The 121896-nt window shown below is 39.9% G+C and overlaps 1 protein-coding gene across 6 annotated transcripts; it reads right to left on the reverse strand.

The window, feature by feature from the left end:
• Positions 1-37672: 37672 nt before the first annotated feature.
• On the reverse strand, positions 37673-121677 carry Gtpx (Glutathione peroxidase homolog with thioredoxin peroxidase activity). Of its 6 annotated transcripts, none has more exons than XM_067145069.2 (7): positions 121597-121677; positions 76545-76612; positions 70477-70574; positions 64836-64983; positions 53604-53749; positions 39016-39100; positions 37673-38873 (listed from the first exon to the last, which is right to left on the reverse strand). In XM_067145069.2, exons 1-7 carry the CDS (start codon positions 121601-121603, stop codon positions 38829-38831), a joined length of 597 nt encoding a protein of 198 aa, XP_067001170.1. In that variant the 5' UTR covers positions 121604-121677; the 3' UTR covers positions 37673-38828. The 6 variants fall into 6 exon arrangements, with proteins under 6 accessions (XP_067001170.1, XP_067001168.1, XP_067001169.1 ...); XM_067145067.2 differs by having other exon boundaries at positions 76545-76705; positions 121597-121675; XM_067145068.2 differs by lacking the exon at positions 121597-121677 and adding an exon at positions 87266-87418 and having other exon boundaries at positions 76545-76705.
• Between the last annotated feature and the right edge of the window lie 219 nt (positions 121678-121896).

The following is a 121896-nucleotide window of genomic DNA, read 5'->3' on the forward strand; positions in this document are numbered from 1 at the left end:
GGGGAAAGGGAGAAAAGGAAGTACAAAGGAGTCTGGACATTTGGCATGAAAATCTGAAGGAGTTTGGAATGGTAAATAGTAAAAAAGAAAACTGTAGTCATGCACTGTGAAAAAGAGAAAAAGAGAAGCCAAGTGAATATAGATGGAGAACAGTTAGAGAATGTAGAACAGTTTACATATCTGAGTAGCATTATTAATAGAAGTAATGAAATCAGCCCTGAAATTAACAACAGACTAAGTAAAGGTACAACATTTTACCATCAAGTCAGAGAGCTTTTATGGGATGACAAAGTACCCAAGAGAACAAAATTAACATTATATAAACAGTATTTCATACCAATTGAAACATAAAGACTAGAAACACTGGTAACTAATGAGACAAGATAGTAAGATCCAAGCAGTAGAAATGAAAGTTTTAGGAACATCGGTTAAAAAGACAAGAAGGGATAGAATTCAAAATATTAATATCAGAGAAGAGATTATTATAGAACCGTTAGTACAGAAGATACAGAAAGCAAGACTGAGATGGTTCGGACATGTAAAAAGAATGGGAAAGGAATGGGTAGCAAGAAGGGAATTGGAAAGAGAAGTTAAGGGAAAGAGACTAGTTGGAAGACCGAGAAGAAGGTGGATGGATCAGATTTGGAAGGATTTTAGAGAAGCTGGATTGGATGTGGCGGAAGTAATGGAACAGGAGAAATGGAAGCACAGAAAGGAGTGGAGAAGGCTTGCTAACCACACCCGGGCGACTGGAGTGGGACATTAATGAAGATGATGATGTAGTTGTTAAATATTCTGGTAGATCCACACTGAAATACCAGCCAAATATCTGTTTTTAGCTAGCATGATGGTGTAACCTGGATTTCATTTGGGGATTTCACAATATTTTGTTTACAGGCGAGTCCAAGATTTCCTGGAATACCTTCCAATTTAGACTTCACTTTCACCCTAATCTCCAGCGAAAACACTAAGATGCAACCCACATGTTTCTAGCTTCTTGACTGAATCAGGTATTATTTGGAAGTGTCTTAATAAATGCCAGTTCCCTTCGAACCGTTTGATTGCTGAAAGCCACTTGTGCCTCCTGAATAGCACTGGCATCACTGACATCAAATCCTTCAATCGCACGCTTCACTCCATCAAAATGGTGACAGTAGAAAAGCGCAGCTTCAATGCAAGTTCCCCAGTGCATAAGGATTGACTCTGGAAGAAGAAGAACATCTGGTAGACAATTCCTGTAAGCCTGTGTCCGGAGAGGAGCTTTCATGAACACTTTCTGAATAGCGGATATTAGTTTGTTCATATTTGGAAATTGTGCCCTTATTTCTTCTGCAACCCTGTTAAGGCCATGAGCTGTGCTCTTTGAGTGACTGAAATTAGGATAAAATACCTTCAATGCCGCAGCGGCTTTTAACATGTACCTGACAGTACTATCAAAGGGTAGGAAGGGTCCACCTATTCAATACTATTAGTTTGTATATTGTCTCATAACACTGGGACTAGTTTCGACCCCATATATATTGGGTCATCTTTAGCCATGCTCTAATTGGAAGACATAAGCACACATATAACAAATAATGATATGACACTGATATGACACAATTTATAGTTTTTTTTTTTTTTTTTTTTTTTTTGCTATTTGCTTTACGTCGCACCGACACAGATAGGTCTTATAGCGACGATGGGACAGGAAAGGGCTAGGAGTGGGAAGGAAGCGGCCATGGCCTTAATTAAGGTACAGCCCCAGCATTTGCCTGGTGTGAAAATGGGAAATCACGGAAAACCATTTTCAGGGCTGCCGACAGTGGGGTTCGAACCCACTATCTCCCGATTACTGGACACTGGCCACACTTAAACGACTGCAGCTATTGAGCTCGGTATTTATAGTCTTAATTTAAACCATTCATGAAGTCTGAATAACATATTATCCACACTTTAAACTAAATAACACATTAAAAAAATGTTGTGGTTGATGGCGAACTATTTTGTTGTTTCTACAGCAGCCATTGTCTTTGAGTTGATCTGGAAGTTGGTATCCTTTTCTGTGTAAACACTGATATAATTTAAACCATTGATGAAGTCCGAATAACATATCCACACTTTAAACTAAATAACACATTAACAGTGTTGTGGTTGATGGTGAACTATTTTGTTGTTTCTACAGCAGCCATTGTTTTTGAGTTGATCTGGGAGTTGGTATCCTTTTCTATGTAGATGAGCAACTTGACTGATATTCATGTTTGTTCAATAGTAATATGGGTCAAGACTTATGTAGCTTTAAGGGGAACATTCGTATTTTGAATAGGTTTTCCTTATCAATGTAGTGATCTATTGTTTAATTTATTTGGAGGTAAATGTCGGAAAAGAAAGTAATTTGAAGTAAATAATTGAGAATATAAGAGAAGCAAGAAGATCAAGATAAATATGTATAGCTATATGATCTTGTGAGCTGGTATGTCTGTTTGTCACAAACACAACGAAAAATTACTTTACCATCTGTAATTTAATTTGCATCGCCTCCAATCCAGCATTTTGCAAGGTAACTTCTACTACTTCTTTGTTTCATATTGTCTGTGACTTTGCTCGAAAGTCAAACTTGGAAACACATCACTGGACAGTTCACTAACAACACACCGATGATCAACATTGAAATATTTAACTGTTAACTCACATTCACACGCCTCAGATACACCGTGGACTTCAGGAGTGGGTGAAACTCTGAGCACTACACACAAACTAAGTTACATTCATAGGAATAGGGTTCACCACACTGAGGTTACTTTAGTCCATCAGCAAATAATTCCTTTCCTATAGCCCATGAAGCCATTTCACCTGTACTGCCGTGCTAAGGGAAAAGGCGGTAACTACCTTAACTTAAAAACAGAGGAAAATGAGATCAAAGTTTGATCAATTTCTCATTACTTTCTACTTTGTGGATGACATTGAAATTAACACATCAGCTATAAAACAAGCGTGAAAATTTATTTCTGGCATCAACAATTATATTTTCTTCCATCGTTGCAAAACAATACTGAACAGTTTTCTTGCAATCTCATTACAACCTTCCTGGAGTGGGTGCTTGTTAACATTCTCTTTTCTTCCTTCCGTTCTGCACTTCTTTTTTGTTTTTTCCCACTATCTACAGCTGAAGATGTCTTCTTCATTTCCTGAATCATCTTCCTTCTGCTCAGTATGTTCTGTAATGTTATGACTATCTATATTGTTCAGTACACACTGAAAACAATTCACAGCTTCTTACTAGAATGATTATTATTATTAACAAATACATTGCAATTGGGAAATATCCTGGTGGTAATGATCACTTACAGTAATGTGATACTAAAATAAAGTTAAAACATAAAATTATCCAACAACAATAACAACAAAAAACGAGAACTACAACAAGTGTACAACAATCAATTCCATGGGAAGAAAATATTACAAGAAATACTACTAGTTTAACATTCTAAATCCGTCATCATCATATACAAATTCACATATTGCTTAAGTATTTCCAGTGCTTAACACTACGGCTTACATTACTAAAGGTTGAGCTTATTACTAGTTTAACATTACAACACTGTCATATACAAATTCACACAAACCTTAAGTATTTCAAAATTGTACACTATAACTCACAACAACAAGTGTAAAACAAGCAACTCCTTGGAAAGAAAATATTACAAGAAATACTACTAATTTAACATTCTAAATCCAGCACCACCATATACAAATTCACATACAACTTAACTATTTCCAGTGCTTAATACCAGTGGCAGCTGGTGCAGAAAATCAGTTGTGTGCTGTAACCCATCCTCTGTCTTCTTCTTCTTTATCTGTTTACCCTCCAGGGTTGGTTTTTCCCCTCGGACTCAGCAAGGGATGCCACCTCTACCACCTCAAGGGCAGTGTCCTGGAGCTTCACACTCTGGGTTGGGGGATACAACTGGGGAGGATGACTAGTACAACGCCCAGGCGGCATAACCTGCTATGCTGAACAGGGGCCTTGCAGGGGGGATGGACAAGGAAGAGGGAAGGAAGTGGTCGTGGCCTTAAGTTAGGTACCATCCTGGAATTTGCCTGGAGAAGAAGTGGGAAACCACGGAAAACCACTTCTAGGATGGCTGAGGTGGGAATCGAACCCACCTCTACTCATATGGCATTCCAAGGCTGAGTGGACCCTGTTCCAGCCCTCGTACCACTTTTCAAATTTTGTGGCAGAGCCGGGAATCGAACCTGGACCTCTCGGGGTGGCAGCTAATCACACTAACCACTATACCACAGAGGCGGACTCCCCATCCCCCGTCCAAAAACAAAAATATTTAGAAGCACATGCGGTTTTCGAGAGGCTCTCCACTGAGTTTTCGTACTGAACAAACACCCTCAACACATATACACATTCCTCATACAAAACTAATTAAACACACAATAACACCTTCAATCACAAAACATTCACGAACACAGGAACACTTGGTGTGAGCGCGTAAAAGCAGAACTTCGCAACGTTATAAAAATCATTTAAATAAAATCAGCAACGTCGTAATGCAAAATTACATGTTGTGTAGTTATAGTGAAATTTATGTCCGCCTCCGTAGTGTAACGGTTAGTGGTATTAGTTGCCATCCTTGGGGGCCCGGGTTCGATTCCCGGTACTGCCAGCAATTTAAGAATGGCAGGAGGGCTGTATGTGGTTAAAATGGTACATGCAGTTCACCTCCATTGGGGGGTGTACCTGAAAAGAGCTGCACCACCTCGGAATGAGGACCCGAGTTTACGTAATGAAGTTTATAAAGTATACCTTTTGTAATTAAAGGACATCACAATATTATGTCCTTATTTTGACAACATAAAAATTACATTTTAGTTCATCGATTTACAAATGTGGCTATGGAATAGACAAGTTGGGAGTATTAAAAGACCTTGCAGCTGATGGCTTTCTTTACAGTATTTTGTTTCCCATTTGCTTTGAGCGATCCACTCTTAAATACTACCACTGAGTCACCTGCCACATTCTCATTTCCATCAAAATGCTGGTGTGACCAGTGCTGCCTCTATGTGGTCGAATGAAGACTCGCTGTGAAGTGATGTCTTGGCTGTTCTTTCCACAGCCTATCGAAGAAGTTTGGCACGCATGTGCATAAGGCAGAGTTCCTGCTTTCTAGCAAAAGGCTTAGAAATTCACGCTGAACTGTGATCTGCACAGCCAGCACCCGGCGTGGAGCACACGATTAGTTACGTGGTTGTGTGTAGAGTTGAATGATTTGTTATTCTTTGGCTGGCGTCTTTTTCATTGCACTGTATTTGATTGTAGATAATATTATTCAAGTGATTTATTTTTCAAATAGACAATGTGCTGCAGCACTTCAGCACATAGGGTACAGCCGCCCCTGCTTAATACTACAGCTTACAATACTACAGGTTTGAGCTTACTACTAGCTTAACATTACAACATCGTCATATGCAAATTCACACCTACCTTAAGTATTTCAAAATTTTACACTATGACGTAGTAGACTGAGTGGCCCAATTACTATTATCTTAGCACTGTAAATATAGCATTTTCATATACAAATGTACACATACCTTAAATAATTCAGATGTTTAAATACTACAATTTACAGTGCATTAAAATATGACACCATCACATAGCAATTTACACACAATTTACGGATTGTTGGAGTCTGTTCTTGAAGCACCTTATATTTTTGGAAAAAGGCTCTAAGACAGCTGCAGGTTATGCATTCCAGTTATCAATTCCCCAATTTATGAACAAATATTTACCATAGTTTTCTGCGATCTACCTTTTACTTTATGTGGATGATCTGTCCTATTTATGTAACAGGGCTTTTCTAGTTGACTGTTCAACTCTCCCCAAGCTAACTTATTTGTGTAAGCATTATACATGGCACAAAATCGTGTTCATTTCCTCCTAGTCCCCCAGTGTCTCCCACCCAAGTTTTTCTATCATACTTGATACACTACTTCTAGGATTGAAATCATTAAGTATGAATCTTGTAGCCTTTCGCTGTACCATCTCAAGTTCCTTAATGAGCCCTGTTTGGTATGGTTCCCATAGGGCTGCTCCATATTCTAGGACTGGCGTAATGAGTGATATATAGCCCTGTGTTTTTGCCTGGGAACTGCTGCCAACAGTAAAATGAATAATGCAGCAATGTGCAGACACTGCTTTCTTACATTGTAGCTATTCTCTGGATCACCTTTTGAGCAGACTAAAGCGGAAGTGAGTGTATAGATCAGGGGATAGCACGGGCGACAGCGGCAGTGCCTATGGTGTTGTCACACGGTAGGTGAAGGGACAAGGGGGGCGCGCTACTCAGCACGAGTTTCAGCAATGGTGCCGTCAATGCGGTGCTACCATACTTACTTACTCACTCAGTGGATGTCTTGAACACGTGGGTGCAGTTCCAATCACTGTCTGTTTAAAACAGCAGTGAGAGAATTTTATCAGTGTGCTTCGCTTTTACAAAAACAGTGTATTGTGTGCTAATTCATAATTCTTGTAGTGTCTTGTAGGTTTCTTCTTACTCATTATTGGATATTATGTGTAATGGATCCGAATAAAAATTCACCAGACTGTTATCTGTTGACAAAGAAACACAAGATTTTAACGTCCAGCGAGAGAAATATGATTCTGTCTGTTTATAAACATTTCCGAGTGAATACTATTGACGGCGGGATTAGTCTACCTCATGTGCTGACCCCGACTCTGATACCGAATTGGGCGTGCAGCCACTCGGTAGTGATACAGATTACTTACTGCGGCACAAGTTAAACTGACGCTGAAACCTCCTGCATGATGGTGATGATGACAATAATAATAATCATATGTAATAATATATTTTATAAAAATATATTTGTAATAATGCCAGATGCAGGTCTTTTGATTTGACGCCCGTAGGCGACCTGCGAGTCGTGATGAGGAAGACAACACATACATCCAGCCCCCATGCCAGAGAAATTAACCAATGATGGTTAAAATTCCCGACCCTGCAACTAGTTAAAATTCCCGACCCTGCCGGGAATCAAACCCGGGACCCCTGTGACCAAAGGCCAGCACGCTAACCATTTAGCCATGGTGAAATTGTGCTGGACAAAGCCGAGGTAGGACAGGTTTTCACATGGATCCCCAACTTCCCCTGTCAGTTTCAAGTTAATTCCTGTACTTTCTCGCTTATTCATCAATCGTCTGGCCCCACGGTGTAGGGAGCAATGCGTCCGCATGTCTCCCGGCGGCCCTGGGTTCGATTCCCGGCTGATTTCGAAGTTTTTAATTGTAAATGATTAATATCTCTGGCCCCGTCCTTAACGTTCCTTTCCTTTCCTCTCCTCACATTCAACATTTTACTCTTCCGCCACTTACAAAATACACGCAGGTTCCTCACATATGGTGCAAGTAGGGGCAAAAGATCTTTCTAGGTCGACGCCCCAAACAAATAGCTTTTAAAAAAATAAAATATTCATCAATCACCCGTGAGTAGTGTGACAGACCTCTCCGGCAGCTCTTTTCAATCAGGAATCAGGCTATATATTTAGATAATAATAGTGAATAATAAATAGTAAAATGTTATGTATATATATTGATACTAATCTGGAAGGTATCAAATAGACTTTATTATGATTAGGCAGAGATTCAGAAACCAGGTGTTGGATTGCAAAACTTTCCCAGGAGCAGACGTGGACTCTGACTACAACATGTTGGTCAGGAAATGCCATCTGAAGCTGAAAAAATTGAAGAAAGGAAAGAATGCAAAAAGATGGGATCTAGACAAGTTGAAAGAAAAGAGTGTTAGGGATTGTTTCAAGGAACATGTTGCACAAGGACTAAATGAAAGGCTGAAGGAAACACAATAGAGGAAGAGTGGATAGTTATGAGTTATGAAAAATGAAGTCAGTAGGGATGCTGAAGAAATGTTAGGAAGGAAGAAAATATCAACTAAGAATCAGTGGATAACTCAGATACTAGACCTGATTGTTGAACAATGAAAAAACAAGAATGCTAGAAATCAAGAGGGCGGAAAAGAATACAGGTGATTGAAGAATGAAGTGGATAGAAAGATCATGGTAGCTAAGAAAGACTGCCTGAAGAAGAAGTGCAAGGATGTCGAAGGTTGTATGATCCCAGGAACAGTAGATGCTGCATACAGGAATATCAAGGATATCTTTGGAGAAAGGAAATCTAGGTGTATGAATATTAAGAGCTCAGATGAAAAGCCACTTCTAGGGAAAGAAGACAAAACAGAAAGATGGCAGGAACATATCCAACAGTTGTATCAAGGTAAAGATGTAGATAGAACGAACGAATGAAGTTATTTCATTCCTGCCCCCTCGTGTGTGCTTCTACAATTGTAGGGGATTAACCTTGGTTACCCTCTTCAATTGAAGATCCTCTTCGTGGTGGGGGGGACTAGTAGCTCCTTTCTTGCGATGCCGAGTGGAGCCCTGTTGGGTAACCATTCGGTATACAAGGAGGAGGAAGCTAAAGCACCACCCAACCCTAAGGTGTAACGCGACCCGTGCCGATGGGGTGCACGGCACATGGGAGATGTGTCCTGAATGGAGCCTTCGAGATACTTGGCGCCCTCTCGAAGTAAGTAGCCTTACCCAGGTATGCGGGGCTCTGCCTGGGCAGACATATATTTCCCTAGCTCCTCGTGGGACCTAAATGAGTACTGTAGCTACCCATAAACCGGAGAGCTCTTCTGGGGCCTCCGAGAGAAACACCAGTTCAACAACCGATGGGGACTCTTCGGAGATACCCTCGGATAGTACGACCTCGACAGTAAGAGAGCTCACTCTAGAGGTGGGCAATCTACTAGTCCAGAAGAAGAAGAAGAAACAGCGCTCCGGCGCTGAGAAGAGGAGGTATAAGAAGGCCTTAAAGGCCCGGGAGCAGGCCAAAGATGGCCAAACTCCTGGAGCTGAGAGGCCTTCTACTGCCATGACAGCGACGACGGTGGGGGGATCCAATGGGCACAAGAGGCGGGACCCTGAAAAGGGCTCTGCTTCTAGGGCACAGAGGACTCCACCCACCAAGACACCAGTGGGGAAACGACTTCTGTCGGGGGCAACCCCAGAAGAAGATCGGCCGACCCACAAAAAACCCAAGGTGGAGTATGCTAGGATAGCTAAAGCTGGGATCAGGATGGCCATTGTACCTGTAGGATATCCTGACCAGCAGCTAACCGAGAAACAGGTAGAATCTGTGGAGGAGGCTATCACCGATCTGATAGACGGGCTTCCAGAGCAGGGGCCCATTAAGCCTCAGTTCCTGGATTGCTATCTGTCGAGAAGTGCGGCCGTCATTATCGCAGAGAATGATGAGACTGTAGCATGGCTTTCTAGTCTTGTTACAGGTCTACAACCATGGGAAGGAGCCAGGCTCACAATTGTGGGCATGGATAAACTCCTTTCCTATAAGAGAGTCATGGTCTGGATACCAGGACAACCAAAGGACAATAACGTCCTTTTGGGAAGAATGGCACGCCAGAACCATGGCTTAAATCCCAACAGCTGGAGGGTCTATGACCGCAAGGAGGAGAAGAGAGGTGTCCGACTTGTGGTCAGCATGGACTCCAGAGATGTGGAGAAAGTGGTGGGGAAGAAGATCTTCTGCGGGGTGCATGTTGCTACCTTCACCTTGGTGGAGGGCAAGCGTGACAAGCAGAGGACCAACCGCACCACAGACAACACTGAGACTAGCAGGGGCGAAGAGCGGGAGCCCGGACAGGAACCGGGGCCAGCCAAGCCTCAAGATTCATCGCGGGAGACGGAGCAGCACGTTCCGGAGACCGCATAAGGTAAAGTATTGCATGAAAGTAAGGAATGATTACTTTCATACAGGCAAACATACAACATTGTATAGCGGCCTCCAGGGTACTTATTAGAAGTATCCAGAAAGGCAGGTTTTCGGTCGCCCTGATACAAGAACCCTGGCTTAGACAGGGGCATATCATGGGACTAAGATGTGCAGGCTTCACTCTATTCAGTGGAATAGCAGAGGAAAAGCCTAGAGCATGTATACTAGTTAAGGATCATAACGCTTGGGCTATACCAGGCTTCATTACTAGAGACCTTGTAGCAGTTCTAGTGAGATATGAAGAGGGCGGACAGCCAAGAGATCTGGTTGTCTGTTCTGCATATTTCCCAGGAGACTCTGAATCTCCACCCCCGCCGGAGGAGTTCAAGAGACTGGTGATATATTGTAAGAAACAAGGACTAAACCTTATAGTAGGATGCGACGCCAATGCTCATCACAGCATTTGGGGAAGCAAACACACAAACCGAAGGGGAGAGCATTTCATAGAATTTCTATGTACAACTGATCTTGAGATCATGAATATAGGTGATACCCCTACCTTCATCAATAACAGGAGTGAGGGGATCATAGATCTTACCCTGGGTTCCATGGGAATCATACAGGAATTTAAAGACTGGAAAGTTTCTTTAGAACCTTCCTTGTCAGACCATAGACACATTGTGTTTCATATAGAGGGCTCCTTCGAGATCCCACCTTATAGAAACCCTAGACGAACCAACTGGACGTCTTTCAGGGAGGACGTGAGGAGGGGACTGGAAGGAGGACCCTCAAATATAATTAAGAACAAAGAGGAGCTGGAGCTTAGTGTGAGCTTTCTCACACAAATACTGGTTACCTCTTATGAATTAAACTGCCCAGTTGTTAAGGCAAAAAGAGCAACAGGAAGTTTCAAGTGGAATAGTTATCTTGAACACCTGAGGAGAAACACACGAAGGCTCTGGAATAAATACAGGGAACTTCAGGATCAAGAAAGCCTAGATTCTTATAAAGAATCACAAAGAAGGTATAAGTCAGAAGTCAAAAAGGCTTCTAGGAAATCTTGGAGACAGTTTTGTGACTCCATTGAAAGTCAACATGAAGCGGCAAGGCTTCATAAAATTCTAACCTTGGATGGAAGGGCAAGGCTGGGCTCACTGGAGTCACCTTCGGGCGGATACACATCCACAGAGAGGGAGACCCTGAACCTACTGCTTGATGCCCACTTTCCAGGTTCAGCAGTCACGAATAGTGAAGTAGAATCGAGCGGATCCTTCAGACCCGATAGAAGTGGCTGGAAGGAAGCCGCAGAGATTGTTACCCACAGAAGGGTGAAGTGGGCATTAGAATCTTTTGCCCCTTACAAAAGCCCAGGAATGGATGGGATCTTCCCGGTGCTTCTTCAGGAAGCGGGTGAGGTCCTTATACCATACCTGGTCAGAATTTTTAGAGCCTGTCTCACTATGGGGTACGTGTACTCCTTGTGGCGTCAGGCGAAGGTAGTATATATACCTAAACCCGGAAGGTCTTCATATACTAGACCTAAGGATTATAGACCCATCAGTCTAACGTCTTTTCTTCTTAAGACCTTGGAAAGACTAGTGGATAGACATATCAGGGAGAAAGTTTTAAGAGACTGTCCCCTGCATCCTCATCAGCATGCGTATCAACCAGGGAAGTCGGTTGAGACGGCACTACACCAGCTAGTTTCTAGGCTGGAGAGTGCCTTGGATCAGCAGCAACTTGCTATGGTTGTATTCCTAGATATAGAAGGGGCCTTTAACTACACATCTTTGGGCTCCATAGAACTTAGTCTAGAGAGAAGAAGAGTGAGCAGGATGCTCATAAAATGGATTATGGCCTCGCTGCAGGGCCGTCAAGTTCTGTTTACCCTCAACGCAGTTATGTTGAGAGCTAATATAGACAGGGGGTGTCCACAGGGAGGAGTATTATCACCAACATTATGGTGTCTGGTAGTGGATGAACTACTTACCAGGTTAAATGTTGGAGGAATTTACGCCCAAGGCTATGCAGATGACATTAGCCTGATGGCGGTTGGGAATTTCCCCAGTACGGTCTCAGAGCTCGTACAGAGCTCCCTACGTAGGGTGGAAAGATGGTGCCACGACACGGACTTGTCGGTTAATCCCGACAAGACGGAGCTCGTGGTATTTACCAGGAGGAAGAGGCTAGACGGACTGTCAGAGCCTTTCCTATTTGGGAAAAAATTAGTTAAGACAACCTCAGTTAAGTACCTAGGGGTAATCCTTGAGGCAAGACTGAGCTGGAAGAAACACATAGACCATAAGGTGGATAAGGCTCGCAAGATTATGTGGGCCTGTCGCAGGGCCGTTGGAAAGACTTGGGGCCTAGGACCTAAGGTGGTCCAGTGGCTCTATATTTCTATTGTACAGCCCACGATCACCTATGCATCTTTAGTATGGTGGCCAGGCTCGGAGAGTAAAACTGTGACCACCAAGTTAAACAGTGTCCAAAGACTTGCGTGTCTAGGAATAACAGGGGCACTGGATACTACACCATTATGTGCAATGGAGGCCATCCTAGGTCTTCCCCCCTTACATCTATATGTTAAGGAAATAGCGGGAATGAGTGCCTACCGCCTTTGGTCACTCGGAGGATGGTCCTTCAAGAACCCGAATAGAGGTCATGCCTCTATTCTCACAAGGCTTCACCAGACTTGCCCTATGACAATGATGATTGGGGACCTGATGAAGCCTAGCTTTAATTTGAACTATAAATTCACAGTGGTGATACCCACAAGGGAGGAGTGGGCCGCGGATGCTGGGGCCCGTCTTAGGTCTGGGGGCTGTACATGGTACACAGATGGCTCGCGGACAGAGACGGGCACAGGCGCCGGGGTCTGGGGGCCTAAGACAAGGCTCTCCCTACCTATGGGTAAATACGCTACTGTTTTCCAGGCCGAAGTATATGCAATACTGGCCTGTGCTGTATATATACGGAAAATGCCTGGACACAGAAGATGTATCACTATTTGCAGCAATAGCCAGGCAGCGTTAAAAGCACTATGTGCAGTTAAAACAACATCAAAAATGGTATGGGAATGCCAAAGGATGTTAGATCAGCTGTGTGAATTTAGCTCAGTTACCCTATTATGGGTCCCTGGGCACACAGGTATCAGTGGAAATGAAGAAGCTGACAAACTAGCGAAACAAGGCTCAAAAGGTCCTTTTATAGGACCAGAGCCCTTCCTGGGAGTGTCACTCCGAAGCGTGAAACTGGTAATATCCCAGTGGACAAACCAGTCTCACTTAGACATTTGGAAGAGGTTAACTATAGCAAGGCAGGCACGTGAACTTATCAAAGGGCCTAGCCAAAGTTATAAAAAGGTCCTGATAAATTTGAATAGGACCAGAATGCGAATGGTAGTTGGACTGTTGACAGGCCACAATACCTTACAGAGACACCTACACATCATGAAAATCAGTCAGGATCCGATGTGTAGAAGATGCGGTAGGGAGGAGGAGACCTCCGCGCATGTGTTATGTCAGTGTGAGGCTCTTGCAAGCACTAGACATCGATACCTTGGCTCACATTTCGTGAGCCTGGAAGACATCAGGAATGCCAACATCCGGACACTGGTATCCTTTATAGGAGCACTAGGTCTGGACTAGGCAAACCCGTTTAAGGGACACAAAGGGTCTTCACAGACCTACGTGTGGAGCCCTGCGAAGGCAGGGTTCACCCATTCTTTATCTATCTATCTATTTCATTCCTGTCCTTTGACAGGCGGGCGGTCAGCTAAACAAGTAGCTGTTGGGCCTTTTATTGTTAATTTTTGATGATTTGTTTTTAAGTGGGTTTGAATGTGTTGTACATGCATTTTAATTGTTGTTGACTCTGGCGCAGAGACCGCCGGATCACCAAGGGGGATCAACCCAGCGAGAGGACCCACACCGCACCCCCTCCCAATAGTTTCCCCCCCGCTATCCCCGTTTTTTGAATTCTTTGTTTTGTACATTTACATAAATATTTACAATTTTGTTAATTATTTTTGTTGTTTTACTGATCCTCTTCTTTGGCTAGAGTCTTTAAGTCCATTCTTGCTGTTTGTATTTGCAACATATTTGGTTCTGGAACAAGAAGAGGCTGTTGATACTGATGAAATGGGAGACCCAATTTTGAGGTCAGAGTTTGACAGAGCTGTAAGCGACCTAAATAGGAACAAGGCACCTGGAATTGATGACATTCCCTCTGAATTACTGACTGCCTCAGGAGAAACTAGCATGGCAAGGTTATTCCATTTAGTGTGTAAGATGTATGAGACAGAAGAAGTCCCATCCGATTTTCGGCAGAATGTTGTTATACCTATTCCCAAGAAAGTCGGTGCTGACAGGTGTGAAAACTACCGCACCATTAGTTTAGTATCTCATGCCTGCAAAATTTTAACACGTATTATTTACAGAAGAATGGAAAAACAAGTTGAAGCTGAGTTGGGAGGAGATCAATTTGGCTTCAGAAGAAATTTAGGTACCCGTGGAGCAATCCTGACTTTACGCCTGATCTTAGAGGATCGAATCAAGAAGGACAAGCCCACATACATGGCATTTGTAGATCTAGAAAAGGCATTCGATAATGTTGACTGGACCAAGCTATTTAAGATTCTGAAGGTGATTGGGATCAGATACCGAGAACGAAGAATTTTCTACAATCTGTGTAAAAATCAGACTGCAGTGATAAGAATCAAGGGCTTTGAAAAAGAAGCAGAAATCCAGAAAGGAGCGAGGTAAGACTGCAGTTTGCCCCCACCCCCACCCCCTCCTTTTCAATGTTTACATAGAACAGGCAATAAAGGAAATCAAAGAGGAATTTGGAAAGGGAATCACAATCCAAGGAAAGGAAATCAAAACCTTGAGATTTGCTGATGATATTGTTATTTTATCTGAGACTGCAGAAGATCTCGAGAAGCTGCTGAGTGGTATGGACAAAGTCCTGGGTAAGGAGTACAAGTTAAGTTAAGGGTGTATTCTTCCCGAAGGCAGGTCCAAACCTCCGCAGAGGTGCACCTGATCCGGAGTTTACGTATGGTAGGGTGGCTAGTTCCTTTCTGCTCCTCCATTCCCTTACCCCCACCAACAGCGCGTGGCAACCCATCCAAATCTGGACCACGCCCAATGTTGCCTAACTTCGGAGATCTCATGGGATCCGGTGTTTCAACACGGCTACGGCCGTTGGCTAAGGAGTACAAAATGAAAATAAAATAAGTCCAAAACAAAAGTAATGGAGTGCAGTCGAACGAAGGCAGGTGATGCAGGAAATATTAAATTAGGAAATGAAATCTTAAAGGAAGTACATGAATATTGTTACTTGGGTAGTAAAATAACTAATGATGGAAGAAGTAAGGAGGTCATAAAATGCAAATTAGCACAAGGAAGGAAGAGATTTCTTAAGTAAAGAAATTTGCTCGCTTCAAACATTAATATAGGAATTAGAAAGATGTTTTTGAAGATTTTTGTGTGGAGCATGGCACTGTATGGAAGTGAAACATGGATGATATCTAGCTCAGAAAGAAAGAGAATAAAAGCTTGTGAAATCTGGTTTTACAGAAGAATGCTGAAGGTGAGATGGATAGATCGAATCACGAATGAAGAGATACTGAATCAAATTGGCAAGAGGAGATCGATTTGGTTAAATTTGACGAGAAGAAGAGGTAGAATGATAGGACACATCTTAAGACACCAGGACTTGTTCAGTTGGTTTTTGAAGGAAGTATAGGTGGTAAGAACGGTAGGGGTAGACCAAGGTATGAATATGACATGCAGATTAGAGCAGATTTAGGATGCAATAGTTATGTAGAAATGAAAAGGTTAGCACAGGATAGGGTGGCATGGACGATGACTCAAACAACACAACATTGATAATAATAGTAATAACAATTTAATGAAATGCTTACTGTATATGTCAAAATAATTCATTCGTAAAGCGTGAAATTGTTGTTTAGTACATTAAAAACATGAAAGCCTCCGTGGCTCAGGCGGCACGCATCGGCCTCTCACCGCTGGGTCCCGTGGTTCAAATCCTGATCACTCCATGTGAGATTTGTGCTGGACAAAGCAGAGGCGGGACAGGTTTTTCTCCGGGTACTCCGGTTTTCCTTGTCATCTTTCATTCCATCAATACTCTCCAATATCATTTCATTTCATCTGTTAGTCATTAATCATTGCCCCAGAGGAGTGCGACAGGCTTCGGCAGCCAGCTCAATTCCTATCCTTGCCCCAAGATGGGGCTTCATTCATTCCATCCCTGACCCGGTCACTGACTGGAAAACAGATTGTAGGTCTTCACATTTAAAATGTAATTCAGTAAATTAATTGTTTAAAGATGTAAGCCATTAAAAGACTGTATGAAATTCTAACACACATACATTAATGTATTCATTATTTTAAATGCACTGTTCAAAAGGTGGTCCAGAGATTCACTGCCTTCTGTAATTGTTGAGTTGAGTTGTAGCACGGGATGAAAGTACTTCTGCAGATTCTGCTTTCTTACAGTGCAGTCCCTACTTACTATTTTCTGTCATTTTACGTGCTTACCCAGCATTGTAGATTGCATGTAATAAGCTTTAACATCTTCATTTTAGATAATAATCTCGTATTGACTGTAAAATCAAGTAGCAAATATTTAAGATTAACTTAAATATTATATTTAAGTGGTCCGTTTATTCAATACATATATAATTTATAACATCTAGTAAATGTTTCGTCCCCTAAAGAACATCATCAGCTAGAATAAAATACAATAATATATCAGAAATCTTGAAAACTATAAATAAAGGCCATTTATTGAACATATACGAGGAAATTCACATTTATCTGGACCAAAGGAACAATCCAATAGGTAATATAAACAATCTTTCTGAAAAGATTACATTTTGTATGAAGAATTAATTAAAGCGAAAGTTAGAAAGAAACATCACACTTTAACGTGTCATCCTCGGTGACACTCAGGTCGTTCCCCCTAGGACACACCCTCCCACTTCCCCGCTCAACGTAGCAACTACCAGTACTTGTTTTGAATCAGATAGATACTTACCCCAGCAGAAGTGAGTCCTTTTCCGCACATTGGATAGACACTTACCCCAGCAGAAGTGAGTCCTTTTCCGCACATTGGGGCCAATAACAAGGAAGTAAGTAAGACAATTTAAATTATATTATTTCATCATCTCTCTTTACTTACACTTACAAGGGAACATCAGCAATGGGTAAGTCGCCGATCGTGATGAAACTTGGAAAACACATTGAGGTACACGTAAAAATGATGTCGGCATCAATTTTGGGTGCCAACATTCATTACGGCATTAACTAAGGGGCATAAAAGTTGCGACTTTTCAAATTCCGCGCGATCAGCAATGAATACCTGCTGGCCAATGCTAAGCTGGCACACTGCGTTTTTGGAGATACGCCTCTTCACCTCCTCCTCTCCCCGCTCCAATTGGTTCGCCACCGCACGTTCCCCTTCTCCCCGCGCTTGCCGGCTGCTTAGCTGTTCAACAGGACCGACTGCTTCTTTTCGTACTGTAATTATTGGAATCCTTTAAATTACGTTCTGTTTCACACATAATGATAATAAATAACCTACATTAATATACCCATATTTTGTTCAAATGTTATATTGTCATTCCTGCTAATTCCGGTGAGTTGTCACATTCGTGGGTACAACTCCGAGTTAAGTACCACGGAAACGTGGGATGGGGTACCACGTCCTACCTACGCTTAAATTATTATTTACTTCTAAAACGCCTTAAAGCTGTCGATAGTGTCCTTTAGAGTGGACATACATATGGAATTAATTAAATTAAATCACCCACCACTAAATAAATCTCCAACTAAGGTTAAGTTAAGAGTAAGTTCCCACCTTCCAATACTTAACAATTTCTATATAATAGACTTATTAATTACATAATATAATCCATATAACCTCTAGTACATGTTTCGTTCCGATATGGAACATCTTCAGCTAAAATTGGTAAAATGGCAAGACAATTAAAATACATTGATGTTAAGATGATACATAAGCTAAAAGATATGATAAAATGGCTCGAAAATTAAAACATATGATAAAGATGATGAGATAAAGTTCATTCATGTTGGTTAAAAACACAACAAGTCAGTTTTCAAGTGGCGAATTAAAAACAGCGATAAGGTTCTTCATGTTGGAGGCGTGTACATTTTGTCGATCTTGAAAATAAATTGAAGAATACAGGATTTTCTTATATGTGATTTATCGGGGAAATCTTGATAAAATAACCGTGGCCAGTTAACAACACGGCGTAAGGGAGGACGTTAAATACGACAAGATTGTCTTTAAGACACATTTTAATAATCCTACCAAACTCAACTTCAACTACGGTTATTTTATCAAGATTTCCCCGATAAATCACATATAAGAAAATCCTGTATTCTTCAATTTATTTTCAAGATCGACAAAATGTACACGCCTCCAACATGAAGAACCTTATCGCTGTTTTTAATTCGCCACTTGAAAACTGACTTGTTGTGTTTTTAACCAACATGAATGAACTTTATCTCATCATCTTTATCATATGTTTTAATTTTCGAGCCATTTTATCATATCTTTTAGCTTATGTATCATCTTAACATCAATGTATTTTAATTGTCTTGCCATTTTACCAATTTTAGCTGAAGATGTTCCATATCGGAACGAAACATGTACTAGAGGTTATATGGATTATATTATGTAATTAATAAGTCTATTATATAGAAATTGTTAAGTATTGGAAGGTGGGAACTTACTCTTAACTTAACCTTAGTTGTGTTGAGCCAATACGGAATAAACATGAGATTTATAAGCTGAAATAAATCTCCACCGAGCTCGATAGCTGCAGTCGCTTAAATGCGGCCAGTATCCAGTATTCGGGAGATAGTAGGTTTGAACCCCACTGTCGGCAGCCCAGAAAATGGTTTTCCGTGGTTTCCCATTTTCACACCAGGCAAATGCTGGGGCTGTACCTTAATTAAGGCCACGGCCGCTTCCTTCCCACTCGTAGCCCTTTCCTGTCCCATCGTCGCCGTAAGACCTTTGGAAATGAGATATAGCTGTCATAGTACATTGGCACTGCTGGTGGCTACAAGTAGCCTATGCAGTGGCCTCCACGGTATGCACTAGCCTTGCGTCCTGGGTGGTGTGCTAAGTCCCAACTGACGAGCCTAACTTAGCACACGAGGGCAAAATGCAGGCAACCAGGAATGAGTTAGCTGGAAAATTTATAATGTCCAATAACGGACCATTATATTGGTATTATAGACCTATCTGTGTCGGTGCGACGTAAAACAACTAGCAAAAAAAATAAATAAATCTCCCACCTTTAAACAATGTTAAATACCTTTTTATGTCAAGAAATTACGTGCCCGGGTAGAGGATCTCAAGGAATGTAATGAGATTCGGTACCTCGGGATATCAAAACATGGTTATAGGTCCATATCTTCTTTTTATAACCCTTTTCCCCCCACCCATTTTGTGTACGCTACCAGTTGTGTCATAACGAAACAACATCGCGGACGACAACAACAATTATAAACTCCGAGTTTGAAACTACTGGTATTTTCCGTATTGTGTACTCTGGTATAATGAATAGGCCTATTGGTAGAATGTTTTTATTTGTGCTTGTACTGAACGATTTATTTATGTTTTGCAGTGACAGGCACAACACATTTCAATTGCAGCAATGGTTGTCGAATATAAATTAATTTAATGCATAGGCAACTTCGATATGAGTATGACATGGAATGTAGTAAAGTTTGACGTAATAAGAAAAGCCTTGAAACATAAAAAAGATGTGCATTTATATATGCAACAGATATGCAGTAATCACAGGCAGACCTGTAGTCTTACTGTACCGGTACTTTTGCGTTATAGCTGACGAAGGTCTATGTATTCAGCAAGTACCGATATTAAAGTATCACACTACAGTCTTCTGGGTATAATGGCAGTTACGTACGCAAAAAGTTAAATGGGTATTGTACGAACTGGTACAACAAAAAACAATTACAAGGCAACACATAAATGACTCCATATTAATTACATTGGGCAAACTCCCCGTCAATAACTGATAGTAAACAAAAACAATCTTTGGTCTATTCAAAACATTAAAAAATAGTGAAAAGAAAACCGAAACAAATCACAATTAACAACAGGCACCGTACTTTTGTTTTGCTAATTGCTTTATGTCGCATGCACACAGATAGGTCTTATGGCGACGATGGGATAGGAAAGGCCTAGGAGTTGGAAGGAAGCGGCTGTGGCCTTAATTAAGGTACAACCCCAGCATTTTCCTGGTGTGAAAATGGGAAACCACGGAAAACCATCTTCAGGGCTGCGGACAGCGGGATTCGAACCCACTATCCCCCGGATGCAAGCTCACAGCCGTGCGCCTCTAACCGCAAGGCCAACTCGGCCGGTGCACACGTTTTCACAAACATTTCAGAAAACGTAAACTGACTAATACAACGTGGAAATTACAAGGGAGAGATACGAGGTAGGCTGATAGAGTACGCAAAGTGTAGCACCGGTTCTCTTCGACACCTAAGCGGCCGGCAAGCGCGGGGAGAAGGGAAACGTGCGGTGGCGAACCAATTGGAGCGGGTAGGGGAAGAGCTGCAGAGGCATGTCTCCATTTACACAGTGTGTCAGCTTAGCAATTGCCAGCAGGTATTCACCGCTGATCGTGCGGAATTTGAAAAGTCGCAACTTTTACGCCCCGTAGTTAACGCCCTAATGAATGTTGGCACCCAAAATTGATGCCGACATCATTTTTACGTGTACCTCAATGTGTTTTCCAAGTTTCATCGTGATCGGCGATTTACCCATTGCTGATGTTTCCTTGTTGGTGTTTCTTTTAATTTCAGACGGAATAGTATTCAGTTCTACAAATAACTTTACAGCTTTAGCCTCGTGTTGACTTGAAATCCTGAAGCATTCATTCTTAAATACAAATTAAGGAATGTCTATCAAAGATCTGATAGATCTTTCATCAAGAAAAAATTTAAATCAAGAGTTTATTATTCACAACAATGATCATTTTAAGATTTTATGAATACAACTGTTAGTTGCCATGAACTTTATCATCAAGAGTTTAATGAACAATTCAACCAGTTTTATTGATTATATGACTTGCAACTTTAACAAAGTTTGCCAATATTTTATTTTAAATGTCCTAGCATACAAAAGTGTTTTCCCAATTGAATAATATAATGTTTGTATTCTGATATATTATTGCAGTTTATTCTAGGTGATGATGTCCCTTAGGAGATGAAATATGTACTACATGTAATAAATATATATGTTTTGAATAGGCAAACCACTTAAATATAATATTTAAGTTAATTTTAAATATTCGCTACTTGATTCAGCATTGTAGATGTCGAAAAAGTTGCAAAGTCAGTAACTGTTTTTTCCTTATATTTTGAACAAAAAATCATGTTACTGCTTTTTGAGGTTGTGTCATGATTGAGAACATCAAGGCGATTCCAACGATACCAAAAACTCTACCTTTTTTATATCTGAAGTTACTGCCTTTTTACATACCACAGCAGTGTAATGCCTTATCCTTCCCCCCTGAAGCAATATAAATATTCTCATGCACAGATGATTGACACTGCCAACTCGCTCGACAGGAAGTGACTAATACTACCAATGTACTGAAATTTACCTATGAAAATAAAGATACTTACAAAAAGACAAAATTTCAAAGGGGCTGCTGGTTTCCACATTAAGAAATAAAAAAATGTAGGAAACGAGATTTGCACTTCCAGAGGTGCACATGGCGTTGAGATTCACTCCGTTTACACCAAAAGTGAGTACCTACTATGTTAATTCCAGGGGGCAAAGATGGCCAGGCGTGGAGCTAACCACTCTACCCCACCAAGTGCAGAGGTTACGGATAGTGAAGACTTTACATGTTATAATTATCATGTTAGGTCCGTACTGAAATGTATGTAAATACAAAGTATGTTACAAGTGTTATTTTTTTAATATCCACCTATTCAATACAAAGAGATCTTTTTTAAGAATTAAATAATATTATAAAATGTTAAGGGACATGTTTTGCCCATATTAAGGGCATCATCAGCCTAAAATTCAAACCTGTATGGTGAAAATCAGGATCCTGATTGTTCTTACAAGTCATAAAAAGAGGATATCAATGTAGGTGTTTGTCTAAAATAAAAAATTATTAGAATGTCCTTGGTTAAAATCGTAGTATCAAGCTGCATGTCAGAAGTTCACAAGATTAATAATGATGCCCTTAATATGGGCGAAATATGTCCCTTAACATTTTATAATAATATATTTAATTCTTAAAAATATCTCTTTGTATTGATTAGGTGGATATTAAAATAACACTTGTAACATACTTTGTATTTAGCGAAGACTTTACCTTTCACCCCTCCAAGGGCCTTCCTTCATGTTCTATAACGAGATGACTTTGCTTTATAAAAGTTGAAGACTAGAAAGCAGCTGAAATTGATAAGATTTCTGGGGATATTCTAAAGGTAATGGTTTGGGATATACAGTAGCCATATCTGAAGTACAGTATTTACAGGTATTTACCATCTGAAGGAGTCGTACGTACCAAATTTATTTAGTGCTGGGAGTATCCGAGAACATATTCGGTTCACGTAATGCAGTTCTATTTGACACATATGGGTGACCTGTGAATCTATGTGCAAGATGATGATAATGAGGTAGGGAGAGAGTGAAAACTAGTGTCAGCACAGTCTACTCCTGCTAAATAAAATCACGGCTTAATGCCCTCCCATACAGCAGAAGAATCAATAGCATCAAATGCCTTCGCTCAATATGAACATTGCAGAGAGGTTTGGAACTAAATTCAGGCTTTTTGCATGCAATCTAGTGATTATAACATCCGTATACCATGACGTCTCCTATTCTGATGGTGAAAATATTTGCCACCAACTGGATTTGAAGTGGCTAACATCGGTATCAGACCATAGAAACTTGATGGTTAATCAAGGCCACTAGGCAGGAATTGTTATAGTAGCCCCAGTGAACAAAGGAAAGGGTGATCAACATAAAGTGGATAATTACAAGCCATTCAGCTTGACGTCTTGATGTAAGCTCTGGGTAAGCATTCTTTCTGATTATATTAGACACTTTTTCAAACTTTCTAACTAGTTTGATAGAAGGCAGTTCAGGTTTAGGAAAGTTTCTTTCAGTGTAGCTTTACTTGTAGAATTCTTGCAAGTGCTGTGAAAAGAACTGCATTGCTATCAACCTGTCTAATGTAGATCATAGGAGATTGCTGACTAAAATAAAGACTACTGGACTTGACAAAAGAGTGACTGGGTGGCTACATTTCTACAAAACAGAACTCAGAGAATTAAAATACGTGAAGCATTATCTGATCCTGTAAAGATAAGAGATGTGTTCCACAAGGCAGTATAATTGGACCTTCATGTTTTCTGGTATATATAAATGATAAGACTAAAGAAGCCAAATCACAGATAAGGCTTTTTTCAGATGTCAAAAGAGTAATAAATAAATGCAGGAATGCGAGTGAATGCAAAATGACCTCGACAGTTTTATGAGATGGACAGCATACAATGATGTGATGGTAAAATGGGTGAAAAGTCAGGTTGTAAGTTCATTAAAAGGAAAAATCTGCCGAGTTTTAATTAGAGTTGATGAGTGGAAGTATTTCACGAGAATCACTACAAGCATGTGTGTGATAATATAACAAAAGATCTTCATTGGGATAATCACTGTAACAGGATTTTAAATAAAGATTACAGATCTCTTTATACAATTATGAAGGTATTTACAAGTTGTAATAAAGATGTGAAAAAGAGAGCATATAAGTCATTAGTAAGAATCCAATCAGAGTAAGGTTCCAGTGTATGGGACCCTTGCCTGGAATACTTGATTCAAGAACTGGAAAAGATCTAAAGAAAAGCAGCACGATTTGCTCTAGGTGTTTTCGGCAAAAGAATAATTACATGAAATAAACTTCATCATAAAGCCCATATTGTCATAAGTATATACTTGTGAAATACTCATCAAACACTCCACGTTTACAATACAAATTATTTGTCTTTATATTAAGACAACAAACATTATTAAAAGAGTAGTGTTACAAAAATGTTGCAAACTTCAGGCACGGAAGACTTGGGAGTAAGAAGATGGAGATGTTTGGCTACGCGGTATGTTCTGAGTTGTCAGTAGAGATATGGCATGGAAGGATGTTCGTAGATGAATGAGCTTGAGAGGTGGTGGTGGTGATTATTGCTTTAAGAGGAAGTACAACTGGGCAACCATACTCTTAACACTAATCAGAGGGAAAATATGGAAGGGGTCTGACACTTTGAAAAATAAAGGTATCGGCCAAAAAAAGACAAAAGCCACGAAGGGCGTGAAAATGAAAGACTCCCTAGGCCTCCACATGTAATACCATCATGGTCAGAAAAGAACAATAGTTGGCCATAAAGGTCGAATACGACAGTCGAAGGACAAGCTTGAGTGGGGTTTTAAAAGTAGGAAAGCTATAAAATGTAGATAAAAGTTATGGAAAATACTTGTTTATAGGTATAGGAATTAAGATTGGAATAATTTACCAAGTGAGATGCTTGATAGATTTTTAACTTCTTTGAAATCATTTAAGAAAAGACTGGTGAACAACTGATAGGATATCTCCCCTAAATGCGTATCAGCGGTGATTGATCGTACTCTAGCCCTGTTAAGTGCATTAGTGTCTTTAGCTTGAATCTGTAATGGCTATGCCCTTGCTAGCACAGGCATTGCTGTTGGCCTTGGTTCTTTCCTAGCATTTACCAGTAACTGTATGGATGAGAATTCTTGTCAGTCAAGAGTCTTGAGACCTACAGCCAAAATTTCAAGAATCTCATTACCCCTCTCAAGTCAAAGTGAACAGTGTTGCACTTCCCAGAGCATGTTGTAAACATTTCACTCCCAAAGAGTGGGACTTGAGCTGCTTTTTAGGATCCTATTTCTGGCTAATCTGTAGAAACACATGTACAACACATTTTCAGATTTTATTGCCTACAGGCTACCAAAAACCAGGTCAATAACTTAACGTCACCACTACAATGTTTCTTAAACAACAAGGAATTTTGAAAAACAACTTTCATAGACAGAACGTCACGAGAGGGGGTCACGAAATGAGTAAATACAGTTCATTCAAAAATGCATAGAAGTATAATTTTCAATACAAACTTAGGTATTTTTAAATGGAAACACCTATTATCTTTAGCAAAACTGAAAGAAAAAAAAGGAGATTAATAATGGTGTTTGTTACAATGTAATAGGTTAATTCAATCCCGAGTAACTGTAATTCCAAACTGACACTTAAAATAGCTTAGAAGTTCATTCATAAGCTGTAACAAACATGATCCATGACCAGAGAGCTGCACAGAGCTATGTGTAAGAAGAAAACAATGTTTTACATGTTTTAATAGTCCCATCTGCCATATGTAGCACTTGTATTTGTTGTTATTCAGCATTGGCTTTGTATACAGGACAGTCCACAAATTAACCAGGCATCTGTGATACTGTACGCAAGTAACATTCACTCCCTTCTACAACATAACAAACTAAGAAAACTTTTCTTTTAAACAGTAACTGAAAGTACACCAGGGTACACCATTGTAAGAACTGTACTGAGGAAATGGTATTTTCAAACTGTGAAAAGGCAGAGATGATGCTGATCTACAGCGAGTGTAGGAAAAATGTAGCACAAGCCTGAATGGCACCTGGACAGAGAACATAAAATCACGCTGCATATTTAGAAACTTCTACAAACAATTGTTTGAAATAGGTAGTGTAACAACACACAAATATGTCCATAGCAAAGTCACCACAGGAGAAGCAGGTGAAGTTGGTGTGCTAGCTTGTGTTGTGAACAACCAGAACCCACACATCAGTTTATGTGACGTTGCTAAAGATAGTGGAATGAGTCAATGTAGTATAATACGCATACTGCATCGATGCAAATATCACTCATACCAGGTGTCGCTTCATTAAGAATTACATGGAAATGACTTTCATAATTGAATTTCTAAGAATAGGCATTATCAGAGAATGCATTGCAGTTCTACCTGTTAACAGATGAAGTAGGAATTACAAGTCACGAGCCAATAATTTTATGAAACATGCATTACTGGTCCATGGTCAATCCTTGCTGGCCTTGACAGGCAGAATGACAGTGACCTTGGAGTGTCTATCTATGGTGGGGAATAATTGGCAACCAGCTCATTGGAGGTACTCAAACAGCTGCAAAATACATCACTCCTACAAAATGACCTACCAACTTTACTAGAAAATGTCCCGCTGGAAACTTGGGCAAGGATGTAGTATCAGCATAATGGTTGTCCAGCGCACTCTGCAATTAACACTAGGTGGACCCTTAATAGAATGTTTGATGGATGTTTTATACGATGTGGTGGGCATATAAATTGGCCAGCCCGTTTTCCTAGTCTTACCTCTTTAGATTTGTGGGGCAGGTTAACCCTTCAAGCTGGTATTAAAAGTTGGCCAAGTTTTACCCTACAGCGGTAATAAATTTTAGAAATATATCACAATTTTACATGCTGTCAAAAACATTGCTACACTTAAGAAAATGGAAATTGCAACACCATGAAGGCATTGGTCATTTGTGTTGATTTTCAAGATATGGAACGATGGCATGTAGGTATGTAAACGATCAAAGTTTCAGACTCATTGGATTGTTGCTACAGGTCTCCCCACGTGATTGGTCGCAGAGGAATCAACTCCAGTATACGGACTCTGGTGTAGCGTAGTTGACTTGCAGTCTGCGCGTTGAAGTGTTCCCCGTCAAACATGCCTCGACGACAGAGAAAAGCACGCTATCAACAACTGTCGCCATTTGAGAGGGCTCGGATAATTGGGCTGCGAGAGGCTGGATTATCGCTAAGGACTGTCGCTGCACGTGTTGGCCGACAGGCATCTACAGTACAACGTGTATGGCAGCAGTGGTCAAATGAAGGTACCCACACTCGTAGACCTGGCACAGGCCCAGCGCGACAGACAACTGTGAGAGAGGATCGCCGCAACATTCGGATTGCCCGGATGGAACCCCATGCAACAGCAGCACAAATTCGAGCAGCTGTGGCACCCCATGTTACACAACAAACAGTTGGTGATCACCTGCGTGCAGCTGGCTTACGAGCCCATGTCCCTGCAGAAGGTGTTCCATTGACCCCACAACAGCGACGTGCAAGGCTGGCCTGGAGTCGAGAAAGATCGATGTGGGTCGACGAATGGCATACGGTCGTCTCTAGTGATGAATCGCGCTTCTGTCTTGCCCGCAGTCATCGCCGGAATCATGTGCGCCGACGTACCGGGGAGAGGGGCCGCCCAGATCTTATTGTCGAGAGGCACACAGGGCCAACACCAAGCATTATGGTCTGGGGAGCTATTGGCTTTAATGTGAAATCACAATTATTGCTTGTTGAGGGCACTATGACTGCTCGACAGTACGTTGATAGGGTACTCAATCCAGTGGTTGTCCCTATGATGGCGAACATTGCCAATGGGATGTTTCAGCAGGACAATGCCCGGGTTCACACTGCACACATCTCCAGAGAAGCTCTCCACGACATCACAACCTTAGAATGGCCCATCCTATTGAGCATGTGTGGGACATGATGGGTCGACAAGTGGCCAACCGTCCTCAGTCATTCACAACTCTGGAACAACTGACCCGTGCAGTGCAGCAAGCATGGGCCACAATTCCTCAGGAAGTGATCCAGCGCCTTATTGACTCCATGCCTCGACGAATTCATCAATGTATTGCAGCTCGTGGTGGGCACATCCTGTATTGATTGTTGTCCAAACTTGCGGTCAGTGGGACCTGAAAGTGTAATCATCGAATCACAACCAAACACTCATCCTGCATGTTCAATTGCAGCAATGTAGCACCACTCCTTCTGGGTGTTGCAATTTCCATTTTCTTCAGTGTATAACTTCTAAACGACTTGTCTGATTTTGTTCAAAATAAGTGGATATGCAGTTTATATCATACAGATGTTGTATTTACATACAAAAAAGTGGCATGCAAAGTAAAAATAACTGCCTAATTACCTTCTTGTTGGAATAAAATTCGAATCAACAGGTGTCCATGACCACTTGGGTGAGCATTCACTTATATCACTATCATTATGTACATAAAATGTAATTTCCTGATGTGCAAAATCATCACCACCACTTTCATTATCACTCGGATTATTCTCATCACTGCTTTTACCTAATATGCGTTTGAGAGCTGCATTAGATAAATACAGACCATGCGAGGATGCCGCCATGTTGTTTAAAACGATCGACATTGATGAAACAAATTCTTTTTACACCAACACAATGCCGCATTATGGCAGAAGATACTCCCCTGCATAGAATGATACCCTGTGCTACGAGCCGTGCTAAAAGTTCACTTTGACAATCAACAAATTGCACGCAGGTGTACATCTAAAACATTGCTGGCCTAGTCCGTACAGGTATACGTCAAACCGCTCCTGGCTTATGTTTTGTAGATACGTACACGTTGAACCGGTTGAGCGGTTAAAGGAAGATGCCTACACATCCACACAACATGAAACATTGCACAGAGGCAGCTTGCGGTAGGTTTACATCAGACATGCTGTGCTGTGTTATGCATTCATTATGCGGCCAATTACAAGTGTACAGAAAATAACGGTTAACACTTTGAACATTTAATTGTGTAACTGAAGGCACACAATTCTAATAATAATGTTATTCACTTTACGTCCCGCTAATTGGAGGTGCCAGATTTTAGTCCCGCAGGTGTTCTTTTACATGCCAGTAAATCAACTGACATGAGGTGGCTACAATTCTCTGACAGGTATTACATACAGAACAGAATTCTTACAACAACTATTAAATTTTGGTGGGTGCATGTAATGCACTATTTATGTTTATTTTATAACCAGGGCCCAGATTTCAATGACATGTCATCTTTTAATTGGTGCATTATACAAGTTGCTAAGTTATATACAAATCCTGTTCATGGCCCCCAGATTACAAAAATGCGTATTTATCAAGTATTTGATTATTAGGTCTTTTTTTTTTTGCTTTTTGCATCATTATTTTGTCATTTTTAATTATTTTATTTTTCTTATCTGTTATTTTTAAATAAGAATCAACGTTTTACGTCATCAACCAATCAGTTCTTATATCTTGACATACTTGAAGTTTTACGTGAAGGTTAATCTTCGAACGTTTCTGCACTCAGTTGTGAGCTGAGTACGTAGCTTTGTACATCCCTCACCTTTGTGTCTTAACAGGAGGTGAGAGCTAAGCTATTTTTGGGTGACCTTCAGACGAGGGCTAAGCCTTTATCAGTTCACCAGGGAAGTGTGTTCACAGTGTGACATCAGCAGTGAGGTATTTCTGCCAGTGTACACTCTTTCCCTGTTCCTTCAGGTCAGTTTTAGTTGTACAGTTTGTAGATGTCAGTTGTGTGTAATCATTTCGAGTGCGTGTTAAAGTGCCAAAGGTAAAACCATCCAAGGCAGGTCATTTGAGACAAACTGTCTCTGAATTCGGGGAAGATACCTTTTCTACAGATGGTGAAATACTATTCTGTACAGTGTGTGAAGTGAAAGTGGCAGCAGCAAAAAGATTCATTGTTCAACAGCACGTCAGTCGCAACAAACATGTGCACAGTATTCAGAATATCAGCAGAAATAAAAGTACTCAACAGTTACTCATGCAAAACGCATCATCGAGCAGAGATACAACCTCAGCCTTTTTTAATAAACTGTGTAAAGTTTTAGCAAATATTCCTCTTCATAAACTATTCCTAAATTAAGGCAGCTCCTAGCACAGTATACAGGTCATTCCATTCCGGACGAATCTACGCTAAGGAAAAATTACATACTGCTCTGCTATGAAAAAGCACTTCAAAGAATATGGGAAAGAACAAGCAGAAAGAAGATTTTTGTCTCAGTAGACGAAACTACTGATGTTGAAGGTCATTACGTAGCTAATGTAATTGTAGGAACGGTGGAAATAGATAATCCCAGAGAAATATTTTTGCTAACTTCTGAAGTCCTGGAATCTGTCCATCATTCTACAATATGTCGGATGTTTGACAGGGCCATGGTTCTGCTGTGGCCTGACGGTGTGAGGTACGATGACGTTTTACTTTTCGTGAACGATGCCGTGCCTTACGTAGTTAAAGCTGGTAAAGCTATCAAAGCTTTTTATTCAAGAATGATGCATGTAACTTGTCTAACTCATGCTTCCCACAGAGTGGCAGAAGACATGAGGGAGAATTTTCCTGACATTGATAGACTTGTGTCGCAGGTAAAAAAGGTATTTATCAAGGCCCCATCGCACAGGAAATTCTTTAAGTCACTAGCTCCCAATATCCCACTACCTCTGCAGCCTGTAGTCACACGTTGGGGTACGTGGATCAGTGGGTGCAAGTACTACAGCGACAACTTTTTAGCAGTGAAGCGAGTGATAAACTCTATAGAAGCCCAAGACGCCAGGGCTATCGAAATCGTCCAAGAGATGTTTTCAGCTGACGATGTGCAGGGGAAGTTGGCATACATTAAGGCAAATCTTAGCTCGCTGCTATTACACGACTTCAGGAGAGAGGTGTGACAATCGAACAAGTGACAGCTCTGGTGAAAGCAACGCAGGAAGCTTTGGAAAATGTGTGTGGTGAAGTTGGCGAGTTGGTATTTCGGAAAATAAAATCTGTTCTTGATAAAAACACAGGATACAAGGTTTTGTGCTCCGTCGTCCGGGTACTCACTGGGGAAGATTTCAGTGTAGTGGATATATTGAAGAAAAACTGTCACCAAGTGATTTAGCACACTTCAGGTACGCACCCCTCGCATCTGTGGACGTCGAAAGGAGCTTTTCGATGTACAAGTATGTTTTGGCCAACAATTGGCGTTCTTCTACCTTCGAGAATCTACGGATGGTCACAGTTATCTACTGCAACAAGGTCTGAGGTATTGAAACCTACATAATATGGCAATATATATACAGCTTTACAGTTAAATCTACAACCTACGGCGATTACAATTATCTTTATAGGAATGTTGTTTTCCTTTTCATATCATTTCTCTTTACAGAGTACCTGGTGTCAGAAAATCTTCGTACGGGTACATTTTGTTTCTAAGGAAAACCAAGATACCAAAACAAAGAAACATATTGCTATGTAAAAATTAGAGAAAATATCAATTATCAATATTGTTCATATCTAGAAATGTATATAATTTAGTTTCAGACATTAAATACTTGGGTTTTTTAGATCATTTTTTGTTCCTTTTTAAGTTATTAATTGATAATTTTAAGGTTATTTTAAAGTTCTTTTTTTTCTGCATTTTTAGGTCAACAAAATCCTGGCCCTGTTTATAACAAACCACATAGTACTGTACGAAGTTACATTATCACAGTTCTTCCTTCATCCCACTTTCTCCAATACAATATGATTGAAATGCTGAGTAGTGTACCTCTAGAATTACTCGGGATTGAATTAATGTATTATATAGTAACAAACAATATTCATTTCTTTTTTCCTGCTTTCAATTATGCTAGTGGTTCATGGTGTGGGTTACTATAGTCACGTCCTAGTTTGCGAACCATGGGCAATGGCTGAGTGGCCTAGTAAGTGGTCCTGAGAGTTGGGATTCCAGTTACTATGGAATGGGAGCGGGCATCTCGGACATATTCTGAGTCATGGCCCTCCTTGTGCTCAGGCAGCTAAAACTATATTGTCCACGGTGGTCCCTAACCTGTTAGAGAAGAGATCCTCACTTGGACTATGTGTAAGGATATAAATTGTATGAAGCATTGAGCGACATCGTAGTCAGGGTCAACAGCAAGGATAGAATAGTGCTAATAGGAGATTTCAATGCGAGAGTTGAAAATAGAACTGCAGGATACAAAAGGGTGACTGATAAATGTGGGGAAGATATGGAAGCTAATAGGAATGGGTAGCATTTGCTTGACTTCTGTGCAAGTATGGGTTTAGCAGTTATGAATACATTCTTCAAGCATCAGGCTGTTCACCATTACACACGAGAGGATAGAGACACCAGGTCCATAACAGACTATATCTTAACTGACTTTGAATTCAGGAAATCTGTTAGGAATGTGCAGGGTTTCCAGGTACTTTTTCAAAATACAGACGATATGATCTGTAGTGAACTAAGTATCTCTAGGCCTAGGAAAGAGGAAGTGAAATATATCTGCAGATGAATAAGGGTAGAAAATCTCCAGGTTGAGAAAATTAGATGACGAACATGGATAGCATTAGTGAAAAGTTCCAAACAATGGACAGGAATCAGAGTAAGGATATAAAAAGAGAATGAGTGGCATACAAGGATGCTGTAGAAGAAACAGCAAAGGAATGCCTAGTAGTGATGGGACATTCGATTCATTTTACTGAATCGATTCATTTGATTCCGTTCATGTTACTGAATCGATACAGTGATCCGATTCACGGCACATTAGTCACCGCTCCTACCGCATCTGTGTAGTATGTGCTGGTAAGAGAGCAGCAACAGCATTCAGTGCTTGCAGCTGCCATCTGGTCTCCATACTATGAACTCCTTTCTTAGAAAAAAATGCTAGTCACTCTAATACATCAAACGGTTCCGGCGACGCAGGGTGGGAAAGGTTAGGATTAGGAAGGTAGCAGCCATTGCCTGAATTAAGGCACAGTCCCAGCATTTCCTGGTGTGAAAATGGGGTAACTACGGAAAACCACCTTAACGACTGCTGACGGTGGATTTCGAACCCATCACCCCCTAAATACAAACGCATAGCTACACGATACTAACCGCACGACAACTCGCTCAGTCATTTTTGAAAATATGTATTTTTCTATCAGCTGAGGATTTTTTAAATCGTCATATTTTGTATAGGCTACCCGAGATGTACAGTAGCCTGCTGGTTTTCTGATTCAACATACTGTTGGTTAAGTTATTGTGTCTGTCCACATATGATTGAAGTCTTGTGCAACGATGTGACACATGAACTGAGAGAATACTGAACCGTCCTTCTCGATATAAAACAGGTACTTTTGAGTGGTCATGAGCATGACTCATAGTCATACGGCAGGCTAGAGTCGAGTTTAATTGTCAAATGTCAACTAAGTTATAATACTAAGATTCATTAAACTAATAAATAGTATAACCTAATAGCCTACCTACTTACTAGCTACTTCAGAATTACATTTTGACTACCTTTTTAACACTGCAAATAAATCCATCTATTATTTAAACCTCCCTGTGAGAAGAGGACAGTGAATGCAAATGGGTATTATTTTCAAATGAGTGGTCATGAGCATGACTCTATTAGCATAAATTGTACAGTAATACCTTTTTTCAATTGTACAAAAAATAACAGAACACTTTTCGTACATTTATGACTGTTTTATGCATTAAAACAATGCACTGACATAACTTTCAATGAGTGCGCCACGCAGCACTGTCCACTGGGAGTAAGCTGAATCGTGTGCCGTGAGCTTGCTGTTCCTGTGAATCGATTCACTCGGACACTTGAATGAATCGATACACTGCTTCGAATCATTCATTCAGTAGCCAACACTAATGCCTAGGAACAGCTGTGTGTAAAGAGGGGAAAAGCAAACTTTTTGACAGAAGGGTGAAGCAAGAGCAATTTGTAAACTTAAAAAGAAGACTTATCAGAAATGGCTCCAAACAACAACTGACGCAGACAGGGAATTTTATGTAGATGAAAGAAACAGAGCGAAACAAAGAGTTATTGAATCCAAGAAGAAATCTTGGGAAGATTTTGGTAATAACATGGAAAGGCTAGGTCAAGCAGCAGGGAAACCTTTCTGGACAATAATAAAGAATCTTAGAAAGGGAGGGAAAAAGAAAATGAATAGTGTTTTGGGTAATCACTGGACAGGTGGAAGGAACATTTAATAATCAAGATAAAAACGGAAATTTTTCCAGTGATGTCGCAGACAACCAAGCTCACAGGGAGGAGGACAATGAGTGTAAAATTATGCTTGAGGAAGTGGAAAGGGTGGTAAATAAACTCCATTGTCAAAAAGCTGCAAGAATAGATGAAATTAGACCTGAAGTGGTGAAATATAATGGGAAGGCAGGGATGAGATGCCTTCATAGAATAATAAGTTTAGCATGGAAGGTTAATAAAGTACCTTCTGATTGGATGAAAGCAGGGATTGTACCTATCTGTTAGCAGGGGAACAGGAAGGATTGCAACAAATATCAAGATATTTCACTGATCAGTACACCATGCAAGGTGTTCTCTGGCATTTTGGAAGGGAGGATGTGATCAGTGGTTGAGAGCAAGTTGGATGAAAACCAGTGTGGCTTCAGATCACAGAGGGGCTATCAGGATCAGATTTTCAGTATGCGCCAGGTAAATGAAAAGTACTACAAGAGGAATCTACAGTTATGTTTATGTTTTGTAGATCTACAGAAAGCATATGACACTGCACGGAGGGAAAAGATGTTCACTGTACTGGGGCACTATGGGATTAAGGGTAGATTATTAAAAGCAATCAAAGGCATTTATGTTGATAATTGGGCTGGGGTGAGGCTTGATTGTAGAATAGTTCGTGGTTCAACGTACTTGCAGGGGTTGGACAAGGCTGTATCGTTCACTTTTGTTGTTCATACCTTACATAGTTTACTATTTATTCCATTTCCACCTAACTGAATTCCTCTCTTTCACTACACCTTTCAGTGGAATACAAAACTGGAACAAGTAGATAATTACAAGTATTGAGGATGTGTATTCACCTAGGATGGTAGAATTGTGATTCAAGGTACGGTAAAGATGATCAGTTCGCAGTTGCAATCAACAGTATTCTGCGAGAAGGAAGTCACTCCTGGCATTTAGTAAATTCACAGTGCCTTGCAGACTGAATGCTGAAAGGCATAACAGTCTATAATGAAGATAGATGTATGTATGGATACAAGAACATACAAAAGTTTTTTTCCGAGTATGTAAAACAGTTATAGTATAACCCCTATTTTGCGTTACCTCGATTTAACATAAACCTGCATTTAACGGAAGAAATTTCCAGTCCCGAAAATTATTCCATAAGAGTAATGCTACTTTATATTCGATTTAACGTAATTCACAATAGGGCAAAACCCGCATTTAGCGTTAAGGAAATGTAATAATTCTCAAATATTTCCTTCTATTCGTTTTGGTTATGGGACATTAAGAACCTATGAAAAAAATATCCAAAGCTTGCTAAGGATGATTCAAGGCAGAAGAGGGAGGGAATTAAGAGCTCGAGCACTTAGGGCTAAATTGAGAAGTCTGACTCAGACGCACATCTGACCGTGGCCGCTGTAGCAGAAGAGAACCCCTGTTTTAATGACAATGTTAATATAACCTTTGAAAATCCCTATATTAATCTGTGCAATATCCTTTGGTTACAATGAGAACCCTTTTACTGATTGATCCGTTATTATGGGCAAATTCGGGCACATTAACTTGTATCCATTATCAATATTCATACACTGTACCAAATACAGTATATGACTCTACTCCAGCGTTTATATTGAATGCAATCGATCACCTTCCGCATCGATTCCTTGCTACGCACGAGCGAGTCTGAGGTCTCCTCACAACTCTGAGTCTTCGACTCGTGTAAACAAACATCGGGATACGTTTTCGCAATAAGTGCAATGCCAGCAGTTGTTAACTCCTTAGAAATAATTTCTGAAGCAAATGATTGCTTAATTTTAATACTATGTACACAAGAATCTTGTTTATCCGGATTAACTGGGACTGGAACTGATCCGGATTATGGATAATCCGGGAAAAACTATTAAAAAAATACAGTACATGTTATATAATCTATTAGCATAAATTGTATAGTAATACCTTTTTTCAATTGTACAAAAAATAACAGAACACTTTTCTTACATTTATGACTGTTTTATGCATTAAAATAATGCACTGACATAACTTTCAATAATTCGTCTTTTTTTTTCTTTTAGAAAGAAGATAAGGTACTTTTACACAACAAACTTTTCTTATTGAAGAAAGCACACGGTGGATATCAGGGTCTGCTGTATGAAACTCGATCCAGATTTCGTCTCTTTTCTTTACTCTGACCTGCATTTAATTTCTCCCAAGAGTATCACGATCACGAAGACGTTTTACTAACAACAGTTCTGCCGGTGTGGTTTTAGTCAAGGATTCTAAATAGGCCATCAATTTGTCCAGCTGCTTTGTTGCCTCTCCATGAGTCATCGTTTCTTCTGATGGAGTACCAGTTTCATTTTCGAATTCACCATCAGTGAATTAAGTGTGTTGCATTCAGAAGAGCGTGGGTTTGAATCCCACCTCGGCCGTCCTGGGAATGGTTTTCAACAGTTTGCCATTCTCAATTCCAGGGGAACGCCGGGACAACACCTTTGATAGACCGTGGCCGAATTACTCCCAATTCCAGTCCTTTAATTTCCTTGGCGGAAAAGACACTCGAGAAGACTCGATGCCATAAAAGAAATACTGTAAGCTTACAAGTAAAAATACATTTTTATTATTTTCGATCCAGATAAACTGGAGATCTGGATTAATGAGGGCCGGATAAACGAGGTTCTTGTATACTAGTAATGGGAAGAAGCAGTTCACCCCTGGGAACTATCTCATTCACTCCCTCTCCCAAGAAAAAACTACCGTACTTCACAATGTGTGTATGTACTGAAATAAAATAAGAATGAGATACTTCTCCTTCAAGATACAGCAGTGTGTATAACTAATTTCAGAGGTTAGATTAGGTTATGTACTCTTGTGTCCTGTCAAATTTCAGAAAGGCTATTCTCATGTAAATTTATAGTGAAAATGTTAGCATTATTCTACAGGAAGCTTGAAATATGTTTTCATAATACGTGTGTGGTAAACCAGGTTAGGTGATGCCATTTGCAATAAGAAAATTGAAATGTTTGCCACAATCCTCTGGATTGATGCTTTTACAATTCTTCAGAATGAAACGGAATATGTGTGTTCAGACTGTTGGAATTAGAAAATACGTGCTAATGAGTAAGCCGCTGCTTGGAAAAAATCAGCGAAAATGTTTAAACAAACAGATTGCTGTTTCATACCGATTTTAATGTTTGTTTTTTTTTTTTTTTTTGTGTGAGTTTGGTAGCTTTCCCAAATTTTATGGAAAATCATGTATAATGTTAAAAGAACGTCCTCAAACTGAAGCATATTTGCATTCACCGACAAAAATTTGTCAAAATGAAGCACAAACCGTAACTACAGTACAGTCTGTACGGTGGATATCTCCTTGTTTTATTGCTATGATAGTACAATTTATGTTAATATAGGCAAAGATCTCTGGAAAAGGTGTGCTTCCTACTGAAACCTTGATTTAAGGCAAAAAAAAAAAAAAAAAAAGAAGAAGATCAGGTCCCTGTAAAAACGTTCTAGGGGTTCTACTGTATTTAGATACTTACCAGATGGCTACAATGCATCATGTGTACAGGTCAGTATATTCATCAACTGACTCTTGAATGATATTGATTCCTTTGTGGATGGCATCAGTGGGCCCTGAACCGAGCATAATTCGTTCACCTTAATATTATTTACATAACAATCAGGAACTTTGACTAATATGAAATAAAATATAGTACGTTACACAAATGAAGGTTTTACATATATTTGTTCCAAAATTCCGGCTGAGCTATCATTAACTCATACATAAAACCTCAATTTTGGCCCATATAACAAACAATTAAAATTGCATGTTTACATAGAGTATGAGTGATTAATATAAATGTTGAAGGGAGAAGGTTATTCAGAAAATGATGAATATAACTACTTTATTCCTTCTACATAAAATAGGTAGCATAAAAACATCAACATTTCACAATAGTATTTACGATATGCATTTAGACATATAGCAAATGTTCAGATAAAAATATCAACACTGGAAGTGTTACAAGTTGACACATATAGATATTACAAATTCTACCCATTTTTTAAACACATAATCAGATAACTGGGATGATATAAGGTTTTAACAATATCTAACATTCCTTAAAAAAAGAAAAAAGAGAGAGAGAAAAGAGCACTATTTAGCAATAACAGAAAAAAGCGACGAATATCCGAATTGTAGATGCAATAATGTACATGTAAGAAACTAATGGACAGATACATTACCGAGTTCCTTTAAGTATAGACAACCATGTTTGAGTCTTTGTTGTGTATATATCATGCACTTGTTAACAAATTGTGCAGAAACAATTATTTTAATGAGTCCATGTGCACCAACTTGAGAAAGCAACTGCAGCTTATACAACAGCACACATGGGATGTTAAAGAATATAAGGATAATACAATTTAAGTTTATTTTAACTGTGATGATATCACTTCCTAAACTAACTGTGGGGGGAAAAATAAATGATGACAAATATTAAGTCATTTACAATTTATATACATTTCTTGAACAAAATTCTAAGGAGAACGTCACAAGTCCTATTATTAGTAGAAAGAAGAAAGTGATTGAATCAATACACTGTCCAGAAGACAAAAGTATTCATAAGGCACATTATCGTCATTCTGTTCCATGGAGGCTAAAGTCAAAACAAGCATTAGGAGTATGGTAAACAATTAGGCACTTACATTATTTTATGTAGAGGAGATCATAAGTTTTATTCACAATACTACATCTTAAATGCAATCAGCAACCAATTATCACACTGTTTTTAGTTAGGTGAATAATATACTTGTGACATCACAGTGCTTTGTACAAGCAACATAGCAGCTACTTCCTCTACCTTCTTACTCCCCCCCCCCCCCCCCCTCTTCTCCCAAGGCTTTAAACAGGTTTGTGCAATCAGATAGTAACTGGGCTAATCTCAGCTGCACTGTAGTTTATATTCTAGGACAACTCACATTCTCAAAGCTTAACATTTATAGGATGGATAATATTGTGCTTCAAATGAAAGTGTTTGTTATGAGTTCAGTCTTCTTCTGCAAAATACTTCTCGAGACTATCAACCAATTTCTGTAACACAAAAAAAGAAATCAGCCATCATTTACTATTTATTACAATATTATTATTATTATTATTATTATTATTATTATTATTATTATTTAAAAGTTGGATTCTAGAACCTTTCTGTTATAATATTGTACCAAATACTTACACTAGGATTTGTTTGAGGACCATGTCTCTCTACTGGCTGTCCCTTCTTATTGATGATGAACTTGGTGAAATTCCACTTAATGAAGCTGAAAAATAAATAAAATTGTATCAATAATATATTAAGCTCCCCAGCTTTCAAATATTATAAGCTCTGTGATACACAACGATATAAGGGTAGAGTTAGAAGAGAGGATTTTCTCAGGTAACTGTTGCATTTAAACTCTTTAACATAATAAGAGCAAAACGCATCTCAAAGAAAGAATAGGTATGCAATAAAACCTCATTAGTGCGTTCATTAATATGTTTTCTTGCTTAACACATCATGAATTCAAAGTCTTAAATATATATATAAAAATACCTTGCCTACCACATCACAAATTTTTGCTATTATAGTTTTGTACGATCACATTTTCCCTAGCTCTGAAAATGTTCCATGTCATCACATGTGAAAGGATCTTGATACCCAACACAGATAAGAGCCCTCGCACCACAGGAGACAGGTTGAGGAAAGTTGCGTGATAACGGGAAAAAGTCTCGCATTCCTGAACTTCATAGGATAAGTTGCACCTTTGGGAGAAGCCTTAGGAATGTTCAATTTTGCTTGCTGGTTAGCAGTGAGGTTGCTGAATAATCTAGTGAACCTGTTTGTGCTTGTATTTCGTATTTCACTCAGAAGTCGTATATTTATTCTGTGTTGAGTGGTACAGAGGAGGGTAGCGAATATCTGTCGTGTGATAGCCTAGGATTAGGAATATACCCATGTGAAATTGACTAGCGTGGTGCATATTTGTCTTGTGATAGCCTAGTTATGGATACAGAAAAAAAAAACATCATAAAATTGTTTACTAATGAAGACAAAATAAATATCCTTCAGTAAGTGGACTAACATTTGCATTTTCAAGCATGTAGAGGTAGCGCGAATGTTGAAACTTATGCTTTTGAGTTTCGTTTTGAGTGGGTTGAAGTTTTGCGGCATTCCAATAGTGGCCAAAGTCATTTTCTCTCACACAGCCAAGTATAACCTCCTCGACGTATCTGTTGATGGAAGCATCCTGACAATGTGACTAGCTGTCCTGCTTCATGGCTAAATGGTTAGCGTGCTGGCCTTTGGTCACAGGGGTCCCGGGGTCGATTCCCGGCAAGGTCAGGAATTTTAACCATAATTGGTTCATTTCGCTGGCACAGGGGCTGGGTGTATGTGCCGCCTTCATCATAATTTCATCTTCATCACGACGCAGAGGTCGCCTACGGACGTCAAATCGGAAGACCTGCACCTAGTGTAGGATGCTAAAAGGTTTGTTTTTTCCACCTATTCAATACATATAAATTTTATAAATTAGGAATTTATTATTGATTCCACTTGAGACATGTTTCGCCCTTCATTGAGGGCATCATCAGTCAAAATATCACCTCAAGGTAAAAAATCAGGTAACTGGTTAGTAGTTGACATGTACAAATTAATACATATTATTAATACAAATACAAAAATTAAGTATGGGAAATAGTTGTACAAAAGTGATGGTTGAACATATACGTTTATAGATGAAACGTCAGCATCAATGCCTAAAATTAACATATTAGAGTTCGGCAGTGGTGCTCTGGAGAAACAGTTGACGCAATCATAGGGAAAAAAAAAAAAGTTTAAAAATATTTACATTATAACAATTAAGGGAGAAAAGGTGTAGTGTTCGGCGTCAATGTTTGTAACCAAAAAATTAATGTCAAAGGTTGGTAACTATACAGTATTTACATTGTTCAATTGAACAGTTGAGATAAAGTTTTAAAATATTTACATTATAACATTCAGCGTAAATGTTTGTAATAAAAACTAATGTCAATAGTTGGTAACTATATAGTAATTACATTATCTAATTGAATAGTTGAGAATTACAATTATATACGTAATTACACAAGAGCAGCTGGTGTGCAAGGATAAAAAATTTTCAGTACCAAGTGCGTCCTGATGTTTTAGAGGTTGGAAGAGCACACAGCAGTTCACAAATCAAGCTACTCTATTCTATCTCACCAGACCAGTAAAGAACAATAACTTCATCCCGACGTCCGCCATACTTTATTCCACGGAACAATATCAATTTGTCTCACCGGCATTTCACACCGATGTCTTCACATCACATTCGATGCTACAGAAGTCAACTAAAAGAATAAGCGAAAGTTTCAACCCGCAACATTTTCCTAATTAGCAATTACCCACTCATAACTGTCACCATTGTTGCCGTTCAAATGCACCGAATACCCATGAATCTCCATCCACACTGACCAGTCTCCGTACCGATCTCGGTGCTGCAACTGGAAAACTTTCAGCTTGATGCCTATAAAACCTCATTTGGCTATGAAATATTTCCCTACCCCCGGTGATTTTAACTAAAATAAACTGCTCTACATATTTCTGAAATGTCAATGCTAAATCCTTCTTCCAACCTCTAAAACATCAGGATGCACTTGGAACTGAAAATTTTTTATCCTTGCACACCAGCTGCTCTTGTGTAATTATGTATATAATTGTAATTCTCAACTATTCAATTAGATAATGTAATTACTATATAGTTACCAACTATTGACATTAGTTTTTATTACAAACATTTACGCTGAATGTTATAATGTAAATATTTTAAAACTTTATCTCAACTGTTCAATTGAACAATGTAAATACTGTATAGTTACCAACCTTTGACATTAATTTTTTGGTTACAAACATTGACGCCGAACACTACACCTTTTCTCCCTTAATTGTTATAATGTAAATATTTTTAAACTTTTTTTTTTCCCTATGATTGCGTCAACTGTTTCTCCAGAGCACCACTGCCGAACTCTAATATGTTAATTTTAGGCATTGATGCTGACGTTTCATCTATAAACCTATATGTTCAACCATCACTTTTGTACAACTATTTCCCATACTTAATTTTTGTATTTGTATTAATAATATGTATTAATTTGTACATGTCAACTACTAACCAGTTACCTGATTTTTTACCTTGAGGTGATATTTTGACTGATGATGCCCTCAATGAAGGGCGAAACATGTCTCAAGTGGAATCAATAATAAATTCCTAATTTATAAAATTTATATGTATTGAATAGGTGGAAAAAACAAACCTTTTAGCATCCTACATTCAGTATCTTCAATACGGATAACAATGATTTTTATCACATGCAAAGACCTGCACCTGGCGAGCCGAACCTGTCCTTGGCCACTCCCGGCACTAAAAGCCGTACGCCATTTCATTTCGATGCGACTCGCTAACCCAATCTTAGTCTTGAATACTTGTTTGCACTTTGCACAGTACAATTGTCAACTGCCATTACAGGAGTATACGAGGGGCGTTTTAAAAGTCTGTGCAAAAATAAAAACTACTTACATGTTTGGGGTAAACCGTTTTTTATTTTTCGACAGTCTCCTTTTAGGCTTATGCACTTCATCCAACAATGTTCTAGTTTGTTGATCCCTTCTGAATAATAAGATTTGTCCAAGTCTGCAAAATATCCATTAGTGTTTGCAATCACCTCCTCGTTTGAATAAAATATTTGTCCCGACAGCCATTTCTTCAAATTGGGGAACAAATAGTAGTCTGAGGGAGCCAAGTCTGGAGAATAGGGGGGATGTGAAACGAGTTGGAATCCTATTTCCATTAATTTTGCGACCACAACTGCTGAGGTGTGTGCTGGTGCACTGTCGTGATGGAAAAGGACTTTCCTGTGGCCCAATCGCGTCGTTTTTCTTGCAGCTCGGTTTTCAAATGGTCCAATAACGATGAATAATATGCACCTGTAATAGTTTTACCCTTTTCCAGATAGTCGATGAGGATTAACCCTTGCGAATCCCAAAAGACAATCGCCATAACCTTTCTGGCCGAAGGAACGGTCTTCGCCTTTTTTTTTTTGTGCAGATTCCCCCTTGGTGACCCATTGTTTAGATTATTGTTTGGTCTCAGAAGTATAGTAATGTATCCATGTTTCATCCACAGTGAAGAAATGACGCTTAAAGTCCTCCGGATTCTTCTGGAACAGCTGCAAACCATCCTTGCAACACTTCACACGATTCCGTTTTTGGTCCAGCGTGAGCAATTGCAGCACCCATCTTGCGGATAGCTTTCTCATGTTCAAATGTTTATGCAAAATATTATGTACCCGTTCAGTCGAGATGCCCACAGCACTAGCAATCTCACGCACCTTAACTCTTCTGTCATCCATCACCATATCATGGATCTGATCAATGATTTCTGGATTCGTAACCTCCACAGGCCGTCCAGAACGTTCAGCATCACTTGTGCCCATATGGCCAGTCCGAAAATTTTGAAACCACTTATAAACTGTTCTAATCGAAGGTGCAGAGTCACCATAATGTTTATCAAGCTTCTCTTTAGTCTCCTGAGGCGTTTTGCCTTTCATAAAGTAATGTTTAATCACCACACAAAATTCTTTTTTCGTCCATTTCTTGAAAATCACTTGACTTCCTTGATTCACACGAATGCCAAACACAAAGAAATAGACCAATATGGCTGAAACTTGATGTGCGTTCATTCAAGAGATGCTACTAACTAAACATGACCTTGATACGCGCCGGTGGTGTCATCTCTCGGACTTTGCATGGACTTTTCAAACCACCCTCGTATATACAATATATATGATGACTTTGGCCTAGTCTTTATGAGATGCACTTCGCAACATGACCTGTTCATAGGTTCAGACAGCCACCTTTATCTCCTCACACCACTGTGGCCTTAGTTGTGCATGTTTCTCCCAATTGCTAACTGATATGCTGCACGACGTCAGGTGGCGTTTCAGGATGTTTTTATTATGCAGGTACTGACCACCAACCTTACGTTTACCACTTGTAAGTTCCAAGAAGAAGACAGATTTTGGTAGCCCGACATTCATGCACACCTAATGTCTGCACCACCTTAACTGACCTTACATCAGCAGAGACTCCATGCCGTACATGTTGGATCTTCACAAAACATGAGAGTTGGGTATATGATCTTGATTGACACTTCACTCGCAGAATTATCCTTAAGACATTTCATATGGCAACTGTCTGACAGCTGAATATTATGTTTATATAGTGCCAGGTCTCTTGAGCCATACAAAAGAATAGGCAAGCCAACTTGGTCTTTAGATGTAAATCATGCAATTTCCAAACTTGTTGGTTGAGCTTACCAAAGGCAGTAGTAGGTTTGGTGATACATGCAGCAATCTCTGTTTCCAGCCATTTATCACTGCAAATCATACTTCAGAGATATCAAAAAGATGTTACCTCTTCAAGCTGCTTTCCAGCTAGTTGTAGAGGAGTGTCATTTATAGATGCACCTCTAGCAGGTAGTTTCAATACCTAGGTCTTAGACACACTGATCAAGCCAAATTTAGGACAAAAAATGTCTAGTTTGTGAAGATATTGCTGTTTCCATTGTATTAGCCATGGGGCATACGTCATAGGCACTGAGAATCTCAAGTATACGTACTTGGCGGACTATGTTTTGCTTTAAAACGGGAGATATCAAAGACATTTTTATCAAATCTAACATTCAAAACAACCTGATCATTGAAGTTTTGAAGTGCATTATTCACCACAGTTACAAGTATGATGCAAAGAGTGTATGGGCCATAACACATCCCTGCTTGATGCTACTAGTAACTTGGAACTGGTCTGCGAAGCAGCTATCATGTTGAATTCAAGCCTTCATACCATCATGGAACTGGCACATGATGTTAAACTTTCCTGGACATCCAGGTTTCTCAAGAATCAACCATAGTGCAGTCCGTGGTACTCTATCAAATGCCTTCTCCAAATCGACACAGCATATGTAGCTGCTTGACAATAACATAGTAACAACAGTGCCTCTATTTGGATGGATATCACATTGACTCTAAAGTAAGATTTTCCCTGTAAGAAAATTAAGATGTTGGGTAATGATGTGTGACAAGATTTTTTCCAGCTAAATAAAACAATATGCCTCTATATGACCCACAATTAGAACAAAGTTCTTTTTCCTTGTATAATTTGAATATAATGGTACCTTTTCAATCTTAAAGTACCATTTCTGTCTCCCAGCCATGCAAAATTGGGTTATATAGCCTGTTGGTACTACATATTAAATATTTCTGCAGGAAGACTATCCAAGCCAGGTGGTTTGCCATTTTTCATAAAAACCATAGCATTATCAAACTCTGTCAGAGTTAGCGGGCTTATCTAACTTTGGTTTAATACTCTGTAAGACAGAATAAATCTATATAAGCAAGATAAGTGCTTTACGTTCTTTAATACTAAACCTCAGCGAAATGCTCAGTCCATCGTGTGAGAACATCACGAGGCTCATCGAGTCAACGTGCTCTTTCTCACGAATATACCAGAGAAGCGACCTTTCGCCTTGGTTCAAAACCAGTTCTCAAGCTTTCATAAAAGGTTCCCAATTGGTGTGTGTTTCAGCCAAGTGTTGAATTTCAACTGCTCTTGTTGTTTACCACTGTTTCTTAAGTTCACGTGTCTTTTTATACCTTCAGTTCCTTATGGATCTTTCTGTGCAGTTCATCACATGTTGTGGTCGAAACCAGTACTGCATAGTAATAAGACATAATAAAGTATTGATTAGGTGGACAGTACCCATTTTTTGTGATTGTGAACTTGTCTCAATCAAAGAGTTTCCGTAGTTCAGCATCAGAATCGTCAAACCAATCCTGGTTTTTCTTCTGTGGTGTACCAATAACTTGATGAGCGACTTCATAAAGTGTTCTAGCAGAAGATAACCATTCTTCATGAGTTGATGCGCTTTCGACAGAGTTGTGCAGACTCAAACTCAGCATTCCCCTGTGGGTGGGGGTGGTAGAATAACACCCACGGTATCCCCCACCCGTCGTAAGAGGCAACTAAAAGAGACCCCAGGGCTCTGAACTTTGGAGCGTGGGTTGGTGACCATGGGGCTCTTAGCCGAGTTCTGGCAATGCTTCTACTTACTTATGCCAGGCTCCTCACTTTCATCTGTCCTATTTGACCTCCCTTGGTCAACTCTTGTTCTTTTCCGACCCCGACGCTATTAGGTTTCCAAGGGCTAGGGATTCTTTCATTTTCACTCCCTTTGTGGCCCTTGTCTTTCTTTGGGCGAAACCTTTATTTTTGAAGCATCGGATCCCTTCCAAAATCTCTCTCTGATTAGTGTTACATAGAGTATGGTTGCCTAATTGTACAGTACTTCCTCATAAAACACTAATCACCACCACCACCACCACAGTGACAGTGATTTTGTGAAACATGGGCACACCTTAATATAAAAGGAACTTCTAAGTTTGGTAAACTTCTCAATAGAATATCTAGTAGAATGCTCTCGGCGCGATGTAAATCCTAATGTTTGAAACTGATGTCATACAGTATATGATTTAGAAAGTACGACCTACATCGTAATGAAATACAACGGAATCAGTTCACAGTGGTCAAATACATAATCCTATGCTGCTTTCCACGAGAGTCTTTGCACGAGGACATATAGTTCTCTGGATGAACAACCGTCGCACTCTCGACTATATGCGAGCTCTAAGAAAAATACCCAGTCTTACCATAAATACTGTCCCAACTTTTGAGGGTGGATGTACTTCTGCCCGAACGAGGGAGCAGCTACAAAACCGGTATTGTGAGGCGTGAGTCATTGTTGGTTGAGATGCAGAAGTGTACAGTTGTCAGTTTGAAGTTTTCAAGATGGAATGGGGGAGTATGAGAATTGGGTGGCCGTGATAGCGTTACACAAGGTAGGGCAATCACCAGGGGAGATTTTCAAAACCCTCCAGAAGCTGAAAATTAGTAAGACATTTGTTTACCGCACTAAAAATCGATTTGTTGAGGTTGGAACTCTGAGAGATCGCCCACGGCAAGGAAGACAACACACAGTACGAACGCCAGAACTCATCACAGCAGTGGCGGCTCGTTGGCGACGAAATCCGGTAAGGGGACAGTCAGTGATGGCTCATGAGTTACAGATATCAAAAATGTCTATGCCTCGCAAGTTAAGCATTGACCTGGGACTCCATGCTTACAAACGACGCAAAGGACATCTCCTGACAAATGAACTGAAGCGCCAGAGGCTCCTAAAATCAAAGCGCTTACATAAGCATTACGCGGCTAATGGTCATCGTCGAATCCTGTTTACGGATGAAAAGATTTTCAGTGTTAAGGAGACTTTCAACGCCCAAAATGACAGGGTATATGCCAATTCCTCTAGAGAAGCTGGTGAAAAGGCTCCAAGAATCCAGAGGGGTCATCATCTCTCATCAGTTATGGTGTGGTGAGGTGTGAGCTTCGAGGGCACAACGGAGCTTTATTTCTGTGAAATGGGAGTCAAAACTTCAGCTCAAGTGTACCAGGAGACAGTGCTTGAGGGACTGGTCAAGAATCTCAACAACACCCTCTTCCATGGACGGAACTGGAGCTTCCAGCAGGACTCAGCCCCAGCGCACAAGGCACGGGCAACCCAGCAGTGGTTTGAAGCAAATGTTTCTGATTTCATTTTCACTTCAGATTGGCCGTCTGCAAGTCCAGATTTAAACCCTTTGGACTACAAATTGTGGTCCAAGCTTCAGGAGACGGCTTGCAAGAAAAGACATTCCAATACTGAAAGCTTAAAGCAGTCTCTTCAAAAGGCAGTTGCAGAATTTCCAGTTGATGTGTTGCAAAATGCCATTGATGAGTGGCCTGTGTGCATGCAAATGGTGGCTATTTTGAATAATTAATTGTGGTTATGGTTCATAATGCATCTATGTAACACTTGTTATTAGAATATTAAAATATCTCTAACCATTTTGTATCAATTTACTTAAACGTTTGGGACAGTATTTATGGTAAGACTATGTAGTATGTCACATTCATTTTAATTTTATTACTTTTAAAGAATTTGGAAGAGTATATAATAAAATTAAAATACGTTTGTTTGTAAAAGATTAACTTTTTTTTTTTTTACATGTTGCTTTACGTTGCACTGACACAGACAGGTCTTACAGCGATGATGGGACAGGAAAAAGCTAGGAGCGGGAAGGAAGCCACCGTGGCCTTAATTAAGGTATAGTCCCAGCATTTGTCTGGTGTGAAAATGGGAAACCACAGAAAATCATCTTCAGGGCTGCTGACAGTGGGGTTCGAACCCAATATCTTCCGAATGGAAACTCACAGACTGATTAACAAAGGAGAAATGTAGGCACGAGCCATGGTGTAATATGAGAAGAGCAGGAAAGCCCTGAGCTCTACAGTGTTTAGGTAAAGCATCGCACCCAGTATCAGCAGTCAGTGAGTCAGTATTCAGTGTGAAAGAAATTGAGCAAGAGGTAGGACCATTATGTGTTTTGAAGCACATTAAGAGGAAAACTGCTCGGAAGTGATCATAGGCAGTGCATTGTGATTGTGCTCAATAAATTAAGTGAATGGAATCCAGGTTTAGCAGTAGAAGAAGTTCAGAAAATAAGTGCAGAGTTGTGTGGTGTATCAGCCAGTTTCGTCCATAACATGTAGACACAGTTTAGACAGACAAATTGGAAGGATTGCATTCGACACACTATTCAAGAAGACTAGATGTGGCAGCTAGAGGGCCTAGCAGATGATGTTACGGAAAGGTTTTATCATCATTGATAGCGACCAGACCAGTAGCGATTCATCACACAGCGACAGTAATGAAACTGAAAGGAATACATTGTGTGATATGGAAGAAATTGAGCCTCTTCACAACAACTGAGGAAGGTTAACATATGTTCACGGACTTCTTACTTTTCTTATGACTTCAATTGCCCATACTTCTTGCCTTTTTGAGTTTTTTTTCTTTTAGGTAGAACTTATATGTTTACCGATAAATCTGGCTGACATGTTCATTCATGGTATATCAGGATATGAAATCTCCAAGATTAGTGACATAAATTTCAACTTGAAAGTTAGGTATTTGGCTTATAGGTATTACAGTAGGTTAGTGTGAACCAGGGCGCATTTCAGCCAATTGCCTTAACTAAAATCTTCCTACATGTGTAATTTTGTGCTGTTGCCTAAGCATGGTTTTTAATATTCGAAAATAAATAAATAAAATCATCAATGAATCATTTCTCATACTTCAGCAAGAAAATATCTGTGTAAACTCCTCCGTTTAGTTTCAAACAATTCAAAAACTGTTCCTCGACCACCTTAGGTATTGTACACAAGTATGTTTAGTCAGTTCAAATCTTCGCACTGTTGTCATATACAATGCCCAGCGCTGTGTGTCTGAATACGAGACATTGAGAGGGTGGAGTGTGATACTGCATGCCCAGCAAATCATAATCCTTTCTTTAGTAGAGGCATATAGGTGCCATGTTTACATCAGGATTAAACTCTCATGAAAAATAGCATAGGAAGGCACCAAAGACATCGGTAGTTTCTTCTTCACGAATGGGTCACCTAAGGCCACGTGGAATCAACTTTTTTTCGGCCTTCTTTTTTTGCCCAGTAGTATTTCATCTTCAATGATTGTGCACGTCTCCGGTCCTCCGACCATGCCGATTGTGGGGGTTTCCTTTCTTGTTCCTCAAATCACCGTGTTTGAATGATGTTTTGTATTTCCTTTCGATCGTGTAGATTGGCGATCCTCATTCACCGAGGTCTTTCTCTAATAATTTATACCACTTTGGTCTAGTAGCCTTTTTTGTAGAAATTTGTAAATTTGATGTGAAAGTCTATTAGGGTTCATTCGTTCCAAATGCCTTGCAAATTGAATTCGTCGTATTCGAATTGCATCTCTGTACCTGGCTTTCCGATTCAATAAAATGTGTAATCACTTAAACCCTCGCATGCCTCTTTACTGTCCACAAGTGCAATCTCGCTGATTGCAGCAATGTCGATGTTATAACAGGATAGTTCCCATGCAATGACAGCGGTTTTTCTGTCATGACATAAATTTGTCCACCTACTAAGGTTCTGATTTTCCAGGTTGTTATAAATAAGGTTTTCTCTATTTCGGTTTGCCACTGGGTTTGGAATAAGGTTTTCTTCTGGGAACTTAATTTTTGATAAGGCAAACTATGTTTGGGTCAGGTTTTCTACGGCTCTCCCCGGATTAGAGAAAGCAGAGCAATCCTAAACAGGGCTGCTTTATCACTAGATGTGCTGCCAAACCTGTCCTCTTGCTCTGGCCGATTCCATGAGCGACTACTCTCATCCATTTGATTACGTGCAGAAAATCAGCTAGAGGCCAGACTCATCAAAATCCACCCCTTCCCACCAACGCTCCATTGCCACAGGACTTGAAATCCTCTTGCCACGAGTCCTCTGCGCATTAATATATGTAAGTGGACAAGCAGTTGTGTAGATGCACATCCACTATCTCGCCAAATACCTCTAAATATCAGTGGAGCAGAAACCAATACAACTGACCAAAGATAGAGGATGCACGCAGTTATACTGTCCTCACTGCCGACATCTATACCCTATGTCAAATAACCTGGGAGTCAATAATAATAACAACAACTCCAGCCATCTGCGCTTTGTAGTAGAACTCGCATAAAAATATCGGTAAAAAAAAAACCAGTTTGGTAGATAGATCGAATAATCCGTAATTAGTATGTTACGAAATTAATACAAAATTTAAACAATCACCAGAATGACTCAAGGACATATTCAATATAATTCTGAAGATTAATGTACTTGCCAATTTAATTGCTGGAAGAGAGAAAGGTAAGGTATTCAATCCCATTTACAGTGTCGTAATCACTGTCAGATAATACCAATATAAATGGTCCGTTATTGGACATTATAAATTTTCCAGCCAACTCATTCCTAGTTGCCAGCGTTTCGCCCTCGTGGGCTAGGTTGGGCTCATCAGTTGGTACCTAGCACACCTAGCTGGACCATTTATTATAAATTTACTCATTCGGGACAAATATTTCAGATTCCCTATGGAAATCAACATCTATATCATCTGATAGCCAAGCAGGCATCAATTTTTGGTAAAGAGACAAAGTCTCTCATAGTGCATTGGCACTGCCGGTGGCTCCAGGTAGCCTACGCAGTGGCCTCCACGGTATGCACTAGCCAGCGTCTTGGTAGGTGTGCTAGGTACCAACTGATAAGCCCAACCTAGCACGAGAGGGCGAAACGCTGGCAACCAGGAATGAGTTAGCTGGAAAATTTATAATGTCCAATAACGGACCATTTATATTGGTATTATAAATTTACTCATTCGGGACAAATATTTCAGATTTCCTATGGGAATCAACATCTACATCATCAATGTCAGAGTCGATTGGTTTTATTACGATCCATTCAATGGCATCCTCTACTAGCCAATCTATGCCCCACATTATGTTTCGTCCATCTCAACATGTTCTACACACATTTCATAAAGTTGAGGAGTCTCTAATCAATCCCTTTCAGCAACAAGTTTCTTTCTACCACAAGGACGAAAATTTTGTTGTTAATGCCACATGGCTCTTTACTTGGCTCTACAGACTTTCAATGAACAGTGGTCATCATCATCATCATCATCATCATCATCATCATCATCATCATCATCATCATCATCAATGTCCCACTCCAGTCGTCCGGGTGTGGTTAACAAGCCTCCTCCACTCCTTTCTGTCCTTCCACTTTTCCTGCTCCATTACTTCCGCCACATCCAATCCAGCTTCTCTAATGTCCTTCCAAATCTGATCCATCCACCTTTTTCTCAGTCTTCCAACTGGTCTCTTTCTAATTCCCTTCTTGCTAACCGTTTCTTTCCCATTCTTTTTACATGTCCGAACCATCTCAGTCTTGCTTTCTGTACGTTCTGTACTAACGGTTCTATATTTAGCTCTTCTCTGATTTTAATATTTTGGATTTTATCTCTTCTTGTCTTTTTAACCGATGTTCTTAAAAATTTAATTTCTACTGCTTGGATCTCTTTTTTTTTTTAAATTATATTTGTTCGGGGCATCGGCCTATAGAAATCTTTTGCCCCTAGTTGGACCATATGATATGAACCTGTAACTGGAATTGCAGAAGTGTAGTGTTGAATGAGAGGAAAGGAACGTTAAGGACGACACAAACACCCAGTCCCCAGGCCAGGGATATTAATAATTTACAATTAAAAACTTCTGACCTGGCCAGGAATCGAACCTGGGGCCACCAAGAGACAGGCGGACGCGTTGCCCCTACACCGCGGGGCTGGACTGCTTGGATCTTACTATCATGTCTCTTAATAGTTACCAGCGTTTCTAGTACGTATGTAACAGCTGGTATGAAATACTGTTTATATAATGTTAATTTTGTTCTCTTGGGTACTTTGTTATCCCATAAAAGTTCTCTGACTTGATGATAAAATGTTGTACCTTTACTTAGTCTGTTATTAATTTCAGGGTTGATTTCATTACTTCCATTAAAAATGCTACCCAGATATGTAAACTGTTCTACTTTCTCTAACCATTCTCAGTCTACGTTCATTTGGCTTTTCTTTTTCTCTTTTCCACAGTGCATGACAACAGTTTTCTTTTTTCTAATTACCATTCCAAACTCCTTCAGATTTTCATTCCAAATGTCCAGTCTCCTTTGTACTTCCTTTTCTCCCTTTCCCCAAATCACATCATCTGCAAATACCAAAGTATTCACTTCATCACTACTGATACTCTGTTTTACACGTTTTATGGTTTCATCCATCAATACAATAAACAATAATGGCGACAGTGCACTTCCTTGCTTCAGAACTTTCTTTGTATAAAATGTTTCAGTCACCACTCCTGACTTCTACACTGCTTTTACTCTCATGATACAACATTTTTATCTTGTTAATGATTTTGGTTCATTCCTTTTCCATAGGCATTCCCATACGTGTTTTCTCTTAACTGTATCATAAGCTTTTTCCAAATCCAAAACTACGAAAATGATTTCCTTGTTCCTCTCCAGGTGTTTTTCCATTATTGTTCGCACCATAAACGTCAAGTCTATTGTTCATCTATTCAGTCGAAAGCCATATTGTTCTTTCTCTAACTGTGTTTCTATTATATCCCTCAGTCTTATGTCTATGACTTTCTCCATTATTTTTGTCACCGGTGGTGGGTTGATAATCGGTGGAATCTTTTAATTGACTTGTCAAAAGAAGCTAAGGAACTGACATTTTTGAAGAATTTGATTAAATTTTGTTGTTGTTGTAAAAATTATGTAAAATTTTGTGTTTTATTTCTGGTGAAATTGTGTGATTTTAAAGAATTTTCAGGACTCACAGAAGAGACAATTATTTACTTAATCATTGACTGTTCCTCACAAACCACAAATGCTGCACTGCACAGTTAATGTTGCAGAAAATTTGACTTAGAGTATTTTTTGCTTCAAGGGGGGAAAATTTGCTTTGATATATTGAGAAATTCATGTAACAAATTTCAAGTAATAGAGAAATAAATACACGTGAAGAATAGAACAAATGCCCGGGAAATTTCAGTTACTTCGAGATAATGAAAATTCGAGTAATGGAGGTTCAACTGTACAAGGAAACAGCAAAGTTCAATAAAGCGAGATGCTAGATGAGAAAAATAAATAATCTCATTATTGACAGTGCATCTGCAGTAGTACAACAGGCAATATCACATAACAGCTTTATAACTTACTTTCCCAGAGTTCCACCTTGCTTCATCTTCAAATATTTCCACAGTGGATGAGCACTCTCTCCATTAACATCAATCTTCTCAAACAGATCGAACTTAACATTACGCTTCATTGCAAAGCAAACTATGTCTTCTGAGTTGCCTGGTTCCTATAAACACAAGAAAATCAGAGTTGTCTTAAAATCATGTAAAACTCAGTTAAATAGAACAGTAAATATAGCCTAAAATGAACAGAAAAATGCTAGGAAAGAAAGAATTGTAATCGTTGATAATATGTAATGAAAAATAAAAGGTAAATAAATGACCCAAATTAGTTGGAGAGGGCAACATGTTTCCCTTGTCTGAGAGGGATTCAGCTTGCTCAACTTACACGCATCCCCCTAACCCCCTTCATTATAGAATGTTATGCCATTCAGAAAACAGCATGCAACCCTCTGTGAATAAACCAAGCACCTTCTCAATCCTCTATTTTGAACTATCTTGGAATAATTAAAACGAGTCTAATGTCGCCTTGGTCTCCACCTGCTTCTCTTACCCTCTGGCAGAGTTCATTATTCTCTTAGATAACATATCCTCCCAATTCACCCCACATGACCTCACCATCAAAATTGGTTTATCTCCTCATTTCAAGTATCCTCCTGCCGAAGTTCCTAGCTGTGCAATCATTCTTGCTACCTTCGTCATAGTCATCCAGCTTATGAATATGATATCTTGAGTCCACTCAGCTTTTACTCCTACACAGCCAGTTTGTCTGAAAACACACAAGTGTTAAAGAAAATTTTCTCCAAGTGTTCCCTTCTTTCTCAACTGCGAGTTCACGCCATTAACTTTGCTACATCTTGAACTGATTTCAGTTGCTATACTACCATCCTGGGAGAATACACATCCTAAGTAACTGAAATGACCCACCCGCTCCAGTTTTGCATTTTCTACCAGACACTGAATCCTCTTATGTTTCTTCCCAAACTACATCACTTTAGTCTTGGAAAAAACAATTCTCTTATCATACTCGCTGCATCTCTTTTCATGCTCTAAGATATTAGATCGCAGGTTTTCAACACAGTAAGCAATTATGACTATTTGCAATTTCTCCTTTAACTTAATGTCCACAAAAATATTTTGTACTCTCATGTGTTTAATGAAGATTTGCTGTACATTCAGTTGTAAATAGAACTGCACACTCCCTCCTTACGATATAAAGCGCTCAACAAGGTTTTGAATATTCTGGTTTGGTGCACTTTTTATTTTGCTATGTGTATGTACCTACATCATACATTATTAAAGACATATACATAACAAACAACATGCAGTGAGCTATGCAAAAACAACAGAAACACAACAAAGCACGAAGTTGGTAATGTGGTCTTTTGAACACAAAATTATCGTTCATTGTGCGACCAATTCAGTACTGTGTATAGCCACTTCCAAGCCCCGAGGCATTTTTGAACACAAGGAGGCATACTCAGCGCCATCCAACTTGTTTTGAGGCAGATCTTCTCAGCTTCAGTCAGTTGCTGAATGTTAGCAGGAGGATTAGGATGGTGAACAACTGCTCTCTCCAGTTCAGATCTTGCACATTCAACACAGTTCATATCTACAAAATATGCCAACCACACCATTTGCATTATGTCGTGTGTTTCAAGGAACTGATTGACCACTCTGGCTCGATGGGCATGATTATCATCCACTTGCATAAAGCCCTTGACCACAATGACAGCAAATACTGTAACTACAGGTTGGAAGATGATGTTTCTGTATACCAGACTAGTTACGTTATAATGGGTGGGAATTATAGAGGCATACAACAACCAAACATGATCTCGCCCGAAAACAGGACAGAACTTCCTAGCTGCTGATAGCGCTCTGGATCTCATTATCTCCAGACTCTAATGCTCCTAATGTATGATAGCAAGTTTATGGTGTACTCATAAGATCCTACTGATGCTATGGGCAAGGAGTTGTGCCCACCTCACATAAGCTGCCTATTGTGTGACTTAAGAGCAGCATCTGTCACAAACCACCTCTATATCAGTCCTCAATTGTGCAGCTGATTTTGAACTGTATGATCTGAAAAATCCACTTTGGTGTGATGAACCTCTGAAGATCCTGGCAGAATGAGGTTGCAAGAACAGTGGGCCTACAACGTAATGATAACAAATATTGATCTTCCCTGCAAGTTGTTTAGCATGGGTGTCTCATCCACTGCTGATCAGCAACAATTTGTCTCTCTCTGAACATCTGCCAAACTGAAGAAATCACTCTGACTCACGCAAACATGAGTGGTGACCACCACTTGTTGCCATACTTCTTGCAGAAATGTCATAATTCAAATGCAGTAACAGAAATGAGTACTCTTGCCATATTTACCTTAGTAAAACATGCTGTCTACATGCCATCAACCAAAGAGGTTGGTAACTTTTTCACTAAGGTAAGCAGTAATAGAAATAACAATTACTCACACAATGAAAGGAGTATATTCTTGATTAAGCATGCTGATTACTTTCTGGTGTCAATGTGAAATTTTGAAATATTCTTATCCTTTTCCTTCCTAATTCACCGATTACTACATTGTGGAATCCCTCCTCATTTTCAGCCTGCTTCTGTTTTATCAACATCTTTCAGTGGAGATTAAGGACAGGTGTGAAGGTCTCTTGTCATTTGTTTATTTCAGCAGGTGTATCTGTTGAAATGTGGTGAAAGACCATGTAGCAGCAGCACTTGCAACCAATATGGTGGCAATCATATCCTAAAGCCTAAAAAATTCCTTAATACACAAGTGCAGTAGAAGTCCGCTATAGCGAGTACGGCATATAACGAGAACCTCGGTATAACGCCAATTTTTTGCTGTCCCTTCAAAATTCCTATATCAAACTGTGTATTATCCTTCGGTTACAGCGAGAGCCCCATCACTGACGCATCCATTATTACGAGTGCTAAAGCGTGCGCAACTTTTCCCCGTTACCAATATTTATGCACCCCAGCGATTATGTTACATGCCATCGATTACCTACGGTATCCCTTCCTCGCTGTTTCCACTTACAAGTTCTCTCGTTGACATTCGAAGGCAATGTCGGAGTCGATTAGTAATAGCCGTCGACTGCTGTTCCGTAAAGAAAATTTGAAATGAAAGAGGACATTTTCGTAATTAATGCGTAAATAACATGTCTAATAACTGTTAACTCATTAAAAATAAAGGCTGACTAAATGATCGCTTAATTTTAATGTTAAATACTGCAATTAAGTAAAAATGGGATAACCTCGAGATATGGCAGAGTGCATAAATTATTTCAGAGGTTAGTTTATATTTTCTCGCATCTGGTTAAATACTGGCGCTTGAAGCGTGTTTTCATCATAAGTTAGGATAGGTGACGCTGTTTGAATAAGAAAACTGAAACGTTTGCCACAAAATGCAATCAATAATTTTCAGTACAGTAGGCTATACAGTAGTTTTCTCACTATGTGCACTTTCGAGCTCTCTCGTTGAAATTTGAAGGCGATGTTGGAGTCTATTAGCAATACCCGTCGACTGCTGTAATCTGAAGAAAATTCAAAAAGAAAGAGGATAACACATTTTCGTAATTAATGCTTAAATAACGTGGCCGATAGCAGTTGTTTTAACTCGTTAGAAATAAAGGCTGAAGTTTAGTAAGAATGTGATACACCTTAGATTTTGGCAGAGTACATCACTGATTTCAGAGGATAGTTCATATTTTCTCACGTCTAGTAACATTTCAGAAAGGCTATTCACATGTTAATTTTTAGTGAGGAGGTTATCATTTCTCTACATGCATTACAAATATGTTTTCATGATACATATACGGTTAGGCTAAGCAACGCCGTTTGAAGAAGAAATCTTGAAATGTTTGCCACAGAGGCCTCTGAGTGATACCGCATTTCTCCGAATCTAAGACATCGTTTTTTCTCCGAATTCATGCGAAAGAAATCAGAGGTTGTCTTGCATTCCCGGTCTAACAGTGACGAATACCACTGGCAAACTACGATGGTAACCAGGCTGCTTCTTTTCACTCTCGCACGCGCACGTATACACAAAACTCGTCCGCAATAAACAACCGTCTCTTTATTATACATCGCTAGCCGCGACAACCGGTTGTACAAGCCTGTGTGTAACGTCACTGGATCTTGGGAAATAGTGAAGAGAGAATGACGTTCTATTAGCCTCTACAGAAACGTTTCTCAAATCTGCAGAATGGCATCAAGACTGCGAGTCTTTGAATTCTTAGAAAGGCCACGGCTACTCAGTGGCAGAGTTATAACGCGTCTACTGTACCTGACTCTTGGTAAAATTAAGTTTTATTGACAGCAGGAACATTTTCATGATGGATAGTCGTTTTGTAAAGATACGCAAAACAGGTATTCCTGTCAAACTAACAACGGGTTCTCGTCGATATTATGATGCCAATCTTAAGTTAATGGTCATTAAACATTCGAAAATGTAGAATAATTGTGCATAGGCCTAACTAAAGCCAATATTTGACGTTAGCGTGAAGACAAAGATAGCTTAAAAAATGCGTACTGTACAAAAAATGCGACAAGGACGCTTTAAAGAAGTCGAAGATGAAATTGTGAGGTATGTGCACGAAAAACTCAAGGGCAGAATGGCCATGCCGTGGAGCAATAAACACTTTCCTTGACCTTCAACGTCCGCGATTAGGCCTATACATTGCTAACTGCTGAAGTTAGCCGAACCCGGCAAGCAAGATGTGCGCGTAGTGGTTGCCGGTTATATCTGAGGCTGAGTAAAAGTAACAGTTTTATAAGCAGCAAGAATATTTTCCTGATGGATCGTCGTATTGTAGAGACACATGGAATAGGCATTGCCAGCAAATTTTCAACGGGTTTTCTTCGGTATTACGGTCCCAATTTTAAGTTAATGGTCATTAAACCCACATAAATAAAGAATAATTGTGCAGCCGAAAAAAAGAAAAAAAAAGAAGGCATAACGAAAGCCAATGTTCGGCGTCTAAAATGCGTACTGTACAACAAACGCATTCATATGGTCTTACAAAGCACATTTTGAGCCCGATTTACATTTTTGAAGGAAGAAGTGGGGTTCGACTTGGATTCAGAGAAATACGGTACTACAGTATAATATTTTCAGAATGAAATTAAACTCAAACTTTCACGAAAAATAACAAACAAGTAAGCCGTAGTGTGGATATCATACGCGGAAACGCACGTCTTGAACAAACCAATTGCCTTTTCATACCGATTTTAACGTGTACGGGGGTTCCTCCGACTTTTATACAAAAATCGGGTATAACGACAATCCGCTATAACAAGTAAATTTTTTGCTGTTATGAATTCTCGCTATAACGGACTTCTACAGTAATTTCAAGATGCCCATTGGCAAATATTCATTTGTGGAGCTCGCTTCTACTACCAGGTGCCATTTCTTGATGGATACAGTATTTTTGTATCAGTCAGGCCAGAGAAAAATGTAACATCCAACCAAGTCCCAGCCTCATCCATGTTTGAACATGGAAGCCGCTGAGGTATGGATGGTGCAGAGTAATGACAATCAAAGCACGACCAGTACATCTGGATGTTACGAAAGATGTTACTCACAGGGTCAGTTGTGTGGGTAGAAAACTCTGTTTTAGTAAAGAAAATGCTTTGTATGGGTACTAATTACTTCTTCTACTTTCGTCAACTAAATGAAAAACAGTCAATTATCCAATTTACGAACCTAATTTGTATATGGTGGCACATAATCAGTAACCCAATCATCACAGTGCATTTTATGGGGCTGTCACTTTTTTTCTGTAAGCTAGTAATTTCTACAGATATTACAGATTTGCACCGACATCTGTGAAAACCAGAAATCGTCTACCAATTTCTCCGTTGTAAAAGTCTGTATCTGATAACTGTTGACTATTAAGAATGTGCAGATGTATCACTGGTCTCAACATTGCTGCAATGAATGAGAAATTTTCTATTTCCTTCTTTACAGGTATCTTAATTTTTTTTTTTACTGTGGCAATACTATCGATCGAATCATTTTGCACGTATCATGACAATTCTGAGAAAATAGTGGCTCTTCGAAAATGGTTCTCTAAATTTTGGAATATTTTCTCAACAATGACAGGAGCTCAATATAATTTCCTCTGTTAGCGGGGTCTACATCTTTCACAGGTCCTCTGATAGGCCAAGAAAATTATAACTTCAATTAAACATCACATACCTCGTCTATTATTTTAAACTTTTCCTTTATGCTTAAAATTGTCTTCTGTTTAACTTGCTGTTCTAGCTGGTAGTTAATTCTTGTGGAACCAAATGTTGCAAGGCATTTCAGATGGATCGTACATGGTTTTGTGATTGCTAATGATGCTGCTGCTGCTGCTGCAAACCTTTCAATAAAACAATGTGAATTGTTCCAAGATTCATTTGAAAACAATAATACAAACTAGTCAACTTTAAAATGGCGAGCGTATCTGTTAGTTGTACAGTTTTTGCATTTGGTAAGACAGGAATTAGTCTTCCATTTGAAATCAATTTTTATTATTTTTACAGCTTCGCACTCCGAACACTGACAACTACTTCTGTTGCCCTTCCAGTGTGCATCAGCACTCCTTTCTTCTCCCGCTCTCCCAATTCCGGAAGCCAGCACTCTTTCCTTGTCGTGGGGAAGGAATTGTGTCAACGCATTTTTCTTCTCACTTTCCAGTACGAAATTGAATGCAAAGAAAGCTTTATTCTGAACAGGTACATCTCTGACTTAGTCCCGTATTTATTTACGTAATCCTATAAGTAAGATGCAAATATTTTGTACTTATGTGATACAAAGTGTTAATTTGTAGAACGACACATACATAATTATGAAAATCTTAACAGAAGAGACAGACAATAATTCTTACAGCTAGTCAATGGTGTATGAATATTTACTTTTATTTCATAATTTTATTAATCAAAGCAGTTGAACATGGCTTTCTTTTTCAATTAAGGCCGTAATTCATGACAACAGCACACAAGAAAAGATAATGGTGATGATATTTGTTGTTTGAAGGGGCTAGGTCATCAGCCCCTAATGATACGAGGTGCAACGAAATGAAATGATAATTAAAACTTCAAAAATGTATCCACTGACTAGAATCTAAAATGAATGATGATGAAAAAATGATCATGAATCCAAAACAATACGTGGATCCGATTCACAATGCCTTATTTTCTGGGATGATGCTTGTCCAAAGGGGTCTAAAATCCAGGTCAGCAGCCCCTCATAGTAGTACTAATCACTGGTAAAGCAGAACCATGATGTTTCTCCTATAGTAGAACTAATCACAGGTAACGAAGAATCATGGTGTTCCTCACATGGTGGTACTAATCAGAGGTAATGTAGACCCAGGGTACGTCACACATAACGACACTATTCACAGGCAACACAGACCCATGGTGTTCCTAAAATAAGGGTACTACTCACAAGCAACAAAGACCCACTCTGTTCCTCACAAAGGTCTTTTCACGGGCGCCAGCTAGATCCGTAGTGTTCCTCATATAGTGGTACTAATACTAATTACAGGCAACGTATACTCGTGGTGTTGCTCTCATAGTGGTACTCATCACAGGTGTTGCTAACATAGTGATACTAATCATAGGCAATGTAGACCCACGTTGTATCACACATTATGGCACCACACACCCATGGTGTTCTTCATATAATGGTACTACTCTCATAGAAATCCTCCCCGATGATACTAATCACAGACCCACCTGGAAGCAGTAGTGGTACGAATTCCTCAGGGAGTAGTGATTATTGCTCTAAAATGGAGCACAACCAGGCACATGTAGTAGTACTAATCGCAAGTAAAGTCGACCCAGGGTGTTCATCGTGTAATGGTACTAATCACAGATCGTCTCATGGTTCCAAAAGTATAATCCCTTGGTCGCTCCTTTTTTCGCCTCTTACGACAGGCAGGGGATACCTTGGGTGTATTCTTCATCAGCGTCCCCCACCCACAGGGGGTAAAAAAAAAAAGTATCTGATGCTTCGAAGAATAAAGTACTGGACAAAGAAAGATAAGAGCCACAAAGGGCACGAAAATGAAAGACTCCCTTGGCCTTAAATGCTCTAAATACTGTTGAGGTTGGAAAAGAACAAAAGTTGACTAAGGGAGGTTGGACAGGATAGATGAAAGTGAGGAGCCTGGCATAAGTAAGTGGAAACAATGCCATGACTCAGCTGAGGGCCCCGTGGTCATCAACCTATGCTCCCAAAACTGTGCCCCTCTTATGATAGGCAGGGGATACTGTTGGTGTATTCTTTGTCTGCATCCCCCACCCCTGACCATTTCCAATTTTTGTAATTGTAATATGTACAGCAATCATGAATAAAGTTACTTGCAATATTATTATCATCAAATGTATCATTATAAAATTAATTTCAAAATTCTAAAAACAAGACTCCACATTTATACAATATATACAAACAGAAAAAATACCTCCCTCTTCTGCTCTATACAAGACCTGTAGCCCATCAAAAAAATAATCTTATGGGGCATTCTTCTTTAACGTGGTGTACTGTTTCAACTGCACCACAGCCACAGAGATTGTCCCTGCAGAAACCCCACTTGAACTTCAGATGTTTGCATATTCCTTGACCAGTCCAGTAACAGTTTAGCTGAACCCATATCAATCTTAGTTGATGGAAACTAGGCATTTCAGTAAATGGATTGCTGATTAGTTCATGGTTATGTAGCTTCAGCCATTCTCTGTCCATTTGACCTTAGGGTCAAATCCAATTTCCAGCAGCTGTTTTTAATTTTTTTTGTTTGATAATGGCTTTACATCGCACCGACACAGATAGGTCTTATGGCGATGATGGGATAGGAAAGGCCTAGGAGTTGGAAGGAAGCGGCCATGGCCTTAATTAAGGTACAGCCCCAGCATCTGCCTGGTGTGAAAATGGGAAACCACGGAAAACCATCTTCAAGGCTGCCAACAGTGGAATTCGAACCCACTATCTCCCGGATGCAAGCTCACAGCCGCACGCCCCTCACCGCACGGCCAACTCGTCCGGTTGTTTTTCCCTTATAAGCCAGTCTTCTGGACCTTAGCCCTTAACAGATAAGACCAAAGATCCATATGTACAAGGATGGAATCACCTTCATTTTCTCCACTTCTTCAGAATGGCTGCTTTTATGTGGAGATGGAAGGGATAGACGTTCGAGAGAAATGAGAGCCAATTCAATTCTTACCCTATCACTAGCAGCCCTTAAAACTAACTTACTGGTGTGCCTGCTGCCAAACCAAACAGGAGAACAGTACTCTGTGGCAGAATAAACAAGGCAAGGGTTGCTCCACGAAGCACCAGTGTATCTGCTCCCAAAGTTATGCCTGTCTGTTTCCTGACAAGGTATAAGGCTGTACATCCCGTGCAGTGGCTCTGGAATGTTAAGACTGTCTCTGGGGTTATTGTGTGTTCGTATTATCTGTCCATAGACTGGTTTGATACAATTTTCCATGCCATCCTATCCTGTCCTAACCTTTTCATTTCTACATAACTAATACATCCTACATCTACTGCTATCTGTTTATTATATTCATGCCTTGGTCTAACACTATCATTCTTACTGCCTAAACTTCCTTCAGAAATTAACTCAACAAGTCCTAGGTGTCCTATCATTCTATCCCTCCTCCTGTTTGCCTCTCACCAATTCAAATCGGTCTTGCTTCATTTGTGTATCGATCTACCCATGTCATCTTCACCATTCTTTGGTAATACCACATTTCAAAAGCTTCAATTCTCTTTCTTTCTGAGCTAGTTATCATCCATGTTTCACTTCCATTCAATGCCATGCTCCAGATGAAAATCTTCAAAAACATCTTTCTAATTCCTGTGTCAGTGTTTGAAGTAGACAAATTTCTTTTCTTAAGAAAGGCCTTCCTTGTTTGTGCTAGTGTGCATTATTCCCCCCCTTACTTCTGCCATCATTGGTTACTCTGCTACCCAATTAATATAATATTTCCTACATCAACTGACCTGGTTTGATAGCATTCCATTACTTTTGTTTCAAATTTATTTATTTTCATCTTGTACTCCTTCTCCAAGACTGTGTCCATAGCATTCAGCAATTTCTCCAGATCTTTTGCATACACAAATAAAATAACAATATCATTGACAAATCTCAGTTTTGATTTCCACTCCTTGGATTGTGATTCCCTCTCCAAATTCCTCTTTGATTTCCTTTTCTACCCGTTCTAGATATTCTTGAAGACTTTGTTTATGGATCCACCTTTTGATAAATAAAATACCAACACTCAAATCACGTGATAAACTTAGTTTAGTTTATCAGCGCCAACACAAAGATTGGATAGATGGCAACGGCAAATTTATGTTTTAGTGAAGGTTGGTTTGAGGCATCATTTCATGAATTATTCCTGAAGCTAGCCATTAGATTCTCTTCACTCTTCACATTTGTTCAAAGTTCTGCTGAAATACGAGACTACAATATCATCAGCATACTGGAACATACAGCACAGCATGTATTGAAAGGTGGACAAAAACAAAAATTCTTCCAGAATTAAAAACCAAAAATTTGTCAAAACAATACAAAACGGTCATGAAGGTTATAGTATGCAATGTTCTAGATACCAGTATCAACTTATAAATCTCATTTTTGTCCCATACTGGCATCAACTCAACTAAGGTTAGGTTGAAGGAAGAATTCCATCTTCCAATACTTGTTTGTGTTTTACTGCTAGTCTAATCTAATTAATTATGAAATATATTCCAGCTTAAAATATAATTAAATTTAAAAAAAAAAACTATGTTTCATTCCTAATGTGGAAATATTCAGCAAAAAAAAGGGTACAAAAATTGGCATAAATGAAATAAAAACACTGATGATGATGATGATGATGATGATAATGATGAGATAAAACATTCCTTTGAGTTAAAACACTCAACAAGTCCATGTTCAAGTTTGAGATAAAAATCTGATGTAAGGGATCTTCTTTCTTCAGAATGCTGGACTATTTAAAATTCATACTTCTCCAGAAATCTATAAACAGCAGAATCAATTTTCTACATACAGCAATCATAAGACTAAGATGCTCTATGAAGACTCAGTCACAAAAGGCATTCTATCCAGATTACACAACACAGTGATGAAAAAAGAAAGCAATTAGTATGCCATTAAAGAACAATTCGAGCATGTCTTTCATTTAATATGTTTCGTGTAGTGGTCCTTTTTGACAGGAATAAAATATGCACCATACCTGATGATTAAACTGGTTGCAAGGAAATCCCAGAATTCGTAACCCTTTACTTTCAGCATATTTCTCATGCAATTCAACCAGTTCCTTATAATTTGTAGCTGTTAACCCACACTCTGAAGCAACATTCACTATGATGCAGACATGACCTCTGAAAACAAATACATATTTCTTTTCAAATCACTACAAAATGAAGAGGACAAGGAAATGATATCACAAATATAGAAGCTGGTCACTTTATGCCACAATACACAAATATACAAATTACCACTCAGAAATACATACTGTATCTTACATCAAGCAAATAATGCAACAAAAACCTGATATTTTTCTTGAAATGCCAAGAAATAATACAGATTTTTAAAAGTTTAATTCCTTTGTTATAAACGTATGTTTAACAATCTTTAGAGTAAATGGCTTAGGTCACCTTTAATTACAGTATACTTGTGCCTGAATAGAAAATATCCCAAAACCTAAATTCTTGTGCTCAGGCCAACTTCAGTGATAGGTTACAAAAGGAAAGTGGATAAATTAATTCTGATACATTACGCAATGATTTGGAACTATGAAAGAAAATACACAGATGACAACAAGACATACAGGAATGTAACAAACTAATTAGATAAAGGTCATGAAGAGCTTCTGAAATAAATAATAACCCAACAACTTATGACCAAGAATTGGGGATTTTAAATGCACAAGAAGTTTATGAAAATGAGAACAGAAATGAATAACAGAACAGATGTTTCAAGATGACTTGACTCAAAGGTGGGCTGAATATACACAGCCAAGTTATACAATACAAACAGATCGGGTCCACTCCCAAAGCTTTTTGTCAGACTAACAGAATCACCACTAAGGCCTTTGCTTCTGTAATTTTCAAGATTCTTCACCTCGACTCAAAATCTACCCCCATCGAAACCATGGAGACTGCTCTAAGAAACACTACTCCTATAACTTTTCCCATACTGGAGGGGTCATGAGTGCCAACTGAGTCACGTATGTGGATCTGGCCTCGTTTTATGGTCAGATGTCCTTCCTGATGCCAACCCTATGTGGAGGGATGTATTCTCTATCGTGTGTTCTGTGGTGGTTAATACTGTGATGTGTTGTATGAATATGAAGAAGAATGTATTGGGACAAACATCTAGTAACCAAGGTGTAGGAATTAACCAAACACAGTTAAAATATCCAGTCCAGTTGGAAACTGAAGCTGGGGCCCTCTGAATTGAAGGCAAGTACGCTGACAAGAAGCTGTACGTAGACTGCTCGAAGAACTAATAACATACAAATTCCAGTGGAAGAACTGCCCTTGTTTTTTAATGCAGTAGCCTACTCATTTTTATATCCCTGTCAATATGACTGAAAAGGCATAACAGCACAAACAAGTGGAATGTAAATTTACTTCCTAAAATAAAAACACAATCTTAATGCATCCTCTAGTATCTGTTCCACAATTTCTAGCTTCTTACCCTACACCGAACAATTCTGTTATTGCACATTAGCGTATTCAAAAGTCTACCATTATCCCTTTTTTGCCTTATTCACTCCAACATCTTATTAGACTCAATATTGAAAAAGAAAAATGGTATTTTATATTTTCAAAGACTTTTAATTAATCAGTAACATCTGAATACAATACTAATATACATCAAATGCTTGAATATGATCTTGAAAAACAAAACGGTAAATGAAATCCAATGTTAAATTTAAAAATACTGTATAACAGTAACATTACTAAATATCCCATGTCAAGATATTTAAACCTGTCACATGTACTTCAAAAATAAGAAGTGAACCACAATATGACCTGAAATACAGAAACAAATATAGTACAAACACTTCCATACTTCAAACATGGTATAAAACAAACTGTCTATCATTACTACCAATGCATATTTGACATTGAATAGTTCAACATTCAAACAACTCAGTATATATGCACAACGAAATTCTCTTATACTAAACTCCGCAAAATCTCAGGCAATCATAATTGGAACACGAAAACTGCTGGACTGCTCAAACAATATTGCAATCCCGCCTATCCTACTGAATGGTAACATTATTCCCTACAGTAAAACAGTTAAAAATCTCGGCGTAATTATGAATTAAACACTTGATTGGTCTGATCACACGAAAACCATCTGTAAAAGGATTTTTGGAGCACTTCACCCTCTTAAACAGCAAAGGGATGTACTTCCATTTGAGCTTAAGGCCAAACTAATACAGACACTGGTTCTCCCTATTCTTGATTATTGTGACGTTCTAGTTAATATGACAAGAGAAGAAACACTTAAACTTCAACGAGCACTTAATTCCTGCCTGCGATTTATTTACAATATTGGGTACAATGTTCATATTACCCCATACTATCAGGCTCTCTCATGGCTGAAGCCTGATAAACGTCGGCAGCTACACATTTTAACGATGGTGTTTAGAGTACTAGCGGAAAGTCAGCCACTGTATATTTCTTCTAAATTCACCTTTTTATCATCAGTTCACAACTTAAATACACGTTCCAGATCCTCTCTTTCTATTCCAGTGCACCGCACAAATAAAATTAATAGATCGTTTGTAGTGACCGGCGCCAGATTATGGAATTCCCTGCCAGTTCAGGTCAGAGAAACTAGCTCTTTACAAAGATTTAAGGTCAACTACCAAGACTACCTTTAAATGTAATATGCAGTTCGTCAACAAGCCTAGAAATGATACGAAAGAAATATGTATGAAACATTGTGAAGTAATTACATGAACTAAAGGAGTTGATTTCCTTTTTGCACCATGTCACAGTACAGTACAATGTCATATCCTAAGGACAGAGCAGGCTGGGGACTGGAAAGGGTTCGACGCACAACTATTTGACACAATGACACCAATATGAATGGCCTTTTGCTGAGCTAAGGTATATTAAAATCACCAAGCAAATTATACAAAAATATGTACAAAAGTTTACACAGTTATGAGTGAGTAACTTTCTCTTCTTAACAAGGGAACTCCCTAATCTGATTACACTTCTGAAGAAGTCTTTGGTTCCCTGTGTCTCTTAAAGTCTGTTTTAGTAGGGGAGTCCGGTGCCTTGGGGTCTACCTGAGACTTGTTCTCACACAAAACTGTCGCTTCGGTGACATCAATCATTACGATGGATTGCGAAAGCACAAGAAGAAACCCACTTAAGTGGCAAATGCAGCGCATCAATGCGGTCTCATTAGGAGGAAAAAATTTTAGTAGATACTTATCTTCCGAGAAGGATGAGCTTCTTGTGGCATCTTCTTTCTTCTGTCATCTGGCTTCATTTGCACTCACAGGCACTCAATGAATCTTAACACTCCACAATGCTCTTACCGTTAAGGGAATGCAGTTCTTTCAGGCTCTATATCCGTCTCTATGTCTCTAGATTCTCCTCACCGTATCACATACTCTTCTCTGTAGCAGGCTGCCTTCACCTGTTCATACTGAGCTCTAAGATTACTGTCAGGTTAACTCTGTGGCTACCGAGCCTAGTAGTCCTGTATGTCTTGGAGTCTTACTCTACTGTGTATGAGGTTACTACAACCGCTCACCTTTATCCGTGGATACCCGAAACCAACTGTCGATACTACGTCTGACCACTCCCCTCTTTCTTGTTTGAGACTATTCCCGTATAGTTCGGAAGTGTACTATTCTTGACTTTCCCTTGAACTATTTTTTGCAAAGTCTATCACGAAGTTTATCATACGAAACACTGAACACTTTCACTTTTTCTAATTATGTATTCTACTAAGACACTGTCATAGGTCTTGGGGTTGATTTTCCTTTCTTTACATAGTTTGTCATACTGAGAGGTCGCGGTTCGACTCTCGTTCGAACCGCTCGCCCTTCTGTACGCAGATGGTGGGATGCGTCTTGTCAGAGTCATGACAACAACTTTGTTAATTTGAATGCTTTTAATTCAAATGTGTGAATAATTTGAACTTTTCTCATGGTCTCTTGATATTCCTATAAAACACAATATTTAAAATGTGTGCTTAATTTGAATAATATATTGTTTAATTTGAAGTAAAAATATCATAGTAGTTCATATTTTCAAAAAAATGAAGGTTAAGGATAGAGTATACATCTGTGTCGTTATGCTGTTGTTACTAGCGCACTCACTGTATTATTTTTTTAAAATACACTACAGTAATGTACACTACTTTTGTTTAAACTGAAGCACTTGCAGTACAGTGTGGTGCATCACAATAACTGCTTTTGTTTTTCACTACACCACTGAGGCCAGTCTGGTACACTTCAATTGTGAAATATATTGTGTTACTGAAAATGAAAGCTGGGAACATAGAAATGAACACAAAATAGACACACACACACACACACACAAAAAAAAGTGAACAAACCACATTTTCATACACGGCCATCTTCAAACAGATTAGTTTGCTCGTCAATTCCAGTTCTTCTACATCCAGAATAAACAAGCTTGTGGGGGGCTGAGAAGAAATTGATGTAGAAAAACTGGGAATGATGAGGAGAGAGCCAATCTGTTTGAAGATGGAACTGTATGAAGAAGAGGAAACTGTCCTTGTCCTTTTGTGTTTTCTTTCTATTTCTTCCTCTTACCACATTGACCTGTCATTGCATTTGTCCTATTTTTAACATATCTTTCTTGAAGCCTGGCCAGGCACACATATAAGGAGGCGATCTTGATGGTAACGACGAGTTATTGTTTAGTAGAGTTATGGTGTAGCAGGTTATACTTGTGACCACGTGTTGTGACATGCTTTTAAGCAGTCTTATGTTTCAACTGTGTTTTAAGGTTGCAATCTCCATGTACAGTGACAGGCAATTGTCAAAATGGCAGTTTGTGACAGCAGTGATTAAGGTTGTGTGTGTGTTTAGTTTGTAAATCGATGTGAATAAATAACTGTACCAACTGACAGCATTTCGTGTGCGTCTTTGTGGATACATCAGCATTTGACTCACTTCTCTCTTATTTATGACATGTCTCCGGACTATACATCATGATTGGCAGGATATAGGTTTTATACAAGTCCTTACCTTTCTCCCAATGTTTCACCATTAACTGACGGAGGGGAAAAAATTACGTCTATCGTTCCTCTATTACTTCGGAATCCATGCTGTTGTTCCTCAAATTGGGGTTCTAGGAATTTCCTCAATCTTTTTTCTATGATCTTTTCCATTATCCAAGGCAATGTGATAGTAGTGTGATTCCTCAGTAGTTGGTGCACTTCTTTTTACTTCCTTTCTTGAACAATGGTATTATAATTCCCTTTTTCCATGCATCCAGTACTTTATTCTCTTTCCATATCACCCCCAGTATCCAATGTAACCACTGTATTCCATGGATTCCAGCTGCCTTAATCATATCCACTGTCAGCTCATCTACTCCTGCCACCTTCCCACCTTTCATCTGTTTTAGGGCATTTTTAGTTTCTGCCCAAGAAATTGGATACTGTTCTTCCTCTACTTCAATGACTTCAGTGTCTCTTTTTAATAATGAGAATAAAATTCTATTTAATGCTCTGCCAAAATGTAAGATAATATACAGAATAATGCTGAGGGCTTAACACATCTCAGATTGTTCTTAATAAGAAAATTTATTAAGCCAAGACAAACTACTTTTTTTTATCACTAAAGTGTTTTTATGTCATACCTGTATTTCTCCAGTGAAACTTCCTGACCATTTATGTCTCGAGCTGTGAATTCATAAATAGATTTTGCATTTTTCCAATCAACTTCAGCAGGGGCTGTCTGTAAAAGACACAAGCATGTACAGTAGTATGTGATCAAGTTAGTAAATTAAAACTGTACATTGTTTAATAACAATATATTTTCTATTCAATAATTTCCAATGACAAAAGCAATTTTAATAGATCCACACATATTCGGCAGCAAAACAAATGTGTACATAATATCCTGCAATATTTTATATGCCAGCAATGTATGTAAAATAACAAGAGCTCAACAGCAGATAGTTCAGAAGTGTAATCTTGTTGGTTAAAGCCTTAATGAAAATAAAAGAACATGATTATAGCAAGTAATTTTTAAGACCAAAGAATCAATATGCAAAGATTTGCTTTTCCTACCAGCATACACACCAGTACTCCTGCTAGAACTTATTGGGAGTACACTAATGCCTTAAACTGCACTAGAACTCATTTTTTCCAATACAGATAAATATAATTAAATTGGCAATTCAACACTGAAATGTCATAAATTTTAAGATTATATAATTCATTTATAAATGAGGAATATATAACGTGGCAAGCAAAGAATAACTTATCAATGTAAAGCTGAGAACATTTCCACATGGATTTTCTATATGTAGTAACTTACATGGAAATATTATACAGTAGTCTCATAAAACTCTTGGCAGCAAACTTGGTAATGGAAACAATATTTGTTTCAAGTAAATTATAAATTAATGTGTTATTGATTTGAGTACTGGTAAATACTGCTGAGCTGATAATGCCTACAGGCAAGAAAGCATGCATAAGGAATACTGCAGTATTTTTACTCTATTCACTCATACTCCAGAGTGAATGTCAGTATTCTGAACATTCATGACAGCTGACTCTTTCCGAAGTAACTCACAAAATCACAAACGTATATCAATACAAAAAGACAAATGACCCGATCTTAACTAGATACTCAAAATACTTTGCCAGAAAAATGTTGATTTCCTCATCCTAATTTGATAAGCAAGATTACTACATGAAGTTAGACTACCTGGAAAAGCCACGGACTCTGTATTGATTTCAATGCATGAAATGTAGATGCAGAAGAGGCAAAAGAGTAAACTACAATAATAGTAAATTATAAAAGCACTCAGCTGTTTCAAAGAAGTTTACACTCTGATTTTAGAAAGGGCTAAAAGACTGTGGCCAGCCTTGTGGTGTAGGGATACTGTGTCTGCTTCTTACCAGAAGTCACAGGTTTGATTCCTGGATCATCCAAGGATTTTAATCATGGACTGAGAACTGCAATGGGCTTCACTCAGCCTCATGAGACCAAATGAGGACCTGTCTCCGATGAGAGACAGTAGACTGAATCAAGAAAGCCAAGCAATATGGCTGAGGATGAAGTCATATCAGCTAATCACCTCAGATCTGCATTTAGGGTTGTCACCAATAGCTAACTTAAGTATGATATTAATAAATTTCAAATACACTGGAAATTTATCGAACACCTCCCTTGGTAAATTACTCTTCCTATCAATAAGTATTTGGCCCAATATATCCTCTTGAACTCTAACTTTTTATTTTATGATCCCTCCTACTAAGTCCTACCAGACCAAAGTTTGCACCATTTTCATCAAACTGTATACACCGATCAGCCAGAACATTATGACCACCTACGATATAAACCCGTCCAGGCGACAGCAGCGCCACCTGACGAGGAATGACTGCTAGTCACACACACACACACGGTGCATGTAGTATCAGTGAGTGTGCTGTCCATATATAGAATTGGGAAGCCGCGCGATCTATCTGAGTTTGACCGAGGACAGACTGTGATGGCTCAGAGGCTCGGCATGAGCATTTCGGAAACTGCACTATTTGTCAGGTTTTCGAGGAGTGCTGTGGTAAGTGTCTTCAACAAGTGGCAAAACGAAGAGGAAACCATGTCCAAATGTCGAGGGGTTGGACAGCCACCCCTTGTTACAGATGTCGGACATCGTAGGATGGGCAGACCAGTAAAACAGGACAGGCGGCAAACTGTGGTGGAACTAAACATCAGACTTTAATGCTGGGCAAAGTACAAGTGTGCCTAAACACACCAGTGTTCTCCCTACGACCTTTTTAATGGGCGCACTGCCCTGCTGTTTTTACAGACCGCCCACCCGACTAACATAACCTAGATATGAGCTAGTCACATAATATTAATACATATTTCAGTCATTCGATGTTCCAAATTGAAATGCTTATTTTTTTTTTTTTTTTTTGCTTTACGTCGCACCGGCACAGATAGGTCTTATGGCGACCATGGGACAGGAAAGGGCTAGCAATGAGAAGGAAGCGGCCGTGGTCTTAATTAAGGTACAGCCCGGTATTTGCCTGGTGTGAAAATGGGAAACCACGGAAAACCATCTTCAGGGCTGCCGACAGTGGGGTTCGAACCCACTATCTCCCAAATACTAGAAATGCAAATAGTATAACATTGTTTATTCAAATTATAAACCTATGTTACTGTCCACATAATTACATCAGAATTCAAATGTTCATCTTGGTTGAATGTTCAGCTTGATTATGACTTGAGTGTTGTGTGCGAGCGGGGTCTGTATTAGCATCGAATCGCATGCGGGTACTCGATTCCCGCCGAGGGCACAAACCGAGTAGTAAGCCCCGGTGGTACACGAATGTGAATGAACAGTAGAACACTAGTCGTTCAAAATACTCCGTTATGATTTAATTTGAGATAACACAAAATTGTGTAGTTTAATTTTGGCATTGATATTAATAATTCCTTGAGGGAATTAAATCGAAATATTATCATATTCATTTTGTACGTAGTATTCCCCGCCCGGCTACTTATTCCTGCAACCCAGCTGACGAAATTTTCTGGGGAGAACACTGCACACAGTGCACCAAACACTCCTAAGGATGAACCTCCGCAGTCGACGACCCATGTATGTGCCAATGTTAACACCACAACATCGGCAACTAAGACTGAAATGGGCACGTGACCATTGTCACTGGACATTGGCGCAGTGGCAGAGCGCTGCATGGTCTGATGAATCCCGATACCTTCTTCTTCATGCCGATGGGAGGGTGCGAATCCGTCGTCTTCCAGGGTAACAGCTCCTTGACACCTGTACTGCAGGATGGAGACAAGCAGGCGGTGGCTCATTTATGCTCTGGGGAACATTCACGTGCGCATCCATGCGTCCAGTGGAGCTCGTGCAAAGCACCATGATGGCCGAGAAGTATCGTACACTGGTTGGAGACCACGTACACCCCTTCATGATGATCATGTTTCCCAAAGGCAGTGCTATTTTTCAACAAGATAATGCGCCATGTCACAAGGTCAGGAGTGTGATGGAGTGGTTCGAGGAACACAATGACGAGTTTCAATTGATGTGCTAGCCCCCAACTCGCTTGATCTTAACCCGATCTAACTCATCTGGGATGTGAACGTGGCGTCAGAGCTCATCGCCTCCCTCCCCGGAATTTAAGGGAATTAGGTGACTTGTGTGTGCAAATGTGGTGCCAACTCCCTCCAGCAACCTACCAAGGCCTCACTGCTTCCATGCCATGTTAGGTAGGTGGTCATAATGTTCTGGCTGATCAGTGCCATTTTTTTTTTTAACTGTGAGGTCTTAAGTCTATCAACAATAATTCAGTTTAACAAACACTAAATAACTTCACAGTTATAAGTTAAGTCAAAACTGAAGAGACATGGCTTCCATTACAATAAAATAACACTTTTTCTGTTGTTGGAATACATCCAGAACAAATCAGGCTGCTTTTCTTTGGATCTCATCCAGTTCAAGAATCAAGTAATCATGACTAGGGTTCCATAAACAGGGACCACACTCCAGTTGGGGTGTTACCAGTGACTTATATGCCATCTCCCTTACGTCCTTATAACAACTAAATACCTTCATAACTACAGAAAACTGTAACATTTATTTATAACATCATTAATGTGATTTCCCAATGAAGATCTTCCTGGACGTGGGATGATGAAAAAGAGGTAAGGACAGGGTGAAGCTGCTGTCAGCACATAGCCTACTACTGTCAAATAACACCATAGGATCTACTCAAGGCTTAACATCCATTGAACGGTATAACATACCTATACAAAAAACACACTATTGAACAATTGAAAAAAAGTGTGCATTTTTATTCCTTGAAAGTAGGAAGGGAGAGAGAACAGACTGGTTTGAGCAAAAAACTGGATTAAGACATCTTTGCTCTTCATTGTAGTAATGGATGAGCTAATGACGAAAGTGGCAAGGAAAATTGGGGAAGGAAAAATGAATGTTTGTAGATGACTAGTTGGTCTGGGGAGAAAAGGAAGAGGATATCCAGGAACAGTTAGATGCATGAGAAGAGGAGATGAAACAATATGGAATGAAATTTAATGCCAAATATTACAAACCAAACAGTGAGATAGTGATCATAAGTAGAAAGGAGAAATATACGAGAGGAATAATGCTTGGAGGGGAACAGCTTAGGAGGGTAGAGAGTTTCAAGTACCTGGGAAGTATCATAGAGGAAAGTGGAAGAAATGATAAGGAAATAACAGAGCATGGAAGACAAGCAGGAGCATTTCTGAAAAGTGTCAGAAGCCTGGTTTGGAGCAAGGATATCCCTCAGAGAAGCAAAAGAGTAATATACAGGACGTACTATGTACCTATTCTGACGTATGCAACAGAAACCTGGGTAATGAGGCAGAGAGCCGAACTAGGATACAGCCAAATGAAATGAAATTTCTGAGAAGCAGGATAAGATGACAAACGAGAAGGTTAGAGATATTGTAAAAGAAGAGCCACTACAGAACAGGATAGAGGCATCTAGACTTAGATAGTATGAACACATGAAGAGAATGACAGAGGAAAGGATACCGAGGAGGATGCATAAAATGGAGATAACAGGAAAACGACCAAGAGGAAGACCAAGAGACAGGTGTATTTAAGGAGTGGAAGAGTGTGTACAGAGAAGAGGAGAGGACTGGGCAGGAGTGACGAGGAAGAAGTGGTGGGAAGACAAGAGGAAATGGAGAGACTTACGTTCCAAGCAGACCCTGCCAACAGCTGGAAACTGCAGATAATGATGATAATATACACATATGCACAGTCGAGTCACATTATTCAGAAAACCTGTTAACATGCAAACTAACTGCTATATGAAACAGAACAGGGTAGAGAATAACTCATTAATATGCTGGTAGATCGGCATGGTTACCTGGAGCCAAGCAACCTACACCTACAGCTGCTTGCCGGTGTGTAGCAGAGAATCCATAGTTTGTTATTTTATTAAGAAAGGAGCCATTCTTTTTTCATTGTGAAATCTAATATAACTTCACTGTCAAAACACAAAATACAGTGCAACACTTAGTGTTAGAAGTTGTATTTGAGGATCCACATGGCAGACATGACAATCAAATGAGCTCGAGTTTGGGTTATTTACCGGGCCAGGGAAGTACTTGGAAGTTTTCCACCACTTTGGGACATTTCTAGCCATGGGGCATGTTGCACTGTCTTGATAAATCCTATCCACCCTAGGAAAGATAATCAGCATGTATGGGTTAGTCTGTACGGAAGAATTCAAAACCAAATAAGTTGAAAATGTCTTCCACATCGAAGAGTAGTCGTTGAGAAAGCTATAAAAATACTCCCCAAACAATCATGCTGCTGCTACCAGCTTGTGCTTTCTCAACAAAGGCTGCAGGGAGTTTGTTCTTTGCTATTTTTTCCTGAAATATAATATGTATAATACTACTGGTTTGTTCTTTGCTGTTTCCCGCCTGAAATATAATAATAATACTACTACTACCCTTGGCCAAAAGCCATTAATCATGCCTTTTCACAATTCAGATACATCACTTCCTCTACCCAAAACAGCAACTGGTGATAAATGTGCATGCACTAGCTATCGCATACCTTATATATTCACCATGCCATTTCAAAAACATGGCATACTTCAAGGACTACATTCTACTGTTATGATAATGTGATTCAACTGTATACAAAATAACAAGAACAACATTCCTTACCATAGCTGAAGATAATCTTGTAGAACAAAGTCTCAGAGCAAAACAAGCAGTTCCCAACAGTTGAAGTCCTGGAATCAGCATTGTGAAATAATTTAGTTTGAAACAGGACTAAGAAGAATATATTCTATACTGAGAGTGCTGTCAAACGTGCTGTACAATACCTGAACAAAAAGCAAAGCAAAAAATCAAATCAAATAATCATGAAGAAAGAGCACTTTTGTCTGAGGGCAATGTCATATTAGTGAGAAACTCGCTAGACTAAATGTTCCAAGAACTCAACAAGGTAATTCTAGCACTACCAAATGCAATACAAAGAAATGGAGCAGCATACAGAGCGATATTTAGAAGCATATCTGCAGAAAAGTGGTGGTGATTTTTGTTTCAAGAGGAAGTACAACTAAATAATAATGCTTTCCAAACAAATTAAATGAAAACACAAATTGAAATTTTAAAATGTATTCATTATACACAAAAATTTGAAAGTGAATAAAAATTTTTAAATAAAATTAATTCATTAAGCTGAAAAGGTCACTAACGCATCAAAAGGAAACTTCAGTTCCCTGAGTAACAGAACACTTCAAATTTACATAAATTCTAACTTACTGTAGGCCTTCCATGACCTATCGTCAGCCTACACAAAACTACGGCCTCACTCCGTGAAGGCTGGATAGAGGACCGTCACATGGTAGTAGCCTCCCAAGATTTATCTCAGCTTTCGGGAGTTTGGATAGCTAGCCACTCCAATTCCCTAGACGTAAGATGGTTCAACGCAGCTAGAGGTATAGGAGGCAAAAGTACCACTTCATCAGCAAGTGGCTTGGGAGCCATGCGAAAATGATTCTGCGCCAGTATCGCACAACCTGGCTAGGTCATGAATTGTATGTACCAGTGGGTGTTGCAGGAAACAGGTGTCAACAGACTGAAGAACTTAACGAGTCGCTACACAAGGGAGTGCAAATTGCAGAGACTGTAGTCTCATAGCTTTACCGCTTCCCTAACAAGTCACTTGGCAAGTAATGTTTTCAAAGCCATACATATATATAGGCTATGTGGATACATAGTACATTACCATTAAGACAGATGGCATTGCGAAGTACTTTGTATTTACCACGGAAGATGTCGCTGTTGTATGTGACAGAATTGCAATCAACATAACTTTAAAAATTAAAAAAATGGTAAAAAGTACACAAAATCTAAATCACGAGTTTCATTATCACGACACATTCCACCTATAAAAAAGGAGGCCCTGTAGCTTATCAACCTTTATTTCAGCCACATATATACTCAACAAAAATGTCAGAATTACAGTACAGAGAAATTCAGTGTTTTTAAACAGAAATCGCCCAGAATATGCATTGGTGATGTTAGACATCCTGCCTGTCATCGTTCATCAGATCAATGAGTCGCTGTTTAACATTCTGTCCGTGTGTGTGTTTGTGTGTGACTGTATACTACGCTAGTAAAAAATAGGCCAATAATAGTAAAAAAACTAAGTTCACGCAAGTATAGTTGACTGCATATTTCTTTTCCTTAAAGAACAGTGAGTACCATAAATTAATGTCTTATTTTACTGATTTCCAGTTTTCACCACAGACCAGAAGCTCAAATCCCTGTTTCGACCATACAAAGAAAAACCACATCTTGAAACACCGGGCGTGTATGAAGTTCCATGTGGCTGTGGCACCGGTTGCTCGTCGGTAAAGAATGTCCCTCTTTCATCCTCCACGGAGAATGCCATAAGCCAGTCTACCATAGCAGAACATTTCTACCGTACAGACCATGAAATCCTCTTTGACCAGGCGAAGGTCATCGCGCAAAAGACTTCTATGCTCGATTGGTAAGGGAAGCCATAGAGATAGAGCTGCGCCCAAATAACATCAACAGGGAAGACAGCTTCAAGTTATCAAATACATGGAGACCTGTACTGCAGAAATACATGCATAACACCACCATGGAGCAGCGGGACGCACTTACAAAACTGTCGATAGAGGGCGGTGAATCACAGCACGACGATGCATGAGTCCAATTAGTGGGGTAGGCCGCGCATAGTACCATCACGACTTCCACGTTCCTTTGAATTTCTTTGCTCACTGTCAGAAGCAGAATTTAACATGCCCTGATGAAGGCCAATGCAATTTGGCTGAAAGCTCGGCTTCATTAAATAAATATAGTGACTTTAATCCAGTATTCATTTATTTCTTAACGTTAATACAATGAGCCAGGAAAACCTACATTCATTAATTATGTACGTATGGTGTTGGCTCAGTAGTTCCTGGTGTTTCTACCTGACGAAACCTTGATATGATCAATAACTGATTCCATTTTTATGTTTATTGCTTTCAATCACTGTCACCAACAGTGATTTCAAGGGTTTCAATGACAAGTCAGTCAATTAGAAATTCTGTTGCACCTAACCGAAACTAACACTATCAGTGGTTTACAGTGGATCACAGCCTAACCTGTCACTATCAGTGGTTTTTTGGTGGATCACAGTCTAACCTGTCATTATCAGTGGTTTTGGTACATCAAAACCTAACCTGTCACTATCAGTGGTTTCCGGTGGACTGTAACAGTCTTGTCACAAGCCCATACTATCCCAGGGGATGCTAGAAGCCTATTAGCCACTTTGCAGCCCTAACATGGGGGTTTACTCCCCCAGACACCCCTTGCTTACCCGCAATCTGATAGTCTTGTCACTAGCTTGACCTAACCAATCCAACCCAATGGTCTTCTCACTAGCTGGACCTAACCAATCCAGAGCAATGGTTTGGTTACTAGTCAGATATATCTCATATTGTCATTTTCTTGTCATGTTATCTGCGATGTAAACATCTCTTTTAATCACCAAATATTAACGTTTTACCCATTCTAGTGGCCCCTTGATTTGCTATGTTTGATCTATGTTATATTTGTACGTAGTGTCAAACAGCGAAAAAATACCAGGTTGTCAATCTTCTTTCAAATTATCCACCATTACGGTAAATCTCTACCTCATAGGATATACTGTAAACCTCATGGTTTTGATCTGTACTGAATTGTGATCACAATAATAATTATTAAATTAATGTCTTAATGGTCCACCTTTTCAATACTATAATATGCAATATTATTGAATTACATTACTAAACTAGGGACTAGTTTCGGCCTTGGCTGGACATCTTCAGCCTTAATGTAATACATCTAATAACTAAACAAATGTACAACACAGAACTGACATAAAAACAAAGGTACAAACACACAATTGACATTTGACACATAGTTCATCTCAGATTTTAATGTACGAGATGTATGAGGGATATGAGTGTCAGGTTCTTCATGAAGGGAAACTAACAGAAAAGATAAATGTTAAGTCTGGAGTGAGATAGGGGTGCATTCTTTCTCCCACTCTGTTCCTGCTGGTCCTAGATAGTGTGATGAAGAAGGTAATGGGAGGACAGAAGAGGGGTGTTCAATGGGGATGAGAGACACGCTTGAAGATCTCGACTTCGCAGACGATATTTGCCTTATGGCACAGCAGTACTGGGAGATAGAAGACAAAATGAGTAGGTTGCAGAAAGAAGTGGAACATGCAGGTCTCATGATCAACACAAACAAAACTAAAGAGATGAGAATTAATTCGGATGTCATGACCAGCTTGACAGTAAATGGAAAGAAAACTGAGCGAGTTGAGTCCTTCCTCTACCTTGGAAGTATAGTTACAACGGATGGGGGAGCAGAAGATGTTCAAAGCCGTATCTGGAAGACAAATGGTGCGTTTGTCCAGCTCTACCCCATGTGGAAGAACAGAAACATCTCCAGGAAGACTAAGCTTCGCCTCTTCAACAGCAATGTAAATTTGATTCTTCTTTACGGCTGTGAAACATGGAAAGTTACAAAACAGATCAATAACCAGCTGCAGGTGTTCAATAATAGATGTCTGCGTTACATAACAAATGTGAGGTGGCTGGACATAATCTCAAATGAAGATCTCTGGACCATGACCAATCAGCAGCCAATTGACATCCAGATCAAGGAGAGAAAATGGTGCTGGAATGGGCACTCATTAAGGAAGCTGGATGGAGCTGTTGAGAGGGCAGAGCTGGACTGGAACCCTCAAGGCACCAGAAAGTAGGGTCGGCCCACAAAGACCTGGAAGAGGACAATCAAAAAGGAAATCGCAGAGGTTGACAAGACCTGGAGTGAAGTTAAGAAAATGGCCAGAAAACATACTGTGTGGAGAAATTTCGCCAAGGCCATATGCTCCAGAGGGAGCAACAGGAAATGAGTCAAGTAAGTCAAGTTCTTCAGTCTGCTAAAACTTATTTTGAATACATAAATGTACAAACGCCTGAAAAAAGAAAACATATGATAACTGAAAATTAAAATACAATGATATGTTTCAATCTTGAAAGAACATCAGATTCTATCAAATCACTCAAAAATATTTAGAAACGTATAATAGCATATGTTTAATTCTACTTAAATCCTTAACTACTTGCAATTTGAAACTGATCTTAATGAAGTCTACACTTCTCTCCAATCTAACATAGAACGAAAGTCATTGCAAAACCAGTACTTTGTTGTTGGCATGAGTCCAACTGGCCTGTCAGTCCGCTGATCTTCCTTTTTTGTATTTTTATTTTATTTTATTTTTTACAATTTGCTCTACTTCACACCGATACAGATAGGTCTTAAGGAGACGATGGGATAGAAAAGCACTAGGAAGTAGGAAGGAAGCGGCCGTAGTCTTAATTAAGGTACAGCCCCAACATTTGCCTGGTGCGAAAATGGGAAACCATGGAAAACCATCTTCAGGGCAGCCGACAATGGGGTTCGAACCCACTATCTCCCAAATGCAAGCTCACAGCTGCACGCCCCTAACCGCACGGCTAACTCACCCGTTGACCTTTCTTAATGCCACACCCGCGGTCTGTCTAGATCAATTACATGCTGTACTTACATTTAGGTGTTTTATTTTTAGTGATCCCCTTATTATTATTATTATTATTATTATTATTATTATTATTATTATTATTATTATTACTGTTATTATTATCATCATCATCATATTTAAAATGATTTTTAAATTATGCAGGGATTCTTACTGAGCATTTATTGGGCTGCCTATTATACCGGTAATTTTCCGTTATGTCCTTTTCCGCTTAAATCAACTCTTTTGGAACTGTCCTTGCAGTATTATTATTATCATCATCTTCTCTCCCCCCCCCCCCACTTCTATTGTGGAAATTTAATTTCGTTTAGCCTATGTAAGTTATGTGAGGTTGCAGTTTGTTACTTGTCATTTGAGTTCATTAAAATGATGCTACAATTTTCATTGTTGTTGTTATCATAATTTAAATTGTTTTTGGAAACCATTTAGATGTCTAATGAGCTTTTAATGGGCTGGCTAGTTCTCTTTTAATTTTCCGCGATGTCATTTTCGTTTACGTGAACGCCTTTCCTGTAACTATATTTGTAATTGTATTATTATTGTTGTGCATTTGGCATTAAATGTATGTTAATGATTTGATTGAGCAAAAAGGAATTGAATTAAAGTGTATTCTGTAAGACATTTTTTATTGGTATATAATAACCTACTAAAAATGTCTGGAGTGGCCAAGATGCTGCGTGCCGGGCTGAGTGGCTCAGACGGTTGAGGCGCTGGCCTTCTGACCCCAACTTGGCAGGTTCGATCTTGGCTCAGTCCGGTGGTACTTGAAGGTGCTCAAATACGTCAGTCTCGTGTTGGTAGATTTACTGGCACGCAAAAGAACTCCTGCGGGACTAAATTCCGGCACCTCAGCGTCTCCAAAAACCGTAAAAGAGTAGTTAGTGGGGCGTACAGCAAATAACATTATTTATTATTAAGATGCTGCGTGAACTTAGAGAATTTATTACAAGTAAGAATATTCTAACCCACATTCCAGACCTTTAAGTCAGAGTAACCTCCTGCAAGAAGTGTGGAATACAGTTCAGAAATTAAGTAGTACAAATAAGGGTGAATTTTTTAAATGTGCTTGGCTTGGTTAGCTTCTCTTACAATGTAAATTTCGAAACCTTCGCAAATAAGAGCTCTCTAAGAGACCTGCCATACCACTTCAGGTGTTGTTTTTTTTTTGCACCGACACAGATAGGTCTTATGGCGATGATGGGACAGGGAATAACTGGGAGTGGGAAGGAAGCAGCCGTGGTCTTAATTAAGGTACAGCCCCAGCATTTGCCTGGGGTGAAAATGGGTAACCACGGAAAACCATCTTCAGGAATGCCGACAGTGGGGTTCGTACCTACTATTTCCCCGCCTAGTAATTCCGAATGGAACATTCTAGTTCCCATGGAGGGAATTATAATAATTCCAATAATTCCATTGTGGAGTTTTATCTCCCGTATGCAGTTATCAGACTGTGCCTCTTATATTGGGCTTCTGAAAGGTTCACCTGCATACACCCCAGTGTCAGTGGATAGGGTCTCACACATCCCACTCTGATGAGTCTAGTGTCAGACCTAAGACAAAACGCTGGTTAATAGAGCAAATGCCTGAAAAGCTTTACATTTGATATGTTTTTGACAAGCTCTATTGGTGAAAAATATCTAATTCCCTCCATGGGAACTAGAATTTTTCATTTGGAATTGCTAGGCGGGCAATAATTACATTGTGGAGTTTTATCTCCCGTATGCAGTTATCAGACTGTGCCTCTTATATTGGGCTTCTGAAAGGTTCACCTGCATACACCCCAGCGTCAGTGGGTAGGGTCTGACACATCCCACTCTGATGAGTCTAGTGTCAGACCTAAGACAAAACGCTGGTTAATAGAGCAAACGCCTGAAAAGCCTTACATCTGATCTGTTTTTGACAAGCTCCATTGGTGAAAAATATCTAATTCCCTCCATGGGAACTAGAATTTTCCATTCAGAATTGCTAGGCGGGCAGTAATTCCATTGTGGAGTTTTATCTCCCGTATGCAGTTATCAGACTGTGCCTCTTATATTGGGCTTCTGATAGGTTCACCTGCATACACCCCAGTGTCAGTGGGTAGGGTCTGACACATCCCACTCTGATGAGTCTAGTGTCAGACCTAAGACGAAACGCTGGTTAATAGAGCAAACGCCTGAAAAGCCCTACATCTGATGTGTTTTTGACAAGCTCTATTGTTGAAAAATATCCAATTCCCTCCATGGGAACTAGAATTTTCCATTCGGCCTATTTGAATGTAAGATTTTGACACTTGTGCATGCACACACAAGCACCTTCATCACGTTCTATCATAATTTTGAAACTATAACCCCTGCCCGATCGGTCGATTCTGGCTACCCTACTGTACCAGAGAGTTAAATACCCTCTCCTGTACATTCTTAATACAACCCTTAAATACCCTCATAGCAATATGAGGAGATCTATAACCTTTCTTTACGACCCTGCTCATGTGAATTCCTCAATGAAGATCATTCCTTATATTAACACCTGGGTACCTACTTACAGTGATCCCCATCAGGTACTGTCACCCCACCAACACAGTAATTAAAATCAAAAGGATTTTTCTTCTTGGTAAAATTTCGCATTGACTTTTCATCCCAATGTCTGCTGTCCACCTCACAACATTGTCTAGGTCTCTTTGTGGCAGCTCACATCATCATCTGCATCATCCAGTTCTTTACTCGTATCATTTACATAGGTCTATATAAGAAAATTAAGGTTGTCATACTGCTCTGTAGGATCCCTCTCTTAATCATTACACGATCAGACAACACTTCACTTACAGTAATTCTCAGAGTTCTATTTTGTAGAGATTTAGTCACCCATTCAACCACACTTATCCAGTACAATAGCCCCCATTTTCGTCAGTAGCCCATGATTTATCCTATCGAAAGCCTTGGATAGGGCAATACCAATATTCCTTTTGATCTCGTTAGTCTAAAAGATGTATATAGTATGTCTTGCTGAAGTCCTACAAGTTGAGTTTCATTGGAATAACCTTTCCTAAACCCGAACTGCCTTCTATCAAACCAGTTAGTCATTTTGCAAACATGTCTAATATAATTAATGCTCTGAGTGACTGAATGGCTTGCTATATTTCTAGAAAATAGATCTCAGTGAGTTAGAGTAGGTGAAGCTTTGTCTGACCCTGTAATAGTTGAGAAGGGAGTTCCTCAGGGCAGTGTTATCGGACCTTTATGTTTTCTTATATATATAAATGATATGAGTAAAGGAGTGGAATCAGAGGTAAGGCTTTTTGCGGATGATGTTATTCTCTATAGAGTGATAAATAAGTTACAAGATTGTGAGCAACTGCAACGTGACCTCGAAAATATTGTGAGATGGACAGCAGGCAATGGTATGTTGATAAACGGGGTTAAAAGTCGGGTTGTGAGTTTCACAAATAGGAAAAGTCCTCTGAGTTTTAATTACTGTGTTGATGGGGTGAAAGTTCCTTTTGGGGATCATTGTAAGTATCTAGGTGTTAATATAAGGAAAGATCTTCACTGGGGTAATCACATAAATGGGATTGTAAATAAAGGGTACCGATCTCTGCACATGGTTATGAGGGTGTTTAGGGGTTGTAGTAAGGATGTAAAGGAGAGTGCATATAAGTCTCTGGTAAGACCCCAACTAGAGTATGGTTCCAGTGTATGGGACCCTCACCAGGATTACCTGATTCAAGAACTGGAAAAAAAAAAAAGAAAAGCAGCTCGATTTGTTCTGGGTGATTTCCGGCAAAAGAGTAGCGTTACAAAAATGTTGCAATGTTTGTGTTGGGAAGAATTGAGAGAAAGAAGAAGAGCTGCTCGACTAAGTGGTATGTTAGGCATAGATATCAAGGATAATTTAATAAAAAAACACCTATTCAATACTTTCCACGTTTAATGTGGTTATTATCTACATGATTTTATGTAGACTTATTTGGTCAGGTACATGTTTCACCCATTATTTTGGGCATGTTCAGCCTGTAAACAACCTTTAGGTCAAGGTTTGGGACCTTGTTAACCAATATAAACATACCAATATATACACTATATACAACATATACATTATATACAATATATACAAACATGAGTCAATACAGTTAAGTTTTTTGGTCCTAATCTATCTAATATGGAAAATGTCCAAAACTAAAATGGATCTTCTTTTCGGTGAAGAGGATTGCATATCGGGGTTTATGTGACCCCTATATCATATTGAGTTCTTGACGTATCGTGTCTGGTGACAGGATGTGTCGTCAACAATAAGTAAAGATTTGAACTGATTGTAGGTTGGTCAAGATTGAAAGGATGTATGATATAGGGGTCACATAAACCCCGATATGCAATCCTCTTCACCGAAAAGAAGATCCATTTTAGTTTTGGACATTTTCCATATTAGATAGATTAGGACCAAAAAACTTAACTGTATTGACTCATGTTTGTATATATTGTATATAATGTATATGTTGTATATAGTGTATATATTGGTATGTTTATACTGGTTAACAAGGTCCCAAACCTTGACCTAAAGGTTGTTTACAGGCTGAAGATGCCCAAAATAATGGGTGAAACATGTACCTGACCAAATAAGTCTACATAAAATCATGTAGATAATAACCACATTAAACGTGGAAAGTATTGAACAGGTGGTTTTTTATTAAATTATCCTTGATATCTATGCCTAACGTCATCTTCAATACGGAACAATAATGAGAGTTGTTACTTGTAAGTGGTATGTTCCGAGCTGTCAGCGGAGAGATGGCGTGGAATGACATTAGTAGACGAATAGGTTTGAATGGCATTTATAAAAGTAGGAAAGATCACAATATGAAGATAAAGTTGGAATTCAAGAGGACAAACTGGGGCAAATATTCATTTATAGGAAGGGGAGTTAGGGATTGGAATAACTTACCAAGGGAGATGTTCAATAAATTTCCAATTTCTTTGAAATCATTTCGGAAAAGGCTAGGAAAGCAACAGATAGGGAATCTGCCACCTGGGCGACTGCCCTAAATGCAGATCAGTATTGATTGATTGATTGAACTCCCAGAGCTTACAAACACATGTCAAGCTGAGTTATTGTTTCCGAGTAATATTCTACCTGAGACACACTTCCTCAAAATATATCCGACGTTAAAAACACACGAGTCAAGAGCTACTGAACCTACGAACTTTTTTTTTTTTTTTTTTTTTTTTTTTACAAGTTGCTTTACACCGCATTGACACAGATATGTCTTATGGTCACGATGGGATAGGAAAGCGCTAGGACTGGGAAGGAAGCGGCCGTGGCCTCAATTAAGGTACAACCCCAGCATTTGCCTGGTGTGAAAATGGGAAGCCATCTTTGGGCTACCGACAGTGGGGTTCGAACCCACTATCTCCCGAATGTAAGCTCAAAGTTGCAAGCCCATAACCGCTACCTACAAACTTGTAGCTACGAAAATAATCAAGAAGTCGCAAACACATTACTTAAAAATATTAATATTAATGTTGACGAGAAATTCGTTTGTCACAGTGAATCATTAGCATTCTCAACAGGCAAAACAAATTCTGAATGCTAATGTAACTTCTGGATGTCAAGATGTTCGTATCATGTTAATTCACACGAATCATCTACGCAACAAAATCTCACCTGTTCACAGCAGATCCCAACGCACAACAAACCTACGAAAATTGTGAAGTCACGTCACCCGCATGACAATCATTTATTTAAATCCTTGATATAGTTCCAAAGTGCAAGTCATGTTTGTAGAGGCCAAAGATAAATATTTTATGTGATTGCTCACCGTTTCCCGGAATAACAAACGACCTGTCGAAACTTTTCTAAAGTAGGCTCTCTCTCTGATTCTATCACGCAGGTCGATTATCGACCTATTCAACTAATTATGGGTCGATGTTCTTGGTCGAAGATTATAGTCTTGACCTCACCGCCGTCTCGATCCTCTTATAGGACGGTGGTGCTCGGTCCAGGTGCTGATGTGAGCCTTTCACTTTCCGCTGATACAGATGAGTAGAGTGGCCTTGTGTTCGCCACGGGACTCGCACCAAAGAGCTATCAACACAAAAAAAAAAAAAAAAAAAAAAAAAAAAAAGACCTTGGGCCTATTCCACAAAAGTATGGTCTTGTACATTACAAGTAAATTCTCTAGTAACTTGTACAAATACCAGAGTTTCTGTTCCACAAAAGAATTTTCTACAGTTGTACTTTACTACTCCATACTTACAAATTACTAGTGAATTTTTATAGGCGTGTTCCACAAAAGTACTAGTACTTGTAACTTACTAGCGAATTGAGAAGAATTCTCTACCAGTGAAAGGACAATAATATATAAATGTACTAGTGCTATTTAAATACGCTTATTTTGGATACATTTTGATAAATATGTGGTCTAGCAGTAGTGATAGTGATGGTGATGAAAATGAAAACTATCATCTGTACAGGGAAAGAATAAACTTCCAGTTTAACACTGTATTTGAATGCAATGAACGTTTTAGGTTAAGCACAATACAAGTGGAAGACCTTTTGATAGATATTGGCCATAGGTTAAAATATCCTACGAACAGAAATAAATCTCTCTCTGCTAAACAACATTACATTGGCTAGGAAATGGTGGTCAGTACCATGGTACTGCAGATATGCTTGGGATGGCAAAATCTTCGCTCTGTGGTAGCTGCAATAAATGATATAAAATTTCCTCAAATTGTTTGTTGGCCTGAAAATACTGAAAAATACATATTCCAAGAAGGACATTCCTGGAATCATTAATGAGCAGAATATCTCTTACATACGTCCAACTTTTCCCCTCAAAAGCTCCATGAGCTTTTCTCAAGTCAAATATTTCCATCCAACCATTTATTTTGTCTTGTTTTTTCAGACTCTCGCTGAATCGACCGAAACGAATATCTTTCCTACCTTCTATTTCCTTCAAAATGAATAACTTTGTTTCTCTTGACATCATTTTAACAATTCATGCAGAGTTTGCAATTTCGTAACAATTAAGTTTGGCGGCCGAATATCGTTATTAGCGGCATCTGATTCCTAATGACAGACCAAGGTAGGTATGTTAGACTCTCGTAGAACATACGCGAGGATCGCGGAAGAACAGAATGGGTGATAATAACGGAATAATTTCCTATCATCAAAGAAATAAACTGAAAAATAACATCGTAGCATTAAGAAATTCACAGGAATATTAGTTCTTTCAATCTTTGCTGCATAAGTTACCGTAAAATACGATATTACGATAAATGAGGCAAGCATAACCTAATTCAACGAATGGAATACGAAGATAAACAGCTGATTCATGCTATGACGTAGTATGTTTATTGATATGTCGTCACTTGTAAAACTTGTAACAATTCACTGGTAATATACAAGAGACTATCAATCTTTTGTGGAACAGAAATGTACAACTCCATACATTACAAGAACCCACACTAGTAACTTGTAATGTACAAGACCATACTTTTGTGGAATAGGCCCCTTGACTTGCCTTGACCACCGCCGTCAGACGAAACTGTTGTTGTTGTTGTTGGAGAAGTTATGGGCTCGATTATTTCACCCAGTCACAAAATGTATAATTGTGAAATAACACTGATTATGCACAATCACACGCAATTATATACACGACGAAGGGTGCGAGAACAGAGTTGAACACCTTTTTCTAGTCACACAGCATAAGCGACAAAAGACAAACAGAGGAAGTGCGCAGAATCGAACACAGTGGAAGCAGGAGTATGTATAGTACGCGAACCTTTTCTTGATCCCTGAGCTCCCTAGTGCTGAATGGAAACTTTGGGATTAAGAAAAGGTTCGCGTACTATAACCGTGCCAAGATGAAAAATACAGAAGTTTACAAAGAAATACGATCATCATCCAGATATGTATGTATGTATGTATGTATGTATGTATGTATGTATGTATGTATGTATGTACAGTCTTCAGCCCTAAGGCTGGTTGGATCCTCAACAGCTCTGCCATCAGCTGTCATAGATGGCCTAGGCATCACTGAAGAGGCGTACTAGGAAAATTAGGAGTGAGATAATTTCCCGTTGCTTTCCTCACCGAGCCAGAAGTTGCTATTACATATCAGTCTGCCAAGTCCACTGAAATGCATGCACCAACCGACCCTGTGAGCAACATTTTCATACCATTCATAGCAGGGACTGGCTGCAGAAGGAATGGCATTACCAGCATCGCTCATACCTGTAACTTTCATATTGTGAAAGCAAAGGAAAAGACAGAGACAAGTAACAAAATTGCTCTAGCCCATACCAGAAGACATAGGGCACTGTAAACACTAAGTCCTGCCAGTAAAGGCATGCAGGAGACATGTCAGTAAGCAAACAGGAGACATTGGTGGGGAGAGTTTTATGGAGACTGACAAGACGAGAAAGAAGAGCCGGACGAAAAGAATCAAACACAGGGCATTGAAAGAATAAATGATTTGCATCAGCAGTCGGTGTACCACATATACAGGAGGAATGGGTGGAGAGATGAAATCGATGTTTAGCCTATACAGAGGAGTGAGGGTATGATTAAAGCGAAGGCGAATAATGTTTGTAATATGACGGCGAGAATAATTATCCTTAAGATACCAAGGATGGGGAGGAATAAAAGGCTGGATATTGTAGTAAAAGCGACCTTTATAAGAGGCAGAATGGTTCCAGTCCTCTTGCCACTGACGATAGGCAGAATTTTTAAGTAGAGGGTAAAAAACGGGCAGAAGAACAGCGAGTTGAAGTTGGGAATTCCCTTCACGAGCAGCTCGCTTAGCGAACAAATCAGCTTGTTCATTCCCATAGATACCAGTATGGCTATGGACACAAACAAAGGTGAGATCAACCCCAGAGTGACGCAGGGTATAAATAAGACTTTTAACATGATACAAATATCAACTGAAAGAGAAATGAGAGGACATTAATGATTGGAGGGCGCTGAGAGAATCCGTATAAATAGCAGCTTGAGGTATATAATGATGCTTAATATACAGGAGTGCTTGGCGAATAGCAAAGAGTTCCGCAGTGTAAATAGAAAATTCACTAGGTAAACGATATAGTTCACCAACGTGCGTATCAGCAATATAGAACGCCGCACCAACACCGAAAGAGTTTTTGCACCATCTGTATATAATATATTGAGGCCAGGATCACTGACAAGGGAACATCCACAATGGTGAAGTCGCCGATCGCGATGAAATTTAGCAAACACATTAAGGTACATGTAAAAACAATGCCAGCATCAATTTTAGGCGCCAACATTCATTAGCGCGTTAACTAAGGGGCCTAAAAGTTGCGACATTTCAAGTTCCGTGCGAACAGCAATGAATTCCTCCTGACCAATGCTTAACCGGAACACTGCTTTGTGCTACACCTCTGCTCCTCCTCCCCTCCGCCCCGCCTGGGTCAGCACCGCTCGTTTCCCTCTCCCCGCGCTGCCGTCTGCTTATCTGTCGAACAGAACCTGTGCTACACTGCGTACGCTATCAGCCTTAAGGACGAGTTCGACAGCCGTAGTGGAAGGACGTGTTCCTCCCGCTCGCTCTCTCTCTCCTTGCCAGGCGCTCTGTACTTTCCCAGTACTAGTCAGGCAGCTGTACTTGTTAGTACATCTTCGAAAGAGCATTGTCTGAGCTGAGCACTTCTCAGTGCTCGCTCTTTCTCTTTCAGAGTTTGTTACAGGAGGACCAGGATGGACAACCAGGCGGATACGATGACGACCCAGGAACGGGCGGTGGCGATCGGGCACTTGCTCCGAGATCTCTTCACCGGCATGACACCGACACCGGAGAGCAACACGGAGCCGCAGACGCTGGAACCTGTGCCGGAGACCCCGGCACCCGAGCCGGAGCTGCCACAGGAGGACCCGGAGATCGAGGTGGAGACGGAGCCTTACAGGGACGGGTGTGACCCCCCTAACGGCTTCTTCTTCTCCGAAGGCTACACCGACCCGGCGCACGAAGCGCTGCTCGTGTACTACAGGCCGGGGCGCCCTGTAACTTCTGAACGGGGCCTCGTCCTGGACAGAATGCGGCGCCCTCGCCGAGGAGGCAGGATCATCTCGACAACCATGGCCGTCGAGAGCTTCCTACCAGGAGGCCTCATCATCAGGCATCACGACCAGGAGCGGATGCGCGACGCAGAGAGGGAACTTTCTTCTCTGTTCCAGGTCATCCGTCTACCAGGGAGGGACGGAGTGCCAGGGATGAACACCGGCGCAGTCAGGGCCGCGACGGAGACCAGGGAGACGCCGAGGAGGCTAAGGAATAGGGCGGTTAATACCGACCTAGTCCTGGCCACCCAGCCGGCGACCAGCGACGCCACCACGGAGGTGGGGCATGACGCCCTCTGGCGTCGCGACTGTGCGACTTCTGTGGAGGAGGACGCCCCCTGGCGTTCTGAGGTTGCTGTCCAGGCCCAGCCTGACAGCACGTCTGTCGAGCTGCAGACCTCGATGTGCGCCCCACAGGACAGGGAACGCAGTCAAGCGTTAGCAGTGACCGACGCCGCCGCCGCCAGCCAGGAGAAGGAAGAAGACGGCGGCGCAGCGGAACCATCAGCTACCCTGGGGTCACCAGGCCGGGAGGAGGGCCACCAGGACGAGGCCTCTTCCCCCGCCGAGAAGCAACCCCCGGGAAGAAGAAGAAGACGACGCCGCACCAGGAAGCAGAAGGCGTCGCTGGCTCACCAGGAGAGGACCGCCAAGCCGCAACCCAGGACTGCTCCCAGGACAGCAGTCAACCGAGGAGCCAATCAGGAGAGGACCTCAGCGGGTAGCGGCAGTCAGGTGAGAGTCAAACGTCCCCCTCAGCAGCTCTTGCAGTGTTTCCGCTGTCTGAGGTGGGGCCACCGTCAAGTTAGCTGTGGACTCCAAGTGAAGTGCAACCGCTGTGGTGGTGATCACCACTACACGGCCTGCGCAACACTTACGGAGGCGCCGGTGTGCGCCAATTGCGCGGGGGGCCACCCGGCCTCCCACCGCAGTTGCCCAGTCTACAGGGCCATGGCGCGGGCAGAGAGGAGGGAGGCCCGGCGCCATGACCCACCCCATTCCAGGAGGCCCCCGCCTCGGCGGGCTTGGCCTCATTCTCCGGGATCGGAGACTGGGTACGAGGTACCCCAAGGAGGTGGAGTCGTGCGACAGGCCCTAGTGGTACTTGACGCATGGCTCCGCAGCCGGCAAGGACCGCGCTAGTCCCAGCAGTGCCCAGACGGACTGATCCCCAGGCGATGGAATGGCGAGGAATTGGTTTATGTTTTGTGCATGTTACCTGTTCCTAACTAACACAACCTCTGGTCTTTCTCCAGCCCACATCCTTGCATGTGCTATCACAAGATGTCAGGTTTTACATGTAGGCTCTTTCTTCTTTCTGCCTATGTGGTTTTTCCCTGACCCTTCAATACCATACCTTAACACTATCCAACCAACACAAACTTTGCCGTGGTAGCGAGTCTGACTCGGAAACCGGCAGATACTCCTTGTATCACTTCCCACTCTTCCCTGCTATCTCTTTGTTCTTCTTAGAAATAATAGCATGTCGGAGGCCATGTAGATTGAGTCGTTGGTCACGCGGGGGGAGCGGGCTTCGGGGGCCCCCCCGAAGAAAAGAAAAAAAAAAAAGCTATCAGCCTTCCTCATAGCTCTCCCTTGGAATTTCCACATTGTATAGGCAGTTTACATTTTATGAAATATTTATTAAAACGTTTGCGACGAGTCCTTAAGGGCAATGTCAATGAGCGTGTCAAAAATTATTTTTCATCTTCAAGCAAAGCACGGAAGTCACGGTGAAGAAGCTCCGATGAACTTTCGGGAGCTGCAGCTTCATGACGCGATTGAGGGTGAGTGTTAAGCAGTCAACCATTGTCAAATAGGTTTTGACGCTCACGGGGAGATGTCACACTGCGGACATAGGCCGTGATAACGTAGATTGAAGCGTGGTCTTTTGCGCTGCATGTGAAATTGTAGGTTTGTGATATGTTGATACCGATAACTCTGTCCGACTCGCTGGCTGAACGGTCAGCGTACTGGCCTTCGGTTCAGAGGGTCCCGGGTTCGATTCCCGGCCGGGTCGGGGATTGTAACCTTAATTGGTTGATTCCTACGGCACGGGGGCTGGGTGTATGTGTTGTCTTCATCATCATTTCATCCTCATCACGACGCGCAGGTCGCCTACGGGTGTCAAATAGAAAAACCTGCACTTGGCGAGCCGAACCCGTCCTGGGATATCCCGGCACTAAAAGCCATACGACATTTCATTTCATTACCGATAACACTCTCGTTGTTTTTAAACGAACAGCTGTGTTCTCCGTTGTTCCTGTCAATACATATACACATAACAACATGCATTTTAGTTATTTGTTTTATTTCTCCTCGCAAGCGCGAGGAGAAGGGAGGGGAACGTGCCGGGGAGAACCACTTGGTGGGTAAAAGGCGGTGCAGAGGGTGTATCTCCAGACGGGAAGTGTGTGTGCCGGCTTAGCATTGGCCAGCAGGTATTCATCGCTGATCGCGCGGAACTTGAAATGTCGCAACTTTTAGGCCCCTTAGTTAACGCGCTAATGAATGTTGACGCCTAAAATTGATGCTGGCATTGTTTTTACATGTACCTCAATGTGTTTGCTAAGTTTCATCGCGATCGGCGAAATCACCATTGCGGATGTTCCCTTGTGAGAGAAACACGTAGTTTTTTAAGAGGGCCATGCAACGAAACACCCGAAATAGTACAAGAAAAACATTATACATGGGAGACAATGATAGAAGATACGAAAAATAAACACTCAAAGTTAACTGAATAAAAGGGAGGAGCAAGAGTGCGTAAGATATAATGTTTATAGGAGAGGAGAACCTGATAGGCATACAACAAAGCAGGCATCTTGTAACGACGGGCTTGCGATAGAAGGGAGTATTCATGTAATGACTGTAATTTATCATGTTATCATGTTACGACGAATTGGAAGAAGGAGCTCACCTGTCTCAACAAGAAGAGCATTAGTAGGGGTGGACAACAAGGCTCCAACACAAATTCTCAGGACTTTAAATTGAATCGTGTTTAAGTGGTTAAGAGAAGAATCAGACGCTGTATCGATAACGTGCGCACAGTAGTCGAGTCTGGAGCGAATAGTGGCCGAGTATAACAACTGAGCTGTACGTGGATCTGCACCCCATGATCGTCTCGTAGCCGATTGGAGAATTTTAATATGCGCATCAGAGGAATTACGTAACCAAGTGATATGATGTTTCCAAGATAAGGAGCGGTCTAAAATTACGCCAAGGTATTTATGAGAGGAACAAAAGGGAATGACATATGGATCAAAAATAAATGGCTCAGAATTAAATCTACGCTTAGAAGTAAAAAGCATAGCACAGCATTTAGAGGTGGAAAGTTGAAGGCCATGGAAAGTCTGACGAAACTGAACTCGAACTGACAGATCCATTCTCTTTGAAGTTTGGACAGATCAAGGAAACAACCACAGACAATAGGTCACGCCTGTCTTAGCTGTCCACGGATTCCACCCCAAGTTCTGTAAAATATCCCTATTTCCACCAACCGAATGAATGAGTTTACTGATTATCCCAGCGAAAAGGCGAAAGATATCACCTTGATTAGTGCAAAAATCGTACAGTCATTGAATGAATGTAGTAAAGAACAGTAGTGTAGGCCTATGCCTACCTCAATTTAAGCACCTTCGTGCAGGTCTCCACAAATTGAACAATTAATCAGATTTTACACCCTACGTATGGCTATTTGGCTGCAATATTCATCCCATAGTGAGAGACATAGCATTCCCGCAGAAAACAGTTCCGTGATGGAAGCAGAGGCAGTGTACCTAAGCACACGTGGGAAATACCGTACTTAGAATCCAGCTCACAACTTTGGAAAAAAAGTATAGTGGACATTTTAAAGATTCTGTGACAATCCTAAATCATCACATTAATCACTTATACTACCGTACTCCTAAATGTTAAATCATCTAGTGTTTCCTTTCTGTACAATAATTTTAATATTTTCGGTTATCATCGCCTAAATTGTAAAAATTCAGGATCCTTGTGGTCATTCACGCTGTCTTCTTTTGAAGAAAATATTATTAATATTATTATTATAGACATAATATAAATAGAACACATATAAAACTTCCCTGGCACACTATCGGTCTGTCTGCATAAATAGAACCAATAGAACACTTACAAAATTTCCCTGGCACACTATCGGTCTGTTTGTCTGTCTGCCATGTCATCAGCCCGGAGGTTGTTTGGATACTCAAATACACAATTTATGTGGTTATACGGAAACCGCAAAAACCGATGGCGGCGCCAAGACCAACTCCAAAATGAGGAGTGAAATATCGAACATGATCATGATCATAATAATTTGTTATTGTTACCCGTTGATCTCGGTATAGAGCTCGCTGTCGTTACCGTCATCCTTTCATGCTCTCCGTGTTAACAGAAACATTGGCGTTTTCTACGGGCTATTTTCAGCATTTGTTAATAATTCATGTTGTCGCTGCTACGTTGATCTCGTTGTTTTGTACCGTCGGAAGTCATATTTACATCTTCGTGCCTCTGTACTGGAGAAAAGGGAGCTGGGGCAGGGTTTTACCCGGAACCTCTAATTTCCCTAATTTCATTCTGTAAGCGTTAACTTGTCATCACCCCGGAACTGAGCTTCTGACCCAGCACTATTTTTACGAAAAACAGTGTGAAAAATATCCATAAATAAAACTGTTATTCCACATTCTATAGATAACTTAATTTAAACAAATTTTTTCACTGTTAAAATGTTATTGGTAGTTACTAATTTAATAATAATAATAATAATAATAATAATAATAATAATAATAATATAATAATGAAAAATAAAAATCCACGACCTGTTTCCAGTCATTTGATCGGGTCGGGAATGCAATGAATGAAACCCCATCTACCAGCGAACATAGGAATTTTGCCGGCTGCCGAAGCCTGTTGCACTCCTCTGGGGCAATGATTGATGAATCATCATCATAATTTCCCTATATCCAGCTGTTGCCGGTTAGGGGCAAATATGGTTCTTTCCCACTTTCTTTGATCTTTCCACCAACTTCTCCAACACTGTGTCCCAGTGACAGTGAACGACAGATGAAATGAAATAATGATATTGGAGAGTGTTGTATGTCCTCCGCTCTCTTTGCTCAGCGCCAGCCAGCCGCACGCACGCAAGCGTGGATCATTCGAGACTCGATGCGCAGTCTTTAGTGCGCATGTCTGTTACGTCGTGTGCAGTATATAAGGAGCTCCCTGTCTGTCACTTATGAGGATTCTCCCCAGTGTCCTGCTCCAGAATACACTGAACGTCGAACACGGAGGCTACTCCTCTTAAAAATGTGTCTTGACCAGGTGGACGGAATTCTGGTAGTATGAGGTTTCACCTCAGGTCACTACTCCACTTTCCCGTTCCTTCATCCATGTCGAGCCCCGATGTTGTATGCCGCACATCCCCAAGCTCACTCAAGCTCCGACACACACGTTAGATTCTCTAATTGTGAACATAGCTTTCATTTAGTACAAGCTTATGAACTCGGACACTTCAAGTTAGAAGGAACTCTCTTAGCTAATCTATGCTAGTGCAAATTATAGTTTTCAACTATCACGAACTATATCTTCCCAAGAACTATCTTTTCAAGATAGCAGTGAGTGTAAATACATTCAGAGTGTACATAGTGTATAGAAACAGAAACTCTCTCAAGATTAATAATCTACTTTGCTTCAAGACAATTTTATGTTTTATTCCTGTACATACTGTAGAATTCTCTGTGAAGCAAATAAATAAGTTGTGTTCTTGTAAACCTTATCTTGTTTACAACACAACGTGTTGCTGGAATTAAAGATGTCAAGGAAAACTGGAGTACCTACCTGGAGAAAAACCTGTCCTGCCTCTGCTTTGTCCAACACAAATCTCACATGGAGTAAGCGGAATTTGAACCACGGAACCCAGCGCGAGAGGCCAGTGCGCTGCCGCCTGAGCCACGGAGGCTCAGTAATAATAATAATAATAATAATAATAATAATAATAATAATAATAATAATAATAAATGTAGCATACTGCCAAGAACAACTTATATTTTGTTGACCAGAGTGAAGAAGATTCGGACATACCTTCACCACATAGGTTTCTCTAATAGGAATACATGCTGCAACTATGGGTTTAATTAAGTTTTTTTTTTTTTTCTTTTGATCCTATACTATCTCCAAAAAAGTCAAAAAGTCATAAAGTCATTTAAACCCCATGTCAGAGTCTTGTCTTTCCTTTCAGTGATCAAAAATGAATTCATGAATGAAATCATATGCTGAACCGTGGCATCTGCATTAGTCCTGGAGAGACTGAGAGTGAATTCAATTAGGCTACAGCTGAAAAAGCTGACACATTTACATTGTTCTCAATAAAAATTCCAAAATGTGTACACACTGATCTTTGACTGTCAAATTATTATTCTCAGATGAGGAAATTTCAATATTCAGTAATATATACAACAGATATCTGCGTACATGCGTTTTTTATACCCCGTTGCATGAAGCAAAAACTAGTATTTATTTTCAATTTTGATTCAATCCGGGGATGTATATGTCCTGAAAAGTACCTTCTTGACACCAGGACTGGTGACTATAATCCAGGATATATAGCAAGCCCATTTAACCAGCCACTATCTTCTTAAGCCTTGCCCCTCAATAAAAGTCTAGCATCAAAACTTAAGACAGCAACTAACCAGAATTGCATTAAGTAGACTTCACAAAATCCTAAAAGTATGCAGGAAACAATACAAGAGTATACTGGATGTCTCACCCAAGATTCATCATGTGCCTTTTTTCTGGTATTTTTGGAAGATATTTTAAATTTTGTTTTTGTAATTTGTATGTAGAGTCCAAAACAAAGAATGCTCATCAGATACATCATATGACATCCAGTGTCAACTGAAAGTGTCATTTTGGTTCTCACTGCAAACCAAATGTTGTTTAAAGTGTAATTTTATGAAATTTAATACCCAATTGATAGAACGGCCTCAAATTAGTCTAACTAGTGATATTCCATTCAAGGGTATTTATTGATTGTGACAGTATAACTAGAGAAATAGTCAATATTTCCAGTAGCACCTGTTTGAGGCTGCTGTAAAACAGTAGTGTGTACACAGTGTGACGAGAGAAGATGGACGAGGATGATGTAGCAAGGAAGTGTACTGATACGAAGAAGTGCATGAGAGAAAGAGGAAGGCAAGTTGGTATGGATAATTGGGTGTGTCTGTTCTTGTTTTCAACTGCATTCAACACTAACTTGAAGGAAACCACTGGAGAAATGTCATAAAACTGACAGGAAATGTAGTTCCAGTTCATGAATTACCTGGCAGGTCCCAAGACAATAACCACTGTTGGCACTCCCACAGTGAGATTGAAACACTTGGTCAAGTCTTGGGTTCCTGTCCATTTAATTACACACTACGGAATTCATGACATCATCGTATAAGATCTAGGATTGTTGAAGCGCTTAGAAGAACGCAATGTACTAGTGTCCACCAACTGGCTGATGTGTGACATCGGAGAGTCCGTGTGACATAACAGCGCAGAGTGGTCAGGTGCTTCAGTCATAGAGTGGGACGAAGGGACTGCCTCGCTTTGTAGTAGGCACATGCTGTACCGATACATAGTGGTGTTATATAGTAGAGGTAAAGTACAGTACAGTACACTACATAAGCATGGATGAACCGAGCACATCACAGTGCGACAAGCTATCTATGCCTCCGACCTTTTTATCTCTATGGGAAGATCTATATGTATTTGTTGAAAATGTTAGGGATGCTACAGCTAAATGTTTAGTTTGTAGAAAAGCTACGGTATGTAAAAAGATATAATTTACAACGCCAGTACAGTTTGTGTCACGCTACAGATTATCATCAGTATCAAGGCGAAGAATGGTTGCGTGTAATTGCAGAAGTGAAAGATAAATTAACCTGGTGAGCATTTGATCAGTGAGTCAGCAGTTCGACTGAGATTTTAAAATTCATATTTAATTGTAAAGAAACTTAAACCGTTCAGTGATGGTGAATTTGTGAAGGAATGTTTAATCCTAGCCAGTGAGGAGTACTGTACTGTACTACACCACTATGTACGGCACAGAATGTGCCTACTACAAAGTGAGGCAGTCCCTTTGTCCCACTCTGCAAATGAAGCGCTTAACCCGATCACTCTGCGCTCTTACGTCACACGGGCTCTCCGACATCATACGTCAGCCAGATGGTGGACACTGCATTATACAGTCTACAAGAAGGTACATGGATTGTCTCAAACTGGGTCAAGCTGCCGGATTGACAAGAAAACTATACCACCGGGCTCAAGTAATGGGTTCATAATAGGCCCCACAATTAAAACAGAGACATCATCTACACATCTACATGATGTACACGAGGAGAAATGTGATAGATATGAACGTACAATTCCATATTATGCTTAGAAATATCTTCTGGACTCCATAGAGGTATTACTAGGATTGATGGTAGGGGCAAGAAGCATCGTTAATCAAATATTTCACAATTTTTGTAAAAAAAAAAAGACACCATAATTTGAATAACCAATTTATTAAGGATATTGGATTAGCAGCCCTGATAGGTTTGTTAACAATAGTGAGAAATCATTTATACTCTTAGCTATATCTCTGTCCTTTTGAGGAGTTCCTCATGGATTGCAAAATAATTGATTGATACAATTTTTTACCGAGTAATAGATATACCAATTATTTATAGACATATTTTACATGACCTTGGTAGTTGTCAATCCACTTTTTATGTAATCTTTGTCTTTTTTGGCAGCCTCCAAATGGGGGAAGCAGAAATAAATGCATTTCACTCTCTACAGCCCAATACGGAATAGCAGTCATGATGTTTGCACAGAATGGCTTGATATTTCAGTTTCCTTATCAGTAACACAATAACACCTACCATATTAGCTTTGGACAGTCATTATGGGATAGAAGAGCATGAAGAAAATCCTAGCAGAAAGTAGAGAAAGTATCTTTAATAAAAATCATTTACCGTATTTAATGAGTGAAAAAAACAAGACTTTTACACTCTCAAACAGTGAAATAATGATCAAATAATTTATCACCAAAACACATTCACTGTAATATATTTACATCATCAATATGGATTGTACCAAAGGCAATGCCATGATCTACTTGTGTTGTATTGCACTGTGTTTGTCAGTTCATTAGGTAAAGTATCGATTAGGTGGTTATTTATACTTACTTCTTGATTAAACATTGATACGGTCATGAAATGGACTTGTAATAGTTCATTAGGTGTTCAAAAAAACCCATCCATTTCTTCTCATCTGCGTTCCAGCAATGGTTCATCTTAGGTCATATGATCTATCAAGTACAGAGAAAGCCTGCCTGATTCAGTATTTTTTCTCACGAGTTTCACATGGAGCTGTGTTGACCATAATATTTTATTGTCCCCTAAAAGTAAAACTCCATTGTTTTGTTAGGTATGAGATCTTCCACTGTTTGGCGCATAGTTACAGTACAATAGCAGCGTGTGCTCTCCTTTTGCATCCTCATCACTCGCTTCATTCTTAAATTTATATCCTTGAGCAGAATGGGTAGACTGTTCCAAAGAAAGTCAGCATACATTTTCCTGTTCAGTCTGCCTTCAAAAACATTACGGACAAATAACATGCTTTCTGATGACCCTACCCCAGTAATCCACAGTATTGGTATCGGTATTGATTTTCTTGCTTACGCAGCCAGTGGATGTTGATGGAATCCCAGTAGTGGCAATGTTTATGATTCGGCATGCCTATATTGTAAAATGTTGACTCATCCGTAAACAAAGTACTTAAAAAATGTCGATGAGTAGTTCAATCCACATTTACAAATGGCTAGCTAATTGGCAACCACCTGTGTACTGCTGTGTGGGTCTGTGTCCACCATATCGGGCACAATGGCCCAATTTGTATTTTCCTACAGGCTGTTTTACTAGTGTTTTAGTGGGAAAAATCGCCAGTCTCTCAAGCTCATTTCTTTTTTTGCTAGGGGCTTTACGTCGCACCGACACAGATAGGTCTTATGTCGACGATGGGATAGGAAAGGCCTAGGATTGGAAGGAAGCGGCCGTGGCCTTAATTAAGGTACAGCCCCAGCATTTGCCTGGTGTGAAAATGGGAAACCATGGAAAACCATTTTCAGGGCTGCCGATAGTGGGATTCGAACCTACTATCTCCCGGATGCAAGCTCACAGCCGCGCGCCTCTACGCGCACGGCCAACTCGCCCGGTCAAGCCCATTTTAGTATAGCCCAAAATGTGTCTGCACATGGGTAATATATGAAAGAGGAATACAACGTCTGCTGCCGTACGGAGCACCTGAAAAGGAATGCACCAGGAAAATTTATGTAAGAGAGCAAAGGCTTATTAACATCAAAAGTCGTGAAAGGTTTCCGGACTATAGCCTATCTAATGAAGCACTGTGTATCATTACAGGACTGACACCTATTGTTATTAAAACAGAAGAGAGCGCAAAATTATACAGTATTATGAAAGAAATGAGAAGAAATAATTTTATATAATAGACCTTGCAGTGGGAATTGAACATAGATTACATCTAGCAGAAAACATCGCAATTAGTGAGTTCAACGAATCTGAAAATGACACCCTTCAAATATTCACAGAGTGTCATTGGTGTTGGTTCATGCGTACCTATATTTCTGGAAAATAAACTTATACGGCTGTTAAAATTTAAACTGGATAAAAGATGTTCGAATAATTGAGCAGAACGGTTGGCAATTGTGAAAGCACTTGAATCAACTGAAACCTTCTAGCTCATTGATTGAAACATTGGTACCGGTACTAAAGGAAAATATCTCGCAGAAAGCCAAGATATTTACTGACAGTAAAATAACAACAGACTCATTAAAATGTAATAACTACAACTACCTTATTCACCAAATCAAGTTGAAAGCGAAGATTCTTGAAAGGAACAAGTGGAAAATCAATTTCGCCTGGATTAAGGCCCACGCTGCGAATTGCGGGAACAAAGTTGTAGATCATCTGGCCAAGGAAGCAGTGCACAGCAGTGAAATTAGTGTTACAGCAAAATTCCTTAAAGTGTTGTGATTAAGGAATTGAGAGATGAGAGCTTAAGAAAACTGCAGAGTGAATGGGATCATACGACGAAGGGTTCAGTAAAAAAATCCTTTTTTTTTTTTTTTTTTTTTGCAGTGTAATAGACAGACTTTCCCAACATATTATTTAATGCCAATTTACACTGCAATGGTAATGGGTCATGGAAAATTAAGAGCTTATTTTAATAGTTTTAACATTTTAGATAGATTCATATGTCCATGCAATGCCAGTGATTAAACTGTTGACCATTTATTATTTCATTGTGAATTATTTGAGAGAGAAAGAAGCATTTTAATTAAGAATATTTTAGGTACAGAGTCATGGCCAGTGAGCAAAAGTACGTTAGTCAAAAATTGTTTTAAACAGTTCTTAAGTTTCACAAATTCAATTGTATTTGAATAACTGTGGAAAAAGGTTATAAACTTAGTTTTGTTTAATTATTATATCTTTTTTTTACTTATGTACATCATAACAGCCATTAAATTAAGAATGTATGTGACATGTAATTAGAAAATTAAGTTACATTTGTAATATGATTACTCAAAGCATGTAGTATTACTGTCATGTAATGGAGCATGCTGTGAATAAACGGTTAAAAAAAGAGAAAATAGGTGCCTCACTTCTCATTCTGGGTACATTTCAGCTGTACAATCAAGCTGCCTCCCTTCCAACCCACTTTTTCTTATTATTCTTGTACCATATCCTCATTTGTTGTCAGCTGTCATTAAGGCGATCTGATTCTTGTTCTCAGCAACTCGGAAAAGAGTAAGATTACTGAGCTCACACCTATCATTCTCGTAGATTCGGTAGCCAAGATAATCTATATATGCCTATATATAAAGTAAGAGTTTTGTCTGAACATTGCTCAGAATTTAAAAAGAATGGTATTCATGTATCGGTCTTATCCACGGGGGGTTTCATCCATTTTAGGTGCTGTTAATTTTATTACCACAACTTTTTTTTTTTTTTTTTTTTTAAGGAAATGCACCTTTTTAATTTTCCGTCATCTCTGTCTGTCTATCTGTCTGTATGTATGTATGTACGTACGTATGTATGTACGTACGTATGTATGTACGTGCATCACGGGAAAGTGGCTGAAGAGAATTTAATGAAAATCAGTATGTAAAGTCGGGTAATGAGGCTCTACAATCTAGCTATAAATAATTTTATTCATGATGTATATTGTGGGTTTATGCCGTGTAATGAACTATATAAAAAATTCAATGCGTTTCAAAAGGAACCTTGCCTTTCTTCATCAGGAGAAAACCTCAAGTTTCCTTTTTGAAACACGTTGAGTGTGTTTATATAGTTCAATACACGGCATAAACCCAAAATATACATCATTAATAGTTATATGGGCCGTGAAAATCTAAATGATAATATTATAAATAATTTTATTTAACCTGAGTGAAGTGGTAGTTTAAGTGAAGGCCTAAAACGTAATTCTCAAATACCGGTATCTATGTTATTATTGGTCCTTTGATAAATACCACATAATGAAAGTTATATAGAATTACATTTCTGATCATTTGTCTTATACCTTTATAGCATATTGGCTATGATAACAGAGATATAAATGAATTTTGATCTTTGTTGCTAAATCCATATCAATGCAGAACCACGAGAAAATGGATGAACAGAATTTAATGAAAATTGGTATATAAAGTCAGGGAATAAGGCACTACAGTCTAGGCTATAAACAATTTGATTCACGCTGGATGAAATGGTAGTTTAGGGGAAGGCAACTCAAATTTAATTTTTAAATACCTATATTATTGGACCTATCTAAAAGCACTACGTAACGAAAGTTAAGAGAGAATACAATTTCCTATCATTATATCTCATACAGTTTTACACACTGACTATGATAACAGAATTAATGAATTTGCTTAGTCCATATCAACGCCGAGCATTGCTAACATCAAATACAGTAGAGACAATATGCGACACTTCCGGATTTAGCCTTGTTAAAATGGGAGACAAATCACAAGTGGCGCTCCTAGTGGCTTGACCTGAAAATTCGCGCTAAATTCAAATATCAATGGAAATGTATATACGGAAATGGATAAATAAATTACATCTAGAAAGAAAATGTTACTAAGATATTAACTTCAAAGTTGCTAAAGCAATTCTGGATAAATGAATGAATGCTGTGAAAGGGCTTGATCTTTCATTTATGTATTACTTTTTTAGCTTTAGAATTTCTGCCTGAACATTCATGGCTAGATTTTTCTTTCTTCACATTTAAAAGCATTGTATCATCATATTAAAACACTTGTCAACAACAATATCGGCACATTCCTTACACACATGATTCAATGAATTTACATTTAAGAGCTGGACAATTTTCCTTTTAATTTGAAGCCTACTAACAGAAAGAAAATCTATAAATTTAGCCTCAAAAACATTCAAACTTTTCCTATAAGCAATACTTGCCATAATGCCATTACATTAGGATAAAGCAAATTTGCATCATCATATTGTTTCAACAAAATATGTACATATCTTAAATCACCTATATTTTCTTCAGTGCTTGAAAACGCATTATGGCACTCCAAATGGGGTAACTTGGAACACAACCAGCCACACTCATATGCATATGTATTTTCCTGAATTAAATCAAACCCACAGATCACACCTACAACAACACATCGGTACTGAAGGTTAATTGCTGCACTATACAATAAAATATGCATATTATATTTTAAGCCAGTTAAAATATGGGTCGAGCAGGTAAGAAGATTATGAAGTACCAGTACTATAAAAATATCTTTGTCACTGGAAGAATATATATGCAAACACAATATTACTTACATTTTCTTGTCACGAGGGAAACGGAAGAAAGACCGCGCATTCTTCTCTACTTCATAGTTACTGCACCCAAACACAGCACATACCTTTCCCCTTATGTTGAGAGGAGATATCAAGGCACATGCTACTATTTAATTATGTCAACTCACTGAAAACGCATAAATAACACCAAAAACTTCACACACAAATACACGTGCTCTTATGACAGAATCAGTAGTTCTTAGGTCAATCCACTAGAGAGATCTCTAATAGCTGTCCCTCGATATCTCGCAGAGTGTCGCGTATTGTCTCTACTGTATTTGCTAACATGAAAAATATTGTTCAATTGTGTTAACTGGCGATGGTTTTTGTCATTATTTGTCTTTAGGTATAAAACCATGTGGTCATTGGTCCATATCGACAAGCAAAATTGTAAAGATGGTTATAAAAATGAGAAAGAAACATAAAGGATTGATGCTTGATAAATAAAACAAGAGGGAGTCATGAAAGAAGGAAGGACTGCCTTTACATTAGATGCTGTAATATTCCAAAGTCGGAAGAAAACTATATGTGAAGGCCTACAATATCGAAAGCTCATACAACTGATCAACAATTACTTTAAATTGACCACTGTTGTGATGAGATTTGTCTCTTCTGCTGCCACTCATCTCCAAGGGATGGGATTACAGCTGCGTCCCACGTAAAACAGCAGGCTTGAATATTGGAGGAAAGTAGTTAGCGAGTTAGATAACATGTGTACTACAGCTAGCTACAGCAAGGAAAATTGTTAAGATGACTATCGAAATGAGAAAAATTCATGAAGGAATGTAATGAAAGAAAGAAGAAGGACTCCCTTTTCATTGGATGCCCTAGTATCACAGTCAAAAGAAAACTAGATGTGAAGGCCTACGAAATCGGAACCCGATAATTGGCTTTCTTTTATATAGGATGGAAGAGATCAAATCAAGATTAGCAAATAATACAAAACAATATTAAACTGCAAAGCGCGTCGGCCTCTCAACGCTGGATACCGTGGTTCAAATCTGTCTCTCCATGTGAGATTTGTGCTGGACAAAGTGGAGGTGGGACAGGTTTTTCTCCGGCTACTCTAGTTTTCCCTGTCATTTTTCATTCCAGCAACACTCTCCATTCTCATTTCATATATCAGTCATTAATAAATCACTTTGGGAGTGGCGACCTCATCGTACTAATAGCCTATACATGATTCATTCATTACATCCCTGACCTGGTCATTGACTGGACAACAGGTTGTAGGTTTTCATTTTCATTAAATTGCAAAGGGCCACAAAGAGCACGGAAGCGAGTACATAACGATAAACCGCTGACAAACAGAGGCATGTCCACTTATGTATCTCAGAATCTGGGGAGCAACATAACGGGCGGACAAAAATACAATCGTGCTCATGCTAAGTAATTATCCCGTCAGTAATGGGTACTTCAGCCAGTTCTCTTAATATAAATAAAGAACTACAATATCTTGACAGAAAGATCCACAACAATAACAACAATTAAACACTGCACTATAGTATGGTATCACTAGTAACTCTCAATCATAATCAGAAGCATGTCTGTTACTTCTGATGGAATGTAGTACATGTTGTACCCTGTATCATTGCACAAGGAGATGACCTCATACAGTACTGCGTTTAGTAAGTTTGCTAGAGGCTTTACGTCGCACCGACACAGATAGGTCTTATGGCGATGATGGGATAGGAAAGGCCTAGGATTTGGAAGGAAGCGGCCGTGGCCTCAATTAAGGTAGAGCCCCAGCATTTACCTGGTGTGAAAATGGGAAACCACGGAAAACCATCTTCAGGGCTGCCGATAGTGGGATTTGAACTAACTATCTCCCGGATGCAAGCTCACAGCCGCGCGCCTCTACGCGCACGGCCAACTCGCCCGGTGCGTTTAGTAAGAGTGAGGCTCGTCCCCAGCTGGCATTTGTGTCCTCTTGAACTTGTCATACTGGTACACATCCTGCTTATGTCATCCTCCCTTGACTTCCCTGGTCTCGCAGCCTTGAGGTCTCCACACTACTGTCATACAGCAGCCTCACTCAGTCGCTACCAGAAATGCTAACAATTCTTCTAGTTGTACTGTCACCATTAATAAAGAGCCTTGAACAGAATATTGCATTTGACGAATCTTAGGCCGCTCTATCAGTTGGGCACATATAATCACACCTTAAACAACATTTTTCTTGCAGTGAGAACCAAATCAATGCTCTCCATTGACACTGGACGTTGCATGACATACCCAATGAGCATTATTTGTTTGGACTGACTATATTCTACATATTACAAACATAACATTGAAAATATATTCCAAAACACCAGAGAAAAGGGGCCTGACGACTCTCAGGTGAGGCATCCGGTAGAGTACAGAAACATCTATCAAAACTAAGCACATTTATATGGTAATAAGGCCTCTAACTTGTGTGGTAACCTGTTGGCTTGATAACTATGCTTCTATACTTTTAAGTTTCCACAGGGACTGTAATGTTGAGTGTATCAGTTAATGAACTATAGTCTTTTAACATAACTGGTTTAATCTGTATATACTACACATAACCCAACACCAAAAATACTAAGATATTTGCTGTAATTGTTATTGCAATACAAAGAGGTTACATAACAAATCTCTCCTTTTTATTAATGAATAAATAGATGATAAATCAATAGAATGCTGTATATATGTGTGTTCAATTTTCATAGTCTTCAAACCAGACCAGCAGTCTTCAAACTCTAGTGCTCATTCTTAGGTTAGATGCCTCCTGATGCCCAAGTTCTGGTGTCCCCTGTTGGTCTTCAACAGCCTAAGGAAAAAGCTCATCTTCCTCTAATGTATCAAAACTGCCCAGTGATCTGATATTGTTGATGATGTCTGATCATGCTTCACCTGCTCTAGAAAACTTCTGTTACATCTAACAGAATTTGCTTCTTGAGTTTAGACCACATTTGAATGAGGTAACATTGATTTCCTACCGACAGTTCCGTATCACCTCATGTCCTGAATCCAGACCTTGTCTCAGAATTGGAGAAGTGGAAGCATTTGCACCCCATTCCTTTCATCAAAATATTGTTTGTTTTGCAGTTTTATTTCTAAAGTCGTTCTTTTGAAACTGGTTAAACTTCTGTTGAGATATCTGTTGGAAAGTCATTGCCAATAGTAAAGTGGATCACAGCTTTCTACCGTACAGCAGCTCATCAGGTGAAAGATCCAATTCTAATGGAGTGTTCCTAGGTGGATGTCACTGCATTTCGAAAGAATCCCCTTTATCATATTGAACGCTTTCTCTGTAACTACGTTTGCATGAGGGTATCTGGTTTCAAATGTAAACCCGTATTGTACACCAAATCTTTTCGATTCCTCAGACATGAATTGGGTGCCTCCATCTGAATGGAGAACCAGAGGCACACCCCATGATGCGTGAACACATTTTTCAATCATGCTATACAGTAACTGCTCGGGACATCAAACTGTCTATGTACACCAGCTCTAGGAAACACGAGTAATAATCTTGAATAACCAGGTACCATTTGCCAATGTGTTTCAATAAGTCCGCTGACTTGCTGCTGCAGATGTTGTGGCAATTCTCCAGTCATTAGGGGTTCAGCATGGGAATCCTACGTATTTTCCAATTTTCCAAATATACTCTGCAGTTGGCTACAATATGCTCAAAGTACTTTGAGCATTCTGGCCACCACACCAACTCCTTGGCCTGTCTTCAGCATTTAACCAGTCCCTGGTGTCCACAATATAACTTTACCAACATTTCCTGTCAAAGCTCTCGCAGGATAAAAATCTACGTCTGTCATTAGCAAGCCTTTCACAATGTTCAGCTCTGATCTATGTTTCCAGAACACCAACAATTTTCCCCATTTATCATGTAGAATATTCCTGGCATTTTTTTTGCATTCAGCATCATCTTTTTGTGTTCATCAGGGGCTGATGATCTAGATGTTAGGCCCCTTTGTACAACAAGCATCATCATCATCATCATCTTGTGCTAGCTTTATTTCTTGGAGTTTAGAGTAGGAGCATGGCAATGCTTTGACAATACTATCTACAACCATCTGTTGTCTTCTGAAATGTGTGCCACATCCAAGAAAGTGGGAGAGACAGTAGAGAACAGTGATTAATTTGCCTGGTATATATTTAACAACATATTCAAAATGTGACAGATGCATTCTGGGTCTCTGTATCTGCATAGGAACGTCACTTAGTTATTTGCTTTCCAATAACTCTACCAGCGGCTTGTAACCCGTGTTTAATTTGAAGGATGCACCCAATAAATAAGCTTGAAATCTCTCACATCCTACGTCAAGGCCAAAGCCTCTTTTACAACTTGGGCATGCTTTGATGATGATGCTTGTTGTTTTAAGGGGCCTAACATTGAAGGTCATCAGCCCCTAAGACAACTTGGGCATATCTTTGCTCTATAGTAGTCAGGGATCTTGACACATTACATACTGGCAATCAAACAGTCTTCATCAAACTGCTCCAAAATAGCTCCCAGCCCATAAGAAGAAGAATCTGCTGTAACTCTGGTAGGTACGCCTTTTTTGTATATTGTATATCCTTAGAGTCAGAGATGATGTAAGAATACCTTTGATCTTCTCCCGTGCTTCCTGCTGTACATGTGTCCAGACTCACTGGCGATTCTTGTTCAGCAATATCCACAAAGGGGCGGTCATTTCGGAAAGATTCGGGATGAATTTCATTATACAGTTCACCATTCCAAGATACTGTTGAAACTGAGGTACATTACATTACATTAGATTACATTACTTTCTCAGTATCAGGTAGGATATTACCGTCCTGTAGTGTGTGGTCTAGGAATTTTACCTTTCGGACACCAAGATCTGATTTATTTGGGTTGAGGGTAATCCCATATTCGTTGAGTCTCGTTCACAGAGTTGAATTGCATCATCACCCTCAACAAGTACATCATCTATAAGATTAACAACTCCTTGGAAGCCCTGTCATATTTGATGAATATATTTTTGAAAAACTTCTGAACCAGATGTAATCTCCATGGGGACCCTCTTAAAACATAATCTGCCAGACAGGGTTCTAAATGTTGTGAGTTTATAGCTATTGAGGTCCAAATGGATCTGCTAGAAGCCATTAGATGTGTCTAGTCTTGTACAAAAATTTCCACCCTCAAATACACCAAGACACTCATCAACTGAGGGTAGCTGCCACCTTTCCTGTTGGACATATTTGTTTAGCTAAGTGTAGTCCACCATATCCGAACCCTACCATCTTTGCGTGGCACCACAACCATAGGGGTACATCAAGATGTAGGTTCCTCTACTGGCTCGATTATCCCCTCCTTAATCATCTTGTCCAGCTCCGTTTTAACTCTATCTCTTAACAGAATTGGCACACAGTGGGGTGCAGTTATAGCAAATGGTTTAGCTTTACTACTCAGCCTTACTGTATACTCCATTCCTTTCATTGTGCCAAGTTATTAAACATTCCATGGAATCTTCTAATGACATCAAGTCCCACTTCATCTATATTTAAATTGACTAGGTTTAATTTGGACAGTGCCTCTCTGCGTAAGAGAGGGCAGGCTTAATTCTGAACTACGTATACATCTTCTAAGGTCTGCCTATCCTTATACCTGGTAAGACCTGGGTCACTCCTTTCACAATTAAAGGCAATTTAGCGAGACCGTAACAAGTTTATATCAGTTTTCGCTAACTTGAACGCCAAGTTTATTAGAAAAATCAGTTCCTATATCAGTAATGTCAGTGTCAGTATCCAGCTTAAACATTAATTTCTGTTCAGCAATTTTTATGGGTAGCTTCCAAGACTCTGAGTTCAATTCCAGTACTATCAGTTCACCAAGAAAATCATTCTCTTCCTCTTGTGGCTATCTTTTATCCCAAAGACTGACTAGTTTTTTTTTTCCCCTACAAAGCTTTATAACTTTCCGTATCTCTAACGACTCTCTGCTGTTGCTTCAAGCTGTCTTGCCAATTGTACAGCCTTATTAAGATCCAGATTGTCTATCGTATGAAGTTTTTCTGAAAGAGCCTGATCTAAGACACCTATACCAATCAGATCTCTAATTACACTGTCTCTCAAATTTTCAAACTGCCATTGGTCAGAAAGGTCATTAATGAAAGAATCTATAGGTTCCTCCTTAATCTGTTTTCTTTTGAGAAATTTAGCTCATAGATACACAATATTTTCCTTAAATCCAAGAAACTTTTCAAACTCCGTCTTGACCTTGTCCTACTTGCCACCTTTTTTTTGCTACGTCGCACCGACGCATATAGGTCTTACAAGTAACTATTCTCATTTTGGTTCCATATTGAAGATGACGTATGTCTCGAATATTATTACAATATTTTTTAAAGTCTTAAATCTCGAATATTATTACAATATTTTTTGAAGTCTTAAGACTTCGAGGCATATAGGTCTTACGGCGACGATGGGATAGGAAAGGCCTAGGAGTTGGAAGGAAGCAGCCATGGCCTTAATTAAGGTACAGCCCCAGTATTTGCCTGGTGTGAAAATGGGAACCACGGAAAACCATCTTCAGGGCTGCCAACAGTGGGATTTGAACCCACTATCTCCTGGATGCAAGCTCACAGTCGTGCGTCCCTAACCGCACGGCCAACTCACCGGGTTTACTTGCCACTAACCACCTCATTCAACCTGAAGGACTTCAACACACCTTCACCCTCGTCTCCCCCAAACAATATAATAGCATACTCATTTGTTCCTCCTCATCCTTGCACTTCAATCCAGACAAAACTTTTAAAATGTTCATACCTTCTAATCCATTGAGGCCAATCTGATGGCTCTTTAAAGTTAAATATCTCAGGAGGGGGGACTTGGTAACAACTGGTACCGTAGCTTTCATCTGACAAGTAGTGGTATTTACCGGGCGAGTTGGCCGTGCGCGTAGAGGCACGCGGCTGTGAGCTTGCATCCGGGAGATAGTGGGTTCGAATCCCACTGTCGGCAGCCCTGAAGATGGTTTTCCGTGGTTTCCCATTTTCACACCAGGCAAATGCTGGGGCTGTACCTTAATTAAGGCCCTGGCCACTTCCTTCCAACTCCTAGGTCTATCCTATCCCATCATCGCCATAAGACCTATCTGTGGCGGTGCGACGTAAAGCCCCTAGCAAAAAAAATAAAAAAAGTATTGGTATTTTCCATTTGATTGAATGGTTCAGACAGGTTATAAACAAGATCACTCATAAAATAAACACCTGACATCATTTAATGTTGAACATATCAGTTAATGAACTATAGTATTTGCTGATAATTGTTTGCCAATATCTGAAATCAGACTTTTAGCCCATGACACCAAGTCCCCATCATTTCGACTGCGAATACCACAAAGATGTAGTTGTCCGTTACTGCTCTGTATTTCGCCCTTTTGTTGAGCATGGCCAATTCTGCAGCAGAACCAGCAGCCTTGCAAGTGTGAAGCAAATGAGGTGGTGCTAAAGTATGGACACACGTGACATCCTACAGGAGAGATCTGACTTTGTTCCATGGGACTAAAGTCAGACCATCAGGATGGTTTCCATCTGTGCAACTAATTCTACTCAGTTCTAGGACAGAAGGGACACTGATAGATGTAAAAACTTTTTTGATAATGTCATGAATTGAACAATGTCTTGAAAATCGACCAGCACTCTTAGGGCCAACTGGTTTATTTTATATTACACAAAACCCAACATCCACAATAGTAAGATATTTGCCATAATTGATATCTCAATACAAAGAGGTCACATAACACAACAGCGACGAAGATTTAAAATGCAGATAAAGAGTTATTCAAATTTTGTTATGAGAAAGTGAAATAATGAAATATGACAACTGTTTCAACAAGAAAGGAAAGACCCCCTATAAGTGAGGTGGTAAAATATATCCTCAGTATCCATTGCCTGTCATAAGGGGAATCCCAGGGAGCATGGGTTGGTGACCAGGGGGCCCTTAGCTGAGTCCTAGCATTGCTTCCACTTACTTGGAACAGACTTCACACTTTCATTTATCTTATCTGACATCCATTGGCCAACTCTTGATCTTTTCGGACTCCAACACTACTTAATTTGTATGGCCTAGAAACAAGCTGGTGGAATGATAGAGTAAAGCATACAACTGAAGAAAGAAACATGGCAAAGAAAAACAAGACGGTAAGATGATCACCGCAAGTACACACCAGAGGGGTTTCTCCTTTCAGTAAATAATAGTGCGTTACTATACCGTAGCCAATCTGAAAATGACATAATACCACTGCTTCCCTCCGAGAAGCCTGGAAGGAAGTCTTCCATACCTTCGTAGTTCCTTTTATCGCTCTCAGCTTATTTGGGAGAAGGCTGGCCTGCCACTCCATCTTCCAATAAGACATAACCAAATGTTTCAGCTGAGAACAAAATAATATCACTCACTGGAACCTTGTAAGGCAACGGGGGACAATGTGACACCTCCTTGGCAGCCGTATCAGCTAACTCGTTTCTCTCTACACCCCTGTGACTTGGAAGCCACATGAACGTAATTTTGGTGTTAGCATCCAAACACCCGGCCAGCTGGTCCTGGGTCCGCTGCACCAGAGGATGCCGAGGGAAACATACATTAATAGATTGTAGCAAGTTCAAGGAGTCAGTACACAGCAGAAAGTTCTGGCGTTCATAAGACAGCGCATACTGCAGAGAGCTTCAAAGATAACACAGAGCTCTGCTGTGACACACTACGGGCTTCTGGTAGAGGAAAAAGAAACTTGTTATTGTCACCAACAAACGCACAGCCTACTTTCACTTCTCCCTCGAACCATCCGTGTAAACAACTACTGAATCTGGATACTGGCTAACAACAGTCAGGTAAACCCTCCGATAAATAGAGGGGTCCAGATTCTCTTTTGAGCCAGTGTCCAGGATAATTTCAGGTCGTCATGTTATCCTACTGAGCCCTAGCATTGCTTCCACTTACTTGGAACAGGCTTCACACTTTCATTTATCTTATCTGACATCCATTGGCCAACTCTTGTTCTTTAATGACCCCAACAGTACTTAATTTGCATGGGAGGTACCTACTTGGTCGTTTGACAAGACAAGGAGCCGAAAGTACATCAAACAATCTGTGACTGCTATCCAAGCGTGTGGATAAGCAGCGTACAGCGGACAGTTTCCATTATGGAGTATGCAGGGATAGCTTGGGTTAAGTGCCATATGTTGCAAATTTGGAATATAGGACAAGAGAATTTGTTGGTGCCTCAGGTGTAAAGGCGGCACAGCAGATTCAGCGAGAATGCTACCAATGTGGTTTGTGCGGTATGCTCCTATTACCAACCTAACTCCACTGTGGTCGTTGCTACTCAGTCTTGCAAGGATGCTTTGCCTGGCTGATCCATATGCTGCACTGCCGTAGTCTAACACAAATAAAATGTGTGCCCTATAGTCTGTCCCCAGAGTAGAGCCGCTAAGAAACTTCAAAATATTTAGTTTCTTAGTGCATTTGGCTTTTACCTGACGAACATGTGGCTCCCACGATAATTTACTATCAAAAAGGAACCCAAGAAATCAGCAAGTGTCAACTACAGGAAGAGCGACACACCCTAAATATAGATTAAGATGGGGATGAAGAGTGCGCTTCCGGCAGAAGGGGACAACAGAGGTCTTTGCAGTTGAAAACTGAAAGCCATGTTCTAAGGACCACTGTTCCACTCCCCTAATAGCTTGTTGTAATTGTCACCCTGCGACTGCCATATTTTGGGAGCTAAAATGCAGAGCAAAATCGTCTACATATGTTGTTTGAGTCATCAGTCCATAGACTGGTTTGATGCAGCTCTCCATGCCACCTTATCCTGTGCTAACTTTTTCATTTCTACGTAACTATTGCAACCTACATCTGCTCTAATCTGCTTGTCATATTCATAACTTGGTCTACCCCTACGTTCTTACCACCTACACTTCCTTCCAAAACTAACTGAATAAGTCCTGGGTGTCTTAAGATGTGTCCTATCATTCTATCTCTTCTTCTCGTCAAATTTAGCCAAATGGATCTACTCTCACCAATTCGATTCAGTATCTCTTCATTCGTGATTCAATCTATCCATCTCACCTTCAGCATTCTTCTGTAACACCACATTTCAAAAGCTTCTATTCTCTTTCTTTCTGAGCTAGTTATTGTCCATGTTTCACTTCCATACAATGCCAAGCTCCACACGAAAGTCTTCAAAAACATCTTTCTAATTCCGATATCAATGTTTGAAGTGAGCAAATTCCTTTTCTTAAGGAAGCTCTTCCTTGCTTGTGCTAGTCTGCATTTTATGTCCTCCTTACTTCTGCCATCGTTAGTTATTTTACTACCCAAGTAACAATATTCATCTACTTCCTTTAAGACTTCATTTCCTAATCTGATATTTCCTACATCACCTGCCTTCGTTCGACTGCACTCCATTACTTTTGTTTTGGACTTATTTATTTTCACCTTGTACTCCTTACCCAAGACTTCATCCATACAATTCAGCAACTTCTCGAGATCTTCTGCAGTCTCAGATAAAATAACAATATCATCGGTAAATCTCAAGGTTTTGATTTCCTCTCCTTGGACTGTGATTCCCTTTCCAAATTTCTCTTTGATTTCCTTTACTGCCTGTTCTATGTAAACATTGAAAAGGAGGGGGGGGGGGACAAACTGCAGCCTTGACTCACTCCTTTCTGGATTACTGCTTCTTTTTCAAAGCCCTCGATTCTTATCACTGCAGACTGATTTTTATACAGATTGTAGATAATTCTTCGTTCTCGGTAACTGATCCCATCATCTTCAGAATCATAAATAGCTAGGTCCAATCAACATTATCGAATGCCTTTTCTAGATCTGCAAATGCCATGTACGTGGGCTTGTCCTTCTTGATTCGATCCTCTAAGATCAGACGTAAAGTCAGAATTGCTTCACGTGTTCCTACATTTCTTCTGAAGCCAAATTGATCTTCTCCCAACTCAGCTTCAACTTGTTTTTCCATTCTTCTGTAAATAATACATGTTAAAATTTTGCAGGCATGAGATACTAAACTAATGGTGCGGTAGTTTTCACACCTGTCAGCACCGGCTTTCTTGGGAATAGGTATAACAACATTCTTCCGAAAATCAGATGGGACTTCTCCTGTCTCATACATCTTGCACACTAAATGAAATAACCTTGCCATGCTGGTTTCTCCTAAGGCAGTCAGTAATTCAGAGGGAATTTCATCAATTCCAGGTGCCTTGTTCCTATTGAGGTCACTCACAGCTCTGTCAAACTCTGACCTCAAAATTGGGTCTCCCATTTCATCAGCATCAACAGCCTCTTCATGTTCCAGAACCAAATTATCTACATCTTTACCTTGATACAACTGTTGGATATGCTCCTGCCATCTTTCTGCTTTGTCTTCTTTCCCTTGAAGTGGCTTTCCATCTGAGCTCTTAATATTCATACACCTAGATTTCCTTTCTCCAAAGGTTTCCTTGATTTTCCTGTATGCAGCATCTACCTTTCCCAGGATCATACAGCCGTCGACATCCTTGCACTTCTCCTTCAGCCATTCTTCCTTAGCTACCTTGCACTTTCTATCCACTTGATTCTTTAATCGCCTGTATTCTTTTCTGCCCTCTTCATTTCTAGCATTCTTGTATTTTCGTCGTTCATCAATCAGGTGTAGTGTCTCCTGAGTTATCCACTGATTCTTAGTTGATCTTTTCTTCCTTCCTAACATTTCTTCAGCAGCCCTACTGACTTCATTTTTTATGACTCTCCACTCTTCCTCTATAGTGTTTCCTTCAGCCTTTTCATTTAGTCCTTGTGCAACATGTTCCTTGAAACAATCCCTCACACTCTTTTCTTTCAACTTGTCTAGATCCCATCTTTTTGCATTCTTTCCTTTCTTCAATTTCTTCAACTTCAGATGGCATGTCATGACCAACAAGTTGTGGTCAGAGTCCACGTCTGCTCCTGGGAAAGTTTTGCAATCCAACACCTGGTTTCTGAATCTCTGCCTAATCATAATGAAGTCTATTTGATACCTTCCAGTGTCTCCAGGTCTCGTCCACAAATACAGCCGTCGTTTGTGGTGTTTGAACCAATTATTGGCAAGGACTAAATTATGATCAGTGCAGAATTCAACCAGCCGACTTCCTCTTTCGTTCCTTTGTCCCAATCCAAATTCTCCTACTGTACTACCTTCTCTTCCTTGGCCTACCACTGCATTCCAGTCTCCCATCACAATTAGATTCTTGTCACCTTTTACATATTGTATTAAATCTTCTATCTCCTTGTATATTCTTTCGATTTCTTCATCATCCGCTGAACTAGTAGGCATATAGACCTGCACTATTGTAATGGGCATTGGTTTGGTGTCTATCTTGACGACAATAATTCTTTCACTATGCTGGTCATAGTAGCTTACCCGCTGCCCTATTTTCTTATTCATTATTAAACCAACTCCTGTATTTCCCCTGTTTGATTTCGTATTGATAATTCGGTAGTCGTCTGACCAAAAATCTTGTTCTTCCTGCCAACGTACTTCACTTATACCAACTACATCTAACTTTAGCCTATCCATCTCCCTTTTCAGATTCTCTAACCTACCACAACGATTCAAACTTCTAACATTCCACGCTCCAACTCGCAGAATGTCAGTATCGATCTTCCTGATGATCGCCCCCTCTCGTGTAGTCCCCACCCGGAGATCCGAATGGGGGACTAGTTTACCTCCGGAATATTTTACCCGAGAGGAAGCCATCATCAGTACATCATTCATACAGAGAGAGCTGCATGTCCTCGGGAGTTAGTTACGGCTGTAGTTTCCCGTTGCTTTCAGCCGTGTAGCAGTATCAACACATCTAAGCCATCTTGAGTATTATTACAAGGCCGTATTAGTCAATCATCTGGACTGCCACCCTTGCAGCTACCGAAAGGCTGCTACCCCCCTTTCGATGAACCATTCGTTAGTCTGGTCTCTCAACAGATACCCATCCGATATGGTTGCACCTGTGGCTCGGCTATCTGCATCATTGGGACACACAAGCCTCCCCACCGCAGCAAGGTCACATGGTTCGCAGAGGAGGCATCAACATATAGCGATGGTATTATTGCTGAACCAGCAGTAGCTACGTTTTTGGCAATCGCGAAGAGGGTGGCACTGAGAACTGATCCCTGTGGGTCTCTATTTTCCTTGAACATGATATTGCGAATATGCCCTCCCTACTTGGACATGGACTAGATAGAGGGAGAAAAAATTTGCAATAATAATCTGCAAGTTACCTTGTCATCTTCATTCTTCAATGATACAGGACTGAAAGGATGCCTTTTCTACGTCAAAGAAAACAGTCACTAAATGCTGTTTTCAGAGAAATGCATTCTGGATAGAGTTCTCCAGGCATACAAAGCATCAGTGGAGGAGCAGGAAGGTTGAAAAACCACGTTGGCACTTGGGCAAAAGTCCTCTTTTCTCCGAACACCACACAAGTCGGCGATTCACCATCCTCTCAAATAGTTTACACAGACAGACATTTGTTGCTATTTGCTTTACGTCGCACCGACACAGATATGTCTTATGGTGACGATGGGATAGAAAAGGCCTAGGAATGGGAAAGAAGCGGCCGTGGCCTTAATTAAGGTACAGACCCAGCATTTGCCTGGTGTGACAATGGGAAACCACGGAAAACCATCTTCAGGGCTGCCGACAGTGGGGTTCGAACCCACTATCTCCCGATTACTGGATACTGGCCGCACTTAAGCGACTGCAGCTATTGATCTCGGTATACAGACAGACAAACAGGTCTGTAACTTCCTACATATTTAAGATTTTTGTCAGGCTTGAGGAGAGGAATTACTCTTTCCTGTTGCCACTGTGACATAAACTCACATTCTATCCACATTTGGTTGAATACCCAAGGAGATATAAGAGACTACCCTTGCTGAGGTATTTCATCATGTGGTATGGACATTATCTTGTCCGGGAGACGTGTCCTTGCGAAGTGCCAAGGCACTGCGGAGTACCCACTCCATAAAGGACACATTATAGTCATCAGAAACTTGAGTGGGAAAACTGAGATGATGACGTCCTGCCTCTTGCTTCACAGCCAGGAAATCACGATGGTAATTCCCGGAACCAGACACATCTGCAAAATGGCTTGCTAGATGGTTAGCAAACATGGGTGGATCAGTGACGACACTGCCTGCAATGGAAATTCCCAGTACATCCGAAATACATAGAAGTTAAGTTTACACTTGAGATGTTGGTATATGTGATGTCATAGACAACACATATCTCTCCTATGAAGCTTTCTTACTCTGCCGAATAAAAACTCCACCTAAACGTGGAGTTTTTAAAATGTTAAAAGTTGACCACAGTAAGCTGGCTACAATAGCGCTAATGAGCGTGCTATTGTTCTTTTATAGCTGCTGCAATTTCTTCATTCCACCAAGGAATGAGTTTTCATCGAGGATTCCCTGAAAAGGTTGGAATGGACTCCTCAGCAGCAGCAAGAATAACGTGTGTGATATAAGTTATATCGTCGCCTATGCTCCAGCTGTTTGCATCATTAAAGACAGCTAGTGGTGTGAACTTTGGCCAATCAGCACGTTTAACGATCCATTGGGGAGGAGCCTCAATGGATTTCTGTTTCAGGAAAGTAAGAATAACAGGGATATGGTCACTGTTACAGAGGTCATCGTGTGCATCCCACCAAAGCAAGGGAATGAGAGCTCGGCTGCAAAGACTAACGTCAATGCGGGAGAAGTTGCTGTATGCTATGCTGAAATGTTTTGGTCCCCTGAGTCAAAATGCATAAATCCAGCTCTCTTACTAACTGTTCCAACTTCCTTCCCCTGCGCAAATCATTTCAGAGCCCCATAATGGGTGATGGACATTACAATCATCCAATAAGAGGAAGGGAGGTGGGAGCTGATCTATAAGATCAATTACATCATTTATATTAAGAGGCTGGCCTGGTGGAAAATAAACATTATACATTGTTGCCATGACAAGCAGTGGAACTTGTACCACTACTGCCTCCAGCTTGCCCTTAGTGGAATGCCTTTGCTGTAGGTATCAGAACGAACAAAAATACCAACGCCATCGGAAGCCCGGTTAGCATAATTTCGTTCTGTCGAGTAGGAGTCCCACCTTCGAGCTTTTACTCTTTGCGGATTTGCTCACAGGAGCAACAACCTCGTTGGGCGCAGTGATCTTCATTGGTGATGAAGTAAACGACGAACCTGATAGAATACCAATATAGTTGGTCCGTTATGGGACATTATAAATTTTCCAGCTAACTCATTCCTGGTTACCAGCATTTCGCCCCAGTGTACTAAGTTGGGCTTATCAGTTGGTAAATAGCACACCAACCAAGACGTGTGGCTAGTGCGTACCGTGGAGGCCACTGTGGAGGCTACTTGCAGCCATCGGCAGTGCCAATGCACTACAAGAGACTTTGTCTCATTTCCAAAAACTGAGGCCTGCCTAGCCATCAGATGATATAGATGAACGACATTCACATACTCCATAGTGTATACATATTAATAAGTATAGATAAACAATTAAAAAATAATTAATAATACGGTAATATGTCCTGGCGTTTGACTGTGCGGGGACCTGCATTGTCAGGCGGATACTACTGTGCGGGCAAATGGCGCTCCCACCCAATTGGACTTCTGGGACACCGTCAGGCTTTCGAGTGCAGTCGCACACGTAAGAGGCCCATCCCCAAGCAGTAAACACATCAAGAATTTTAAATCGGTCTAAAACTAACCCTAAAAAATAGGGGAGACTGATGGACACAATGTCCCCTTTTAGTCGCCCTCTACGATAAGCAGGGATTACCTGTGGATGTATTCAGCCGCACCCCCCCACCCCATCCACAGGAGTCCAACACATGGTATCAAAACCACAATCCATTTCCGCGCCTACATCACCCCTTTTTGTCGCTTCTTACGTCAGGCAGGGGATACCGTGGGTGTATTCTTCATTTTCATCCCTCACACACAAGGGGTGTCGCCTCTTATGACAGGCAGGAGATACCGTGGATGTATTCATCTGCGTCTCCCACCCACACGGGGTGACCTGTACAGAAATACTTGTGCAAAGAATAAAAATTAAAATAGTGACTAAAATTAATTCTATCCTGATATCACTACATCAGATGAATCTCACCCCTCATGCGGTCTTTCTTTGAGCTGCTGTGGGTCCAATTAACGGAAAAATCGACTTATGTTTACGACCTCTTTGACCTTTATATTATCTTTGCTTATGACCAGGGCTACCACACACAAAACTACATAAACCCTAGATTGCCTACTGAGATTAAACCCACATTCAGTGAAAAAGCCAGATCACAAATTAGTAAATGACCAATTAAAATGTAAATACATACTTATATTGAACAATTAAAATTTGACCTCAATCAATCAATCAATCAATCAATCAATCAATCAATCAATCAATCAATCAATC

This window comes from Anabrus simplex, chromosome 4 (genome assembly GCF_040414725.1).
Source record: "Anabrus simplex isolate iqAnaSimp1 chromosome 4, ASM4041472v1, whole genome shotgun sequence".
Taxonomy (NCBI): domain Eukaryota; kingdom Metazoa; phylum Arthropoda; class Insecta; order Orthoptera; family Tettigoniidae; genus Anabrus; species Anabrus simplex.

Coding starts and splice junctions, on each gene's coding strand:
- Gtpx (XM_067145067.2), bottom strand. CDS start 76,625: ATGCTGATTCCAGGACTTCAACTGTTGGGAACTGCTTGTTTTGCTCTG. Junction 70,575..76,544: donor CAAGATTATCTTCAGCTATG/GTAAGGAATGTT, acceptor TGTCTTTTACAG/ACAGCCCCTGCTGAAGTTGA. Junction 38,874..39,015: donor GTCCTCAAACAAATCCTAGT/GTAAGTATTTGG, acceptor TTTGTGTTACAG/AAATTGGTTGATAGTCTCGA.